Raw genomic sequence first — 144,179 nt, 5'->3', positions numbered from 1 at the left:
TTCAACATCACTCAAATTTCAGAAATTTCCCCAATTGTGTTCAAGAACCCTAGAAAATCCGGGTACCAATTGAAGCTTCAAGAGGAAAAATTTAAGGGTCAAGAAGGGGTTTACTAGCATCAATTAACAACAACAAGCAATAATTTGTGGAATTCGGGGAGGTATAACCACCAAACCAAACTTTCAATGCTTACTTGGTTTTTAATTCGAAAATTAGCTTAGTTTAGTTAATTATTTGGATTATTGTTGTTTATTTGTTGTTACTTGTCTTGTTGGTAGTAAAATTTTTCTGGGTAAGGTTAGAGGAATCATCAAAACACCATTTACACTTTCCTTAGGATAGTGCACTCAAGGTGTTTGTTGATTTGCCTCAAAGAGTGCAAAACAATTTTTGAGTGATTATTGTTGTTTGTAGTCTCTAAATTCCTTGTAGGAACAATGACAAGAACAAGAGAACCTACTTCTAGGAAAGGTAAGAGACGAGTGGTGGAGGAGCCGGAGGTGGAAATTGAAGAGGGTAGTGAGGGTGAGTGCGAGGAGGTATACATGGGGTGGGAAAACATGACCGCCAAACACAAAAAAATTCATGACCGGCTAGTAGAACCTAGAAGCCATCCCCTTATTACCACCACTTTTCTTGATGACCGCATTTTGGAGACCCTTGGGTTCATGGAAATTGCTAGGCCTATGATGAGGAAGGTTGGACTTGAGTACTACTTGACCGATGATGGTTGGCACGACACTTACCGTTCCTATGCTTATGAGTTCATTTCTACGGTATCCGAGGAGATTGTGCCGGAGAGTGGTGAGAAAGTTGTGAAATTCCGTTTGAACAAGAAGTGGCATACGGAGACCTATGACACCATTAGGAAAATACTTCATTTTTCCTTGCCCCCTTCCGACATTGTTGTGGCCCCGGGTAGACTTGAGTATTTGTGGGAGGAGCTAACGGGTACGAGAGTCACAAACAAAGATGACAAAGTTTCTCAAATAACCAATCCCGTCATCCGTTTGTTAGGCCGTTTTCTCACCTCTCTCTTCACTTCCGTGGGTGAGCCCACAAAAGTCAACCGAACCGTGAGGTCTTGGATTTATGCCATGTTGCCGGAAGGAGTTGGATGCCCGGATTGGGCTAAGCTCTTCATTGATTCTTGCATCAAACATCGCACCAAGCAAGGGGGTGGAAAAATTAACCAAGGTGGGTTAATATCTTTCTTTGTGGATCACTATGATGGGAGTGTCCCCGACAATCAAAAAGTGAACAAGTGTGGGGGATTTAATGTGTACCATAGCATGGCTCTTGAGAAATACAAGATGTTCCACACTCTTAGTACAAACCCTTTGAGAGGAATATGGTTGGGAGCACATGAACAAGGCTACCTAATTCTCCCTAGGCCACCACGCTCCCCAATACCAAGCGGGCACATGGCACGTGAATTCTTTTGCCATCCCGATCCGGAGGCACCCAACTTGTTAGCTCAAAATCAAAAAGGAAGAGAAGAAGAAAGAAGAGAAGGGGAACATGAGGTTCACCACCTTGAGAGTACTTCCCACCAACCCCCCTTCTCTACTCACACCACCCATCAAGACACCCCTATGTTTGAAGCGGGGGGAAGCTCCACCCCGGTTGCCCCTTGGCAACAAACTATGTATGACTACTTCAAGGATACAAGGGAGGTTTTTACCACTATTAGTGGGAGGGTGGAAGAGAACCGGGCTTGGCAACAACAACAAACCCCAAGATTAGAGAGCCTAGATCAATGGAGAAGGGTGGTTGATGAAAGGGGAAAGTTGATAGAGGAGGCCGCATCGGCTCAAACGGTTTTGATGAGAGAAATGATTGCCAATCAAGAAGCTAACCGTCTTTGGCAACAACAACTTGACCAAACAATGACGGCCAATGCGAACATGTGGAAAGAACAAAGTGAGTGGAGGGGCCAAGTCGACCAACAATTTGGGGTCCAAAATGCAAGATATCATGAATATGTCCAAGATTCATACCACGATGCAAGGGCCCAAGAGGACACCCTTGGGATAGTTCGTGGACTTTTTGGCATGTCCCTTCAACCACCAACTCCACCCTCCATCACCCAAGAATTTGTGGACCAAAGCTATGCCCGGGCAACAAGAGAAAGAGAAAGACGAGAAAGGAGATGGGAGAACCAAGGCCCCTATGATCAAGGGGGTGCCCCGGGTTCTCATTCTTGAAGAAAAAGTTTGTGACTCCTCCACATTGAGGACAATGTTGAATGTAAGTGTGGGGGAGGAAGATGAATTGTAACATATGTAAAGTTCTTTGTTGTTTAATGCACCCAAAAAAAAAAAAAAAAAAAAAAAAAAAAAAAAAAAAAAAAAAAAAATGAAAATCCCGGCTAGGTGAAAACCCACAAGGGTGGGCGCCTAGGCAAGATTGGGAAAGGTGGTCGAGGACGGAATGAAAACCCGAAAGGGCATTCCGGGCAAAATGAAAAATTGAGTCGCGAGCCACCATGAGAGGAAAGGAAAAGCTAAGGTGAAAACCCGAAAGGGCACCTTAGGCAAAATGAGGGATTTTCACCAAAAAAAAATTGAAAAATTGAAAATGCACCACCAAAAAGATGGAGGGATAAGAAGGGAGTGATAAGGAGGGTCTTGGAAGGAGGTTAGGTCTAGGATTTAATTTCTTTTGAGTCACAAAATTTGTTTCAAATTGGTGGATTTTTGTGTTGGCTACTTTGGTTGTTGATTTGCATAGGAGTGTGGCCAACCAAGTAGCATGATCATACTTTGCATGGAGTGATAAGGGGGTGATATAAGTGGTGTAATAGGATGATTTTGGAGTTGCTTAGGCCACTTTGCTTACACCTTGGGATAAGGTGAGAGTGGCCATGTCTTGTTGGTGATATAAGAAGGGTGGAGTTGAGTAATGAGTCGGAGTTGGTGGTTTGTTGTGTCTTTGTAAGAGGGAGTAATAAGGAGGGGGAGTGAGAGAAGAGAGTGTGTGAAACTTTGAGTCTAGATTTTTCGGTTCAATTGGTGGATTGTTAAAGAGGGAGTTATAAGAAGGTTGTAGTGAGGGAAGAGTGGTCAATTACACCTACACTAGTTCTTGGACTTCGGCAATTGCTTGTTTCGGGTTTTACTCGGGACGAGTAAAAGTCTAAGTGTGGGGGTATTTGATAGCGTCAAATAGAGTCGAGTCAATTAAGTGTTGTTAGGTAATCTAAGTGGCCAAATGGAATGTTTTGTCATTGAAATAAGGAAGTTTTGGTTTGATTGCTTGCTTGAGTTAGCTATGATTTATAGGATACAAAGGCGCGAAGTCAACTTAAAAAGTCAACCAAAGTCAAAGCCGAGCGGTCAACAAGTCAAGGTCGAGACAAGCTTCCAAAGTCCCGACCCAAGCTCAAAGGAACGGGGTAGATTCATCGTGAAAAACCCTTTACCAACGGAACCAAGACAAAGGGGGATCAAGGTGATGACAAGCAAACGAGGAAAAAGCATCAGGCCAAACCGCAGCCTGCGGTCCAGGCCGGAGCCTGCGGTCCATGCCGGAGCCTGCGGTCCAGGCCGGAGCCTGCGGTTTTGACTGTCTCGCAAAATTAAAAGACCGTGTTTTGTGGAAGTTGAAGGCCCATCTCGGTGTTTAACCTAGAAAGGAGTGCAGCCATATAAATACCCCATGTTTTGAACTCTCCCATTATCATCTAATCATCTAAGCATTGAATAATCTCTAGAAAATTGTAGTAGGAAGAACACTTTATTTTGGGTAGGAAGTTGTAATCTTTTAGCATTGGATGTTAATCTTTCTTCATTTCTTGGGTTTTTCTAAGAAGATGGAAGGCTAATCTTCCCTTTACTTGATGTAATTTGATCAAAGTATCCAACTTTGGTAATTGTAAGACTCTTAAACCTCTCTTTATTTATCTAAAGTTCTTTCCTTGTGCTTAATTTCTTTTGTTGAGTAATTGAATGTTTGGGTTGGCCCTCCTTGCATGTTATTTACTTGACTAGTGCAAATCCTAATGAAATGGTTTAATTTAGTTGGGATTGTTGAAGCAAATTTGTTGTTAGTTGATTTGGTTTAAAGGATTCTTACAACAAATAGGAAAGTTCTTGTCTTTTGCTCATTTGTATGGTTTAATCTCATGAGAAATTGATCCTAGCTTCATCTCTTGGTAAATTCTTAATGCTCATGCTTAGTCTCTTGTCATGGTTTAATGATTTGTTGCTTAAGCTTGAAGGATATGTGTGGATGGTTTAATTTGCATGTATCAACATCTTGAGATGATAGTATTGGGTAGAAAATTGTAAGAGAGAAATAAAAGAGTCAAGCTTTGTCATTGTTGGATTACTAAGAGATAATTACATCAAGTCTTTCCCATAATTGATTGTTGCATATCTAGTGTTTGTTGTTTTGCTTCTATGATAAAAGTTGCATCTTTACTTTTCCTTATGCTACTTCAAAACCAAACTTTCTCCATTTATGTCACCACTTGTTTACCATTGTTCATAACCATTGTTTGTTGATAAACTTAGTTAGTAAGTCTTAATTGTGATTAGAGTCTTAATTAGTTAATAGAATCCCACTTAGTAGCCATTAATTTACAATTCAAGCTCTAGTCTTATCCCCTTCTCTTGGGTACGACCCTTTACTTCCGCTTTGCTATTGTTTTAAGTTTAAAGTTAGTAGAGTCAAAGTTTAGGTTATAAATTGTTAATTTGGTGGTTAATTCTAGTATATTAGCGACCTAGTCTTTTGTTTACCAGTGACCCACATCTATCTACCATTTGACGGAAGACTTCAATGCTAGATTGTTGCTCGAGTTGTTGCGCATGAATTGTAGCTTTAAGGTCATCATACTCGGCTTGGGTAATGCGTACTTGACCTTGCTCTATGGGATTCTGAGGTTCCGCCACAGTCAAATCGGCATACAACTAAGAAAATGAACTTCCTTGCTTAAATTTCCTATAAGCTAGCACTCTCTTGGAATCCGCCATACAAGAAATTGGGTCATGCCCTTCCTCGCCACATCTACCACAAATTTCTTCTTGAATATTCAAAGAAAAAACTTGCTGCACATTTTCTTTCACTTCCGTTCTAGCACTTCTTGGACTCCCATAGTCAGCTGTATAGATGGCCATATTCTCAATCAATGACCAACCCTTATCACTTGCAACATTAGCTTGGAATCTCCCTTGTGCAGCGGCATCTAATACGGCTCTTTGCTCGTAAAGCAACCCATTGTAAAACTGGTTGCACAAGTACCATTGCTCAAGTCCGTGATGTGGAACTGAGCGAACCAGCTTCTTGAATCTTGCCCATGCTTCACTCAAATCTTCAGCAGCAGATTGAGTGAAATTGGTAATTTGACTCCTCAGCGCATTGGTTCGCTGAGGAGGAAAATACCGCCTATAAAATGCTAGAGCCAACGAACTCCAATCCTTTACCCCAGCAGCCTCCTTGTCTAAATCCCTCCACCAGTCCTTAGCATCATCAATCAAAGTAAAGGAGAAAAGGAATTCCTTCACCTTATCTTGCGTCACACCAGCAGCTAAAGGAATGGCTGAGCAATGACTGGATCCTCATCTACCACCCCTTTGAACAAATTCCGCTCCACCAAATCAAGGAAGGACGGATGGATACCAAAAGTACCCACATTAGCCGTGGGTAGTAAGAATCCCTTAGGCAAATCATCAGCACGAGGCTCGGAATGACTAGCAATGCTAGGCATTCGAAAAGTAGAAGCAGCGACAACAGCAGGTTCAAGTGGTCCTCTCCTAGGATATATACCTACAAACTTCACAACACTAGAGCAAATATGAGAACTGTCTCAAGGAATGAATTCCTTGAGACTAAAAACAGACCTAAATAAAACAAATAAACACAGTTGCTTCCCCGGCAACGGCGCCAAAATTTGATGCGGTCGTTTTCACACCAAAAATAAATTCCTAAGAACTACTAGCAGAAGCTAGCGGCAAGTAGGGTCGATCTCCTCAGGGAAGCAGAAAAGTGTATAGTCTAATCTAAGTCTGTTGGTTTAACGGGGGTTTGTTTGATGTTTTGTCACTAAACAACTAATAAGAGTAAGGAAAGAGAAATAATAGGAAAAGAATAAAGACGTAAACAATAGAGAAAGAGGTATGCTAGGACAGTCGGTCCACCATGGTACTTCTGCAATAAACTAAAGGTAAAGGTCGGTCAAATTACTGTGAGAAGGGTAGCAGTTATCTCCTTTCGGTCTCAAACTGCGAGTATCTCCTCTCACCCTAGATTACTTCTAGCTTGACTTTCGCCCTCACTAGGTTGATCCATTAATCATGACAGGTCCGCTCTTTCCAATCTTTCGATCTAGGTCGAAGCTTAACTAAATTAATTAAATCCTCGCATGCATTCAATTCGTTAATTATTGTCACAAATTGTCTGGGGTCAATTCTCACATTAATCCTTTCTACCCTAATTATTGATTAATTGCAATATACCATGGCTTCCCTAAAATCCTAGCATAAGGGGAATTAGCTACTCATAATAACAATTGCGATAACAATAGAATACGAATAAACTGAATAAGAAAGCATAGCGATTGAATCAAATAGATCTAGAAGCATAAAGGGAATAATTAAAGCAATAACTAATAATTAACAATAAATTGACAAGAGTGGAGAAAAGCAATTAATTAAAGAACAAGAGTTTAAGGGTAGAGATTACTAATTAATTGAAGAGAGGAAGAAGGAACGTTGTCACGCCGTTCCAAGCAATGTCAAGCGTAATGTAAAACTGAGAAATGTAAAATGATAGATGATCCTTTAGGTCTACTCGTGTCTCTTATTTATAATAAGAGATATTTATTATTTCCTAAAATAATTATAAAGATAAGACTAAACATAATAAATCTCGCGCAACATGATTCACGCAGTTGACTCATAGTCGATCGAGCAACAATGGCTCTCGATCGAGCACTATTCCAAAGAACTCCCTCTTCGATCGAACAAGTATGGCCTTCGATCGAGTACTTTCTCAAGAAGCACAAGGTCGATCGAGAAAGGGTTCCATTCGATCGACCACATAGCATAACAAAATAATTCGATCGAGCATGACTAATCACTCGATCGAGCTGCAATCAGTTCGAACCTCCACAATTGGCTTTGACGCTTATAAATACGACTTCGCGCTCTCCAATGTAGCGACATTTCCACTCCAAATCTACTCATCTCTTAAGTGCAAGCTTGTGGGACGGTTTTAGGCTCAAATATCGCTCCTTCGGGTACGTACCTGCAAATAACACAGGAAATACCAAAGTACGCGTACCGGGACATTTTCATAGCAAATAACTACGAATAAAGTACGGAAATGCGTGCTAAAAGGGTCCTAAAACACTATATAAATAGCACACATCAGATGGGTAGATATAAGGACATAAGTTGGTAGTCTCTTTGTGTATGCTCCGTGGTAGGTTCTAACATGTTTGTTGATTGTCAATTATTTTTGTACCCTTGGATCAACAACCGTGAGCTTACCGGTGTGGCAATCAAGTTTCGGTGCCTATTGCTGGAGATTGAGGATTTATTCAAATTTTGAAGAATGCTTCTACTTCCTCGAAGACATTCCTCGTTCTGGTGTATCTTGCCTTGTTCTTTACTTCTTGATGCTTATTCCTTCTTCTAAAATCTCTTCTCTTTTTCCTTGGAAGTTACTCTTGTACCCCCAGCTTGTCTTTGTTCCTTGTTTATCCTCCCTTAACGCCTTTTAGATAGTTCTCTTTCTTTTGTGGGATGTTAATCTTGATTGGATAATTTGACTTTTGAGGATTTTGTTTGTGGTTGACCCATAACCCTGGTTTTGAGAGGTTGTGCTGTTAGAAAGACTTAGGTAGTGTGATGAGACATACTTGGTGATTCCTATACCTAGTTACTTGATAAAGTGAGTGTAATTGATTGGTGGATTCTGCGTGTTAAGTGTGAGTTACCTGTGATACTAAAGTTATAGAACGTGGCTTTGTTATTTATTTTGGGATTTGAAAGGTTTGGTAAGTTCAGCGTTGTTACTTTGTGAGTAAACATGGAGTGAGGTTTATGATGTGCACTTGAAAGAAAACTCCTTTAGGATGTGGATAACCATACATAGGTAGTGTTACATTTTGACGTTGTTGGATATGAGTATAACTTTGTTAGTAGCTTGATCTTGTTTTGTGGAGGTCGTTGTGGATGATTAGTGATTGGGAATTGTTGAATCACAAGCGTAATGAAGTACTTTGTTTCATGGTGTGGCTTAGAGGTAAGTAAAGTGGCGTAAGTTATCCTGACGAATCTTTGGAGGTAATGTGGTTGTGAGATTGATTTATTAGGAAGTTTCAGGGACCGTTTAGGATGATGTTATCTGAGATTCGAGTATCTGGCGTTTCCTTGTTGTCTAATTTCCCTTTTTCTTTGATCATAAGCGTTACCGTTCATACCTCTCTTCCTCGCTTCATCGTGCTCTTCCTTTAAGTTTGATGCTAGTAACTTATACAAACTCTATCTCTGACATACTTGTTGACCTCACTTCGACTCTTACCCCTAGGAAGCTCATCATAGTTCTTTTATTGGTTAAGTTTGAACTCTCTTAACTTACTTTGTGTTTATGATGTCTAAGTTACTTTTCAATTCGTACAATTTCTAACCATTTCAAGCTACCATTTTTGGTTCGTTGTTAAAAATTTATCTTACTTTTACAAAACTTTACCCATTTTAAAGGGTTCGAAAATAAAAATTTGATTTAGTTCCCTGTTTGTTCTTTGAGTATAAACTCATTTATTATGATTCTAATTGCTAAACCCGAGATTTCTTTAAGTTTTATCCAATTTCTATTAACTTTGATCTATTTATGATTTCTTTGTTAAAGTTTAATGTTATATTTTCGAAAAATTAACTCCTTTTTGAGTTTACCATGAATCTTTTAATTTTCATTTGGCTTTTATAAAAGAGAATTTGAGTGGATTACCTTCTTCTTTTGGTTTAACGTTGATAGGATGTTAGAACTCGTTATTGGAGACGTTTGATAACTTGTTCTACGCTTGTCGGCGAGTGATTTTTGTCTTAAATTTGTCGTTGACTTGGAAAGTTAGCGTTCTTGTGTGCACGACAAGAGCAATTTCGTTCCATGAAGGAGACTTATACTTTTGAAAACTCTTTATTAATGCTTTTAGAAGTATTTTGAGTTTTGATTTATGCAAATGATTTGGTTTTGACCTTATCTTTGATTTGGAATGTGATGTTCTTGAATGCGCAACGAGAGCACTTCCGTTCCTTTGATGAGAATCTGGTTATGTCGGAAAATTTTATTTGAAACTTTTGAAAGAATTTGAGGGGGTGTTTGGTTGAGGGGTTTGGAATGGATATGAATGGATTTGAGCAAATCTAGTGTTTGGTTGGCTTGTTTTGGAATGGAGTTAGATACCGGATGGATTCTAACTCCATTCCATCCCCCTAGAATCTCATACCTAAGTCTTCACTCAAGTTTCCAACTCCATTCCTTCATAGTGTAAAAAATAAACATACCAAACAAGTTTAGAGTGGTATGAGGATCTCAATCCATACCTCTATGGTATGAGATTCTAATCCATTCCATTCCACCGTCTTGAACCAAACGGTTAATTCTTACGATAAATAACCTTTTAATGTTTTGGTTACCGATTTCAAAAGTCCAGTTATATTTTTATATGACTTTTCATTTCTATTTTCAAGTTTCGAGGACAAAACTTTTTAAAAGTTGGGTTGATTGTAACACCCGTGAATTTTCCATTTTGACATTTAAAATTTATTAAACCGTTTAATCACTTTATTATATATTTTGAATTATTCAATTTAATTAATTTTATGTCAAACACAATTTTTATAAACGTATTATATAAAATCTCATTTTTATAAAAATACGTATTATTAAATTATAATCTTGAGGCATAATTTATATAAGAATAAATGTATACATATTTTGGTCGGACAATAATAATAGTGACAGTAATAATACTAGTTTCCGTCTTAAGTTAATATAGACTCGAGACATTATTACGTCTAGCTATAGACCGTCACATTTCACTTTGTATCTGCTTTAACTCGGACCAACCAAAAATCGACAACAAACTGACCTACCTCTCTTACACTCTTATAAATATTATTATTATTATTATTATTATTATTATTATTATTATTATTATTATTATTATTATTATTATTATTATTATTATTATTATTATTATTATTATTATTATTATTATTATTATTATTATTATTATTATTATTATTATTATTATTATTATTATTATTATTATTATTATTATTATTATTATTATTATTATTATTATTATTATTATTATTATTATTATTATTATTATTATTATTATTATTATTATTATTATTATTATTATTATTAGTATTAGTATTAGTATTAGTATTATCCCGTCCCTACCCAGTACCCCCCTTCATTTCCCTTCCTTCTTTGGAACAATCTGCAAACAAAAAAAAAAATCAAACAGAACCTTCAAAACTCCATTTCCGTCGACATTCGACCTCAGATCCCAGCCCATTTCTCGACCAAATTCCGTAATTTTTGTACCACTCTCTTCCCCTTTCCTTCCTTCTTCTTTCAAGGTAAGAAAGTCTCCTTTTTGTAGTGGTTTCGTCTTTCGCCGTCTTATAAAAGTGTTGTCTTTTAGCTTCTTCATTCCGTTTTCTTGCCCTTTTATGAAGGATTCGAAGACCCGGAGTGAGGCCCGTGCCTTGTGGACCATTTATTCGAAGAATGAGGAGCGTTTAAGGTAACGGTGATAGGTTACTCGACAAAATGTCGAAATTCCATCTTATATGTCGATTTATGTGCTCTTGTTGATAAAGTTTAATCCTTTATATTTTTCTCATTTGTCTGATAATTTCCGTCTCAAAATAATGTTTAAACTAGATTTTTTTTTATGCGCTCTTCATTTAGGCTAGTTTGGAGATGTTTGTGTTTTTCGAGTGCTGAAATTGAGTGGTCTTAGGACGGTATTGTGCAGTAAATTGGGACTGTCCTGGAGTCCGCTTGGCAGGTACTTTAGGACATTTTCGGGACTGTTAAAATGTGTTGAGCAGGCTGATTTAGGACTGTTTTAGTTGAGACAGTTTCACTGTGTATTCCGGGGCCGTTTTTAATCGGAAAGTGGATTGTTCTTGAGTCACTCTGTGCAGGTCGTTCATGGTTGTTCGTGATCTATTTTGGGCCTACATTTGTACTGTTTTTGGGAGCTAGATTGTGGTGAGTTCAGGGTGGGTTGAAGTCTTCTCCTTTTAATGGGTCGTAAAGCAAAGTGTTTACTTTGTATTTCTCTATTCTTTACTAATACCCAATCTGTCTGGGAGTGCTTGGAGGACTTGGAAAACATAGGTTCCTGATCTCACCCCCTTTATTTAAAAATCTCATCAAAATAAGGCAATTAAAAGATTAATTGATATCAAAGGAAAATATTCTTAAAGAAAAGCTGCTGCAACATAACAACGAGTTCTTATCTTTTACTTTTATGTTTCCTCAACCATCTTTTATTGATTCATTTTATTTTATACATCTTTGACTCCTTTTCTTTGCATTTGAAAACACATTTATCTATATCACTCCATTTCATTTTTCTCAAACCAACATCCAAAATGAATTGTTGAGATGAACTCAACCAAATTTGTTACAAGTTGAAGAATGAAAGAGACGTTACAAAAATCAGCATGTTTTGGCTTGTTCTGGCCTGCTTTGTGGTCTGGTTTGGCGTGTTGTGTGGTCAGTTTTTGAGTCGGTCACGGCCTGTTTTGGTATTCGGTTTTGGCCTGCTTTGGGGACTGTTTTGATGGCTTTATTACTGACTTGTATTTCGGCTGTTTTTGACGGTCTCAAAAATGGTTGTGGAAACCGTGAAAAGGGGGCTGCACTGGGACCGTTTTGGACTCAACTTTGAGGTTTATTTTGTTGTTGGTTCGAGTCAATTGGATAGCTCATGTCATGTGTACATATACAGGAGTGAATTGGGTCGATTGTATGTATGAAATTCCGTCCAATTCATGCTTAAAATTTCGTCTTAAGACGGTCACAAATGAGCTTCTTTAATAGTGAAAATGGGGTTTGTCGGGCAGTTTTTGCGGGCTGTTTTGACGGGTTTTTTTACGCTAAGTTGAACCAACTTTCTTGCTTATGTCTCAAGTATATTTACATGTTTGGACTGGGTCTTTTGTACGGGTGAAATCCGTCTTTGTTTGACCTAGAAAATCGTGTTAAGGCGGCTGGACAGGGGGAAATTGCTGGGTTTGTTCTCTTTGTGTGTATCGTATTGCTTCGTTTGGCCAGCACTTTTCTTTGTCGTGCTTTCGGGAGTCAGACAGGGGCCGGGCCTTGCTGGCCGTAGCTGAGCCATGTCGGGTGTGCGGCCAGGCCGTGGCCGGGTTGGGCAGGTCATGGCTAGGCCGTAGCCTAGGCTGATTTAATTTTTATCCGTGAAATATTTATGTTCGGGTTTAATTGATTTGAATTCCGTCACATGTTTTATGTATCTTAAATTCATTATTTGCCATTTATTTATATAATTCTCACAAGAATCATAAATGTGAAACTTATTATTTATTCATGTCATAATTATATGAAATGTCTTCTTTTATCTATAATATGAGCTTTAATTCATTTATTCTCATTTATTTAGCGTATTTCAAATACGAGTAGTTAATTCCATATGATTAATTGAAAAAAGTCGTATTCTTGTAGAAATGCCATAATACTATCATATATGCTTGATTTACATTTACGCCCTACTTGTGCTGTTCTGGCAAGTACGGGTTTGGCCCACTTGTGCTGTTCTGGCAAGTGTGGTTTTGGCCACTTGTGTTGTGCTGGCAAGTGAGTCTTATCTTAGACTTTCCGCCACTTTCGTGCTGTTCTGGCGATTGGGGTACTCGGTCTCCATTAGTAGTCGAGTCTTGGGTGCGTGCTGTGTTGGCGCACGTTGAATCGGGATGTACACCCGAGAATCTGCAGATTTAGACTAGGACCGTATCATTATCGTAGTCCTACCCGGGGAAATTATGGTCTGAGAGTAGTAAATGTTTGCATTTTGGATGATCACATTGGTCATATCTCCTTGAATTACGTACTCATGGTTAAGTGGTCTTCATATTACTCCATGTACATTTCTTCTCTATTATTTAGCATTGCTTATGTCTTGCCTACTAGCCTATCTCATTCCTTTTCTTATACTTGTATTCTTAAATATGTAAGATCATATGTTTAGCTATAATTCCATTTATTCATATCTTATCTTAATTTGATTATCTGTTTATGTGCTTTGTTATGTTCGTCTTGACATTTTGTGGCTGGGAGAACCTTGAGTTACTCCCCACTGACTGTGGCTTTCATGTTTACATGAATGACAGGTTTGTGAAGATGCATTTGTGGGGTTTAGACGTGTGAGCTAGCGAGCACCTTGGACTAGTAGTCGTTTTATTAGGATTGCTTAGACTCACCTTTTATTGTATTGTCATTCGAGGGATATATTTTCCCTCATCTTTGACTATCACGTTTGTATAAACTTAACTTTATTCCCGCATTCTTTATTTGGGTTTTAGATTTTAATGAATCCGCGCTTTAAACATTAAAAGTTTTAAAAATTTCCTGTTTTCCGCTTGAATTTATAAATTATATTTTCTGCGTTATAGCGGGGGTTCACAAAGGGTGATAGCATAGGAGGGTCGGCCGGCGAGCCGAGAAGCTGACCAAGAATGAGAGTAAGTTTTCTTAAAAGGGATTTTCTCTCTCTAAAAGGGAATTTTCTTTCTCTGACTTGTTAATAAATTCCAGGGTTGTGATAATGTGTGATCAAAGTGACTTGAACCTATCTATTTCCGCTTCTTAAGCGCGGAACAGGAGTTGGCCATGGGCTTGATATGAATGGCTCCACCGAGTGCAACTGTATAACGACATCCAAGTTGCTAGGATAATAAAAATGTTGGAAAGATTTATTTTTCACGTTGACGAGCATGATAGTTGCTGGGTCAGCTACAAAGTAAGTCTTGTCTTTTGCAGCAGCTCCCACGAAGGACTTAAACATCAGACGGCGTTGATCACAGTTATCATAGCTAACATCAACATTTTTAACCCACACCATACTACCATAATCCACAAGATCCCAAGCCACTTTCGGATGTATAAATGATTTCACCAATCTGAGGCTTCCTTCAAATGCTTTCAAACTAAATAATGTAGGAGCATCAATATCGAGCAGATTCATTGGTGGGAACAGAATGAGATCACATTGCAGAGGTTTGCAGAAAAGGTCATATGCTGCAATGCAGTTTTTCCCACACCAGTTAAACTTTCCATTTGCAAACACAGCCTTATTTCCATACAGAACGCTCGTCCAACCAGGAGGAAAAGGAACACGGAAAATGTTCCATTGACCTACTTCATCGGAGGAGGACAACACACGAATAACAAATACACTAGCCTGCTCGTCCGGTTTGATTGACACCACAGTAAAGTCAATCTTGTTTGGGTCATAATTAGCGTTGTGCTTAATGAGGTTATCATAGGAAGCCACGTCAGCCCAAATCCTAGAATTTTGACCATCTTGAGCTTGTTGTAAATAATAGCAAGTGAAACCAACACGATCGCAGGTTGGGATCACAGGTAGTTCCACCCAATGCTTGATGATTGATAGTGTTAAACTTTGTCGAGTCAATAGGTTGTTCTTAGTACCATTTTAGCTTTAAATAAGGGTCAATTATTGGTTATATTGAATAAGTCACCCAATTCCAAGTTGGTTGTGTTTTGTCAACTATTTACAAGGTTTATGTGAAGTGTTATGTTGAGAAAGGAGTTCGGGTTTCCGAGCCAAAGTCTTAATCATCATTCCGGAGCAAATAGACAATCAAGTTGAGATTGGTGGCCGAACTAGCTAAGAATAAGGCTAACGCTTCTTGGTGAACTAGTGCAAAAGTGAAGTGATCAAGGGAATTCAAGACAAGACGAAGATAAAGAGCAGACTCCAGTAAAAACCGCAGCCTGCGGTCCACACTGCAACCCGCGGCTCTGACCACAGCCTGCGGTTTTCACTGCTCTCGAGCCCATTTGTCCGTCTTAAACTTTATTTTGAAGCCCAAATGACGTTTTAACCTAGAATGCCGTGCAGCCATATATATAGCTGAAGACTTTGAAGTTGAGGATCATCTCATCTTTCATCAATTTTTAGGTTAATCTTGTAGTTCATCAAGACTTAATCTTTTTATTTTTATGTTGATCTTTCCTCATTTTGTGGGCTGTACCAAGATTATAGAAGGCTAATCTTTCTCTAGTTGGTGTAATTCATTCCCTTTACCATCTCTAAGCTATTGTATGAACCTCTAAACCTTCTCTTTGTTTAGTTAATGTATTTCCTTTGTTCTTATTGTTTATGTTGAATTGATATGTGTTATAATTGACCATTCTTGCGTATAAATTTTGAATTATTGTATATTCTAAACTTGTTGGTCTAATATTGCTTGGAATTAGTAGAAGCACCCTTTTTTGTTGCAGGTTTTGGTTAAAGTTTGCATCTTTAGGGAAAGGTCATACTTGTATGTCTTTGTTATGACAATTTCATCTTATTAGAGACATATTCTATCATTGCTCACTTGGAATTGTTGTTATTGCTCTAGGTTGTTTGTCATGTGTAGGTCTTATGCATGTCTCCCTCCTAGTAGAGCTTCTTACATGGTTTCATGCACTTAGCTATCATCTTGTGAGTAATTGTGTTAGATTGTTAGAAGGGGAAGAGAAAGAGGGGATTACTAGCCTAAGTTTTGGTATAAGGTTGAATTACATCAAGTCTTTCTCCAAATATTGTCCAATCTTGCACTCTATTTGTTTGTTGAATTGTCTCCTTGTCAAAGTTCCAATTTTTAGTTGTTTGTTACCAATTTCCTACATGAAAAATCCCTTTTCTATGCCAACCCTTATTTGTTTATTGTTCATACTCATAGTTTATATTTAGTTTTACTTATTGAGTCTTAATCTACCATTAGTGTCTAATTAGTAGTAGTTTGTTTTAGCTTAAAAATCGTGTCTTGGGTAAAGGTCCTTCCTTGTGGGTTCGACCCTAGCTTACCACTTTATTACCTTGTTAGTAGAAGTTAGTAGAGTCTAATCAGGTTTTAAATTGTTAATTTGATAGGGTAATTAGTTTATTTAACGACACCTAGTTATTTCTTATCAAATTTTGGCGCTGTTACCGGGGAAGGGCAACAAAGCTAAGACTTGAATTTGTATGTTTGCATAATTAGTCTTTCTTTGCTTACTTTTTCTTGTCACAAATTAGTGGTAGTTCTAATTCATTTTGTTTAGTGTGAATTTTATGCCTAGTAATCAAGGAGACCGTCTTGATCAAGACATTAACCCAAGCCCCAGAAGTGCTTTTAATTTGTTGTTCACTAGGCCCCAAAGAAGGGAGGATAGTGAAGAGAGACCGAAATCAGAACCTATTGGTATTTCACCTTTGGAAGTTCGTTTTCCACCAACAATGGCAAACGATACAAGAACCATTCGGGAGCTGAGAGCAAGAAATTATGATGAGCAACCACTTTGCATTGCTTACCCACCCTTGGGGGCAAATGAAAACTTTGAATTGAAGGGGTTCTTTATTCACAATCCTCCTAAGTTTCATGGTCATGCGGGGAATGATCCAAACCGTCATCTCCCCGTGTTTCATATGACGTGTGAAGGAGCCATACCAAATGGGGTCACGAAGGACCAATTTAAGCTTAGAGCTTTCCCATTTTCTCTACAAGATATGGCTAAGGATTGGTTGTTTTACCTTCCGGCAAACTCTATTGCCACTTGGAAGGTTATGAAGTCTGCTTTTCTTGAGATGAAGAAGGCTATCACAACCGTTGAACAAGAAGTTGATGAGATACTGTATGAGTATTGATTGGGAGAGGTTCAAAAGATTGGTAGCTCAATGCCCTTATCACGGTTTGAGTGGGGATGATTTGCTAGTAAACTTTTGCCAAGGTTTGACTCAACAAGACCAAAGACTAGTAAATGCTTCCACCGGTGGAGGAGTGGACGCCAATGAAATCATTGAGAGGCTAGCCGCTAGCACAAGAAACTATAGAAGGAAACAAGACCGTAGGTTAAGGAATGTCTCTTCAATTGGGGCATCATCTTCCCCCACCCAAAAAATTGAGAATTATGTGAGTCTTATCACACAATTGGTAGCTAGCTTGGTGAACAAAAATCAAGATGTTGGAGGAGGCCAAGGATCTCAAATTGAGTGTGGTTTTTGTCAAGGATCTCACCCCATATAGAATTGTCCCACTATGCAAAATGAAGGAATTGGAGTTAAAAATGTGAGTGCAATGGGGCATGGTAACTACAACTCTAGAAATCCCTTCGGAGGTGGTTATTACAACTATGATCCACGTGGAAATTCGTACAACATTGGGTCTAGAGACAATCTTCTTTTAAGTTTGGGTGGTGACAAATCCAAGAGCTTTCAAAATATGCAATTCAACCATCTAAGAGGCCGAAACTCCAACTTTCAAAGAAACCAAAATCAAAACCAAGGTCAAGGGAGGTCCTTCCAATTTAGCAACCAAAATAACAACTTCCAACAAAAGAGGGCTACATCTTCTTAAAATGAGGACGACTTGTCCACCAAAGAGATGCTTAAACGCCTTTTGAAGGGGCAAGCCGATTCGAAAAGGGACATGGCAAGTGAGAAGGACTTCAATGAGACTAGGTTCACAAACCTTGAGAATCAAATTGGCCAAATATCTCAAGAGATTGCCAAGGACAAATCAAGAAACTTCACATCAAATTCTTCTACAACAATTCCTCCCCGAAGGAAAAATGCAAGTGCAATGACATTGAGAAAATGGAAAGTTCTAGAAACTCCCCCAAAGAAAAAGAGAAAAGCAAAATCAAGGGAAAGGGAGTTGGACCAAGTTGATGAAGAGGAAGAACTTGTGGTTGAGCAAGGAAAAGCATCCTCAACAAGGTTTAATGAGAAGGAACAAGAGACTTTTCCAACAATGAGCAAGGATGAAGAAGCATGTGCACCTTCAAAGGACCAACTTGAGGAAATAGTAAGGGATCACATCACGGAGGTACCCTTCCCACATGCCCTCATACATTATAAGAAAATAGAGAGTGACTCGTGACACGGCTGTCGCAACCCTATCAAAAATAAAACCAACCGGTCTCTATAAAATGTAGTAGAGGCAGTCGGATATCGAATCCACAGGGAGATGAGAATAATGTAAGCTAAACTAAGTCTGCCTAAGTAACTATTTCTTGGGGGGTTGATTGTTGATTCAAAACTACGGAGAAAAAGAGAAGAGAAATAATAAAGGAACAAGCAATGAATTATAATGAAATTAACAGAAAGAGAGAAACAGCTAGGACAATTGGTTCACCTTGGTTTTATAGAGATCCAATCTAGGGTCAAAGGTTAGCACAAACTCGGTCTGCAGGATAGTGAAAAGGTCCTTCCGGTCCACTATTCGTCCTAAAACATTACTAACTTAGCTTCTGCCCTCATTAGAATGTCCTAATGTTCACTGCGGGTCTTACCCCTTCCAATCTTCCGATCTAGGCCAATGTATATCAAATCAACTAGCTAAATGTGTCGACTCAAACAGCTAATTGCTATTAAATGCGGTGATTAACAACATAAACCTAATTCTAACCAAGCCTAATCACCTAATCTTATCTTCCCTAATTACCATGGCTCCCCTTATATCCTAGCATAAGAAAATTAGCTATGCATAATGTAAATCGAGAAATCAATAAAGACAAACGAGATGAATAACTTGAACATGATAATAAATTACTAAAGAAACAAGAGTTGAAGAAATAAAGCAAAGAGAAAAGAGATGTCAAGAAGAACAATTGCAACAAAGTAAAAAAATTCAAATTAAGGATCGAAAATACCGAATACAAAGGAATTCCAAAATAGAGTTTTTAGGTCTAAGGAGTAAGTGCCAGGAAAAGAGATCGATCCTGCCGTCGTTCCCTCCTCTTCTTATTTATTCTAAGATACAAATAAAATATCTGAAAAGCAAATCTAAAAGATTGCGTAATCATCAAAGCCTCTCGATCGAGTAGAAACAAACCACTCGATCGAGAACAATAAGGGTCAAACATCTCGATCGAGTAAAGTAAGTACTCGATCGAGGAACTCAGCAAGCATCCCTCTCGATCGAGCAAAGGAAAGCACTCGATCGAGAGTATTCAGCAACAAAGGCTACTCGATCGACCAGATTTAACAGTCAACTTAGTCGATCGAGCGTAGTAGCACTGTATCAATATGAATAAACTCAAAACATCTTACGAAACCACTTCATGCATCCTTAGGTAACAAATTCCGGGCTCCGATTCTTCTATCTTCAAAATCTATGCAAACGGGATAGGTTCAGGCTCGATTATGCTCCTTTCCGGTTCATACCTGCAACTAATACAAGACAAACCAAAGTAGGCTATTCGGGGGTATTTGTAGCTAGATGCTACATAAATAACACAGAAATGCGTGTAAATATAGGGTTAAAACCTTATATAAAATACACGCATCAAATTTCCCCAAACCAAACCTTTGCTTGTCCCCAAGCAAACTATAAATGCAACTAAAGACAACTAGTGGAACTAGACAGCTTACCAGCTACAAATTGTCCACCCAAGCCAATTTAATGCAACAAATTAACAAAGTAGTAATGGGTCAAGTGCAAACGAGTTAAATCAATGTTTTGAAACTACTGAACCGTCGACCTTGCAAGACTCATATATATCGGACTCTCACAGGTTGCTTATCACACAGATCAAGCACAAGGTGAGTATAAATTTGTGAGATTGAAAGAAAGAAAGCCGCTCACCTAACTCGACTTATAACAACATGCATACAAACTAAGATGAAACCGATTTCTACCGACCGTACATATGCATTCCAACCAATCAGGACCAAGACACATGCCGAAGACTTACATATAGTGTGAGGTGAGGTAATTGGGTAGGAAGGGGCAAAACAATTTGGATAAGTGGAGGTAAAGCCAAGCTAGTACAACCGAAACCAAACAATAAACTTGTTCCGGGTGTAATTCAGGAGCAGGATTATGACCACTTAAGCTTGTAGAATGACGTCGTTTGCTTGTCTCTTCCTTTCGCTCTCTCCTGTAAAGATGAACAAAGTGAGGGCTCGGCTTGGTACCGATCGTACTCACTCCGACGCTCAAGTCAGTAAACTTAAAGAGATAAGTTGTGTGTTAACTTGGCAAAGTATATTGTAGAGAGATAAGGGAGTTTTATACCAGATTAAGGTGATTTTCGGATAATGTTTGGATCCTTTTCTCAATGAGAGAAGTGGAGTATTTATAGGCTTTCACCTTTTGTCACGTAGTGGCCAAGTGGCTAGCAGGTGGAAAGACTATCTTACACTCGGCCGAGGGACCTATGCCGGGCCGGCAGGCTTGGTTGACTCCATGCCGAAGGGACTGGATGTGAGTACGCGGATATGCCTCTCGGCCGGCTAGTTGCCGGGACCGAGACCCAAGTGACAGGCCGACAGGCAATGTCGGTTAGGCTGTCTAATACGTTGACTTGCTGTCTTTTGGGTTTGACCTTGCTCAATGTGTTGACTCAGTCAGCGGGTGCAGAATATGCCCCATCAATTTGCCCCCAGCGTAGTCTATGCCGTGGTATGGACCTTCGATGAGTGTTGAGCGTATTCTGCGCATGTTGAACTTCTTCCTCGGCTTGGTTCTATTCAGGCCGTACCATATCCCCCCTCCACATGGTTGTGTAATGGACATCTAATGTGGAAAAGAAAATGGCGCTGGCCGAGACCAAGGTTTGAGGATGCCGTGTGCTTTTGATTGCCCCCGGCCGGTGTTGCCAAGCTTGGTTGATCAGCTGGCCGTTGGCAAGTAGATACCAAGGAGAGTGTCGAAGAAGATTTGTCACTGTTTGTCGATTGACATTCCGTGGCTGCATGCTCGACACGTGGCCTGGTGCTGATTGGTGGACGCTTCATGGGCTTTGCTCTGATTGGTCCACTGAATGGGCCTTGCTCTATAAATAGAGCAGTTAGCCCCTCATTTTGGCCATCAAACTTCATTTTCTCAAAAAATTTCCTCTCTCTAGCTTTTTTTTTTTTTGAAGAAACTTCTCTCTAGTTTTCGAAGCGTTACTCGGCGTAACACTTTCTTCAAGGTAAACAAACAAATTCTTCCCCATCTTTTTACTTGTTAATTAACTGTTGTCACCATGTCTGCTGCTGATGCTCTTCCTAGTACCTCTACTCCGGGGGGCGAACCGTCGCATCTTGATGAACAGGAGCCACTGGTTGTCACCCCGATAGGGTTCGGGGGGCGCTTGTCGTCTTCTCCTGAAATTGATGAGAAATTTTTGGAGGGTATTGATGATGATGATGAGGAAAGGACCCATTCTGACGTACAGAGGCCGCATTATTCGTGGCACGGCGAAGCCTGCTCGATCAATCCTGATCGTGTTTGGACGAACAAGTTCGCTAGTTGTTCCGAGCCTGATCTTTTTGAAGACCATTACTCCTTCGGCAGGGGGTATAGAATCATTGTCCCTGAGGGTGATCAGGCAGTCTGTTGCCCTCCAGAAGGCTGTATCGGCGTGTACTTCAGACATCCGGAGTATGGGCTCCGATTTCCTCTTAATGAACACGTCGCCGCCATAATCAAAGCCATGAATGTCGCCGTGGCACAACTGCATCCGTTGGCCATTAGGACTATTATTGGCTTTGTATGGTTATGTCTTTTTAAAGGGGAGGCCCCAACGGTGAACCTCTTCCGGCGGCTCCACCATCTTCGGCAGACTACCCTAGGCGGCTCGGGGTGGTACAGCATTCAGACCGAGCCGGGTTACGTCACCTTCTCCAAGCTGACATCTTGCAAGGACTGGAAGGGGCGGTGGGTATATGTTGAGGTTCCGGAGGACTATCCACTGCCCCGGTCCTTCCAGAGCCGCGTTAATTTGCGGTGTGAGAGTCAGGGGGAGCATGATAGATATGTCTCCCGGAATAAGATTAAGATGGACGCCAAGAAGGTCTATCTTAAGGAGGACGAAGTGCGGGCAATGAGCCTGTTCGAGGCTGAGGGGGATGGCACGCCGAAGGGATGGATGCCTCCGACGCAGATCGTCCTTCAAGACGAGCCGCTCTGTCACGTCGGCTTCATATCGTCCCTCGGCCAGGGTGAGTGGGGTCGGTGTGAGGCCCACCCTTGCTTTTATGCTTCTGTATTTGAGCCTTGGTTTATTTCTTTTGCTTAACTGTTGATTTTGTTTCTTGCAGATCAATTTGGCCGTGATCTCCCCGTCTCCATCCTAAACAAGTTGGGGCTTGACCAGGATGGGAGAGTTGTTGAGCTGCATCCTAAGGCCGCGCCACGTGATCGCAGACCGGCCCCGCATGAGCTTATGGAGCAGGTGATGAAGGCAATGGATGTGGCGGCGACTCAAGCGGAGATCGGCGGTAACGTGCCGCGCCGGAGACCAAAAACAACGTCTACGACCCCGACCCTAACTCAATATTCAATCCCCGCAGTCCAAAAGGATCAGGTGGTCGTCAATGTTGACGAGGACGTCACCGTTCTGGATGGTCCTCCTCCTTCAAATAAGAGGAAGGAAGCAACGCCTGCTGCTGTTACCGAGGCGGGGAAAGAAAAGGGGTCAGCCGGTCCTCTGCCCAAGAAGGCTAGGACCGGTACGGATCTAACCCACGGCTCAGATTTAGAAGGTTCCTTAGGCATTCCTGATGACAGGCTTTCTGATATGTCGATGAATGTTGACATGGATGCTTTGTCTCAATTTTTTGTAGATCAGCCGTCGCCAGCTGTCGTTCTCACTGAACGGCAATTGGAGAAGCAACCTGTGCAGACGGGCGATAAAAATGTCACCGTCGACTCCTCATCCCAGAAGGTTTCCCCCGCTCAGCTTAGGGCGGAAGGCATAAGGTTGTCCAAGAGGTGAAGTGAAGTGGGTGAACTAGCGGCGCTCATATTATCGAGCAAGAAAAGCTCATGGCTCAAGCAGCTCCTGCGCTCGAACGGCTTAGGCTTGAGCTTGCCGCTTCCAAGAAGGAGGCCGAGAGGACGAAGAAGGACTTTAAGGCCGCCATGAAGGACTTCCTTGCTGAGCGAAAGCTTAAGGAGGAAGTTGAGAAGCTGGTCCTGGCCGAGAGGGCCAAGATTGAGTCTGCGCTGTCTGACGTTGCCAAGCTGCGGGAGGAGAAAGACAAATTTGAGGGCGGTTATCAGGCCATGGTTGAGCAGAGGGAAAGATGGAAGTCCCTGCATTCGGCCGAGGCGAAGGAGCACAAGGGCACAAAGGCTGTCCTTGCTCAGAAGGAGAAGGATATTGAGGTGCTAAAAACCGTCATCATCCCTGACATGTGTGCCCGGTACCGGGACCAAGCTGAAGATGCTACCAGGGATGCGATTAAAGAGCTCCTTCCTGAAGGCTCCTTCCCGTGGCAAGATTTTGACAGGCTTCTGGATGAGAAGGCTGCTACTGCGGAGGCCAAGGCCGCGGATGAGGCGAAGGCGGCGAAGGCCGCTCAGGAGGCTGCGGAGAAGGCGGCCCGGGATGCTAAGGTGAAGGAGGCCAGAGAGGAGGCTGAGAGGGCAAAGTCAAGTGAAGCTGCCAAGCTTTCCTCTAGGCCGCCCACCGTTGGTGATGCTGCTACTGCTGCCGGTGGTGAGCAGCAACAAGCATAGGGAGACGGGCGGCCGTCACCAGATTCACCCGGCCCTTCTGATAGCTTCAGCTGTTCGGGGGCCAACTATTGAGCCTTTCCTCCCTGCCATCCTTTTGGCGCTTCAAGTCTTAATGTTTGTAACTTTTTGTTGTACCTTCTTTTTTGATAAACTTTGGTAGGTTGTGTTTAGGCTATTCCTATGGGGACGGCCGTCGACTTTGTTTTGCCCCACCTGTAAACATATTAATAAAGTTTGTTTATTTGCCTTCGGCTTGGCCGAGGCTTTGATCTCATCCTCCATTGAGCTGTCTTCTTACGTTTTTAACATATTGAGCGCTTTTTCGTTTTTACCTTCGGCCTGGCCGAGGCAGTTAGATTGCGTATCTCAACTGTACTTAAACGTTTTTAAACATGTTGGCATGTCGGTCGCTTCCTCCTCCACTCCCGGTCTTGGCCGAGGCGGTCAGATTTACGCTTCCCAACTGCTATTGTGAACATGTTAGCGTATCGGTCGTTTCCCCGTCACTCCCGGGTTTGGCCGAGGCAATCGAGGTTACGGCTCGACAGCGTTCGTATCTATAGAAATATTGATCGCTTCTCGCCACTCCGGATTGGCGGGGCGATGGGATTTGCGTTATCAACTGTACTTATACGTTCTTAAGCATGTTGGTCGCTTTCGCGAGTATCAACTGCATTTGTAGTGACTGCCCGGCTTTGGCCGCGGCGTCTACTAGTGAGTGCCCGGCTTTGGCCGTGGCGTCTACCTTGGTACGACTACGGAGGGGACTCTTCATTTTGATGAAAAACTTGGATCACTCTTTATTAGATATAATCACGCGTTGGGGTGCCCACAACGGTCTCGGGCACCTCCGCCGCTATATGAAATATTTTCTAAGGTTGTCTGTGTTCCAATGGCTCATTAGAGGCACTCCCTCCATGTCTGTCAGCCGGTATGTCCCCGGCCTCATTTCTTCAACCACCTTGTAGGGTCCTTCCCAATTGGCCGTCATTTTACCATGGATGTTTCCTTTGTTGGTCGCGGCCGACTTTCTCAGGACTAGATCTCCTACTCTTAAGTCCATTTTGTGGACCCTACGGTTGTATGCTCTTCTCATTCGGTTTTGATATACTGCCAAGTTGAGCCGTGCCGTGTCTCGACTTTCTTCGACCAGGTCTAGGGAGGCTCTCAGGCCTTCCTCATTTTCGACTGGGTTAAAGGTTTGCGTTCTGAATGTTGGCACCGCTGCTTCAATTGGCAGGACGGCCTCAGACCCATAGACTAGGTGGAATGGACTGTACCCTGTTGCCTCTTTCTCTGTGGTTCGAAGGGACCACAGGACGCCGGGTAGTTCATCAGCCCATCTTCCCTTTAGATCTTCAACCTTCTTTTTCAACCCGTTAAGTATTGTTTTATTAGCTGCCTCCGCCGCCCCGTTGCTACGAGTGTGGCGGGGAGGAGGAGTATGCGAATTTGATACCGAGCTCTTCCAGCCAATTCATCACCATGTCACTCCAAAACTCTCGGTCGTGGTCAAATACCATGACTTGGGGTAACCCAAAATGAGTTATGATGTTCTCCCAAATCACCTTTCTTACGGCCGCCGTGGTCTTGGCAGGTACCGCGACAGCCTCGACCCATTTGGTGAAGTAGTCAACGGCGACGATCTGGTACTTCCTTCCTCCGGAGGCCGTCGGAAATGGTCCTAGTAAATCCATCCCCCATTGTGAAAATGGTAGGGGACTAAGTACCGGTTGCAGGTCTCGGGAAGGTGCATGTATTACCGGAGCATGCATCTGACAATTCTTGCACTTCTTGGTCTTTGTTCTGGAATCTTTCAACATGGTAGGCCAGAAGTAGCCGGCTCGGAGAGCTTTGTGGGCTAGCGTTCTCGCCCCCATGTGGTGTCCGCAGATGCCTTCGTGAATCTCTGTCAGTATAAGCTCTGCGTTTACCGGGCCGACACATTTCAGAGTGGTCTTATCACGGACCTTCGTATAATTCTCCTTCGAACACCAAGTACCTTGCGGCGATCCTTCTTATCTTCTGAGAGAGACTGCGGTCCTCCGGTAGCTCTTTTGTCAGCTTGTATTTCATTATCGGAGTCATCCACGTGGTCTCGGCTTCGATGTCGCCCACCATGCCGACGGTCTCAGTGATGCTTTTAGCATTCGATATCCACCAAAGACGGTTCGACCGACATTTTTGATGCTTGAAGCGGCAAGTTTTGAGAGAGCGTCGGCTCGGTTGTTCTCGGACACGGGGATGCACCTTTGTATTTGGAAGGATTTCAATTTTGATGTGTCAGCTTTTACCCTTTCCAGGTACCTTACCATCCCATCGTCTCGAGCCTCATACTCCCCTCGGATTTGATTGGTCACTAAGAGTGAGTCTGTTTTCAACACAATATGCTCCGCCCCGGCAGCTCTAGCTAACTCGACTCCAGTTATCACCGCCTCATATTCGGATTCGTTATTTGAGGCCGAGAAGGTAAACTTCAAGGCGTACTCAAACTCGTCTCCGTTAGGGCTGGTGATAAGGATGCCACTCGAGCGTTCGCCGTGGAGGACCCATCGGTATACACTTCCCACACGCGGGTGTGATTCTTCTTGATATGTGCAATCGCCGGGGAAGTCTGCAAGCGCTTGCCCCTTTATCGAAGGCCTCGGCTTGTACTGAATGCCAAAGCCGGAGAGCTCCACTGCCCATTTGATAAGTCTGCCGGATTTTTCGAATTTTTCTAACGCTTTCTCCAATGGCTGGTTGGTTAAGACCGTCACGGGATGAGCGTCGAAGTAGGGTTTCAGTTTCCTTGCGGCAACGACGACGGCGAGAGCTGCCTTTTCGATTAGTGGGTAATTTCTTTCGGCGGCCAGCAGTGTATGGCTGATAAAGTAAATTGGGTGTTCTTTGCTTATTTTCTTCCTTGACGATTACATTAAGACCGACCGTGGCCGAGGTAATCGCTAAGTATAGATATAGCGTCTCCCTCGGCGTCGGCACGGGACGAGGGTCGGTAGTGTCGAAGGTGAGCTTTCGAGTTGCACGAAAGCCGTGCTCTGTTCCTCCCCAGTGAAGTCTTTATTCCCTTTCAAAGCACTTTAAAGAAAGGAGTGCTCTTGTCGGCCGACCGAGAGATGAAGCGGGCGAGAGCCGCCATCCTTCCGGTCGCATCATAACCTCTTTTCGATTCCTCGGCTCCGTAGGTCTAGTATTGCTTGGAATTTCTCTCGGATTGGCATCAATTCCCCGGCGCCGACAAGCACGCCGAAGAACTTGCCGGCCGGACAAGTTGCATTTCATTGGGTTAAGCTTCATCTTATATTTCCTTAGTGAACAAAATGTTTCGCTCAAATCGGCCAAGTGCTCGCTGTCAGACTTGCTTTTTACAATAGCATCGTCGATGTAAGCCTCGATGTTTCGCCCTTTTTGATCTTGAACCACTTTGTCCACCAACCTAGTGTAAGTTACGCCAGCGTTCTTCAAACCGAATGGCATCATTTTATACATGTATGTGCCGTTACCGGTGATGAATGCGCACTTAGGCATGTCTCCTTCGGCCATGAATACCTGATGATACCCTGAGAAGGCGTCTAGCAGGCTTAGCATAGTGTAGCCTGCGGTGGCGTCAATTAAACTATCTATTCGAGGCAAGGGATAGCAATCTTTAGGGCACGCTTTATTAAGATTGGTAAAATCAACACACATCCTCCACGCCCCTGACGACTTCCTCACCATTACAACATTTGCTAGCCACTCAGGGTAGGTACAAGGCATGATAAAGCCCGCCTCTAATAATTTGTCAACATCAGCTTTGATGGCCTCATCCTTCTCGGCCGAGGAGTTCCTCATCTTCTGCTTGACAGGGCGAGCGGTGGAGAGTACGTTCAGCTTGTGAACGATCACCTCCCGGCTCACGCCTGGCATCTCGGCGGCTGAGTATGCGAAGACATCTTTGTTCTTCCTCAGCAGGTCTAGGAGATCGGCTCTGAATTTTGGCTCCAGGCCGACACTGACAGTTACGGTGCGCCTTGGGTCAATTTCCACTTCCTCGGTCTCGGCTCCTTCGACCATGGCGACGTTGGTGTTCATCGGATCACCCTCCTGCTGTAAGGATGGGCTCTTCCCTTTCTCTGATTTCTTCGCTACTTTGAGGGATTGCATGTTGCACCCCCTGGCAGATACTTGGACATTGACTATTTTGTCTCTTTCGTCCTTTGAGACGAGCTTTTGTGCTTTCCCCCAGTCCGAGATGTACATCAATGTCAGGGCCCGGATGGACATCACCGCATCGGCCTCGCTCAAAGTGACTCGGCCTATGAGAACATTGTAGGCAGACGACCATCAATAACCACGAACTCAGACAAAACATTTTTGGCCGCATCTCGCTTGGCCGAACATCACCGCAGATCGATTGACCCCCGGGGGTACCAGGCCGGCCCCAGAAGTATAGCGGGTTTGCGCAGGGGCTCAGGTCTTCAATCTTCAGGCCGAGATTAAGAAAGCACTCCCTGAACATGATGTTCGTGTAGGCGCCTGTGTCAATTAGGCACCTTTTGACCAAGTGGTTGGCTATGTCTAGGTGGACTATGAGCGGGTCGCTGTGCGGGGCGACGACTCCTTCGTAGTCCTTCTTTTCGATGGTTATATCGGGGATTGTGGAAGCGGGGATCGCTGTTTTGGGCACAAAGTTGATGGCTTGGTATAGCTCATTCAGGTGCCGTTTGTGCTCATTAGCTGACCCACCGTTCTCGTCCCCCCCGATGACAACCTGGATCACTCCCATCCGCTGGAATACGATTTTGTTCGCCCCGTCGGAGCTTGTTTACGGGCCTCAGCTACATACTTCTTTGAGGGCCCCCTTTCGGATCGCTCTTCGGTGGCGTTCTTGATCCGACGGTTGTCGGTCTTATGGCGATCGGCCGTGGTAGTCGCAAAACTGGCTTGTGTCGCCGTCCCCCCTCGCCTTGGGGGGCCTTGCCCACTTCTGCCCTTCATTCTTGCTTAGGGTAAAGACCTCGGCTGGAGATTTGACCAGGGGGGCTAGACTATTGTACCGCTTCTGGGTGTATGGTCCCGAACTCCCCCCGGCGCTCGCCGAGTTCTGTTTCCTATTAAATATCTCAGGCCGTGACCTATTCACGTCACGGCGACCTTCATCTACGTTGTCCCGGCGGCTCTTCCTCTCTGGGTGCCCAGCTTCACTGTGGCCTACCCAGGTCTTGTGATAGTCCTCCACCTTTACGGCTCGGTCGGCCATCTTTCTGGTGGTGTCTAGGTTGAGGTCCTCGCACTTGATCAGCTCGTTTTTGAACTCGCCTTTCGGGAGGCCTTTCATCAGTGCGAAGGCCGCCAGTTCGGTGTTCAGCTCACGGATCTGCTGAACTTTTGCGTCGAACCTCTTCACGTAGCTCCGGAGAGACTCGTCCTCCCCCTGTCGGATAGTGAGGAGATCTGATGTTTCCACGACCCTTCTCTTGTTGCAAGCGTACTGGGCTATGAAATTGTCTCTTAGGTCAGCATAACAGTATACCGAGCCATTAGGTAGCCCCTTGTACCAACTCTAAGCCATCCCATGCAGGGTCGTTGGGAAGACTCGGCACCATACCTCATCAGGTTGCTCCCATACCGACATGTACGACTCGAAAGCCTCGGCATGGTCGGTTGGGTCGCTATCCCCTTTGTACGATAAGGGCGGCAGCTTTAGCTTAGTCGGCACAGAGACTTCGAGGACATAGGCACTGAGGGGCTGTCTGACCACGTGTCGAATGACACGCGGCGATCGGCTCCTCGCAACCTTAGTCCGGCTTCCCTCCCTCTGGCGGGAAGGGCTTCTTGTTGTCCGACTTTGGAGAGTCGGACTTCTTTCATTCCTTCGGGGCGGGCCTCGTTGTTGCCGCGGCGACGCTGTCCTCCCGCGAGTGGGGGAAGGACTTAGGTCTGCCACTGGCACCATGGGCTCCGCCGGCGTCCTAGCATGCCCAGCTCCTTGTATTGCTCCGGACAAGTTGTTCGGAGTCACTTTATGGGCCCTGGTCACCTGTGGGTGCGCTGCCATCCTGCATCGTCATGACGGGGTGCGGCGTACTACCCATCAGGTCCCGGGAATAGCTTGATTTGGCTGCATCGACCACATGTCCCATGACGGTGACTTGGCCGGTAGGCGGCGTTCGGCTCTTTTGGCATCCCATACGCCGGTTCGATGACTCGGCGGTGGGGACCGCCCGATTTGAAGTAGGGAACGTGTCATCCTGGAAGAATGCAGTTCCTTCACTCATAGTTTCTTGTTGCTTTGACATCTTCTTAGCTTGCTGAGTGGGTTTTGTTTTTGTTTGGTTTTTTTTTTTTGTAAGGGAGGTGACTAGCTTTTAGTATCTTTTCCCACAGACGGCGCCAATTGTTCGGGTGTAATTCGGGCAGGATTATGACCACTTAAGCTTGTAGAATGACGTCGTTTGCTTGTCTCTTCCTTTCGCTCTCTCTTGTAAAGATGAACAAGCGAGGGCTCGGCTTGGTACCGAGCGTACTCACTCCGACGCTCAAGTCGGTAAACTTAAAGAGATAAGTTGTGTGTTAACTTGGCAAAGTATATTGTAGAGAGATAAGGGAGTTTTATGCAGTTAAGGTGATTTTCGGATAATGTTTGGATCCTTTTCTCAATGAGAGAAGTGGAGTATTTATAGGCTTTCACCTTTTGTCACGTAGTGGCCAAGTGGCTAGCAGGTGGAAAGACTATCTTACCCTCGGCCGAGGGACCCCCATACAGGCCGGCAGCTGTTTGACTCCATCTTTGAGGGGATTTGGATGTGTGTACGCGGATATGCCTCTCGGCCGGCTAGTTCTTCGGATCGAGACCCAGTGACAGCCGACAGGCTATGTCGGTTAGGCTGTCTAATACGTTGACTTGCTGTCTTTAGGCTTTGACCTTGCTCAATGTGTTGACTCGGTCAGCGAGTGCAGAATATGCCCCATCAAAACTCATTCCGCTTCACTACTCAAAATATAAAACGTAGAACCGTGCCATTGTGGCAAAACATCACTCACACCATCAAAAGACTCCCCATGAAAAATAACGATAGGCATGGGAGTCATGTTCAGCAACTCTTTCATATGCTTCACTTTTTCTCTTTCAACTTTCTTTCATTTTTTTTTTCCATATTTTTCATATTTTTCTTTTTTTTTTTCCTTTTTTCCATTTCATTTTTGTTTCATTCTCCCCATCTTCTTAATTCAAGACAAAAATACCAAATTGATAATCACAACATACCCAAAATAACTGCTAAACTAGCTTGACTAGGGTAGGCTAAATTTAGGATCGTAGTTAAATAATGGGTCAAAACATGTCAATTTGGCTATGTGAGGCTCATTGGAAGAAATGAAAGAAGGGTCGTAAGTTACCTCTCCACATGTGTCGCCGCCATAAACCCGAATGCATACAGGTACTAAGAAAAGAGTGTCATGCTCGTGCAATTTTGATGTTACATGTCTTATAAGGAGTACTACTCACATCCTAAATGAAACCGATCATATCAAGCTCTAAATCTTAGAATGTATATGTAGTTTGCCAATATTAGAGTCAAGTCTATTCGTTCAGCCAGATTTAAACAAAAACTCGTAGATTATGCAAATAACCATGCCACTGAAAATGTTAAATATGTGCAAGGCAAAGGTAAAAGACTCAAGGTAGCATAAAAGTCCCAACGTTCCGACTCAACCTATATGCAAAAATAGACGTGGAATTTTTTTGATACTACTAAAATTTTTCAATTTTTATAATTTTTAGATTTTTTTTTTGATTTTTTTTTTTTAAAAAAATGCATGCGAAAATAAACATGCAAACTGAAATGCAATAAAAATAGTATGCAGACACCGATATGGATGCATATCACCTCCCCAAACCAAACCGTATAATGCCCTCGTTATACTCAAAAATAGGGAAAAGAAATGCAAACTGAAAAGAAGAATGTAGCTTCAGAAAAACCTACAAGATAACGCGAAGTAGGGACCTCCCCAAACCAGCCAGCAACAAGGGAGGTCCATAATAGCATCGCCAGATGCGAATCAAGACAAGTGAACTCGATCGAGAGAGTAGAGTTCTCGATCGAGTAAAATATGACCACGGAAGTGCTCGATCGAGGAAACAAAGGCACTCGATCGAGAGGGCAGATATTCAGGGTGCTCGATCGAGCATGTGAAGTTCTCGATCGAGTGCGGAAAGTAATCGATCGAGAAATATGGTACTCGATCGAGCTCTTTAAGCCTGAACTCCTAGGTGTCATTTGAAGCACCCGCAAGCACACAACAAACGACCAATAGAACTAACAAAACCAGTTCAAACGTTCCAGTCTATCGCCCGTAAAATTACCAACTAAAGCATACGAGACTAACTAAAAGTTTTAAGAAAAGTACAATAAATTACAAGCCGGGTTTTCTCCTAGCTAGCGCAGGTTTAAGAGGTCTCGCACGACCTTTGACTTCAGTTTTCTTGCTCATCTAGATGGTCGAAGAAGAACACTTCAACGTTGCCAACATAATCATCTGCTCCATAGTAATGCTTCACATGATGGCCATTCACTTTAAATCTCATGCCCTCAGGATTCTTTAACTCACCGGAGCCAAAATTGGTGACAACAGTCACTGTATAGGGGCCACTCCACCTGGACTTCAGCTTACCAGGAAACAAGCGCAGTCGGGCATTAAACAGCAACACCTTCTGCGCGACTTGAAATTCTCACGGTATGATTCTTTTGTCGTGCCACCTCTTCGTTTTCTCTTTGTAGATGCGCGCGCTGTCATAGGCATTTAGCCTAATCTCTTCTAGCTCATCTAGTTGCAATAAATGTTTCTAACCACACAACTTAGAATCATAATTCAATTCACGAATAGCCCACCAAGCTTTGCATTCTAGTTCAACAGGTAAATGACATGACTTCCCATAAACCAACCGATATGGTGATGCACTAATCGGAGTTTTAAAGGCAGTCCGATATGCCCATAATGTGTCATCTAATTTTAAACTCCAATCCTTCCGTGATTTAGAAACAACTTTAGCTAAAATCTCCTTTAGTTCCCTATTAGAGACCTCGACCTGCCCACTGGTTTGGGGATGGTACCCCAAACCTCTACGATGTTGGATACCGACTTTAGACAGTATAGCTGTAAGTTTCTTTTCTTTAAAATGCATACCCCCATCACTAATGATGACCCTAGGGACACCAAATCGGGGACAAATAATCTTTTTAAACAATTTAATCACGGTCTTGGCATCACAGTTAGGTGAAGCAATAGCCTCTACCCATTTAGACACATAGTCTACAGCTACCAAAATATACCCGTTACCTTTATTAGACGGAAAAGGTCCTTGGAAATCGATGCTCCAGACATCGAAAACCTCGACTTCTAGAATGCCATTTTGAGGCATCTCATGTCTCTTAGAAATATTTCCCGAGCGCTGGCAAGCATCACAAGCTGAAACAAATACTTTAGCATCTGCAAATAAAGTAGGCCAGAAAAAACCAGACTGAAGTACCTTGGCCACAGTTCGCGACGGACCTTGGTGACCACCATAAGAGGAAGAATGACATCCCTCTAGGATTGCTTTGGTCTCCCACTGCGGAATACACCGTCTGTAAAGACCGTCAGCACACTCCTTAAATAAATAAGGATCATCCCAGAAATAGCGCTTCACATCATGAAAGAATCGCTTCTTCTGCTGATATGACAGGTTAGGTGGAAGCGCACCACCTACAACGTAGTAAGCATAATCTGCATACCACGGATCAACACCTGTGTTAGTAGCAACCGTAAATAAAGAATCATCAGAAAAAGAATCATCACTAGGTAAAGGATCTTTTCCCTCATGCTGCGATAACCGCGACAGGTGATTAGCTACTACATTCTCAGCGCCGGTCTTGTCTTTGATTTGTAGATCAAATTCCTGGAGGAGGAGTATCCACCTCAACAATCGTGGCTTAGCTTCCTTCTTAGCAAGAAGGTGTCTCAGCGTTGCATGGTCCGTAAAAACAGTAACTTGCGAACCTATCAAATAAGAGCGAAATTTCTCCAGCGCATAAACCACAGCTAATAACTCCTTCTCAGTAGTAGTATACTTCACTTGAGCCTCATCTAGAGTTTGGCTCTCATAGTATATCGCACTCAAAGCTTTGTCTTTCCGCTGGCCTAACACCGCTCCCAGTGCATAATCACTGGCATCACACATAATTTCAAACGGAAGCTCCCAGTCGGGAGGCTGGATAATCGGTGCTGAAATCAAGGCCGGTTTCAACTTGTTAAAAGCAGAAAGACACTCATCAGTAAATACAAATGGGTCATCTTTTAATAACAGCTGTGTAAGTGGTTTAGTAATTTTAGAAAAGTCCTTGATGAACCGGCGATAAAAGCCAGCATGTCCAAGGAAATTCCTCACTCCTTTAACATTAACAGGAGGAGGTAATTGCTTAATCACTTGCACCTTTGCTTTATTGACCTCGATTCCCCTGTAAGAAACTAAGTGTCCCAAGACAACTCCCTCGTTGACCATAAAGTGACACTTTTCTTAGTTAAGCACAAGATTAACCTTAATGCAGTGCTGCAACACTTTATCAAGGTTAGACAAACAATTATCAAAATCACTCTCATAGACGCTAAAATCGTCCGTAAAGACCTCCATAATAGACTCTATATACTCAGAAAATATCCCCATCATGCCCCTTTGAAAGGTAGCTGGGGCATTGCACAAACCAAAAGGCATTCGACGATAAGCAAAAACACCTTGAGGACAAGTACAAGTAGTCTTTTCTTGATCATCCAGATGAATAGGGATCTGAAAAAACCTTGAGTATCCATCTAAATAACAGAAAAACTTATGAGAGGCTAACCTTTCTACCATCTGATCAATAAAAGGAAGGGGAAAGTGATCTTTCTTTATGGCGGCATTCAGCTGTCTATAATCTATGCACATCCACCAACCAGTCACAACTCTAGTAGGTATAAACTCATTTTTATCATTCTTAACCACGGTAGTTCCTCCTTTCTTAGGAAGTATCTGAACTGGACTCACCCATTTAGAATGACCAACAGAATAGATAATACCTGCATCAAGTAGCTTCATTACCTCAGCCATCATAACATCCTGCATCTTCTGATCAGCCTGCGCTGACCTTGTCTGCAAGGCTTGTGATATTCCTCTAGCTCAATCCCATGCATACAAATATCAGGACTGATGCCCTGGATATCATCCAACGAATAACCCATCGCTTTCCTGTTTTTCTTAAGAATAGCTAACAAAGCGGTCAACTGCTTATCATCAAGCTTAACACTAACAATGACTGGGTACTGCTCAATATCATCTAAAAATGCATATTTAAGATGAGAAGGAAGAGGCTTACGCTCAGGTACCTTTACCTCAATAACGCAAGAAGTGTTTCCTAGCTGTTTTACCTTCTGTCCTTCAGCGTTGGTGAGTTCACGCTCATCTATCGCAGCTTCAAGCAGATCCAACACAGCATCATTGTTCCCCGGGTTATCTGCACACTCATCTAACAACATCAAAGCTTCCAGCGGATCCCTTATCAAGGAATCCGACCAGACCTTATAAACAGATTCATCAATGATATCAACTGAATAACAAGTATCCTCTATCATTGGTCTAGCAAGTGTACCAGGCAAACTGAAAGTGATAGTGTCATCCCCCACCACAAGAGTCAAACGTCCTTGTTTGACATCGATAATAGCCCCAATTGTACACAAGAATGGTCTTCCCAAATCGGGGTCCTAGCATCCTCAGCTATGTCTAAGACAATAAAATCTACTGGGATAAAGAACTTCCCTACCTTAACAGGCACGTCTTCTAGGATGCCAAAGGGTCCTCTAACCGATCTATCAACCATCTGGAGGGTGATATTAGTCATTTTAAGGTGAATCATATTAAGTTTCTTGCAAACAGAGTAAGACATGAGACTGACACTGACTCCTAAATCACAAAGAGCCTTTTCTATCACTTCATTTCCTATTCTACAGGCAATAGAAAAACTACCTGGGTCTTTCAATTTGGGCGGAGCTTTATTAAGAATTAAATTACTAGACTCTTCCATGAAGGCTATAGTCTCAAATTCACTAAGCTCTCTCTTACGCGTCAATATATCTTTCATAAATTTCGCATAAGAAGGTACCTGGGTAATTAGTTCGGTAAAAGGGACGGTTACCTGAAGGTTCTTGACCACCTCCACGAACTTACCGAACTGTCGCTCAACCTTAGCATCTTTCAGACGTCCCGAATAAGGAATTCTGGTAACAGTAAGCGGATCTGTGACTTTCTCTTTATCTTTGTCTAAACTTGGAATCTCCGCAGCAGGGGAAGATGATCCATCAGCGTGTTTAGACTTCGAAACATCATCTTCGCTATTGCTTGTGCTCGATCAAGTACTTTTATCAATCGATCGCGTACTTTTCTCCTGGGATATGGTCGATCGAGGAGATTGGCTTGCTCGATTGAGAGCACCAATATTGGCCGTGCTCGATCGAGGACTTTTGTCACTCGATCGAGAGCTTTCAGAGGGGGAACTGCTCGATCGAGAACCCATGTCACTCGATCGAGAATTTTGACGAGGAACAACAGCGTCTTTGTTAAATTGCTCTTCCAAAACAGTTTCCGGATTACCATCAACAGGTAAATCAACATTTTCTAGCATTATCAGTCCGTCATAAGTAAGACCGCTTCAGAGATTAGTTACATTAATCAGGTCGCAAGAAGGTGATCGATTTTCGGATGCAAATTGTGTGAATTGGTCTTTCAACTTTTCTATGGAATTCTCATTTTCTTCCGCATTTTTCTGGAGTTAAAATGCCAAAGATAGCACCAAAGATTTCAACTCCGCTATCTCTATAGTTGTAGAAGAAGAATTATCTTGCTACGACATTGAACTGATAGGACTAGACGTACTTGGTGTGGCTAAATCTTCATAAAGTTTAAAGAACGGAACTCCTTGCTTGTATTGTTGGTAAGCATGGACTCGCTCTACTTCGGCCATATAAGTAATAGGATCATATCCTTACTCACCAAATCTACCACAAAACACCTCTTGCTCAATCATGGCATGGACCTGCTCATGATCACCCGAAATTGGCGGAGTCTCAGACTCGTCACACCTAGCGTTAAGAATATCTACCTCAGCTACAAGAGATTCACCATCTCTTTCACTCATTCGCGTGCCTCATCTGGGATTCCCATACTCAGCTACATGAATGGCCATGTCTTCAATAAGATGCCATCCCATATTGTCTTCAATATTCTTCTGAAATCTCCCTTTAGCTACAACATCCAATATGGCTCTTTGATCGGCACACAACCCATTGTAAAATTGGTAGCATAAGAACCATTGTTGGAAGCCATGATGAGGTATAGAGCGGACTAGCTTCTTGAACCTAGTCCAAGCTTCATTCAAATCTTTAGTGGCCAATTGTATGAAACTAGTGATTTGGCCTCTTAATGCGTTGGTGCGCTGTGGTGGAAAGTACCTTCTGTAGAAGGCTAATGCTAGGGAATTCCAGTCAGTCACACCGGCAGCTACCCTGTCCAAATCTCTCAACCAATCCCGGGCATCATCAGACAAATAAAAAGGAAAAAGAATTTCTTTGACCTTGTCTTATGTCACCCCAACAAATAAAGGAATGGCGGAGCAGTAATAAGTGAACAACTCCATGTGCTTGCCCGGATCGTCACCAGCTACTCCCTTGAAAAGTTCCTCTCAACCAACTGAATGTAGGATGGATGAATTCCAAAGGTACCAACATCTGTAGTAGGAACCAGGAAACCCTTGGGTAAAGAATCTACAGTAGGTTCCGAGTGACTAGCTATGTTAGGCATTTTAGTAGATGAAATTATGAGAACAACAGATGTTTCAGTGCCCTCTTCTAGGACGGATCACCTGCAAAACAACTATAGCACTAGAGAAAAATATGAGAACACTCTCAAGGAATAAATTCCTTGAGACTAGAGAAAAACTTAATATAAATCAAACAAAATAACATCGTCTCCCCGGCAACGGCGCCAAAATTTGACACGGCTGTCGCAACCCTATCAAAAATAAAACCAACTGGTCTCTATAAAATGTAGTAGAGGCACTCGGGTATCGAATCCACAGGAAGATGGGAATAATGTAAGCAAAACTAAGTCTGCTTAAGTAACCGTTTCTTGGGGGGTTGATTGTTGATTCTAAACTACGGAGAAAAAGAGAAGAGAAACAATAAAGGAACAAGCAATAAATTATAATGACATTACCAGAAAGAGAGAAACAACTAGGACAATTGGTTCACCATGGTTTTCTAGGGATCCAATCTAGGGTCAAAGGTCAGCACAAACTCGGTCTGCAGGGTAGTGAAAAGGTCCTTTCGGTCCGCTGTTCGCCCTAAAACAATACTAACTTAGCTTCCGCCCTCATTAGAATGTCCTAATGTTCACTACGGGTCTTACCCCTTCCAATCTTCCGATCTAGGTCAAGGTATATCAAATCAGCTAGCTAAATGTGTCAACTCAAACAGCTAATTACTATTAAATGCGGTGATTAACAACACAAACCTAATTCTAACCAAGCCTAATCACCTAATCTTTTCTTCCCTAATTACCATGGCTCCCCTTATGTCCTAGCATAAGGAAATTAGCTATGCATAATGTAAATAGAGAAATAAATAAAGACAAACGAGATGAATAACTTGAACATGATAATAAATTACTAAAGAAACAAGAGTTGAAGAAATAAAGCAAAGAGAAAAGAGGTGTCAAGAAAAACAATTGCAACAAAGTAAAAAATTCAAATTAAGGATCGAAAATACCGAATACAAAGGAATTCCAAAATAGAGTTTTTAGGTCTAAGGAGTAAGTGCCAGGAAAAGAGATAGATCCTGCCGTCATTCCCTCCTCTTCTTATTTATTCTAAGTTACAAATAAAATATCCGAAAAGCAAATCTAAAAGATAGCGTAATCATCAAAACCTCTCGATCGAGTAGAAACAAATCACTCGATCGAGAACAATAAGGGTCAAACATCTCGATCGAGTAAAGCAAGTATTCTATCGAGGAACTCAACAAACATCCCTCTCGATCGAGCAAAGGAAAGCAGTCGATCAAGAGTCTTCAGCAACAAAGGCTACTCGATCGACCATATTTAACAGTCAACTTAGTCGATTGAGCGTAGTAGCAATGTATCAGCGTGAATAAACTCAAAACATCTTCCGAAACCACTTCACGCATCCTTAGGTGACAAATTGCGGGCTCCGATTCTTCTATCTTCAAAATGTATGCAAACGGGACAGGTTCAGGCTCGATTATGCTCCTTTCTGGTTCATACATGCAAATAATACAAGACAAACCAAAGTAGGCTATTCGGGGGCATTTGTAGCTAGATGCTACATAAATAACACAGAAATGCGTGTAAAATAGGATGGAAACCTTATATAAAATACACGCATCAACTCCGACCTTTATGAGAAATTTAAAAAGTGCGAGGTCAATATTCCCTTACTCACTCTCGTGAAAAGTGTGCCAAGGTATGCAAATTTCCTAAAGGAACTATGCACACCTAGAAGTAACTCAAAGAAAGCCACCAAAACAGTGAGGGTTAGTGAATACGTGTCCGCCATATTCAAAAAACCATTTCCTAAGAAGTGTGGTGATCTGGGCATGTTCACTATCCCATGCTCTATTGGGAAAACAAGCTTTACACATCCAATGTTAGACTTAGGTGCATCCATAAATGTCATGCCTTATGCTCTTTACGAGACTCTAGGACTACCCCTATTGACTAAAACGAACGTAGCGATCCAATTAGCGGACCGCTCAAACATTTATCCTAAGGGAATGGTGGAGGATATATCAGTAGAAGTTGACAACCTCACCTTTCCGGCCGACTTCTATGTCCTTGACATGGAGGTAGATGCTAGGGTAACCCCAATCTTGTTAGGGCGTCCCTTCATGAAAATGTCTCGGACCAAAATTGATGTCTCTAATCGGAATTTAACTATAGAGTTCGAAATAAAAAGGCTCACTTACAACATTTATGATGCTATGAAACAACTTGATGACTCACACTCATGCTATTTTATAGATAAAATTGAACCAATTGCCCGACGTGTCTATGAGTTGTGCTAAAGGGATCCACCTAAAGTGGCCCTTACTAACAATTTGGAGCAAGAAGCCTTGTAGTTGTTGTTGCCTAATGATGTACAAGACTGTATCGAAGCATTAGAGGAGGAATAACCTATGAAAGAGGCAAAGGAGGAACTACAAATGGAGAAAAACAGTAAAAACCGTAGCCTGCGGTGGAGACCACAGTCTGCGGTTTCCTATGGATTCAAGGCAAGTTTTTGCCTTTCTAGAAACAAACACTTACAAATCTTTTCTTCCTTTGGATGCCAAGTTTGAAAGACCCCTCCCTTATACCATCAAGCCACCAAAGAGTGAACTCAAGCCCCTTCCAAGCCACCTCAAGTATGTATTTTTGGAAGAAAACAACACTCTCCCATTAATCATTTCAAACCAACTCAAGGAGGAACAAGAGGCAAGGCTAGTACACATCTTCCACAAGTACGGGTACTCCGAGTATTTCCGAATTCCCATCAAACCGGAGGACCAATCCAAAACCACTTTCACTTGCCCTTTTGGGACATATGCCTACCGTAGGATACCGCTTGGCTTATGCAATGCACCGGGAACCTTCCAACGGTGTATGATGAGTATTTTCTCCGATCTTGTAGAACGTACTTTGGAAGTCTTCATGGACGATTCTACGGTCCATGGAGACTCCTTTGAGTCATGTCTAGAGCACCTAACTATGGTTTTGACACAATACATTGACTCCCACCTTATCTTAAACTCCGAAAAATGTCAATTAATGGTGGGTAGTGGCATCGTGTTGGGACACATAGTGTCCAAAAGAGGGATTGAAGTTGACGTGGTAAAGGTTGAAGTAATTCAAAGTTTGCCATACCCGACTAATATTCGAGACGTTAGGTTATTTCTATGACATGCGGGGTTCTATAGGAGATTTATAAAGGACTTTTCAAAGATTGCTAACCCTCTTTGCAAGCTCTTGCACAAAGATACGGAGTTTTTGTTTGATGATGAATGTAGGAAGGCATTTGATCTCTTGAAGGACAAGTTAGTCACTGCTCCAATCATTAGGGCACCAAATTAGGATCTTCCTTTTGAAATCATGATGGATGCTAATGACTTTGCCATGTGGGCCGTGCTCGACCAAAGGGATAGAAAAACTCCATATGTGATCCAATATGCATCTTCTCTTCTCAATGACGCCCAAATAAACTACACCATAACCGAAAAAGGGTTTCTAGCGGTTGTCTATGCATTGGAGAAATTCCGGTCCTAACTTCTTGGGACCAAGGTCATAATCTACACCGATCATAGAGCCATCAAACAACTTGTGGAGAATAGAGATACAAAGCGAAGACTACTTCGGTGGGTGCTATTGTTGAGTGAATTTGATGTTGAAATCCGAGATCAAAAGGGCACCACAAATGTAATGGCGGATCATTTGAGTCGGTTGACTCTCGATGAAAGGATCCCTAAGGAGTTTGAAGGAGTAAATAGTGGTCTTCCCCATGAGTCACTTTATGCCAACTAATGATTGGGTGAAAGGACTTGGTGGCTTTTCGGACTAGGAGTAACGGAGCCTTGGTATGCCGACTTGGTTAATTACTTGGTGACTGATACCCGTCGTTGTGAGTACCAAAAATAAGATTTATAATTTCCTATTAAGACTAACCTAGGCTAGTGGTAACAGGGTCGAACCACAAGGAGGCAGACGTAATTTCTAGCTGTCTAATTATAGTCTAAGGTAATGATTGTGGAGGTTGAGTTGAATTGGTCTATAGCTAAGAATAAATAAAGACAGTAAACTAAAAAGACGGATTAAACAGATAAAGAAGGGGTACTAGGATGGTCGGTTCATTACAGCTTCGGCGGCAGCATACTAAACAGGTCTAAATCGAACACAAGTGAGGCGGGAAACAAGAGGTCCTCTCGGTCCACTCTTAACATATAGCATCTTTCGATCTCGCTATAAGTCCCTAATATCACTAATACTGACTCTCGTCCTGAAAAGTGACTAACGGTCTAAACTATACCTATCTTTCGATCTCAGCACAGTTTAGTCATTTTAATTGGTGGTCTAACAACTGTCCCTATCTTTCGATCTAATGGGTCAGTCATAAATTAAGCATCTAACTGGTCGCATGCATTCGATTCGTTAAAAACGACATTAAAAACAATTAAAACGAAAGGTAACCTCACGAGGTCAGTCGATCGACCAAGTATGTCAGTCGATCGACTGACACGCGAATTCAGTCCAATTTAATACTACACCGCCTACGCCATAATTCGCCTACATCCTAGCACAAACTATTTAGCTACTCATGCTGTAAGTGATAACAACAATAAATCTAGGGCATAAAAGTATTGAATTCATAATTAAAGCGGTAGGACAAACAATTAACATGCAATAATAAGATGGTTTCGGGAATCTAACTATCAATTCTATACTAATAACGCAATAAAGATGAACTGAAATAGGGCAGAAAAATACCGAGATTGCAGAGGAAAGATTAAGAACAAGAACGAAAATTCCAATGCTAACAATATTCCAAACCCTAATAAAACTTAATGTTAAAACTTGATGATAATCGGATCTGAAACTTAGATAAAAACTGGATACTAAACTGATGTTTCTAGGTTACGTTATATAGCAACTAACGTAACTTTATTTCCTAAACCTAACATAACTTTGGGCTTCAAGATTCACGGTCTTTTAATTCTCGTCTGGAATAGCAATTTGGTCGATCGATTGCTAGGATCGGTCGATCGATCGTTTGAATAGTAATGAACAGTAGCTTCGGAACCGATGGTTGGTCGATCGATGATAGCGGTGGTCGATCATTTAAGCTACTTGACTTCTATAAACTCGTGGACTTGTCTTTTTGGCCTTGAATTGCGCACCAAGCTCGTTCCTCGGGTGAATACTTCACGTCATATGCAATGCAGGATACTCGGGGACGGATTTAGCTCGATTTCCGCTGGATTCTTCACATTTCTGCAATAATGTACAAAAATACGGAAGTAGACGGAAATAGGGAGAAATGTAGCATAAACTACATGAATGAGCTCTGAAATGCGTGTAAAATGGGATGTAAAACATCATATAAAAGACACGCATCAGTGACTAAAGAGTTTCCTACTTCTTTATCTTCAAGTCAACACAACAAAATCAAGGCGAATCCTAGGTTCTATATTTGGGATGACCCATACTTGTGGAAGATGAGTCAAGATCAAGTCATTCGCCATTGTGTGCCGGATGTTGAAATACCATTAATTCTCAAGCATTGTCATGAGTATGCTTGTGGAGGTCACTTTGAACCTCAAAGGGCGGCAAGGAAGGTACTAGAGTGTGAGTTTTATTGGCCCAACATTTACAAAGATGCCCACATTTTCACAAAGACTTGTGATATATGCCAAAGATGTGGTAACCTATCAAGAAGACAAGAGATGAAGCAACAACCTATGCTCTTTTGTGAAATATTTGATGTTTGGGGGATTGACTTCATGGGTCCATTCCCAAACTCAAATGGGTTTCTCTATATCTTATTGGCAGTAGACTATGTGTCCAAGTGGGTTGAGGCAATCCCCAATAAGAATGATGATGCAAAAACCGTTTCAACTTTCATGCAAGGGCACATCTTCTTAAGATTTGAATACCCAAGAGCTATTATAAGTGACCGGGGCACTCATTTTTGCAACCAAGTCATCCAAGGTCTACTCAAGAAATATGGAGTTGTTCACAAGATCTCCACCGTTTACCATCCCCAAACTAATGGGCAAGCGGAGGTGTCAAATTGAGAAATCAAGGGTGTGCTTGAGAAGACCGTAAACCCGGATCGCAAAGATTGAAGCTAAAGGTTGAATGACGCTCTTTGGGCATATAGGCTGCCTATAAACCCCCATTGTCATGTCTCCATATCGCCTCATCTATGGGAAGGCATGCCATCTACCGGTGGAGGTGGAACATAAAGCCTATTGGGCCGTTAAAGCTTTTAACCAAAACATTGATGACGCGGACTTGGACAGGAAGTTGCAACTTCAAGAGATTGAAGAAATTCGGCTAGATTCCTATGACAATGCCGCCATTTACAAGGAAAAAGCAAGAGTTTGGCATGATAGAATGATAAGTAGAAGGGAGTTCAAAGAAGGCAAAAAGGTTCTTGTGTTTCAAAACCGGCTCAAGTTGTTTTCCGGAAAGTTGAGATCTCGTTGGGTTGGCCCATATGTAGTGAGAAAGGTCTATCCCCATGGGGTGGTGGAAATGGAGAATCGAAGCTCGGGAAAAACAATTAAAGTGAATAGGCAAAGACTCAAGATATATCATGAAGGAATTGAAGTACATGAAGGAGAGGAACTCACATTGGAGGACCCGATTTATCATGATTAAATATTAAGAGTCACTTTGTCGAGCCATCGACGTTAAATATACGATAAAAGTGCAAAACTTTGTACATACTCTATCCTTAATTTAGTTTTATCGCATCTCTACATATTTATTTCCCATTTTTCTAGCTAGATATGAATACTTATCATTGCCATGAAGTTACTAACATGTTTGGTGAAGTTTTAATAGACATGAAACCACCTTGGAAAGCGTGTCAAGAAGTGAGATGGGATAAAGATGAAAAAGTGCGAGTTTGGGGTCAAATCTAAGTGTGGGGGGTCAAGACGAGGTCAAGGAGCAACAAAATGCGGCAATAATGCAACCAAGTGCAAATTCAAGAGTGGAGATAAAATCTCCCGAGGCAGTAAAAACCGCAGCTTGCCGTCCACACCGCAGCCTGCAGCATTTACGCAACTTGCAGTTTTCACTGCCGTCAGGTATTTACTTAGCCTTTTTTTCCTCGTCTTTCACCTCATCTTCAACATAATTCGAAATTTCATCTTCAACAAACACCAAACCCTAAAACCCCAATTCTCCATCAACCTCAAATCTCCTTCAAAACTTCACACACCATTACAAATCTTCAATCCTTGCATAACAATCATACCCACTCTTTGTCAAGCCTCACAGATACCATCTCAAAACACCTCCAATCCGATTTTGCGCCAATTTAGCAAGAACCCTAATTTGCTAGGAATTTTGATTTGAAGCTTCAAAGATGGGTTTTAAGGCTTCAAGACAGGTTTTTACCATATTCTTCAACAACTAGCAAACAAGTTTGTGTGGTAATCGGTAAATATAACAATATCAACCCATCTTATTTACATCACTTATTTTGACTCGAAAATCTAGTCTATTAGACTTAAATTTCGTTTGCCTATAGCTTGTTGTTATTCTATATTGTTGTTGTGACAAATAATTTTTGGGAGCGGTAGAGAAAATCAACAAAACACAATTTGAAGGTGTTTTTGAGTAGTGCACACCAAGTGTTTGTTGATTTGTCTCAAAGAGTGCAAAACCTTTTGAGTGGTATTTCTTTGTGTAGCTTGTAGATTGTGATTCGCAGGATGGCCCCCAAATTGTCAAAATTGTTCAAAGGGAAAGGAAAGGGAAATAAAAGAGCGGTGGAGGAAGTAGAGTCGGGTGTTGTGGAGGTTTTCTTGGGACATGAGGGCATGACCGCCGCTCAATTGAAAATATGGAACAAATTTTTCGAACCTGAAGCTCAAAACGTAGTCAGCACAAAATTCCTTTGTCCCACCACATTGAAAAAGCTCGGGATGTATAACATTGCATTCCAACTCCTTGCAAAGGTCGGGCTTGAAGCCTACCTTTATGAGGATACACGGGATAACACCTACCGGTCATACACCTATGAATTCCTCACAACCCTCACCGAGCTTGATGTTGCAAATGATGCCGAGAGAGCTTGCCTGTAGATACCCGCTATCTGCGGAATCCCAAAAAACATCCGATGATTATCGGACTATAAGATGTTTCAGAAATCGTTGCTTTAATCGTCAGTTTTGATGACAGTGCGTCAGAAAACTCGTTTAATGATTTCGAAAATGAAAAACAATTTAAAACATTTTAAAAATACCTAGAATGTTTTATGCACGAGGACGGGGTCACAATGACAATAATTAGGGTAAAAACCGACACTAGATGCAAAACTGACTCAAAATTCAAATCCCAACTCAACACAAATCAAACCCGAGTCAAGCACAAAATACCCACCTTAAATAACACCCCAAAACAAGCTCACACGGCTAAGCAAACACAATCAACCACAAAACACATCCTATCAAAACCTAGGATAGAACAAAGAGAAAAATCCAAATTGGCAAAAAGGATAGGACACCCCCTTGTGTCGCTAATAGGCTCGCGCCTCTTTGGGCTTCCCAAGTGGCCACGTCGCCAAGAACCGCCTCAAGAAACCAACACAACTTATTCTTCTATAAATACCCCTCTTGCACCACCATTTACAACTACGCGAGAGTTTGCCCCTTCTTTTCTCCCTTAAAATTCTAGACCTCGACTTCTTAAGTCAACAAATCGAGACGTTTTTTCAACCAACCGATCGAAAACATAAGCCTTACACATTTGGTTTGCTACCGTCACCGTGAATTCGATCGACCCATTCAACTAACTCAACACTAATCAACACCCTTTTCTTACAAAACGGTTTTCCGACTCACAGGTTTAACACTTTGTCGATTTCATCAACCAACCGAACATGTAAGTATGAGGGTGTAACAAACTCATTAAACTTCATGTTTTCACTGTTTTCATGACTTTATGAACATAAATCATGCATAACACGATTCAAAACATGTAACGTTTGAGTCAAAACCGAGTTTTGGCCTGAGACAGAAGCTCCTTGCCTCGGCTGGGTTAATTTATCCCATGCCGGTTTATTTCGTGATTCGATGATATTGTTGGTTAATTACAAATTCATGGATATTAGACTATCCACCTCTTTTATTTATCACTTTTCTTCACTTATTTACACTTGCAAGCATTTGTTCATAATCATCTTTGGTTCCTCATACCATATCGGTTTAATCCGAGCACGATGACAAATCTTGACTAATTACAAAGTAATGAACTTTACATAATTAGTTCATATCAAGCATTTTTTATTTCACTTTTATTTCATTTTATTTTCACCTTTATCTTGACCACATCACATGTTATCCTTGGCTAACATATATGCCATGCCGATTTAATTCGGGCACGGTGACAAAACGGTTAAGCACACATTTTACGTTTGTGAATTATAAATTATTCATGTCAAGCTTGCAGACCTACGCCTGACATAGAATATTATCAACATAATGATAAATATTCCGAGTCATGCAAACCAAATTCAAAACATTAGCACAAAAGCGGTCTTGCCGACCTTTTCAACCAAAGCGGTTTTAATAACCTTTTAAAAACGGTTTTAAATACCTTTTGCAAAACCAGGAGACACTCCTTAGGCCGCCTGATGACTCGCGCCCTAAGGCACCTCCTGTATTTCACATTTTAAAACTGGATAGAGCCCATTACATCGCTTATAGGGTCGCGCCCGAATGGGATGCCTGACAGTATTCCGGTTCACCCATTTCAGCACTTTTCTAGGACGATCCTGATTACGGTTAACCCGAATGCATTGCGGATCCGATTGACGATTTAACACTCTGTTAAACATTTTTCACTTTATTATTTTATCCTTTTATCTTTTAATTTTAACACTAAATGGATCGTGTTAAGCATCATAACTCGAACATGGTAAATGGATGTTTAATTTCCGTTTTCACATGCGAATCAATCTAAATCCAACTTTGACATCAATTTCTTGGTATTTGGATAAACAAAACGACTTAGCAAATCTTCACATGTTAGATTAAACTAATGGATGCACATTTATGCATTTAACCCATTTTATCAATTCTCGCACTAGCAACCACGACCGATCAGTAGAGGCCGCTAACGCGGGCGGGATTGGGTGTTCGATTAAAGGGCTTCTCAATACATACCCTCACGCCTTACTCACAACCTTTGGATATTGGACGACCTTATCTATGACAACGAGAGTCATTCTAGACATACAATGCTAAAGGGGGACGGGTCCTTATATTTTGTATCTGTGTCAAGCACTGCTTCATGCTTTGTTTGACAGTGGTATAAAGTGGATCTCGAATGGTGTCCAAGCACTACACAATTGCTTGGTGGCGACTCCAAACATCTTAGCATCGTCTCGAGACCTTCACTGAGGCGAAACCGTCAAATCTAAAGTGTTCCGATCGAAAGCACCTCCACGTCCCCCCAAAAGTTGCCTTTTAGGCCGCCGCGTGTCCGCGGATTGGCGCGGGTGGCCTATGTCCACATATTGCCGACTCCGCTGGGGAAAATTAGGACACTTGTGTCTTTGTGATCCTTAGAGGTGAAACTCGAATGAGGTCATTGATTAAAGTTCATTAATTGATATTACGGTCATAAGTCGGGTTCCTTGTCAGGGCCCATAACCTAATCTTTGTCAAACAATTGGCTCGTCTCGCCGGTATGAGTTTTCTCATCCCCGCATTTCGACTCCCTTGTGTCAAGCATGTCGTTACCGTTACACTCTTTTGTTTCGTCAAAGAGCTTTCACTTCGTACGTGAACGAGGCTAGGCGTCCTCATAACCCATTTTGTTTGGATTGGCATCCCTCTCGAAGATTGGGGATTGATCGCTTGGTGTGTAACCACCCTTATTAAACCAAAACCTGTGTCAGCATTATGCATAATATAATGAAACTGCGAGTGCTTATGTGCTCTGTGATCATACGTCCTTTCGTGTCTTTTTCAATTTTGAAAAAACATCTTTTTACGCCGTTATAATGGCCATTTTAAACCTCGATCTTTCGCCTACCATTGCAAAAAACACCTTTTCATGCCGTCGTAATGACGATTTCAAAACTTGGTTTTTCACAACCATTTCAAGACACCTTTTCATACTGTCGTAATGACGATTTCGAAACTTGATTTTTTACAACCATTTAAAGACACCTTTTCATGCCGTCGTAATGACAATTTCAAAACTTTGTTTCTCACAGCCATTTCAAACACCTTTTCATGCTGTTGTAATGACTATTTCAAAACACCGGTTTTTCACAACTGTTTAAAAACAAAAACACTTTTGCGCCGACATAATGGACATTTTAAATCCCGAGAACGATGCACCATTTTCGAGGACATTTCAAATCCCGAGAATGATGCACCGTTTTCGGGACCTTCTCAAAACCGTCTTTGCGAACGACGGACCGTTTTCAAGACCGCAACAACTTCAAACTTTTCAAACCTCGACTTTCATAACACGAACTTTTTGAATTTTGAAACCCGTCTTTGGGAACAACACACCATTTTCAAAGCCGTCACAACTTTATCTCAAACCGTATTTTAAAAATATACTCAAGACAACCGCTTCAACTTGACAAACCGGTTTTTGAAAATTCCTATTTTCGAAACCCATCTACAAACAACGAATCTATTTTTGAAAATTTCTATTTTTTCAATTCACCATTCCAATTCAGCCTCTTCTCTATTCAGTCAAAGTAAACGTACTTATGGGTCTTTACTTATGAGTCGTCTCACCGTCAAGGCTCGTTCAACGGCGTTACGCCAACATGTTGAACGTGGGTCAAAGTCTAGTCAACATCGTCGTACCAACAATCGAGTCAGCACCGAAGCACCATACACGGTCGCCTTCGTTTTGACAGTCCAAAATTTTATCCCGTCCTTGTTTGAAATTTCCGTGTCTAGTCGTTGACCCGTGTCGGATTGAGATGTAACGTAAGCCGATTTCTACCTTAGATCATGGCCCCGTCTTCAGCTTTGTCCAACAACAATGACGACAACAATGGAAACCTCACGAATGCCCAATTAGCCAGCTTGCTCACCGCTCTCAAGGTCACCCTGGACCGTGTCGAGACCCGGATCGACACCCTGGAAATCAAGGAAGCCGGAGAACCTAACCCTTCACCTTTGATTGAAACCGAGAAAAGGCTTAAGCTCTTTGAAGAACAACTCCTAGCCCGGGGAAATAATATCCATATCGAGAACAACCGTCGGTTCGAACCCGTTGGGGATCAACTATCTCACAACTTCACTTTAACTAATGTGCCTAAGTTCAAGGGGGGTTGAAGATCCACTTAACCACATCCGAGCCTTCAAAAATTATATGTCCATCATAGGGGTCAAACAAGAACTCTTTACCAAAATTTTTCCGTCCTCTTTGGAACCAATCCCTCGTCAGTGGTATTATTCCCTTGACCCAAAAAGCATCGCTACCTGGGACGAAGTTGCCGTTGAATTTGCTAAGCAATATGACGACAACGTCGAAATTCAGGCCAACACCCGTACTTTAGAGGTGCTAATCTAGAACGACAAAGAGGGGTTCACCGAATTCCTAACCCGTTGGAGGAGGGTAAGCACCCAACTCGTGAGAAAACCGTGCGAGGCAACCCTAGTTGAGAAATTTGTCAACAACCTCCGTCCTGTCTATGCTAACCTTTTGAGGTACCAAAACATTAAGACTTTCCAAGACTTACAAATCCTGGGAACCCGTATTGAGGACAATCTGCGTAAGGGAGTCTTGGCCAAGACCACCAGCCGAGGTTACTAAGGGCCTACGTCAACTGGAACCCGCGCCTATGGCCAAAATAACAAAATTAATGAGGTCAAACTTTCGGAACCAACCACGAAGAAGGTTGGGGACGCTCACCAACTTGGGTACAACGTACGCTAGTGCTCTAAAACGGTTAATTAGTCAAGAGAAGCAACCACCAATTGGGCCTACTCCGGACCCACCTGAAGCAAAGAAACCCTGTTTCTGGAACCCGAAACGTCCTTTTGGCACGCACCCTCCGACATAACCCATAAAAATCACCTTCATAAAAATTATCCTCACGAGAACTACCCTCCGAGGAACACTCCGCCATGGTTCGCTCGTGACCCCAAAATTAACGGCATTTGGAGAGATGACGTAGATGACATCTACATCAATCTGACAAAGGGAAATCAAATCGAAGAAATCAATTATCTCACCCGTTCTGGACGTCCCTACCAAAACCCAAATCTTAAAACAAACAATCCCGCAATATCCGACGATCACGTTGTCCCAGACATTGAGAACCAACCAAAAGTCCCAGAAAATTCCATCCTCAAGCAGCTACAAAAAGCCAAAGCCAAAATATCCATATGGAAGCTAATAGCCACGCCATTTGAGCACCGACAAGCCTTACTCCAAGCACTAGGAAAATTAACTATACCATCCACCTCCTCACCTGAAGAAGTGGTAGCTCACATGACAAGAGACATCCCTGAGGTGAACAACCTTATCATCTTCTCCGACGAGGATATTCCTCCCTTCAGAACTAACCACAACCTGACGTTATAGATAACCGTGCAATGTCTGAAGAAGAATGTACCCATGGTTCTGGTCGATGATGGTTCTACTATGAATGTCATCCCTCTTAAAACTGCTCACAAATTGGGAATCAAGAAAGATGACCTTGTCCCAACCAACCAAGGAGTCCGCGCCTATGACAGTACTCGCCGCAAAGTCGTAGGTCTCACCACCTTAACCATCATAACCGGACCTCTGGAACGACAAGTCAGCTTCTAAGTGGTCGACATTGAAGCATCATTCAACATGCTCCTGGGGCGTCCATGGATCCATGCCACCAAGGCTTTCACATCCACCCTTCACTAGAAAATAAGGGTCCCCTTCAACGGGAATGTAACACCCCCTTCTTACACGGCCAAGGTAAGTAGGAGATGTTACCATCTCGGTTTTCCGAGGCGGTAAATCGGAGATACAATCAAGTAACATTTATTATAAATGATAAGTTTAGTTAATTACATAACCATGAATGAATAAATGAAAGAATACAACTCGTGACTACTATACTCTTCTAGCCAACTGTACTCGACTCAGATGTCACCAATGTAGGAAATACATTAATCTCATTATTTACATATTCATATACGTGACATTTTAATTTAGTCATAAAATTAAAACTAGATCTTATGCATGCAAACTAAAATAGACAAGAGAAGAAACCGTCTTTCTTACTTTGGGTGTTTCGGATTTTGGGCACAAATGAGTTCTCCTTCTCACTTGTTCTTGAGCTTTCCTTATATGGATGAACAAAGAATCCAAAGAAGAATCCCTCCCAAAAGTTTATACCCAAGGTAACCTCTTAAAAGACTAATATTATTAGCACTAGAACAATATTAATCTTACTAAAATTGACCCAAAATATTTATTTGTTCTCTTGTTTATTCGGCCAAGAGAAGGGAAAGATTTTGGAGATTTTATTTCTCTAATATTTTATAAGATGTAGAGAGAATTAGTGATAATTTTTTACACTAGTAATTATCATATGAAGCAGTGAATAATAGAGAAAAACTCTATGTTTTTCTCTTTAGAAAAACCGGTAGGGAGGAGGTGTAGTGAGCCAATGCATGGTGCACATTTTCTTCCCAAGAAAGGAGGCTTGCATGGCTACAATTAGGTAGCTAATTATTTTGTTCTCCACTTAAAATAATTAACACAATTTTAAACCTAATACTCCCTTCATTTTTTCGGCACTTATAAAATGGGAGGTCCATTTTATATTTGTCATTTGTCAATTGTCACATGTTACAAGTCATGTGTAATTGTAATGTATTTTTATCATATTAAAAATCAACGCATTAATAAAATACGTCATGTACAAAATCGACTTAGTAATTCATAATTACTTGTACCAAAATGGTTTATCAATTATAAATCACAACGTCTTGTATTTATAATAAATTATTTATTCAGTTTCAATTGTTTCATAAACAATAATTTTATCTAAGTAATAAAACAATTTGATTACTTAGACCGCATCGTATTTAATCGAATTACAATAAGACATGTCAAATATACTCACAAAATCGTCCGTCAATTTTAAGCAATTTAATTAACCCGTATCGACATACGATTAATTAAATAATCAATTAAGAGTGTCACCCTTTAGGTATGACCTAAGGGGATCAACTGATCACCACCGTCGCACGACAGTAATGTCAAACTCTAGTCAGCCAATCATTACCGATATGTGTGGACCAGTTGACTGTAAAATATTACATCCCACATGTATTCTTAAAATGAGATTTAAACATGTGATCGTCATGATCAACAGTTGTGATCGCATTATTGTCGGAGGACACATATTCCAACAATCTCCCACTTGTCCTCGACAAGTGTGCGTCACCAATTATCTTGTCCTATTACTATCTCCCACTCAATGCAAGGTGTCTTTCAGGTCGTACTTGCAAGTGATCATATCGAGAGTGGTTTCCTCGATCTGGAGAATAACTGATTGACCGGAATTATCTACCATAGATACCTTCCGAGCGTGGCCAGGCATTTCCAGTTCATTTCTCCTCGAGTGGCCCTGAGATATCGTTATAACCCTGAAAAGGGGTGGACAATTCCTATCGCACTTATTCTCTTCGACTAGCCACATCCATCATAACCCAAAATATGCCCATTTGACCCCATTTACGAAGGTCGTAGTAACATAAATCAAAGCTAATCTGTAACTATACTACCTTAGGCGAATAGTCTTTAGTCAATAGAATCGACTTATTAGAATACTATAGTAGCTCTCGCCACGACCAGGTTATATAAATTTGCCAGAACTCTACAAGCGGTCATTAGCCCGACAAAGTGTTCCTCACAGTCTGCCTATGTGATCGACTAGTCATTCTCATATGACTCTATGGCACTTGAACTTGCCATCAATCGCATCACACTCTAGTCACTTCGAGACGTCACCTCATACAAGTGACTATGGGCGTTTACTATGTCAATTTAGTTCACTTTAATGGGGTTCAATCTTATCTCCACAACCCATTTGAATATGAAAAAGTAATAGAAAAATAAAAGACAAATGTGATTATGCATATGATCAAATAAAACAACTCTTTTATTTCATATCAAAATCTAACATAAAACTGGCATGCGTTTGAGTCCCATGGACGCAACATGTCCATCATGCTTAGCCTGCGATAAAGGCTTGGTGAGCGGATCAGCTATGTTATCATCCGTCCCAACCTTACATATCGCAATTACCTTTCTTTCAATGAAATCTCTAATTACATGATATTTTCTAAGTACATGTCTAGATCTATTACTAGACTTTGGCTCTTTAGCTTGGAAGATCGTCCCACTATTATCACAATAGAGAGTGATGGGATCATTGGCGGTAGGTACTACTCTTAGACCTTCCGTGAATTGCATGATCCATACAGCTTCCTTGGCAGCTTCTGATGCTGCAATGTACTCACCCTCCGTTGTTGAATCCATGATCTGAGCTTCCTTGAAGCTTCTCCATAACAAATGACACCACCATTGAGCATGAAAACAAAACCAGCTTGTGATTTCATGTCATCTCTATCCGTTTGGAAACTTGAGTCCGTGTAACCATTCACACGGAGCTCGGTGTCTCCTCCAAACACTAAGATAGAATCCTTAGTTCTTCTCAAGTACTTAAGGATGTTCTTGACGGCTATCCAGTGACTCTCACCTGGATTTCCTTGATATCTACTCGTCATGCTCAAGGCATACGAGACATCAGGACGTGTGCATATCATGGCGTACATGATTGATCCAACAACGGAAGCGTAAGGGATCAACTTCATGCTTTCAACATCATGGGGTTCGGAGGGCGATTGAGACTTTCTCAATATCGTCCCAGTTACCATAGGTACCGATCCCCTTTTTGATTTGTCCATGCTGAAACGTCGAAGAATCTTATCAACATTATATTCTTGACTTAGTGCCAATATCCTCTTGGATCTATCTCTATGGATCCGGATACCTAATATGCATTGTGCCTCTCCTAAATCCTTCGTTTGAAAATGGTTACCTAACCACTTCTTAACAGAAGACAACATTGGAATGTCATTTCCAATGAGTAGTATGTCATCGACATACAAGATTAGGAACACAACATTGCTCCCACTGAATTTCATGTATAAACATGGTTCTTCAACACTTCGAGTGAAACCATTCTCTTTAATCACATGATCGAATCGATGATTCCAACTTCTAGATGCTTGCTTAAGACCATAAATGGATCTCTTAAGTTTGCACACTTTGTTAGGATTTTTAAGATCGACAAAACCTTCGGGTTGTATCATGTACACCTCCTCTTCTAAATGCGCATTTAGAAAAGCGGTTTTGACATCCATTTGCCATATTTCATAATCATGAAATGCGGCAATCGCTAACAAAATCCGTATGGATCTTAGCATGGCAACGGGGGCGAAGGTTTCATCATAATAAAGACCTTGGACTTGGGTAAATCCTTTTGCCACTAGCCTAGCTTTGTAGACATCATCATGTCCTTCTATGCCATTCTTGACCTTGAAAATCCATTTGCATTGAAGAGGTCTTGCCCCTTTAGGCAAATCCACCAAGTTCCAAACTTGGTTTTCATGCATATAATCCATCTCGGACTTCATGGCTTCAAGCCATAAGGAGGAATTTGGACTAGAGATTGCGGCCTTGTAGGTGGCAGGCTCGTCACTTTCTAAAAGCAACACATCGAGTGTTCTATCTTCTTCGATAAGTCCCACATATCGATCGGGATGGCGAATAACTCGGCCCGTTCTTCTAAGTGGAGGAGGGACAACCGCGTTAGATGATGAAGGAACATCTTCTTGCGTCTCTATTTCGGTTTGTGGCTCTTGAACTTCATCAAGTTCAAAATTTCTACCACTCTGTCTCTTAGAAATAAATTCTCTTTCTAAGAAGACAGCCTCACAAGACACAAACACTTTGTTCTCTTGAGGTTTATAGAAGTAATAACCTTGGGTGTTAGAATAGCCTACAAAGGTACATTTTTCAGATCGTGGGGCTAGCTTATTGTCATTTTTGCTTTTGACATAAGCATTACATCCCCAAATTTTCATGTAGGATAGATTAGGAACTCTTCCTTTCCATATCTCAAATGGAGTTTTCTCGGTGGCTTTGGTGGGACAATTGTTCAAAGATCTTATTGCGGTTTGAATCGCAAATCCCCAAAATGAGTTCGGTAACTCGGTTTGACTCATCATGGATCGAACCATATCAAGTAGGGTTCGATTTCTCCTTTCGGCAATACCATTGACTTGTGGTGTTACGGGTGGAGAAAGTTGTGATATAATACCACAACCTTTCAAGTGTGAATCGAATTCAAGGCTAAGATATTCTCCACCACGATCGGATCGTAGTGATTTTATCTTTTTGTTCAATTGGTTCTCTACTTCATTTTGAAATTCCTTGAATTTCTCAAAAGCTTCACTCTTATGCTTCATTAAATAGATATACCCATATCTACTCAAGTCATCGGTGAAGGTTATGAAGTAGTCATAATTTCCTCGAGCGGTGAGACTCATTGGTCAACACACATCGGTATGTATGAGTCCCAATAGTTCACTTGCTCGAGTTCCTTTACCACTAAAAGGATTACGAGTCATTTTGCCAAGAAGGCAATATTCGCATGTTCCATATGATTGATAATCAAATGGTGTAATCACATTAGTCGAAATTAATCTTTTGATGCGATTCTCGTTTATGTGACCTAATCGACAATGCCAAATGAACGATTCATTTGGATCACTTGATTTGAGTTTCTTTGATTGAATGTTGTAGATGTCATTAGTCGGATTCGAGGTTTCTAAAATGTAAATGCCATTAATGGAAGGAGCTTGGCCTATAACCAAGTCGTTCCTTGAAATAGTACAACTATTGTTTTTTAATGACAAAACAAAAACCGTCCATGTCCAACATAGTGATTGAAATAATGTTTTTAGAAAGTGTAGGCACATAAAAACAATTATGTAAATACAACTCAAATCCATTAGGCAAAGCTAATACATAAGTTCCCTTGGATTCGGCCGCTACTCGAGCTCCATTTCCAAGGCGTAGATCCACATCTCCTTTGCTAAGCCTCTTCACGTCTCTTAACCCCTGTAAATGATTACAAAGGTGAGAACCACAACCGGTATCAAGTACCCATGTCGTAGTGGAAGTATAATTTACATCAATAACATAAATTTCCTTAGGAATTTTACCTTTTGGAACGATGATTCCTTCCCTTATATTTCGCAAATATACGGGATAATTCCTAAGCCAATGTCCCATGCCATAACAATAATGGCACTCATCTTCAACTTGCTTGAAGTTTTTCCCTTTCTTTCCCTTCTTCTTGAACCTTTTGCCCTTAGAAGTAAGAACTTGATTGCTTGAGCTCCCACTAGTTTTGGCACCATTCTCTTCCAAAGACAAAGATCTTATAGATTTTATGAGGCGGTCTTCCTGAGACCGGCTCACAAGAGATCCTGTAGTAGTAGGAGGTTTAGAAGAAGTGATGAAGTTTATGTTTCCATCCGAACCTATCCCAAAAGAAAGTTCTCTAGTAGTGTCGAAATCATTGTTGAAGCAAACGTCGTCAAAAACATTGTGGCAAGACTCAATAGTTATTGGTGTAGTAGCGTTTAATGGATTCATTGTAATGAACTACAAGTATGGAGAAAAAGGAAATATTAACATTTGTCATTTTTAATCATACTTGTAAATAATTTTAACAAGATATTGGCATTTATATAGTGACCTCTACCCAACTATTATAAATGATTCCAAGACCCAAATTCATATTAACTTAGGCATCGGTAAAGCCGAATACAACCCTTATCAATATAACTCGGTAGATTAACTCTTTAGTCGATTCTACTTTTAGAACTCTTGGTCGATTAATTTACATTAATATTTATCTTTAGCCCGAAACACATCCGACAACCGTCGAGAATACTTTCGTTGAGTTCAACCCAAATTTCGAATAAATGTGTCCATGATCCAAATTTACATCAACTTGGGCATCGGTAAAGCCGAATACAACCCTCATCTTTATAAATTCGGTGGGTAGACATTTATCACCCACTTCCCCTACGTAGCAAGGTTTGTACCCCGGTAAAGCCGAGTGCACTCCCTCACGAAATAGGTTTTCATGGTTTCTAATTTTTGGTAAGGCTAAGTCTCAATTGTTTATTTTAGCGAAAGGTCATGTCAATTTATTATCTATCACGTTTTAAGTGAACTAAAGCGGTGAACTACGATAATTGTAATTGACACGGTCGATTTACTCGATTAAATGATAATGCATGTTTTAGTTTTGGCGATTTAGCGATGCATGCAACATATAAATAAAATGCAAAGCATAAATAAAATCCTAGTATGGCCTTCCTAAAATAGTAAATCTAATAAACTATTACAAATTCGAAAACCAACTCCTTTGGTCCCATGAACTTCGGTCTTGGCACGCATTTCAAGGCAACATTTTCTTTAATGGATCGCCTTCTTGAGTGGCACCGTCTTCTAGGAACTCCGGAATAATTAATATTTCAAAATGAATTACATAATTTCCTATTATACATTTGTAATTAAAATAAAATAAATCTATTAAATTACAAAACGGTGATACGAGATCACAATAAATTACAACCGAATCGATATTCCCATACATTTCGGGTAATATCAATTAAAACTAAGGCCATACTAAGTAAAATTACATAATTCAAAAATTACATAAAATTAAAATATGACAATCATAAATAAAATGCAGCATTATAATATGTATGAACATGCTCGATTTTATGCTAAATCGCCTTTAAAGAGCCAATATCGTATATTAATCGGCTTTTACGGATTTGCGTGATTTAACCTTTTAAAAATCACAATAGTTACATAAATTCCTATTTATGTACAAGTTAACTACCCTAACCATCTTAGGACTCAAAATTAGTCTCCACTAACTTTTTGACAATAATTAAACTTGTTTTCTTAATGTTGTTCATAAATGGACCTAAAAATTTCAAAATTGCTATAAACTTCAAATTAAATCATAAAAATTTCAAATATTTCAAAATTTGAAATTTAAACTCATGAACATTTTGGAAAAATACCATGACACTCATAATGTTCAAAAACTTAGGTTAAAAATTTCGAAAATTTATCGAGAAAAACAATGTTGCGGTTTATCGATTTTAACAAATATGACCATAAAAAATGAGAAAAATTATTTTTATCAACTTTTCACTTTTAGATCTGAAATATATGATAAAATGCAACATGTGACGTTTTTCCTTTAGTTATGAAGTATGTTTTAGCATTATTACTAATTTTAGTCACTATTTATGTGATTTTTCATCAAAAAATCATAAATCATGCATAAGGACTTCATTATAGCCAAATATTTTACACACATCTTGTAAAATTTCATTTGACAACATACTAAAGTTACAAGACCAGATTTGAAATATAACTCATATTAACCTATTTACCCATTTAAATACAATTTTAACTTGAAAAATCCATATTTTGAGCAATACAACTCATTTTATTATGAACATTTACAGGCCATCAGTAGATAATATATGTGAAAACATATAAAAAAAACACTAAAAAAATCGAAGTTTAGCTATTTTTAGTCCAAAAATGACATTTTTATCATAAAAATCACATTTTAATGCCATTATTATATAAAATGAACAATAAAATCCATAAACAAACCAAAATGTCCTAAAAATCACTTAGGACCATAAAATTTGAACATGCAAATTTATTTTATGGTTTTTCTTCATAAAACCAATTTAATTAGTTTTGTATTTTAATCACATAACTCGGAAAGACTATAAACCGATTTGCATGCAAACAACCTAAGGCTCATGATACCATTTGTAGGAAATACATTAATATCATTATTTACATATTCATATATGTGACATTTTAATTTAGTCATAAAATTAAAACTAGATCTTATGCATGCAAACTAAAATAGACAAGAGAAGAAACCGTCTTTCTTACTTTGGGTGTTTCGGATTTTGGGCACAAATGAGTTCTCCTTCTCACTTGTTCTTGAGCTTTCCTTATATGGATGAACAAATGATCCAATGAAGAATCCCTCCCAAAAGTTTATACCCAAGGTAACCTCTTAAAAGACTAATATTATTAGCACTAGAACAATATTAATCTTACTAAAATTGACCCAAAATATTTGTTTGTTCTCTTGTTTATTCGGCCAAGAGAAGGGAAAGATTTTGGAGATTTTATTTCTCTAATATTTCATAAGATGTAGAGAGAATTAGTGATAATTTCTTACACTAGAAATTATCATATGAAGTAGTGAATAATAGAGAAAAACTCTATGTTTTTCTCTTTAGAAAAACCGGTGGGGAGGAGGTGTAGTGAGCCAATGCATGGTGCACATTTTATTCCCAAGAAAGTAGGCTTGCATGGCTACAATTAGGTAGCTAATTATTTTGTTCTTCACTTAAAATAATTAACACAATTTTAAACCTAATACTCCCTTCATTTTTTCAGCACTTATAAAATGGGAGGTCCATTTTATATTTGTCATTTGTCAATTGTCACATGTTACAAGTCATGTGTAATTGTAATGTATTTTTATCATATTAGAAATCAACACATTAATAAAATACGTCATGTAAAAAAGCGACTTAGTAATTCATAATTACTTGTACCAAAACGGTTTATCAATTATAAATCAGAACGTCTTGTATTTATAATAAATTATTCATTCAGTTTCAATTGTTTCATAAACAATAATTTTATCTAAGTAATAAAACAATTTGATTACTTAGACCGTATCTTATTTAATCGAATTACAATAAGACATGTCAATTATACTCACAAAATCGTCCGTAAATTTTAAGCAATTTAATTAACCCGTATCGACATACGATTAATTAAATAATCAATTAAGAGTCGCACGACAGTAATGTCAAACTCTAGTTAGCCAATAATTACCGATATGTGTGGACCAGTTGACTGTAAAATATTACATCCCACATGTATTCTTAAAATGAGATTTAAACATGTGATCATCATGATCAACAGTTGTGATCGCATTATTGTCGGAAGACACATATTCCAACAACCAAGGCTCATCCCAAATCCCGATTACACCAATAAGCAAAACCTGTACTTAACCTGAAACCCATATGATCGGAAATATCATATAGATCGACACAAGCCACCCCGAAAATAGGTGACAATTACGCAGACACACAAAAATCAGTTTTAGTAAATGAAGACAATGTGACTTAACTCAAAGTGTGTGAGTATGCAGCATGACTAAAACATGAATGAGACGCTATCAAACAACAACCACTCCGGTACTGGGACACGCCCAGACATACCCACAACCACCACGGTAGAGGGACATGCTCAGACATACCGACAACCACCCTGGTACCAGGACACGCCCAAACATACCAACAACCACAAATAGGTACCAGGACACGCCCAGACGTACTGGGTCCGGAAGCTAACTGGATCCCCTGCCAGACGTCGTGTCTCAACCACACGAGTCCCTCCGTAACTCAAGCCATTAATGTGCACATCCCTCTTAGAGTGGGAAGCTTTAAAAGGCGACTCAAGCGTAATACGGTCTCCCAACCATCTTACGTCTCCTCAATAACCAAGTAACACCACCAATGATCTCCAACACAACACCACAATGACCATACATGGAAAATGCAACACAATACCAATTATATGACTCATCATGAACTCAATCCCATCATAAAATGGATAAAACTTCCTCAAAGACCAACATGGTATCCCAATCGACTCATAAATAAAAATGATGATGCAAGACACACAAATATGCACACAAAGTTATTAAAACCGAGTAGGAGAAACCTATCCTTTAGCATTCTTCATTAGCTACTTGAATCCTATATGATTCCGTCTCGCAAGACCGTCTTTTTCCTAAACAAACCATGTAATACCATCACAAATACTTCATACACTATTATATAATACAAAACCTCTTATTATTACCCATTAATTACCCATATTACATATACTAATTACTAATTAGTTACCCAACACAAAACCCCCAAAAGTTAGGGTTTAAACTAATTAAAGAAGGGTGGATCTTAACTTACAAATGTTGAGAAAGGAAGGAAAATGATGAACAATCCATGAAAGCAAGCTTGAATCCCATGTAAGAGTGTTTATGGAGGTTTTAGAGATAAGGGAGACCATTTGGAGTGAGAAGGAAGAAGATAGAATGAATGAGAATAAGGGGATAAGATTTTCTTAACCCGTGTTCTGATTCAGCGCCACTCGATCGAGTGGCGAGTCCACTCGGTCGAGTGTCACTCACTCGATCGAGTGCCGAGTCCACTCAGTCGAGTGACCTTCACTAGGTCGAGTGTAACACAGTTCTTAGAAATGACCAGTTTTTGTAAAACAGTCATATCTCACTCGTTTCTTGTTCATTTTGGGCGTGTGACCTATCGTTGGAATCGTAAGAGAACAATCTATCACTTCCAATTTGAAACGTATCAATACCATACTTATATCTCAAGTTATGACAGTTTTAAGATGACCCTTCTATAGACGGACATTATAAGAACTCCACTAAGTCTAGTATAAGTTATACTCGGTCCACTTTATAGTTATACTTCACTTCCGAGTTACCTCTAGTCTAGTCTAAGGTTCTCTCACGCATCCTAAGGTTCTTTTACGGGTCCCAAAATATCCGGGTATTACAGCAAAGATAATTACTATTCCTGCGTCCCCAATCTGCGTTGCCATGGAGAAAGGGATAACATCTCAAGTAACCGAGGAAATCGACAATGAAATGTGCGGATTCCAAGCCGTGAACACCCTAACAAATGATCAAATGCCTTTTGGTTATGATCCGTTCTCAAACCCGTATTGAGGACAATATGCGCAAGGGCGTCTTGGCCAAGACCACCGGCCGAGGCTAGCAAGGGCCTACGTCAACTGGAACCTGCGCCTATGGCCAAAATAACAAAATTAATGAGGTCAACCTTTTGGAACCAACCGCGAAGAAGGCTGGCGACGTTCACCAACTTGGGTACAACGTACGCTAGTGCTCTAAAATGGTTAATGGATCAAGATAAGCTACCACCAATTGGGCCTACTCCGGACCCACCTGAAGCAAAGAAACCATATTTATGGAACTCGAATGCCTATTGCCAATACCACCAGGGCAAAGGCCATGATACCGAAACCTGTTTCAAGCTTAAGCACGCCATTCAGGACATGATCGAGAAAGGTGAACTACCCTTACCTCCGCCTGCTAAGCCAAACAACAAAACCAATCCCTTGGGAATCCATGTTTTTGGAGAGAAGGGAGAGCATTTGGAGTGAGAAGGAAGAAGATAGAATGAATGAGGATAAGGGGATAAGATTTCCTTATCCCGTGTTCTGATTCAGCGCCACTCGATCGAGTGGCGAGTCCACTCGGTCGAGTGTGTAACACCCCGGTTTATAAAAGAAGTCCTCGTCAAGACATTCCCTCATAAACCGGACTGTTACCATCTCGGTTTCCCGAGGTAGTGAATAACAAATTAAACTCCAAGGCAATTTATATAATATTTAACTTAATTATTACAAATTCTCATTTCAAATTAAATTACAAGAACTGACGTAAATAAAAGTGAAGTCTTCTAGATGATGATCTAGTTACTAGGTCGTCTGATCCAGTGTCTCACGCCCATCAAGCTCCCGTCCTATCTCTTAAACCTATCAAGTCTGCTCCCCATAAAACGGTTCATCACAGGTGTTCACGAATACACAGGGTCAACCACGAGGTTGAGTAGGGAAAACAATAAAACAATAAAATATGATATGCATGATACTCCGTCACCTCCATCTCCGTCTCAACTCATCACACACATCTCATAACCCGGACAACCCAACCATACCGATCCCATTAGACTATATATCGACCGAAGCCGATCTGCGCCACTCAACGGTGAGGACACCAGGGCAAGTCTGAGAACCCGCCCTGGGCCTTATCACAACATCACATCGTATCTCAACATCATCACCACCACCTCATCCTCCAACTCCAATGCATATGAAATGCTCAATGATTATTAATGCAATGCAATATGTATATAAATCATGAACCGATAAATCATAAAGTCATGCCCGTTACCCGATGTTATGATATCATACTCAATACGATTAAATCAGTCAATCACCTTTCCGAATATAAATGATAACGTAAATCAACAACCAGGAATCAAGTTAACACAATTCGACAATGACGATAATAGGACAAGTGTATTTCCCTACCTCAAAGTGCCAGCAAATCCAATTAAGCAGTTAAGCAGTCCAATGGATGAGATGTCCAATAATATTCCATCTCAAAATCGTTCTCGAAAGATAAATAATGATAACAATTACTTAACTATTCCCGTTCCCAACATAGAGGGTTATTAATGATAGGACTTCCTAAAAATGGAAACTTTCCCGATATAGTAACTTTTCTCTTTTAACCAACCCGACTCAAAACCCGACTTGAATTATTTAACTGGTTCGGGAATTAATTTAAATAACCGATATGATAATTTAAAAGATTAAACGAATTATTCGATTAAGAAAACCCGAATCAAATATTGGACAACTCAACAATCCCGACTCAAAACCATCTCTGAACATTTTAAATAACTCGGGAGTTAAATTAAATAACTAATTTAGATGACTCGGAATTAAATTAAATAACCATTTTAATGAATTAAACGATTTAAGGAAAAACCCGAGTCACACAAACAATTCAAACAACCCGTCTTTAATTATTTACTTAACTCGGGAATTAAGATAATTAATTTAGAATACGACCCGATACGAAATATAACGATTAGATGATGAAAAATCCGTTTTAAAACCAAAACAGCCCGCACCCCTTCACACGCGCACACACACCACCACAAGCCACCTCACCACCGCGACAACCACCTGACCCAACACCCACTCTGACCTCACCACCCACGACCACCACCAGCTGGTCGATCGCCACGGCGAGTCGAACCAGGGTCGGTAATCTCTGGCCGGTTCACTGCCGTGCCTCCCCAAACACCCTGTTCTCTCCTTTACCACCACCGCACTCTACACCCATAACCCTGTCAACCACCACAGCCCCCACTCGCGTCAACCCACGAACCAAGACACGGTGGACGCCGCCGTTTCGACCTCCCGAGTCAACGGTGGCGCCACCCCAAATCCCAACCATAAAACTCGCCTGAAAACTCATATTATAACCTGTTTGACCACCCCCATCGATGCCGCCTTTCTCTGCCCCTACAACCACCTAGGACCACCCTAACCACCACCACTACACTCGCCACTCATCACCCATTTCCCCTACCCCGACACCAATCAACATTAACACCTCTATAAGACACGAAACTATGACCAACATCTCGATTAAAAACAAAACAGGAGGAGGAGGTCTTGAACCTTACCTTTTTCCGCCACCATAACAACCACCACGGCCGCCTAAGAACGTCGACGACCACCCCTAGCCCTTCCTTGCTGCACCGTGACCACCCATGCTCTCTCTCTCTCTCTCGTATTGCGTGAAAGGCTAAGATCTAAGCTGATGAAGAAGGGAGGCGGGTTGAGGGTGTGTGAGATCTGAGAGAGGCGGGTTGGTTGGGGTAGTGTTTAGGTTATCATTAGGTTTAGGGTTAGGGTTAGTGTATAATTAGGGTTAAAGGGCTTAGGGTTTAATTGGGCTGAAAGCGTTAATGGGCCAGCTCATTTGGTTTAGCTCACCTTTCGAATTCCATATGAAACCGTCTTAAATAACTTACGATAGCTTAATGTAATTATCGACTCAACAATTACCCGACTTAATTGGTAATATAAAATGTATAATAATTAATATATAATAATATCCATTTAATTTATTATATAATATTCATTTAATTTATTATATAAAATACGGGGTATTACAGTCTTCCCCCCTTAAAATGAACTTCGTCCCGAAGTTCGCTCCGTACCCAAACCTCGAAGGGTATTGCATATCGTTCTTACGGATGTCACGCATTTCTAACACGGTTAACACACATTTTCGACACATCAATTACACCTAACAAATACGAAATGTTACATTCCGCCCTCCTAAAAGTAAACTTCGTCCCGAAGTTTAACTCATCATTACTTAACCAACTAACTATAATTAATAACTACCTGCGAACACAAATGTATAACACTATATAATCATCTGAGAACACCGTCATCTTCCATCTAAATTTCGATCTCAAACTCAAGTAACTCAATCACCGTGGTCTCACTGGACCGTAAACGTAACCCGGCACAAGGGCCCCACAACTCATAACTCATTACTAGTAGTTTAATCACACTTTCCTTTTACACATCCACCAACTAAAGAAGTAGGAACAAACATAGAGAACGCATTTGCATAGGTACCCCACAACTAAACGTCAACTTGGTCAACTATAACCTACAAACAAGTGTAAATTAAGCATCAAGATTTTACAATCCTACCCAACTAAAAATATGGTTACGTCCTCGTAACCTTCATTATTATTACCAAAGTTCTCCAACTACTGCTAACCACTGAAAGAGGATAAAAGATTCACAACTCACGCTCCAGTTAACTAATCCTTACCAAAGGCAATTAACATACAAACTCTCTCAAGGAAGCTACTGTTACCAGTAAAAATCATTAGTAATTATTCATTTTACCAATCATTGTAATTTTTGCTTTAGAAACATAGGGGATCAATCAACATCCGAAAAGAATTAGGGTCAATACTTTGATAGATCGATTTATGAAAATTTATAACCTAATTTTCCAGTCTGACTTTCCTTTACTTAATTTACAGATTTAGGTCAAGACACAGAATCACCGATAAAATGAAGACAACCAGTTTCGCAATACTTATCATCTTTGAAATATTTTTAATCCTCATAACAAAAGGGTTTGGTATTTATTCATAAATGACGAAAGCACATTGATTGGCAAATTTTTATAAACTTATTGGTCGAGTCAACCAAGCAATTAAACAGCGATATTGAAAAGTTAACATACAAGACTATCATGCATAAAATTTCGTTCTTGGTTTTGAATATATTTTTTCGCACCCAACATCATAACATAAAGGATTAAATGTATTTAACTACACCCATTTTACAATATCCCTTACATATCATGTGAATCATTAAAGGGTTATCCATTATAATTGCCAATATAATTATCATAAACACTTTTTATTAAAATATAATTGATAGTGACGACTCGAGAATATAGATACGTCAAATGTCGTGCTACAATGGCAAAAATCACTTTAGCATTTTATGACAATATAATAACGAACATATTCAATAAGGAATGATGACACTGTTTATTATCATGTTATAGGTTTTAGGTTCAACTGAAATAATTTAATGTGATGAATATAATAATTATAACTATGGGCACACAACTCATATGAAAGACATTAGAACTCAGATGACACCCTACACGTGTGATCATTTAGACACAATCATTACTACCACTCATGTGTAAACTTTTAAACAAAATTATTGTAAATATTCATGTGAGTATATTAGAATAATCAATTAACTTTTAATACCATCAAATTTTTACTAAGATGTGACAATATAGTTTTATATTTATATATATCCGACTACTATGCAAATATGATGCACACACCAGAAATATTACAACATGCCAAACGTATGTAATTTATGCAAACAACTGGACTCATATAAAATATCTCACCCTTGATTAAAAATCAATTTAAGTTTTTTCAATTTTACTCATACTATCATGCCAACAATGTTATCAACTACACTTTAATTTTATCACTGGTTAAGATACATAACTACTGAACGTGCGGCTACTGTCGTCATATAAAACATTATAAATTCACATTACTAAGGCTCATGAATTACTCAAACAATTATCTGAAAACTCTACCTAGAACACACATTTTACATGTTTTGATTTACGTTGTAACTTTCAAAGATCACGAATAAATAACCGTTCGATTAAAACTTGATTCATATTGCTTTTATAAAACACGGGAAGTTAAAAACACAGGGGAAAAAAAAAATAATTAGGTCTACAGCACGAGAATTTTATTTTTAAAGAATTTTACAGCTCGGTTGGTCCAAACAAACATGTGACAACACTTGGTCCAAACTTGGGTCAGTTTGCAAAACTTATTATTTAATATTGAGACATCAAGATTTTTAGTGACTTATTCATTTTGAAAACATATGCGACTCTTTTGATTGATGGAGTTGGAATTATGCGAAAATTATTAATACAATTTAAATGAGGATTTTATAAAATCATTGGTCAAACATCACTGCACGGGAACTTCCTAACCACAGTTCACTAAAGTATTTATTACTCATAATCCGTATGTCATATAAGCGTGAAACCAACGTCAAATGATCACTAACTCACGAGGCTACTTCCCATAAAATTTTCATCGATAGGCAATAAACAGAAAAGAAATGGTAGTAAGGTCAATAAAAGGGTAACACCAACCAGAACGAGTTTTATCACTAAGTTATCTATTTTCTATGTTCCAATTCTTATAACTATACTATCGATACTAATCCATCCTAACTTAAATCTCACAATCGTACTTACGTAATCATCTATCCCGTAGAATCCCTTCGCATCTCGATCTATTCCGTATATCTAGTCACGATTGCTATGGCTATAAACGTGCAATTCAATAGTGTTTCTAATTACTATCACAAGACTATACTAGCATGGCTTTGGAATCACATAACCTCATATTACTAGATATAGTGGTGCTATCAACACATCATTCATACAAATTACTTACCGTAGCGTTATCCTGCATAATGGTTAAAATATATGGGTCTCAAAGTATATATCAACTCAATTAGGCAATAATCAATGTATCAATCAGGTAATACTTAGGCAACGATATTTGAATTTCTGTTCAACCTCAAGCACTATTCTACCCTTTCTCTCGTATACACTCATGGTTTCCGGTTCAAGCGAGAGGACCACGGGTTCGGTGTGGGGCCCCTAACTCATACCTTACCGTAGTATGCTCCTACAGTTCTATCCCGGGTTCATTTTAATTAGACACATCCTATGTTCATTGGGTTCATTGGTTTAGGCCTGAGGATCGTTCGCTCTGATACCACTTTGTAACACCCCGGTTTATAAAAGAAGTCCTCGTCAAGACATTCCCTCATAAACCGGATTTGTTACCATCTCGGTTTCCGAGGTAGTGAATAACAAATTAAACTCCAAGGCAATTTATATAATATTTAACTTAATTATTACAAATTTTCTTTTCAAATTAAATTACAAGAACTGACGTAAATAAAAGTGAAGTCTTCTAGATGATGATCTAGTTACTAGGGTAAATCGATCCAGTGTCTCACGCCCATCAAGCTCCCGTCCTATCTCTTAAACCGGTCAAGTCTGCTCCCCATAAAACGGTTCATCACGGTGTTCACGAACACAAGGGTCAACCACGAGGTTGAGTAGGGAAAACAATAAAACAATAAAATATGATATGCATGATACTCCGTCACCTCCATCTCCGTCTCAACTCATCACACACATCTCATAACCCGGACAACCCAACCATACCGATCCCCGGTAGACTATATATCGACCGAAGCCGATCCGCTCACCAATGAGGACACCGGGCAAGTCTGCGAGAACCCGCCTGGGCCTTATCACAACATCACATCGTATCTCAACATCATCACCACCACCTCATCCTCCAACTCCAATGCATATGAAATGCTCAATGATTATTAATGCAATGCAATATGTATATAAATCATCGAACCGATAAATCATAAAGTCATGCCCGTTACCCGATGTTATGATATCATACTCAATACGATCAAATCAGTCAATCACCTTTACGAATATAAATGATAACGTAAATCAACAACCAGGAATCAAGTTAACACAATTCGACAATGACGATAATAGGACAAGTGTATTTCCCTACCTCAAAGTGCCAACAAATCCAATTAAGCGATTAAGCGGTCAATGGATGAGATGTCCAATAATATTCCATCTCAAAATCGTTCTCCGAAAGATAAATAATGATAACAATTACTTAACTATTCCGTTCCCAACATAGAGGGTTATTAATGATAGGACTTCCTAAAAATGGAAACTTTCCCGATATAGTAACTTTTCTCTTTTAACCATCCCGACTCAAAACCCGACTTGAATTATTTAACTGGTTCGGGAATTAATTTAAATAACCGATATGATAATTTAAAAGATTAAACGAATTATTCGATTAAGAAAACCCGAATCAAATATTGGACAACTCAACAATCCCGACTCAAAACCGTCTCTGAACATTTTAAATAACTCGGGAGTTAAATTAAATAACTAATTTAGATGACTCGGAATTAAATTAAATAACCATTTTAATGAATTAAACGATTTAAGGAAAAACCCGAGTCACACAAACAATTCAAACAACCCGTCTTTAATTATTTACTTAACTCGGGAATTAAGTTAATTAATTTAGAATACGACCCGATACGAAATATAACGATTAGATGATGAAAAATCCGTTTAAAAACCAAAACAGCCCGCACCCCTTCACACGCGCACACACACCACCACAAGCCACCTCACCACCGCGACAACCACCTGACCCAACACCCACTCTGACCTCACCACCCACGACCACCACCCGGCTGGTCGATCGTGCGCGCGGCGAGTCGAACCGGGGGTCGGCAATCTGGCGGTTCACTGCCGTGCCTCCCAAACTGACCACTGTTCTCTCCTTTACCACCACCGCACTCTACAACCATAACCCTGTCAACCACCACAGCCCCACTCGCCGTCAACCCACGAACCAAAACACAGTGACGCCGCCGTTTCGACCTCCCCCGAGTCAACGGTGGCGCTACCCCAAATCCCAACCATAAAACTGCTTTGAAAACTCATATTATAACCTGTTTGACCACCCCCATCGATGCCGCCTTTCTCGCCCTACAACCACCTAGGACCACCCTAACCACCACCACTACACTCGCCACTCATCACCCATTTCCCCTACCCCGACACCAATCAACATTAACACCTCTATAAGACACGAAAATATGACCAACATCTCGACGAAAAAACAAAACAGAGAGGAGGAGGTCTTGAACCTTACCTTTTTCCGCCACCATAACAACCACCACGGCCGCCTAAGAACGTCGACGACCACCCCTAGCCCTTCCTTGCTGCACCGTGACCACCCATGCTCTCTCTCTCTCTCTCGTATTGCGTGAAAGGCTGAGATCTAAGCTGATGAAGAAGGGAGGCGGGTTGAGGGTGTGTGAGATCTGAGAGAGGCGGGTTGGTTGGGGTAGTGTTTAGGTTATCATTAGGTTTAGGGTTAGGGTTAGTGTATAATTAGGGTTAAAGGGCTTAGGGTTTAATTGGGCTGAAACTGTTAATGGGCCAGCTCAACTGGTTTAGCTCACCTTTCGAATTCCATATGAAACCGTCTTAAATAACTTACGATAGCTTAATGTAATTATCGACTCAACAATTACCCGACTTAATTGGTATATAAAATGTATAATAATTAATATATAATAATATCCATTTAATTTATTATATAATATTCATTTAATTTATTATATAAAATACGGGGTATTACAGAGTGTCACTCAATTGGTCGAGTGTCACTCACTCGATCGAGTGCCGAGTCCACTCGATCGAGTGACCTTCACCAGGTCGAGTGTAACACAATTCTCAGCAATGACCAGTTTAAGTAAAACAGTCATATCTCACTCGTTTCTTGGTCATTTTGGGCGTGTGACCTATCGTTGGAATTGTAAGAGAAGAAGCTATCACCTCCAATTAGAATCATATCAATACCATGTCTAGATATCAAGTTATGACCGTTTTAAGACGACCCTTCTATAGACGGACATTATAAGAACTCCACTAAGTCTAGTATAAGTTATACTCGGTCCACTTTATAGTTATACTTTGTTAGAAATATATATCTCATTATACTCAACATATTCGTATATGTTTCAATTTAATTTAGTCATAAAATTAATTAGATCTCATGCATGAAAATATAAGTAAATATAGAGAAGAAATCATCATTCTTACATTGGAAATTTCGGATTATTGGGCACAAGTGAGTTATCCTACTCACTTGTTCTTGAGCTCTCCTAATATTGGATGAACAAAGGATTCAATTTTAGAATCCCTCCCAAGGAATAATACCCAAGATAACCTCTTAATAAGATTAATATTGATAATACTAGAACAAAATTAATCTAAATAAAATGACCCAAAACTATTGTTTTGTCCTCTTGGAATTTCGGTCAAGAGGAGGAATAATGGAGTAATTTTTATCTCTCTGAAATACTTTTGTTTTAGTTGTGTAGAATGAATGAAATATAAACTAATATTTTGATGTAGTGTATTGGGTAAATAATAGAGAAAACCCTTTGGTCTTTTCTACAAGGAAAACCGGGTAGGGGAGGGTAAAAGGGGCCAATGCATGAGCAAGGTGTTTTTCACAAGAGTAACTAGGTATGCAAGGCTAGTAATTAGGTAAAATGATTATGTTTTCCACTTAATTAATCAACACAATATTTAGCCTAATACACCCTCTATTTCGGTCCATTTAAGATAAAACGGATTCCATTTTATCTTTGTCAATTTGTCAATTTGTCACATGTCACATGTCATGTAAAATTGTTATGTATTTTTAACATATTAAAAATCAACGCATTAATAAAAATACGTCATATACAAAATTGACTTGTAATTCATAATTACTTGTACCAAAATAATCTACCAATTATAAATCACAACATCTTGTATTTATAATAAATTATTCATTCAAATGCAATTGTTTCCTTAAACAATAATTTCATCTAAGTAATAAAACAATTCGATCACTTAGACCGTATCTTATTTAATCAAATTATAATGAGATACGTAAATATTACTTCCAAAATCGTCCGTCAATTTTAAGTAATCTAATTAACCCGTATCGTCATACGATCAATTAAATAATCAATTAAGAGTGTTACCCTTTAGGTATGACCTAAGGGGATCAACTGATCACCACCGCCGCACGCAAGTAATGTCAAACTCTAGTCACCAATCATTACCGATATGTGTGGACGGATTGACAGAAAATATTACTTCCCAATTGTATTCTTAAAATGAGACTTAAACATGTGATCATCATGATCGACAGTTGTGATCGCATTATTGTCGGAGGACACATATTCCAACAATCTCTCACTTGTCCTCGACAAGTGTGCGTCACCAATTATCTTGTCCTATTACTATATCCCACTCAATGCAAGGTGTCTTTCAGGTCGTTCTTGCAAGTGATCATATCCAGAGTGGTTCCTCGATCTGGAGAATAACTGATTGACCGGATTTATCAAACCATAGATATCTTCCGAGCGTGGCCACGCATTTCCAGTTCATTACTCCTCGAGTGGCCCTGAGATATTTTTTTAACCCTGACAAGGGGTGGACAATTCCTATCGCACTTATTCCCTTCGACTAGCCACAACCATCATAACCCAAAATATGCCCATTTGACCCCATTTACGAAGGTCGTAGTAACACAAATCAAAGTTAAATCAAATCGTGCCATCTTAGGCGAATAGCCTTTAGTCAAAAGAATCGACTCATTAGAATACTATAGTAGCTCTCGTCACGACCAGGCTATATAAATTTGCCAGAACTCTATAAGCGGTCATAGGGCCCGACAAGGTGTTCCTAACAGTCTGCCTATGTGATCGACTAGTCATCTCACATGACTTCATGGCACTTGAACTTGCCATCAATCGTATCACACTCTAGTCACTTCGAGACGTCACCTCATGTAAGTAACTATGGGCGAATACAATGCTAATCCGCGTTCACTTTAACGGGGTTCAATTGTCTCTACAACCCGTTTGGATGTAACAAAGTATAAGGTGAGTTAATAATAACTCAAACGACAAATGTCGACATCACATTCGGGTAGTCAATACCATATTACAACCTTGTGATGCATATCGTAAGTGTGTAAACACTAGTCGATTGCAATAGAAGTTTAACATACTATGTGTCCATGTGTTCAAACTTCTTATATTGCATTATCCTTTATATTCATGTTATCTCTCTTAGCATGAACCTTACCAAGTACACATCTAGGTTCCCAACCTTGGGTTCGGTTCTTTATCTTGTAAGAATTTTCTTGTTGTTTATCACATAACCAACGAATTTGTGGTGGATGAAATAACTTGCACTGGTCAAGTGTTCTACCAACTCACAATGCACTAGGTATACGTTTTGTAGAGTCTTGCAACAATTGTCAACATGATTAGCCTAGCACTTCTCATAAGTCCTAGTATATTAGAAAATATTAGTTTTGAGTAACTTCTTACTTTAACTAAGTATCTTTCCAAACTTCTTATTTCTCCTTTTAGCTTGAACAGCTTAGGATTTTCATAAATCCTTACGCGTGTTCGAACTTCAATATGTGCAACCTCTTGACACATAACAAAGTGTTCTGTCCAACACTGAAATCGCTCATTGGTTCTCCTCGAGAATTCATGATGATTCTTCTATGGCTTGCCAATGATTCATCATGCTCTTATGCATATGATTCATTATTGGACATGTGTATGATTATTCTAATGGCGGAAACATTAGTAACTTTTAATCATGTAATCAACCATTCTTAGGTTCAACGAATGACCATGACTGCTTATGGTAACTCCATTTTCATCGATATGAATAACCTACGTTTCTCGTTGATTTGATGTGTATATCTCAATACTTGTCCACCATCTCATGATGTGATTGGATTCATCATAGTCCATTTTCATCCAGAATTGAAAACTCAAATACTTCTTTGTGAAAGATAGTATTAGCTCGTCATTCTCAAAGAGTAATGAGTTATAAATTTTTACAAGATGATTGCTCCCACTAAATTCCATGTCTTCACATGATAATTTCCAACTCCCACTTAATTCCACATGTTTCGCAATTGACTACTCAATCGAAACATTTCAAGAATTGAAATATATTTTGTTTTTCCAAGTTATTAAGATAAAACCATATATGTTCCCAGCATATCCTTTCAAAATACCTATTTTGAAAAGGTTTCAATCTTAAACTTATGGAAAGAGATTTTAATCTCTAACTCATTCATTTTATAATGATGCGTAGCAATGTCATTATTTAAATGTGAATTTTAATATACGTCCTTCTCAAAATACCCTTTTCTGGAAGGAGGTTTAACCATTTCATTTTCATAATGAGGTTAAGTAATGACACTAGCGTGGTTAATACTTAACTTAGCTCTTGTGGATATAGGCATATCATTCTTTGCAACTTTTAGTCATAAATCTCATTTATTTTCTAGGATGCAACTTTGTTTCATTTAGGCTCTTAAGTAAATATCAATATTGAAACTATTGGTCAAAAGTCGCTCATAAACTAGCCAAATCTCTTGTTAAGACTTTACATTAGTCATTCTTCTTCCAAAACTTTCTTTTGGTCTCCTCGTGTAGTTATCTTGAGAACATATTCTTTTGATTACTTCACTTGGTTTCTTTTGACATGTAGATTTCATCTATTCGAGACCATAGATCTCATCTATTTGTGTACAATATCTATATAGGTATACAAATCATTCTTTCTTGTGTAGATCTCATTTACACAAGTATACAAATTTGCTTTGTGTTCTTTATGTCTTCATATTTCTCCCACTCTGTCTTTAGAATAAATACACTAAAGATTCAAAGATAGCTTAGGAGACACAAATAATGATTTTGAAGTATAAGGAGGACTATCTCAAAGGTTGACTAATTGTTTTTGATTTGATAAGTGTACTTGGTGATTGACATTCCTTTAAGAGAGTTTATCAACTCAATTATCACTTTATAATTGATCATACACAAGCCTTAAGCTTGTGGACATATAATGAATCCCATCATTATAGTTGTCTATTAGATCACTTTAAGTGGATGATCATATGTTTCTATGAGCAAGCATATAAAGACGAATTTTTTTAGAACACGGAAAAATACGATAAAACGGGTGACTTGGGTTGCAAACCAAGCCACCATAATCCAAAATACAACAATTGTTTAGAAAGGATCAAACATTTCCATGCCGAACACGGAAATCAAAAGGTTCTAAAAATCCGAAACATAAATTAAAATAAGACAATAAAAAACCATGCTTCATGGAAGCTACTCCTAGCTTCTTGATGATTTCTCAAGCTTGCTTTTCCTTTCCCTTGTCCTTGCTTGGTGGAGGCCCTATTTACAATAAAAAAGGGATACATTATCACAACTTTGTATCACAATACCATAGTTGAATTAGAAACATAAAAGAAAGGATAGTTATATACCTACTGGAGTGATCTTTCCAACTTTGATGTCACCAAGATACTTGGAACAATTTCTTTTCTAATGTCCAACACCATTACAATAATGGCATTTATCAAGAGGACCCTTCTTGATCTTGGAAGTGCTAGCTTCAAAAGTCTTAGCTTTGGTGAAAATGGGAGCTTGCTTCTTACCCTTCTTCCCATTCTTCTTGAATTTCCCCTTGCTCTTGGTGCTTATGTTAAGCACATCCTTAGGTGGGTTAACATTTAACCCCATTTCTCTTTCGGATTGCACAAGTAACTTGTGCAATTCTTCAAGAGACACGTCCTTGTCTTGCATGTTAAAATTCACCTGGAATTAAACATATGCCTTGACTTTGGATAAGGAGTGTAGAATCCTATCTACAATGAGCTCTTTAGGGATTTCAACCTTTTGAATCTTCAAAGTCTCGACTAGCTCCATTAATTTGAGCACGTGAGGACTAACCTTTTGGCCCTCTTTAAAGTCGAGATCAAAGAATGTCGCGGCCGCCTCATATTGGACGATCCTCGGAGTTTGTGAAAACATTGTCACAAGCTAGGAATAGATTTCATTAGCGATGCCCATTTTAAAGGCTCTCCTTTGGAGATCCGCCTCCATCGCAAAGATCAACACATTTTTCATTGCGGCGGACTCCTTGTGGTAAGCCTCATATGCTTCCCTAGTAGCGGTACTCGACCTAGCATTAGGTTCGGGTGGAGAGGCCTCGGTGAGGTAACGAAACTTATCGTCACCTTGGGCGGCTAATTTTAGTTGGGCATCCCAATCGGAGAAATTTGACCCATTCTTTTCAAGTTTACAACGATCCATGAAGGATCGGAGCCATGAAGTATTAGTGAGAGGTGTGGCGTTGGTGTTTGGAGCGGCCATTGGTTATGAGAAATAAGAGTGGTCTACAAAAGAAAATAGAAGCAATAAAAAATATGTCATTTTCAAAATAATAACACTCGTAAAAATTAAATTTAAAGAATTTTTATTGCATTTATCTAGTGACCTCTACCCAACTTGATAAATGATTCCAAGACCCAAATTTATATCAACTTAGGGCACGGTGTGCCGAAATACCCTTTATTAACATAACTTGGTGGATTAACCTTTTAATCGATTCTACTTTTAGAACTCTTGGTCGATAAAATTACATTAATATTTATCTCTAGCCCGAAACACATCCGGAAATCGTCGTGAATACTTTCGTTGAGTTCAACCCAAATTTCGAATAAATGTGTCCATGATCCAAACTCATATAAACTTAGGGCACGGTGTGCCGAAATACCCTTCATTAACATAAATTCGGTGGATAGAAATTTATCACCCACTTCCCCTACGTAACAAGGTTTGTACCCCGGTGTGGCCGAGTTCACTCCCTCACGAAATAGGTTTTCATGGTTTCTACTTTTTGGTAAGGCTAAGTCTCAATTATTTATTTTAAGCGAGAGGTCATGTCAATTTATTATCTATCACGTTTTAAGTGAACTAAAGCGGTGAACTACGATAATTGTAATTGACACGGTCGAAATACTCGATTAAATGAAAATGCATGTTTTTGTTATGACGATTTAGCGATGCATGCAACATATAAATAAAATGCAAAGTATAAATTAAATCCTAGTATGGCCTTCCTAAAATAGAAAATCTAATTAACTATTACATATTCGGAAACCAACTCCATTGGTCCCTTGAACTTCGGTTTTGGCACGCATCTTGAGGTAACACCGTCTTTAATGGTTCGCCTTCTTAAGTGGCATCGTCTTCAAGGATCTCCGGAATAAATAAATTACATAACAAATTACATAATTTCCTATTATACATTTGTAATTAAAATAAAAAATAAATCTATTAAATTACAAAACGGTGATACGAGATCACAAAAAAAAAAAATTACAACCGAATCGATATTCCCATACATTTCGGGCAATACCAATTAAAACTAAGGCCATACTAAGCAAAATTACATAATTCAAAAATTACATAAAATTAAATTATGACAATCATAAATAAAATGCAGCATTATAATATGTATGAACATGCCCAATTTTATGCTAAATCGCCTTTAAGGAGCCAATATCGTATATTAATCGGTTTTTACAGATTTGCGTGATTCAACCTTTTAAAATCACAATAATTACATAAAATCACATTTATGTATTAGTTAATTACCCTAACCATCTTAGGACTCAAAATTAGTCTTCACTAAAATATTGACTATAATTAACTTTATATTTCTTAATATTGTTCATAAAAGGACTTAAAATTACAATAAAAGCCATAAACTTCAAATAAATCATAAAAATTTCAAATAAAATCAAAATTTGAAATTTAAACTTGATACCGTCGTTTTGTATCAAAATTAAATTTATAAATCCGAACTACAACTAGTAAGCGGTAGTAAGGGTCGAACCACAGAGAGACAAGGTTAATTCTGTTTGCTAATTTTTAATCTATTGAAGTAACAATTTAAAGGGGGTTTGTGAATTGGTTTAGAACTAAATTGCAAGTAAAATAAAAAGCGCTGTAAAAAGATGAAAACAATAGTAGAAAAACAGCTAGAACGATTGGTTCACTATAGTTTCGACGGCATTAATCTAAAGTAGGTCTGATACGAGTACGGTAGTCGGGTGAGTGACAGGTCCTCTCGGTCCACTATCAACAGGGAACGCCTTTCGGTCCGGGTTCCCTCCCTAAATCACACTAACTAACTTTCGCTCTGGTCAGTGTAACTAAGTCTAAAACTTCTATCTCCTTTCGGTTTCAAGAAACTCATATCGCCTTTCGGTCTCAAGGGTAGACTAATTATCATAGTTTTTAGGTCTATTCTATTTTAATCTCTCGATCTAAGTCTAGAATTCCCAAGTCAATTAACAATTCTCCTTTTGGTCTACTCATTAAATATAGCAAATAAATAACTATGATAAAGAAATTACCGACCTAAACAATCCTACAACATCCTAAGCCGTCTACACCATAGATCCCCTCACATCCTAGCGAAGGAAATCTAGCTACTCATATTGATAATTGAAATAACAATAAGATGCGTATAAACTAAATAAGAAAACATAGCAATTGAATTGAATAAATCAAAAGGGATAAAACAAATTAACTAAAAGCAATAACTAATAACAACAATTAAACAAGAAAGCAAACGAGTAATTATTGAAAGATTAAGAGTAAAAATTACAAATAAAATTGGAAGAAGAAGAAGAAGCAACGAAGAGCCGCCCCAAGCAACGTCCAAACAACATAATGTCTTCAACTGAGTAAAGGAATGAATAATCCCTAGGTCTTAGTAGTCTCTCTTATATATAATAAGCGATATTATTATTTCCTAAATTAATAAAAGATAAGACTAATTACTAAGTCTCGCGCAAACAAATCTCGCTGCAGTATAGACTGGTCGATCGACCACAAGACCCAGTCGATCGACTGAGCATAGCTGAACAGTAGCTTCTGATCTTATTTAAGAATCGCGCTCTGGTCGATCGACCATAGGCATCAGTCGATCGACCAAAGGTGCTGTACAGTAGCGCATTCTGATGAATTCTGCAGCGCGCAACGATCTTAAAAGAGCTGCCATTTCTTTGTTACTTGGTCAAATCAGGCGTTCTACGCGGCGTTGTAAAGATAAAAGGATAAGCTTTCACTTCCAATTAGAATCACTCGATTATCAGATCTAGAACTAGAGATATAGCCATCTGAATCAGGCTGCAATATCGTGAAGTGCTTCTTTGCTTGTTTAAGCTTTGCAACTTGTACGCAACCATGCTTTTGCTATCTTTTAGGCCTTGAAACGCGCCAAGCTCACTTCTCGAGTCTCTACTCCATGTAAAATCCTATGCTAAAAAATTTGGGAGGGATTTGGCTCATTATCTACTCAATTCCGCAATAATCTGCAATATTACAAAAAAAGGCGGAAGTCGACGAAAAGGGGCAAATAGTAGAATAAACTACTAATAATAGACATAAAATGCGTGGAAATAAAGATGTAAAACATCATATTATAGACACGCATCAAACTTCCCCAAACCAAACCTTTGCTTGTCCCCAAGCAAACTAAATGCAAAACTAAATCTTGATAGAAAGGAACAAAACATGGACAAACTGAAAACCGTCTACTTAAACCAATTTAATGCATATGAATCAACTACTAATAGCGCAATGTAAAGCAATTGAATTTATGCATATTCCAAAAAGATGTTGAACTTTTGATCTTGCAAGACTTTCAAAATTGGACTCTCCCGGGTCACGCTTCTCTCAACAAAGCAAATGGTAAGCAAATATATGTGTAAGAGAGAAGGAAATAAGAGTCGCTCACCTAAACTACGACCGACATAATCGTGCATGCAATATAGTATGCTAAGTAATTCTAGATACCGTGCACATACATTCCAACCAATCAGAGTCCATTACATGCCGAATACTTGCAAAGATATGGATAAGCGAGGCTATGGGTAAGAAAAGGCAAAACGATATGGGAATGAGAGGGAAATAGCCAAGCTAGCATCCTATCAAACCGAATAAATACATCCACTTCTAACTCAATGAAATAAGCTCAAATGCCTTAATGAATTACGCAAACACTTCACTAATCCAAATAACACTCCTCATAAAATATAAAGCAAACATAGGAGTAAACTTTTTTTTTCTTTGCCGTTTCTTTTTCTTTTGTTTTCGTTTTTTTTCGGCAGTTACTATTTTTTAATTTTTTAATTTTTCTTTTTCTTTTCTCCTTCATTCATTACCAACTTCATAGAGTGCAAATCGAGCCAAAATTGATACAATACAAAGAATACCACTAAAACTACTAAACTAGCTCAGCAAAGGGTAGGCTTAGTTTATGGATTGCTAAAGGGTCAACTGGCAATTTTTGGCTAATGTGAAGCTAATGGGTAAAATGAATAAAAGGGATTTTCGCAAGCATTCTCCAAACATGCAATACCACCCACTAACCCGAATGTATGCAGGCAAAAAAGAAATTAAATGTCATACTTGTGCAAATTAATGTTACACGATATGCAGGGAGTAACTACTCATAATCCTAATGAAACTGGTCATGACTGACACCAGTTTATAAAGCTCTAATTCCTTAGAAAGTTTTGTAGTTTGCCAAAATTTCAAGTCAAGTCTAATTGTTCAACAAATTTTGAAACGAAATTCGAGATATTGCAAAAACTTTTACTTAAAGATGTGAAACAATACAAGGCTTAAGAAAATAGACAGTTAACAGCAATGAAAAACTCCAATCCGACTCAACCTAAAATGCAAAAATAAACGTGATTTTTTTGAAAATTTTAATTTTTAATGATTATTCTGAAAAGTAAGAATAGTGCATGCAGAAATGCAATAAATATGAATGCAAAACAAATGCAAATGCAGACTCAAGGATGCATTACCCTCCCCAAACCAAATCGGACAATGTCCTCATTGGACCAACCACTACCTAACAGCAAGCAACAGCAGCAGCATATAAGAGGGCGGTAAAAATGCAAACTAAACTAAAGGAGATAAAATAAAATGGTGTAGGAAACTCACAAGATATAACCTCCCCAAACCAGACATGAAACGGGGGAGATAAAAGCAATCGTGATACAGCAGGGATCATGAGCATACATCGTCGCGGCAACAGCAGAGGCCACAACAGAATAGAAGCACTAGCAGTGAATCGCGTCAATCTAACTCTGCAATAACTTAAGTTCTAATTAGCAAATAAACAATAAAGCAACCTCCCCAAACCAATTCCCGACAAAAGGGAATTACAATAAATCAGATAAAAGTGGGGAGAAAGAACTCAAAAACCAAAATCGAAATTTGTCCAAAGACAACTTAAATAAACTAAACTAATACTAAAACTAATCATCCTAATAAAACAATAAATAGCCCAACAGAAACCGAAATTACAAAATAAATACAAGCCGAATAGCACTACGGCTCAACAGCAAGATACCCCAAAGTATGGTACTTGACTAAAAGAGGTCCTTTCAGCAGTATGGACCGCTACTCTAGGCTTCCAGACAACAGGCCTAGTCAGAGGAAGGGTATCCGGTGTCGCATAATCAATGACACGCTTCTTCACTTTGCCCGGCTTATCTCTCTCAGCAGCTTGCTCGAATTCCGTCTCACTAGTATCACCAGGATCTCCTACGCCCTCTCTGCCATGACTGCAAAGAATGAAATAACAAAGATGGTCCTCCAATTTGCTCCCAAGCTGGGGCGGAGGTGTCAATACAGCAGAATATAACTCAGTAATGGCACTGGGAGGATCCGTAATAGGATCTATAGAGGATATGGCGTCACAAGGTTTGACTTGCATCGGTGCCCTATGAACGCCGGTCTGGTAAATGGTCAAATTTTCATCCCTTACCTGCACAGTCATGGTCCTACCCCCGAAATCTATCACTGCACCAACAGTGCATAGGAATGGTCGTCCTAAAATGATAGGAGTGTGTCGGTCTTCGGGAATATCCAAAACCAAAAAGTCAACAGGAATAAAGAATTTCCCGATCTGCACAGGTATGTCCTCTAAAATACCTATTGGCCGTGATTGGGTACGGTCAGCCATTTGCACGGTAATATTAGTAAGACGAAATTTAGTGAAGCCAAGTCTCCTAGCAAGAGACAACGGCATAACACTGACACTAGCCCCTGTATCACATAGGGCGTTATCAACTATATGGGTCCTAATACAGCAAGATATAGAAAAACAACCCGGGTCAAATCGTTTATGAGGTACTCTTATTTGGAAGATGGGCAGTGCCCGTTGCAGTGAAAGCTACTACACGAAGATCCTCTATATGTCGTTTACGGGATAAAATATCTTTTATAAATTTTATATAGGAAGGTACTCGGGTAATTAAATCAATGAAAGGAACGGTTACCTCAAGACCCTTGATGACCTCCAAAAACTTGTCGAACTGACGCTCCAACTTTGCATTCTCTAAACGCTCCGGATACGGGACCGCCACGCTTGTCGTAGGATCAACAATTTGCGGCGTCCGAATGTTCAAAACCTCCGTCACATCCTCATTGGCTGAGGTATTATGCAAATCAAGAGACGGATTTCCATTCTGCACAGGATCACCAGTCGACCGACTGGTGTGCTCGGTCGGTCGACTGACTGCTTCGGTCGGTCGGCCAGTTGGAATGGTCGATCGACCATCAGTGCTGTGTTCAATAAGTTTCTGATTGTCAGAATAGTTTGAAATGTTAGAGGCCTCGGTCGATCGGCCGATGGAGTTGGTCGGTCGACCAACTTTACTGGAGACGATTTCTTTTTCCGCATCAGAAATTATGCTATGCTCCTCAATATGTCCCGAATCTTCCTTTGGCATTTCGGGTCCATTATATGAAAGACCACTATGGAGATTAATCGTATTAACAGTCTCGATTGGCCTCTTGAAATTGCTCGAAGAACTAGCGACTTGATTAGCCACTAAATTTGCCAACTGATTTTCAAAATTTCTATCTTGCTCAATCTTAGCTTCTTGCATTTTCATTATTTGAGCCGAAAAAGTTTGGACTAACGTTCTCAATTCCGCGGTCTCATTTGAGTTATGAACAAGAATTTCAATTTCTTTCTCGGAAGCCTTAGAAGACTCGACCTTTTCGAGCCGGGCAGTAATAGAAGCTATGAGTGTCACAACGGCACTCATTTCATCACTTGGCTTTCGCGAGTTTCCACGCGAACTCCCAAACTCAGCTCTATGGACTGCTATCTCCTCAATAGTGTTCCAACCTTTATTCTGACCAGTATTATTTTGGAACCTACCATTCGCAGCTGCATCCAGGATAACCTTGTAGTCATCATATAAAGAATTGTAGAATAAGTTGCAAAGGTACCACTGCTGGAAACTGCGGTGAAGGACAGACCGAACCAAACTCTTGAAACGTGCCCATGCTTCACAAAATCCCTCATCAGGTCCATGCTGGAAATTTGTAATTTTGCTCCTCAAGGCATCAGTCTTTGCGAGTGGGAAGTATTTTTTGTAGAAAGCTAATGCTAGAGATGTCCAATCTGTGACTCTAGCTGCTACCCTATCAAGGTAGCGGTACCAATCTCGCGCATAATCTTTCAAGGATTATAAGAACATCATCCCCTTTACTTCATCTTGGGTCACCCCAGCCGGTATAGGTATGGAACAACAGTAGTCTGTGAAAATTTCCATATGCTTCAAAGGATCCTCGTCCGGTAATCCAGCAAACTGGTTTCGCTCCACTAAATCGATATAGGAGGAACGGAATTCCAAGTGACCATGAGTAGGGGTGGGTAAATCGTATCCCTTTGGAACATGCTGCACTTGTGGCTGAAGATTATCATATATTGTAGTCATGATCGCGAAACGGAGGGTACTCAAGCCTTCCTCTCAAAAATCTGTCTTCTAACTGTGCAAAAATAAAACTAGAAGCAAGAGTTAGCAATGGCCTCAAGGAACCAAAGTTCCTTGAAACAAGAAAAATAAACCAAAAATAGAGCAAACAAAATTACACCGTCTCCCCGGCAACGGCGCCAAAATTTGATACCGTCGTTTTGTATCAAAATTAAATTTATAAATCCGAACTACAACTAGTAAGCGGTAGTAAGGGTCGAACCACAGAGAGACAAGGTTAATTCTGTTTGCTAATTTTTAATCTATTGAAGTAACAATTTAAAGGGGGTTTGTGAATTGGTTTAGAAATAAATTGCAAGTAAAATAAAAAGCGCTGTAAAAAGATGAAAACAATAGTAGAAAAACAGCTAGAACGATTGGTGAAGGAAAAGTAGATCTATATACCTAACATATTCATATATGTTCTATTTTAATTTGTCATAAAATTAATAAATGATCTTATGCATGCAAACTTATAAACAAAATAAAGAAGAAGCATTCATCCTTAAATTGGAAATTCGGTTTAAATGGGCACAAGAGAGATCACCTTCTCTCTTGTTCTTGTGCTTTCCTTTTGGATGAACAAAGACCCAAGTGTAGGATCTCTCCCAAGGATTAATACCCAAAGCACACTCTTAGTAAAATTAATATTATGTATACTAGACAATATTAATTTTTGTAGAAAAATTGACCCAAAATAATTTGGTTTTAATCTCCCAAAACCGGTTGAGAGAGAAGAGAAGAGGAAGGTTTTTTTTATCTTTCTAAAATTCTAATTTTAGGTGAATGAAGAATGAATGATACACTAACTACATTTAGTGTATATTAGGTAAAAATAAGATGAAAAACCGGGTGGAAGGGGGGATTAGAGGGAGCCAATGCATGCTTGAGTTGTTCTTCACAATGAGCATTAGGGTTGCATGGCTAGTTTAGTAGGTAATCATTGTGTTTACCACTCACATTATAAACACAATATTATCCTTAATCCTCCCTTAATTTCGGTACATATAGATAATATGGACTCCATATTATCTTTGTCAAAATGTCAATTTGTCTTATGTCACATGTCATATGTTACATAAATTTGTTATGTATCGTTAACATATTAAAAATCAACGTATTAATAAAAATACGTCATATACCAAAATCGACTTAGTAATTCATAATTACTTGTACCAAAATGTTTTACCAATTATAAATCACAACAATTTGTATTTATAATAATTCATTCAAATTTAATTGTTTCCTTAAACAATAATTTCATCTGAGTAATGATACAATTCGGTTACTCAGACCGTATCTCATTTAATCAAATTTCAATGAGATACGTAAATAATACTTCCAAAATCTTCCGTCAATTTTAAATAATTTAATTGACTCGTAACGTTATACGATCAATTAAATGATCAATTAAGAGTGTTGCCCTATAGGTATGACCTAGGGGATCAATTGATCACCACCGTCGCATCGCACGACAAGTAATGTCAAACTCTAGTCAGCCAATCATTACCGATATGTGTGGACCAGTTGACAGTAAAAATACTTCCCAAACGTATTCTTTTAAAATGAGATTTAAACATGTGATCATTATGATCAACAGTTGTGATCGCATTATTGTCGGAGGACACATATTCCAACAATCTCCCACTTGTCCTCGACAAGTGTGCGTCACCAATTCTCTTGTCCTATTACTATCTCCCACTCAATGTAAGGTGTGTTTCAGGTCGTCCTTGCAAGTGATCATATCGAGAGTGGTTTCCTCGATCTGGAGAATAACTGATTGACCAGATTTATCCACCATGGATACATTCCGAGCGTGGCCACGCATTTCAAGTTCATTACTCCCCGAGTGGCCCTGAGATATTGTTATAACCCTGACAAGGGGTGGACAATTCCTATCGCACTTATTCCCTTCAACTAGCCACAGCCATCATAACCCAAAATGTGCCCATTTGACCCCATTTACGAAGGTCGTAGTAACACAAATCAAAGTTAATCTGAAACTGTGCCATCTTAGGCGAATAGTCTTTAGTCAAAAGAATCGACTCGTTTGAATACCATAGCAGCTCTCGCCACGACCAGGCTATATAAATTTGCCAGAACTCTATAAGCGGTCATAAGGCCCGACAAAAGTTCCTAACAGTCTGCCTATGTGATCGACTAGTCATCTCACATGACTCCATGGCACTTGAACTTGCCATCAATCGCATCACACTCTAGTCAGTTCGAGACGTCACCTCATACAAGTGACTATGGGCAAATACAATGTTAATCCATGTTCACTTTATCGGGGTTCAATTGTCTCTACAACCCGGTTGGATATAACAATGAATAAGATGAGTTAATAATAACTCAAACGACAAATGTCGACATCACACTCGGGTAGTCAATACCATATTACAACCTTGTGATGCATATCGTAAGTGTGTAAACACTTGTTAATTGCAATAGAAGTTTAACATGCCATGTGTCCATGTGTTCAAACTTCTTATACTTGCACTTTCCTTTACATTCATGTTCTCTCTCATAGCATGAACCTTACCAAGTACACATCAAGGTTCCCGACCTTGGTTTCGGTTCTTTATCTTGAAAGAACTTCCTTATCGATTATCACATAACGAACGAATTTGTGGTGAATGATATAACTTGTACTAATCAAGTACTCCATCTACACACAATGCACTAGGTATATGTTTTGTAGAGTCTTGCATCAATTTGTCAAGATGATTAGCCTAGCACTTCTTACAAGTCCTAGCATAGTTAGGAAATATTAGTTTTGAGTAACTTCTTATTCAACTAAGTATCTTTCCAAACTTCTTATTTCTCCTTTTGACTTGAAAATTTTAGGATTTTCATAAATCTTTACGTGTGTTCGGATTTTCTATAATATGTGCAACCTCTTAACACATAATAGAGTATTCTGTCAAACACTGAAATCGCTCATCGGATTCTCCTCGAGAATTCATGACGTTTCTTGTATGGCTTGCCAATGAATCATCATGTTCTCATGCATATGATTCACTATTGGACATGTGCATGATTATTCTAATGGCAGAAACATTAGTTACTAATAATCATGAGATCAACCGTTCATAGGTTCAATGAACGACCATGACTGCTAATGGCAATTCCATCTACATGAATAACCTATGTGTATGTTGATACGATGTGTATCTCTTAATACAAATCCAATATTTCTTGATGTAATTGGATTCATCATAGTCCATATTCATCCACAATTGAAAACTCAAATACTTCTTTGTGAAAGAAGGTATTAGCTCGTCATTCTTCAATGAGTGATGAGTTGTAAACATTCAAAGGATGATGGCTCCCACTAAATTCCATGTCTTCACATGATAATTTCAAACTCCCACTTAATTCCACATGTTTCGAAATTGATTACTTAATCGAAAACATTTCAAAATTGGAATGTATGTTGCTTTTGCAAAGTTATTAAGATGAAGCCATATATGTTCCCATCATATCCTTTCAAAATTCCTATTTCGTAGAGGTCTCATCTTAACCTTATGGAAAGAGATTTTAAATCTCTAACACATTCATGTCATAATGATGTGTGGCAATGTCATTTATTAAATATAAGTAATATCTAATACACGTCCTTCAAAATATCCCATTTAGAAGGAGGTTTAACCAATTCATTTTCATAATGCGGTTAAGTAATGACATTTGCGAGGTTAAAAACTTAGCTATAGAGGATATCGGTATATCAATCCTTGCAATTCGTTCATAACTAGTATGTTACTTTGATTCATTTAGGCTCTTAAGTAAATCTCAAGGTTGAAACTATTGGTCAAAATTTTTCATAAACTAGTCAAAACTCTTATTAAGACTTTACATTAGTCATTTTTTCTTCCAAAGCTTTCTTTTGGTCTCTTCGTGTAGTAATCTTGAGAACATACTCTTATGACTACATTACTTGGTCTCTTAAGTCATATAGAACTTACTTGAGATCATAGATCTCATCTATTTGGGTACACTATGTGAATAGATATACCTTCATTCAAATCATTCTCTCTTGCGTAGATCTCATTTACACAAGTACACAAATTTATCGTCTGTTGTGTCCTCATTTTTCTCCCACTCTATCTTTAGAATAAATACACTATAGATTCAAAGATAGCATATGAGACACAAATAATGATGTTGAAGTATAAGGAGAAATATCTCATAGATCGACTAATAGTTTTAGATTTCGCAAGTGTACTTGGTGATTGACAATCCTTTAAGAGAGTTCATAGACTCAAAATCACTTTGTAAATGATCATACACAAGCCTTAAGCATGTGGACATATAATGAATCCCGTCATTATATTTGTCTATTAGATCACTTTAAGTTATATGTCTCTAAGAACAAGCATTTCAACATGATTTTTAGAACAAAAGGATAAAATGATAAAACGGGTGACTTGGGTTGCAAACCAAGTCACCATTATCCAAAATACAACCAATTATCCAAAATACCTTTCCATGTCGAACACGGAAACTTAAGGTTCTAAAAATCCAAAACATAATTTAAAATAAGACAATAAAAAGCGAAGCTCCATGAAAGCTATTCCTAGTTCCTTGATGGTTTCTTAAGCTTGCTTTTCTTTTCCTTTGTCTTTGCTTGGTGGAGGCCCTATTTACAATAAAAAGGGAGATACATTATCACAACTTTGTATCACAATACCATAGTTGAATTAGAAACATAAAAGAAAAGATAGTCATTTACCTCTTTGGAGTAATCTTTCCCCTTAATATCACCAAGGTATTTGGAACAATTTCTTTTCCAATGTCCCATACCATTACAATAATGGCATTTATCAAGAGGACCCTTCTTGATTTTTGATGTGCTAGCATCATTAGCCTTAGCTTTGGTGAAAGTGGGAGCTTGCTTCTTACCCTTCCTCCCATTCTTCTTGAACTTCCCCTTACTCTTAGTGCTTATGTTAAGCACATCCTTTGGAGGGTTCACATTTAACCCCATGTCCCTTTCGGCTTGCACAAGTAACTTGTGCAATTCTTCAAGAGACACATCCTTGTCTTGCATGTTTAAATTCACCCGGAATTGAACATATGCTTTGACTTTGGACAAGGAGTGTAGAATCCTATCTACAATGAGTTCTTTGGGGATTTCAACCTTTTGAATCTTCAAGGTCTCGACAAGCTCCATAAGTTTGAGCACATGAGGGCTAACCTTTTGGCCCTCTTTGAAGTCGAGATCAAAGAATGCCGCGGCCGCCTCATATTGGACGATCCGCGGAGTTTGTGAAAACATTGTCACAAGCTTGGAGTAAATCTCATTAGCGTTGCCCATTTTAAAGGCTCTCCTTTAGAGATCCGCCTCCATCGCAAATATCAAGACATTTTTCATTGCGGCGGACTCCTTTTGGTAAGCCTCATATGCTTCCCTAGTGGCGGCGGTCGACCTAGTAGTAGGTTCGGGTGGAGAGGCCTCGGTAAGGTAACGAAGCTTGTCGTCACCTTGGGCGGCTAGTTTGAGTTGGGTATCCCAATCGGAGAAATTTGACCCATTCTTTTCAAGTTTACATCGATCCATGAAGGATCGGAGCCAAGATGAATTAGCGAGAGGCGTGGCGTTAGGTGTTGGTGTTGCCATTTGTTATGAGAAAAAGAAGTGGTCTACAAAACAAAATAGAAGGAGTAAAACAAATGTCGTTTTAATAATAATACTCGTAAAAATTTATAATTTAAACAAGTTTTATGCATTTTTCTAGTGACCTCTACCCAACTAGATAAATGATTCCAAGACCCAAATTCATATCGACTTAGGCACGGTATGGCCAATGAAACCCTTATCAATATAACCCGGTGGATTAACGTTTTAATCGATTCTACTTTTAGAACTCTTGGTCGATAAAATTACATTAATAATTATCTATAGCCCGGAACACATGCAACTACGGTCACGAATACTTTCGTTGAGCTCAATCCAAATTTCGAATAAATGTGTCCATGATCCAAATCCACATCAACTTGGGCACGGTATGGCCGATGAAACTCTCATTAACATGAACTCGGTGGATAAACATTCATCACCCACTTCCCCTACGTAACAAGGTTTGTACCCCGGTAGGGCCGAGTGCACTCCCTCGCGAAATAGGTTTTCATGGTTTCTACTATTTGGTAAGGCTATGTCTCAATTAATTGTTTTAGCGAGAGGTCATGTCAATTTATTATCTATCACGTTTTAAGTGAACTAAAGCGGTGAACTACGATAATTCTAATTGACACGGTCGATAAACTCGATGAAAGAAGATGCATGTTTTAGTTATGGCGATTTAGCGATGCATGCGACATATAAATAAAATGCAAAGCATAAAAATAAATAAATAAAATCCTAGTATGGCCTTCCTAAAATAGAAAACTATTTAACTATTACACATACGGAAACCAACTCCATTGGTCCCTTGAACTTCGGTTGTGGCACGCATCTCGAGGTAACACCGTCTTTATGTATCGCCATCTTGAAGAAATCCGTCTTTGGGAACTCCGAAATGAATAAAATTACATAATAAATTACATAATTTCCTATTATATATTTGTAACTAAAATAAAATAAATCTATTAAATTACAAAACGGTGATACGAGATCACAATAAATTATAACCGAATCGATATTCCCATACATTTCGGGAAATACCAATTAAAAACTAAGGCCATACTAAGTAAAAATTACATTATTAAAAAATTACATAAATTAAAATTATGACAATCATAAAGAAAAATCAGCATTATAATATGTATGAACATGCCCAATTTTATGCTAAATCGCCTTTAATTAGCCAATATCGTATATTACTTGGTTTTTACGGATTTGCGTGATTTCAACATTTTATAATCACAAAAATTACATAAATTCATATTTATGCATAATTTAATTACCCTAACCTCTTAGGACTCAAAATTTAGTCTTCACTAATTATTTGACCATAATTAACTCATATTTCTAAAATTTGATCATTAATGGACTTAAAAATTATAAAAATAAGCTATAAACTTCAAATAAATCACAAAATTTCAAATAAATTTGAAATTTGAAATTTAAACTCATGAACATTCTGGAAAAATACCATGACACTCATAATGTTCAAAAACTTAGGTTAAAAATTACGAAATTTATCCGGAAAAATAATGTTGCGGTTTATGGGTTTTAACTAAAATAATCATAAAAACATGTGAAAAATTATACACATCAACTTTTCAATTTTAGATCTGAAAAATATAATAAAATGCAACATATAATTTTTTTCCTTAGTCATAAAGTATGATTTATTAATATTTCACTAATAAAGTCACTATTCATGCTATTTTTCTTCAAAAATCCATAAATCATGCAAAAAGACTTCACTATAGCCTATTATTTTACACACATCTTGTAAAATTTCATGTGACAACATACTAAATTTCTATGACGAGATTCGAAATTTATCTCATATTAACCTATTTTTCACTTAAATCCGATTTTAACAATGAAAAATCCATTTTTCGAGCGTAAGAAGTCCAAAAATTATGAAAATTTACAGGTCATCTCAAAATAATACATGTGACAACATATCCCAAAATCACTGGAAAATTCGAAGTTTAGCTAATTTTAGTCCGAAAATGACATTTTTACTCATAAAATCATATTTTAATGCCATTATTGTGTAATATGAACAATAAAAATCCATAAAATAACCAAAATATCCTAAAAACATTTTAGGATCAGAAACTTTAACATGCAAAAATTAATTTTGTGATATATCATAATAACACAATTATACAAGTTTTATATTTTAATCTTTATAACTCGGAAAAACTTTTAACCGATTTGCATGCAAACAACCATGGCTCTTGATACCGATTGAAGGAAAAGTAGATCTATATACCTAACATATTCATATATGTTCTATTTTAATTTGTCCTAAAATTAATAAATGATCTTATGCATGCAAACTTATAAACAAAATAAAGAAGAAGCATTCATCCTTACATTGGAAATTCGGTTTAAATGGGCACAAGAGGGATCACCTTCTCTCTTGTTCGTGTGCTTTCCTTTTGGATGAACAAAGACCCAAGTGTAGGATCTCTCCCAAGGATTAATACCCAAAGCACACTCTTAATAAAATTAATATTATGTATACTAGACAATATTAATTTTTGTAGAAAAATTGACCCAAAATAATTTGGTTTTAATCTCCCAAAACCGGTTGAGAGAGAAGAGAAGAGGAAGGTTTTTTTTTTATCTTTCTAAAATTCTAATTTTAGGTGAATGAAGAATGAATGATACACTAACTACATTTTAGTGTATATTAGGTAAAAATAAGATGAAAAACCAAAGTGATTTTTCATCTCATAAAACCGGGTGGAAGGGGGGATTAGAGGAAGCCAATGCATGCTTGAGTTGTTCTTCACAATGAGCATTAGGGTTGCATGGCTAGTTTAGTAGGTAATCATTGTGTTTACCACTCACATTATAAACACAATATTATCCTTAATCCTCCCTTAATTTCGGTACATATAGATAATATGGACTCCATATTATCTTTGTCAAAATGTCAATTTGTCTTATGTCACATGTCATATGTTACATAAATTTGTTATGTATTTTTAACATATTAAAAATCAACGTATTAATAAAAATACGTCATATACAAAAATCGACTTAGCAATTCATAATTACTTGTACCAAAATGTTTTACCAATTATAAATCACAACAATTTGTATTTATAATAATTCATTCAAATTTAATTGTTTCCTTAAACAATAATTTCATCTGAGTAATGATACAATTCGGTTACTCAGACCGTATCTCATTTAATCAAATTTCAATGAGATACGTAAATAATACTTCCAAAATCTTCCGTCAATTTTAAATAATTTAATTGACTCGTAACGTTATACGATCAATTAAATGATCAATTAAGAGTGTTGCCCTATAGGTATGACCTGGGGATCAATCGATCACCACCGTCGCACGACAAGTAATGTCAAACTCTAGTCACCAATCATTACCGATATGTGTGGACCGGTTGTGGTAAAAATACTTCCCAAACGTATTCTTTTAAAATGAGATTTAAACATGTGATCATTATGATCAACAGTTGTGATCGCATTATTGTCGGAGGACACATATTCCAACAATTGGTTCACTATAGTTTCGACGACATTAATCTAAAGTAGGTCTGATACGGGTATGGTAGTCGGGTGAGTGACAGGTCCTCTCGGTCCACTATCAACAGGGAACGCCTTTCGGTCCGGGTTCCCTCGCTAAATCACACTAACTAACTTTCGCTCTGGTCAGTGTAACTAAGTCTAAAACTTCTATCTCCTTTCGGTTTCAAGAAACTCATATCGCCTTTCGGTCTCAAGGGTAGACTAATTATCATAGTTTTTAGGTCTATTCTATTCTAATCTCCCGATCTAAGTCTAGAATTCCCAAGTCAATTAACAATTCTCCTTTTGGTCTCCTCATTAAATATAGCAAATAAATAACTATGATAAAGAAATTACCGACCTAAACAATCCTACAACATCCTAAGCCGTCTACACCATAGATCCCCTCACATCCTAGCGAAGGAAATCTAGCTACTCATATTGATAATTGAAATAACAGTAAGATGCGTATAAACTAAATAAGAAGACATAGCAATTGAATTGAATAAATCAAAAGGGATAAAACAAATTAACTAAAAGCAATAACTAATAACAACAATTAAACAAGAAAGCAAACGAGTAATTATTGAAAGTTTAAGAGTAGAAATTACAAATAAAATTGGAAGAAGAAGAAGCAACGAAGAGCCGCCCCAAGCAACGTCCAAACAACGTAATGTCTCCAACTGAGTAAAGGAATGAATAATCCCTAGGTCTTAGTAGTCTCTCTTATATATAATAAGAGATATTATTATTTCCTAAATTAATAAAAGATAAGACTAATTACTAAGTCTCGCGCAAACAAATCTCGCTCCAGCATAGACTGGTCGATCGACCACAAGACCCAGTCGATCGACTGAGCATAGCTGAACAGTAGCTTATGATCTTATTTAATAATCGCGCTCTGGTCTATCGACCATAGGCATTAGTCGATCGACCAAAGGTGCTGTACAGTAGCGCATTCTGACGAATTCTGCAGCGCGCAACGATCTTAAAAGAGCTACCATTTCTTCATTACTTGGTCAAATCAGGCGTTCTACGCGGCGTTGGAAAGCTAAAAGGATAAGCTTTCACGTCCAATTGGAATAACTCGATTATCAGATCTAGAACTCGAGATATAGCCATCTGAATCAGGCTGCAATATCGTGAAGTGCTTCTTTGCTTGTTTAAGCTTTGCAACTTGTACGCAACCATGCTTTTGCTATCTTTTAGGCCTTGAAACGCGCCAAGCTCACTTCTCGAGTCTCTACTCCATGTAAAATCCAATGCTAAACACTTTGGGACGGATTTGGCTCATTATCTAGTCAATTCCGCAATAATCTGCAATATTACAAAAAAAGGCGGAAGTCGACGAAAAGGGGCAAATAGTAGAATAAACTACTAATAATAGACATAAAATGCGTGGAAATAATGATGTAAAACATCATATTATAGACACGCATCAAAACTCATGAACATTCTGAAAAAATACCATGACACTCATAATGTTCAAAAAACTTAGGTTAAAAATTTCGAAATTCATCGAGGAAAAACAATGTTGCGGTTTATCGTATTTATCAAATATTATCATAAAAATATGAGAAAAAATTATCTTTATCAACTTTTCAATTTTATATCTGAAATAGGTAATAAAATGCAACATGTGACATTTTTCCTTAGTCATGAAGTATGTTTTAGCAATTATTCACTAATTAAAGTCACTATTTATGTTATTTTTCATCAAAAATTCATAAATCATGCATAAAGACTTAATTATAGCCTATTATTTTACACACATCTTGTAAAATTGCATGTGACAACATACTAAATTTCTATGACAAGATTCGAAATATTTCTCATATTAACCTATTTTATCATTTAAATTCGATTTTTATCATGAAAAATCCATATTTCGAGCATAAGAACTCATAAAATTATGAAAATTTACAGGTATTCTAAATATAATATATGTGAAAACATATCCAAAAACCACTGGAAAAAACGAAGTTTAGCTAATTGTAGTCCAAAAATGACATTTTTTATCATAAAATCACATTTTAATGCCATTATTATATAAAATAAACAATAAAAATCCATAAACTAACCAAAATATCCTAAATATATTTTAGGACCAGAAACTTTAACATGCATAATTGATTTCGTGATATACCATAATAAGCACAAATTTATAAGTTTTATATGTTAATCGTATAACTCGGAAAAACTATAACCGATTTGCATGCAAACAACCTAAGGCTCTTGATACCGCTTGTTAGAAATTTATATCTCATTATACTCAACATATTCGTATATGTTTCAATTTAATTTAGTCATAAAATTAATTAGATCTTATGCATGCAAACATAAGTAAATATAGAGAAGAAATCATCATTCTTACATTGGAAATTTCGGATTATTAGGCACAAGTGAGTTCTCCTACTCACTTGTTCTTGAGCTCTCCTAATATTGGATGAACAAAGGATTCAAGTTTAGAATCCCTCCCAAGGAATAATACCCAAGATAACCTCTTAATAAGATTAATATTATTAATACTAGAACAAAATTAATCTAAATAAAATGACCCAAAATTATTGTTTTGTCCTCTTGGAATTTCGGTCAAGAGGAGGAATAATGGAGTAATTTTTATCTCTCTAAAATACTTTTGTTTTAGATGTGTAGAATGAATGAAATATACACTAATCTTTTGATGTAGTGTATTGGGTAAATAATAAAGAAAACCCTTTGGTCTTTTCTACAAGGAAAACCGGGTAGGGGAGGCTAAAAGGCGCCAATGCATGAGCAAGGTGTTCTTCACAAGAGTAACTAGGTATGCATGGCTAGTAATTAGGTAAAATGATTATGTTTTCCACTTAATTAATCAACACAATATTTAGCCTAATACACCCTCTATTTCGGTCCATTTAAGATAAAATGGATTCCATTTTATCTTTGTCAATTTGTCACATGTCATAAGTCATGTAAAATTGTTATGCATTTTTAACATATTAAAAATCAACGCATTAATAAAAATACGTCATGTACAAAATCGACTTAGTAATTCATAATTACTTGTACCAAAATAATTTACCAATTATAAATCACAACATCTTGTATTTATAATAAATTATTCATTCAAATGCAATTGTTTCCTTAAACAATAATTTCATCTAAGTAATAAAACAATTCGATCACTTAGACCGTATCTTATTTAATCAAATTATAATGAGATACGTAAATATTACTTCCAAAATCGTCCGTCAATTTTAAGTAATCTAATTAACCCGTATCGTCATACGATCAATTAAATAATCAATTAAGAGTGTTACCCTTTAGGTATGACCTAAGGGGATCAACTGATCACCACCGTCGCACGACAGTAATGTCAAACTCTAGTCAGCCAATCATTATCGATATGTGTGGACCAGTTAACAGTAAAATATTACTTCCCAATTGTATTCTTAAAATGAGACTTAAACATGTGATCATCATGATCGACAGTTGTGATCACATTATTGTCGGAGGACACATATTCCAACATACTTCACTTCCGAGTGACCTCTAGTCTAGTATAAGGTTCTCTCACGTATCCCAAGGTTCCTTTACGGGTCCCAATATATCAGGGTATTACAATCTTCCCTTCTTAAAATGAACTTCATCCCCAAAGTTCGCCTCACTCTCTCTTTTCACAATTATTCCTCAATCTTCTCTCAAGTCCCATTACCGGTTCTTATGTACTCTCTCGCCATTTTACTCTATCATAAAGTCCGCCAGGATTCTTATTGTCATTATCACTCTTATTAATCACACATGTTTATCGTACTTATCCCAAGGTTCTTTGCTCAATTCTCATTACTTTCTCATGTGTCGTACTCTTTATTTCCTTAATTTCCGAATTATTACATTCACTCCCCCTAAAAGAGAACTTCGTCCCGAAGTTCAACTGTCAAACCTCATAAGGTGCTCTCATATGCTCATTACCAAATTCCACAAATGATTATGTTCATGGTTCAACACTCTATCTTACTTGTTGCAAATCCTTAATCAAACTTCATATAGGTATAATTACATTAATATAATCCCCCATCTACAAGCCTCGCAAAGGTCAAGTGTCAGGTCAAACCCACGGTTCCAATCTATAATTCCATAACTAACTCCCATTCATACATGTTGGTTATGTATACATATCTATCACGAGGTATAACTCGATTATTATTACGTATCTATATCACGTCAAATCTCTTACATTAACATGTATGCACATCAATCACAAATATACGGACTATAGGAAACAATCAATTAATGCAAAAACGACTCGTTATGTGAATCAACAATATTCAACATTCCCATTTCCAGACATCATGCCACGCATATACCGCGTCAAATCCCCCACATGATCACACATGTGTTTCCATATCAGTTCCATCATTAACGCTTCCGCTCATACGGAAGACGACAATCACAATCATGTAAACGACCGCTATGCGACACATAATTGCATATTTCATCTTACTTTTACACCACCAAAAAAATCACGTCGATTAACGTACATCAAACAAGATTATAATACCATTTCCGTCATCAATCCACTCATGTCGAATTAACGATTTCCATTTACTTGCAAAATGCCACACCATATAATCAAACGTAAACAATTCACAAAATATCACCCTTGTAAGGTCAATCATGCTCATCCAAACACAAGTCAACTAATATACCCGCGAAATAAGGGTACACACTCAATATTTGGTCAATTATCAACAAAACAAGGGTCAAGGCAGACCATTCGGTCGAGTGTAGGAGGCCACTCGGCCGAGTAGACGACCACTCGGTCGAGTGCATGGTGTACTTGGTCGAGTGTCACCTAGGGCAAAATGTTTTTACTCTCAACTCGGTTCCAAACTTTCTTATTTCATCGCACAAATGCTAATAGACTCCAATGGTGACTAATACATCATCAAATAACCAAATTAAAGCAAACTCACGGCCTTATGGCCATTATTTCAACCCGAATTAAAACAACACATGATACAACACGATATTTCAAAATTTATTTTATTAACATTGCAATCCCCCTATACCCGGCGGCGGCATCATGCTACCGTCACCAACAAACGCACAATAGCATGAAACACCATAATCATATTAACACTCATCGTATTTATGCAATCCTTTGGATATGTTACTAGCATCACCCTGTTGGAATATGTGTCCTCCGACAATAATGCGATCACAACTGTTGATCATGATGATCACATGTTTAAGTCTAATTCTAAGAATAAAATTTGGAAGTAATATTTTACTGTCAACTGGTCCACACATATCGGTAATGATTGGCTGACTAGAGTTTGACATTACTGTCGTGCGACGGTGATGATCAGTTGATCCCCTTAGGTCATACCTAAAGGGTAACACTCTTAATTGATTATTTAATTGATCGTATGACAATACGGGTTGATTAAATTACTTAAAATTGACGGACGATTTTGGAAGTAATATTTACGTGTCTCATTATAATTTTATTAAATAAGATACGGTCTAAGTGATCGAATTGTTTTATTACTTAGATTAAATTATTGTTTAAGGAAACAATTGCATTTGAATGAATAATTTATTATAAATACAAGATGTTGTGATTTATAATTGGTAGATTATTTTGGTACAAGTAATTACGAATTACTAAGTCAATTTTGTATATGACGTATTTTTATTAATGCGTTGAATTTTAATATGTTAAAAATACATATCAATTTTACATGACATGTGACAAATTAACAAAGATAAAATGGAATCCATTTTATCTTAATATGGACCGAAATAAAGTGGTGATTTAGGATTAATATTGTGTTGATTTATTAAGTGGAAAACATAATCATTCTTCCTAAACCTAGCCATGCAAACCTAGTGCCTCTTGTGAAGAGCACCTTGCTCATGCATTGGCCCTCTTAACCCCTCCCCCTACCCGGTTTTATGAAGAGAAAACCATGGTTTCTTTTTTTTTCTCTATAATTTTTACCATATACACTACTTGAATACTAGTGTATTATTTATTCATTCATCCATCTAAAATAAGAGTTTTAGAGAGATAAAAAAAATTCTTCTTCCTTCTCCTTCTCTTAACCGAAATAAAGAGAACAAAATAACGATTATTTAAATTAATATTGTTCTAGTATTAATAATATTAATTTTATTAAGTAGTTACCTTGGGTATTATTCCTTGGGAGGGATTCTATACTTAAATGCTTGTTCATCCATTTTAGGAAGCTCAAGAACAAGTGAGTAGGAGAACTCACATGTGCCCATATAATCCGAAATCTTCAATGTAAGATGATGATTTCTTCCTAATTCTTATTATTGTTTGTATGCATAATATCAACATTTAATTTTATGACTAAATTAATTTGAAACATATATGAATATGTTGATTAATGAGATATAGATTTCTAACAAGCGGTATCAAGAGCCTTAGGTTGTTTGCATGCAAATCGGTTATAGTTTTTCCGAGTTATACGGTTAACATATAAAACTTATAAATTTTTGTTATTATGATATATCATGAAATAAATTATGTATGTTAAATTTTATGGTCCTAAAATTTATTTAGGATTTTTTGGTTAATTTATGGATTTTTATTGTTCATTTTATATAATAATGGCATTAAAAATGTGATTTTATGATAAAAATTTCATTTTCGGACTAAAATTAGCTAAGCTTCGAATTTTCCAGTGGTTTTTGGATATGTTTTCAAATATATTAATTTTAGATGACCTGTAAAGTTTCAGAATTTTTGGAGTTTTTATGCTGGAAATATGGATTTTTCATGATAAAAATCGAATTTAAATGAAAAATAGGTTAATATGAGAAATATTTCGAATCTGGTCATATAAATTTAGTATGTTGTCACATGCAATTTTACAAGATGTGTGTAAAATAATAGGCTATAATGAAGTCTTTATGCATTATTTATGAATTTTTGATGAAAAATAGCATAAATAGTGACTTTAATTAGTGAATAATTGCTAAAACATACTTCATGACTAAGGAAAAACGTCACATGTTGCATTTTATTACCTATTTCAGATCTAAAATTTAAAAGTTGATAAATATATTTTTTCTCATGTTTTTATGATTATTATTGATAAATCCGATAAACCGCAACATTGTTTTTCCGATAAATTTTTCGAAATTTTAACCTAAGTTTTTGAACATTATGAGTGTCATGGTATTTTTCCAGAATGTTCATGAGTTTAAATTTCAAATTGTGAATTTATTTGATATATTTATGATTTATTTGGAGTTTATGGCATTTTATTGTAATTTTGAGTCCATTAATGAACAATTTTAAGAAATATAAGTTAATTATTGTCATAAGTTAGTGGAGACTAATTTTGAGTCCTAAGTTGGTTAGGGTAATTAACTTGTGCATAAATATGATTTTATGAAATTTATTGTGATTTTAAAAGGTTGAATCACGCAAATCCGTAAAAACCGTTTAATATACGATATTGGCTCTTTAAAGGCGATTTAGCATAAAATTGGGCATGTTCATACATATTATAATGCTGCATTTTATTTATGATTATCATAATTTTATTTTATGTAATTTTTTGAATTATGTAATTTTTACTTAGTATGGCCTTAGTTTTTAATTGGTATTACCCGAAATGTATGGGAATATCGATTCGGTTGTAATTTATTGTGATCTCGTATCACCGTTTTGTAATTTAATAGATTTATTTTATTTTAATTACAAATGTATAATAAGAAATTATATAATTTGTTATGTAATTTATTTATTTCGGAGTTCCTTGAAGACGGTGTCACTCAAGGAAGACGATACATAAAGACGGTGTTACCTCGAGATGCGTGCCAAAAACCGAAGTTTAAGGGACCAATGGAGTTGGTTTCCGAATATGTAATAGTTAATTATATTTTCTATTTTAGGAAGGCCATACTAGGATTTTATTTATGTTTTGCATTTTATTTATATGTTGCATGCATCGCTAAATCGCCATAACTAAAACATGCATTATCATTTTAATCGAGTTTATCGACCGTGTCAATTAGAATTATCGTAGTTCACCGCTTTAGTTCACTTAAAACGTGATATATAATAAATTGACATGACCTCTCGCTAAAAATAATCAATTGAGACATAGCCTTACCAAAAAGTAGAAACCATGAAAACCTATTTCGTGAGGGAGTGCACTCGGCCACACCGGGGTACAAACCTTGTTACGTAGGGGAAGTGGGTGATAAATGTCTATCCACCGAATTCATGTTGATGAGGGTTTCATCGGCCACACCGTGCCCAAGTTAATGTGGGTTTGGATCATGGACACATTTATTCGAAATTTGGATTGAACTCAACAAAATTTTTTGATAAGGGTTTTATCGGCCACACCGTGCCCTTGTCGGATGTGTTTTGGGCTAAAGATAAATGTTAATGTAATTTTATCGACCAAGAGTTCTAAAATTAGAATCAATTAAAGAGTTAATCCACCGAGTTATATTGATAAGGGTTTCATCGGCCACACCGTGCCCAAGTTAATATGAATTTGGGTCTTGGAATCATTTATCTAAGTTGGGTAGAGGTCACTAGATTAATGCAATAAAACTTGTTTAAATTAATTTTTTACGAGTATTATTATTTTGAAAACGACATATGTTTTATTCCTTCTTTATTTTGTTTTGTAGACCGCTTTTATTTCTCATAACAAATGGCCACTCCAAACACCAACGCCACACCTCTCACTAATACTTCATGGCTCCGATCCTTCATGGATCGATGTAAACTTGAAAAGAATGGGATGCCCAACTCAAATTAGCCGCCCAAGGTGACGACAAGCTTCGTTACCTCACCGAGGCCTCTCCACCCGAACCTAATGCTAGGTCGACCGCCGCTACTAGGGAAGCATATGAGGCTTACCACAAGGAGTCCGCCGCAATGAAAAATGTGTTGATCTTTGCGATGGAGGCGGATCTCCAAAGGAGAGCCTTTAAGATGGGCACCGCTAATGAAATCTATTCCAAGCTTGTGACAATGTTTTCACAAACTCCGCAGATCGTCCAATATGAGGCGACCGCGGCATTCTTTGATCTCGACTTTAAAGAGGGCCAAAAGGTTAGCCCTCACGTGCTCAAATTAATGGAGCTAGTTGAGACCTTGAAGATTCAAAAGGTTGAAATCCCCAAAGAACTCATTGTAGATAGGATTCTACACTCCTTATCCAAGTCAAAGCGTATGTTCAATTCTGGGTAAATTTTAACATGCAAGACAAGGACGTGTCTCTTGAAGAGTTGCACAAGTTACTTGTGCAAGCCGAAAGAGACATGGGGTTAAATGTCAACCAACCTAAGGATGTGCTTAACATAAGCACCAAAAGCAAGGGTAAGTTCAAGAAGAATGGGAAGAAGGGTAAGAAGCAAGCTCCCACTTTCACCAAAGCTAAGACTTATGAAGCTAGCACTTCCAAGATCAAGAAGGGTCCTCTTGATAAATGCCATTATTGTAATGGTGTTGGACATTGGAAAAGAAATTGTTCCTAATATCTTGGTGACATTAAAGCTGGAAAGATCACTCCAGTAGGTAAATGACTATCCTTTCTTTTATGTTTCTAATTCAACTATGGAATTGTGATACAAAGTTGTGATAATGTATCCCCTTTTTATTGTAAATAGGGCCTCCACCAAGCAAGGACAAGGGAAAAGAAAAACAAGCTTGAGAAACCATCGAGAAGCTAGGAGTAGCTTCCATGAAGCTTGCCTTTTTATTGTCTTATTTTACTTATGTTTCAGATTTTAGAACCTTTTGATTTCCGTGTTCGACATGGAAATGTTTTATCCTTTCTAAAATAATTGTTGTATTTTGGATAATGGTGGCTTGGTATGCAACCCAAGTCACCCGTTTTATCTTATTTTATCCTTGTTCTAAAAATTCGTCTTTATATGCTTGCTCATAGAAACATATGATCATTCACTTAAAATGATCTAATGAACAATTATAATGATGGGATTCATTATATGTCCACAAGCTTAAGGCTTGTGTATGATCAATTATAAAGTGATATTGAGTTGATGAACTCTCTTAAAGAAATGTCAATCACCAAGTACCCTTATCAAATCTAAAACAATTAGTCAACCTATAAGATAGTCCTCCTTATACTTCAAAATCATTATTTGTGTCTCATAAGCTATCTTTGAATCTCTAGTGTATTTATTCTAAAGATAGAGTGGGAGAAAAATGAAGACACAAAGAACACAAATCAAATTTATGTAATTGTGTATATGAGATCTACGCAAGAAAGAATGATTTGTATACCTATACAGATAGTATACTCGAATAGATGAGATCTATGGCCTTAAATAGATGATATCTACATGACAAAAGAGACCAAGTGAAGTAATCAAAAGAATATGTTCTCAAGATAATTACACGAGGAGACCAAAAGAAAGTTTTGGAAAAGGAATGACTAATGTAAAGTCTTAACAAGAGTTTTGACTAGTTTATGAACAATATTTGACCAATAGTTTCAATATTGATATTTACTTAAGAGCCTATATGAATCAAAGTTGCATCCTAGAAAATAAATGAGATTTATGACTTAAAGTTGCAAAGATTGATATACCGATATCCACAAGAGCTAAGTTAAGTATTAACCACGCTAATGTCATTACTTAACCTCATTATGAAAATGAAATGGTTAAACCTCCTTCCGAAAAGGGTATTTTGAGAAGGACGTGTATTAGATATAATTCACATTTAAATAATGACATTGCTACACATCATTATAAAATGAATGAGTTAGAGATTAAAATCTCTTTCCATAAGGTTAAGATTGAAACCTCTTCAAAATAGGTATTTTGAAACGATATGCTGGGAACATATATGGTTTTATCTTAATAACTTAGCAAAGCAAAATATATTTCAATTCTTGATATGTTTCGATTGAGTGGTCAACTACGAAACATGTGGAATTAAGTGGGAGTTGGAAATTATCATGTGAAGACATGAAATTTAGTGGGAGCAATCATCTTGTAAAAATTTATAACTCACTATTCATTGAGAATGACGAGCTAATACCTTCTTTCACAAAGAAGTATTTGAGTTTTCAATTCTGGATGAAAATGGACTATGATGAATCCAATCACATCATGAGATGTTGGATAGGTATTTAGATATACACATCGAATCAACGAGAAACCTAGGTTATTCATGTCAATGAAAATGGAATTGCCATTAGCAGTAATGGTCATTCATTGAACCTAAGAATGGTTGATCACATGATTGTTAGTTTCTAATGTTTCCGCCATTAGAATAATCATGCACATGTCCAAAAATGAATCATATGCATAAGAGCATGATGAATCATTGGCAAGCCATAGAAGAATCGTCATGAATTCTCGAGGAGAACCAATGAGCGATTTCAGTGTTGGACAGAACACTTTGTTATGTGTCAAGAGGTTGCACATATTGAAGTTCGAACACGAGTAAGGATTTATGAAAATCCTATGCTATTCAAGATAAAAAGAGAAATAAGAAGTTTGGAAAGATACTTAGTTGAAGTAAGAAGTTACTCAAAACTAATATTTTCTAATATGCTAGGACTTATGAGAAGTTCAAGGCTAATCATCTTCACAATGGTTGCAAGACCCTACAAAACGTATACCTAGTGCATTGTGAGTTTATAGAACACTTGACCAGTGCAAGTTATTGTTGGAATATGTGTCCTCCGACAATAATGCGATCACGACTGTTGATCATGATGATCACATGTTTAAGTCTCATTATAAAGAATACAATTGGGAAGTAATATTTTCACTGTCAACTGGTCCACACATATCGGTAATGATTGGCTGACAAGAGTTTGACATTACTGTCGTGCGACGGTGGTGATCAGTTGACCCCCTAAGTCATACCTATAGGGCAACACTCTTAATTGATCAATTAATTGATCGAATAACGTTACGAGTCAATTAATTTAATTAAAATTGTCGGACGATTTTGGAAGTGATATTTACGTATCTCATTGAAATTGATTAAAATGAGATACGGTCTGAGTAATCGAATTGTATCATTACTCAGATGAAATTATTGTTTAAGGAAACAATTAAATTTGAATGAATTATTATAAATACAAATTGTTGTGATTTATAATTGGTAAAATATTTTGGTACAAGTAATTATGAATTACTAAGTCGATTTTTGTATATGACGTATTTTTATTAATACGTTGATTTTTAATATGTTAAAAATACATAACAATTTTATGTGACATATGACATGTGACATATTGACAAATTGACAAAAATAAAATGGATCCCATTTTACTCAAATGTACCGAAATTAAGGGAGGATTAAGCATAATATTGTGTTTATTATTTGAGTGGTAAACATGATGATTACCCTAGTTACTAGCCATGCAAACCTAATGATTATTGTAAAGAACAACAAAAGCATGCATTGGCTCCCTTAATCCCCCCCCCCCTTCCACCCGGTTTTTGAGATGAAAAACCATTTTGGTTTTTCATCTTATTTACCTAATAATACACCAAAAATGTTAGTAGTGTATCATTCATACTTTACTCATCTAAAAATAAGAATTCTAGACAGATAGAAAGCTTCCTTCTTCCTCCTCTCAAAACCGAAAATATTAATTGTCCTATAATATTATTGGGTCAATTTTTCTACAAGATTAATATTGTACTAGTATTTATAATATTAATTTTAATTAAGAGTGTGGTTTGGGTATAAAGCTTTGGGAGAAATCCTATACTTGGATCTTAGTTCTTCCACTAAGGAAACCACAAGAACAAGAGAGAAAGGTGATCTCTCTTGTGCCCTATAAACCGAAAATCCATTGTAAGGATGAATGTTTCTTCTTTATCTTGTTTATTTGTTTGCATGCATAAGATCATTTATTATTTTTATGACAAATTAAATTAAAACATATATGAATATGTTAAGTATATAGATCTACTTTTCCTTCAATCGGTATCAAGAGCCATGGTTGTTTGCATGCAAATCGGTTAAAAGTTTTTCCGAGTTATAAGAATAACATATACAACTTGTATAATTTGTGTTATTATGAGATATCACGAAATTAATTTATGCATGTTAAAATTTCTGGTCCTAAAATGTTTTTAGGATATTTTGGTTATTTTATGGATTTTTATTGTTCATATTATACAATAATGGCATTAAAATATGATTTTATGAATAAAAATGTCATTTTCGGACTAAATATAGCTAAACTTCGAATTTTCCAGTGGTATTTGGATATGTTATCACATATATTATTTTGAGATAACCTGTAAATTTTCATAATTTTTGGACTTCTTATGCTCGAAAAATGAATTTTTCATTATTAAATTAGGATTTAGGTGAAAAATAGGTTAATATGAGATAAATTTCGAATCTGGTCATAGAAATTTAGTATGTTGTCACATGAAACTTTACAAGATGTGTGTAAAATAATAGGCTATATTGAAGTCTTTTTGCATGATTTATGGATTTTTGAAGAAAAATAGCATGAATAGTGACTTTATGAGTGAAATATTAATAAAACATACTCAATGACTAAAGAAAAACATTATATGTTGCATTTTATTATCTTTTTCAGATCTAAAATTGAAAAGTTAATGAATATAATTTTTCACATGTTTTTATGATTATTTAGTTAAAACCGATAAACCGCAACATTGTTTTTCCGAATAAATTTCGAAATTTTTAACCTAAGTTTTTGAATATTATGAGTGTCATGGTATTTTTCCAGAATGTTCATGAGTTTAAATTTCAAATTTTGAATTTTTTTGAAATTTTGTGATTTATTTGAAGTTTATAGCTTATTTCTATAATTTTTGGTCCATTAATGAACAATTTTTAGAAATATGGGTTAATTATGGTCAAATGATTAGTGAAGACTAAATTTTGAGTCCTAAGAGATTAGGGTAATTAACTTATGCATAAATATGAATTTATGTAATTTTGTGATTATAAAATGTTGAGATCACGCAAATCCGTAAAAACCGAGTAATATACGATATTGGCTATTTAAAGGCGATTTAGCATAAAATTGGGCATGTTCATACATATTATAATGCTGCATTTTATTTATGATTGTCATAATTTAATTTATGTAATTTTTGAATTATGTAATTTTTACTTAGTATGGCCTTAGATTTTAATTGGTATTTCCCGAAATGTATGGGAATATCGATTCGGTTGTAATTTTATTGTGATCTCGTATCACCGTTTTGTAATTTAATAGGTTTACTTTATTTTAGTTACAAATGTATAATAGGAAATTATGTAATTTGCTATGTAATTTAATTTATCTCGGAGTTCCCAAAGACGGATTTCTTCAAGATGGCGATACATAAAGACGGTGTTACCTCGAGATGCGTGCCACAACGAAGTTCAAGGGACCAATGGAGTTGGTTTCCGAATATGTAATAGTTAAATAGTTTTCTATTTTTAGGAAGGCCATACTAGGATTTATTTTTATGTTTTGCTAAAACAATTAATTGAGACATAGCCTTACCAAATAGTAGAGACCATGAAAACCTATTTCGCGAGGGAGTGCACTCGGCCATCCCGGGGTACAAACCTTGTTACGTAGGGGAAGTGGGTGATGAATGTCTATCCACCGAATTCGTGTTGATGAGGGTTTCATCGGCCATCCCGTGCCCAAATTAATGTGAATTTGGATCATGGACACATTTATTCGAAATTTGGATTAACCTCAACGGAAGTATTCGTGACCGTAGTCGCATGTGTTCCGGGCTATTGATAAACATTAGAGTAATTTTATCGACCAAGAGTTCTAAAAGTAGAATCGATTAAACGTTAATCCACCGAGTTATATTAATAAGGGTTCCATCGGCTATCCCGTGCCTAAGTTGATATGAATTTGGGTCTTGGAATCATTTATCTAGTTGGGTAGAGGTCACTAGAGAAATGCATAAAACTTGTTTAAATTAAAAAATTTTCACGAGTATTATTATTAGAACGACATTTGTTTACTCCTTCTATTTTGTTTTGTAGACCACTTATTTTCTCATAACAAATGGCAAACACCAACCCCTAACGCCACGCCTCTCGCTAATACATCATGGCTCCGATCCTTCATGGATCGATGTAAACTTGAAAAGAATGGGTCAAATTTCTCCGATTGGGATGCCCAACTCAAATTAGCCGCCCAAGGTGACGACAAGCTTCGTTACCTTACCGAGGCCTCTCCTCCCAAACCTACTACTAGGTCGACCGCCGCCACTAGGGAAGCATATGAGGCTTACCAAAAGGAGTTCACCGCAATGAAAAACGTCTTAATATTTGCAATGGAGGCGGATTTCCAAAGGAGAGCCTTTAAAATGGGCAACGCTAATGAGATTTACTCCAAGCTTGTGACAATGTTTTCACAAACTCCGCGGATCGTCCAATATGAGGCGGCCGCGGCATTCTTTGATCTCGACTTCAAAGAGGGCCAAAAGGTTAGCCCTCATGTGCTCAAACTTATGGAGCTTGTCGAGACCTTGAAGATTCAAAAGGTTGAAATCCCCAAAGAACTCATTGTAGATAGGATTTTACACTCCTTGTCCAAAGTCAAAGCGTATGTTCAATTCCGGATGAATTTTAACATGCAAGATAAGGATGTGTCTCTTGAAGAATTGCACAAGTTACTTGTGCAAGCCGAGAGGGACATGGGGTTAAATGTGAACCCACCAAAGGATGTGCTTAACATAAGCGCTAAGAGTAAGGGGAAGTTCAAAAAGAATGGGAGGAAGGGTAAGAAGCAAGCTCCCACTTTCACCAAAGCTAAGCCTAATGATGCTAGCACTTCAAAAATCAAGAAGGGTCCTCTTGATAAATGCCATTATTGTAATGGTATGGGACATTGGAAAAGAAATTGTTCCAAATACCTTGGTGATATTAAGGCCTGAAAGATCACTCCAAAGAGGTAATTGACTATCCTTTCTTTTATGTTTCTAATTCAACTATGGTATTGTGATACAAAGTTGTGATAATGTATCTCCCTTTTTATTGTAAATAGGGCCTCCACCAAGCAAAGACAAAGGAAAGGAAAAGCAAGCTTAAGAAACCATCGAGGAGCTAGGAATAGCTTTCATGGAGCTTTGCTTTTTATTGTCTTATTTTAAATTATGATTTGGATTTTTAGAACCTTAAGTTTCCGTGTTCGACATGGAAAGGGATTTTGGATAATTCGTTGTATTTTGGATAATGGTGGCTTGGTTTGTAACCCAAGTCACCCGTTTTATCACTTTATCCTTTGTTCTAAAATTCGTATTTAAATGCTTGCTCTTAGAAACATATGATTATTCACTTAAAGTGATCTAATAGACAACTATAATGACGAGATTCATTATATGTCCACATGCTTAAGGCTTGTATATGATCATTTATAAAGTGATTTTGAGTCTATGAACTCTCTTAAAGGAATGTCAATCACCAAGTACACTTACGAAATCTAAAACTATTAGTAAAACCTATGAGATAGTTCTCCTTATACTTCAAAAATCATTATTTGTGTCTCATATGCTATCTTTGAATCTCTAGTGTATTTATTCTAAAGATAGAGTGGGAGAAAAATGAGGACACAACTCACACCAAGAGGACACAACTCACACCAAGATAAGATTGTGTAAATGAGATCTACGCAAGAGAGAATGATTTGAATAAAGGTATATCTATTTATATAGTATACCCAATAGATGAGATCTATGGTCTCATGTAAGTTCTATATGACTAAAGAGACCAAGTGAAGTAATCATAAGAGTATATTCTCAAGATAACTACACGAGGAGACCAAAAGAAAGTTTTGGAAGAAAAATGACTAATGTAAAGTCTTAACAAGAGTTTTGACTAAGTTTATGAAAATTTTGACCAATAGTTTCAACCTTGAGATTTACTTAAGAGCCTAAATGAATCAAAATAACATACTAGTTATAAACGAGTTGCAAGGATTGATATACCGATATCTTCAATAGCCAAGTTTTGACCACGCTGATGACATTTCTTAACCTCATTATGAAATGGTTGAACCTCCTTCCGAAAGGGTATTTCGAAGTACGTGTTCTAGATATTATTTATATTTGAATAATGACATCGCTGCACATCATTATGATATGTGTGAGTTAGAGATTAAAATCTCTTTCCATAAGGTTAAGATGAGACCACTTCAAAATAGGTATTTTGAAAGGATATGATGGGAACATATATGGTTTTATCTTAATAACTTGGCAATGCAATTTATATTTCAAATCTTGAAAAGTTTCGATTGAGAAGTCAATTTCGAAACATGTGGAATTGAGTGGGAGTTAGGAAATTATCTTGTGAAGACATGGAATTTAGTGGGAGCTATCATCTTTGAATGTTTACAACTCATCACTCATAGAAGAATGACGAGCTAATACCTTCTTTCATAAAGAAGAATTTGAGTTTTCAATTCTGGATGAAAATGGACTATGATGAATCCAATTACATCAAGGGATGTTGGATAAGTATTGTTAGATACACATCGAATCAACGAGATACGTAGGTTATTCATTCAAATGAAAAAGGAATTGCCATTAGCAGTCATGGTCGTTCCTTAAACCTAAATATAGTTGATGACATGATTAAAAAGTTACTAATGTTTCCGCCATTAGAATAATCATGCGCATGTCCAATGGTGAATCATATGCATAAGAGCATGATGATTGGGAAGCCATAATAGAAACGTCATGAATTCTCGAGTAGAATCCGATGAGCGATTTCGGTGTTTGACGGAATGCTCTATTGTGTGTCAAGAGGTTGCACATAGTATAGAAAATCCGAGCACATGCAAGGATTTATGAGAATCCTAAACCTTTCAAGCTAGAAAGAGAAATAAGAAGTTTTTTGGATAGATACTTAGTTGAACAAGAAGTTATTCGAAACTAATCTTTCCTAATATGCTAGGACTTGTGAGAAGTTCTAGGTCAATCATCTTGACAAATTGTTGCAAGACTCTGCAAAACATATACCTAGTGCATTGTGTGTGAATGGAGTACTTGATCAGTACAAGTTATATCATTCACCACAAGTTCGTTCGTTATGTGATAATCGACAAGGAAGTTCTTTCAAGATAAAGAACCGAAACCAAGTTCGGGAACCTTGATGTATACTTGGTAAGATTCATGCTATGAGTGATAACATGAATATAAAGGATAATACGATTAAGAAGTTTGAACACATGGTCACATGGCATGTTAAACTTCTATTGCAATCAATAAGTGTTTACACTTCGATATACATCACAAGGTTGTAATATGGTATTTACTACCCGAGTGTGATGTCGACATTTGTCGTTTGAGTTATTATTAACTCACCATATACTTTGTTACATCCAAACGGGTTGTAGAGACAATTGAACCCCGTTTAAGTGAACACGGATTAGCATTGTATTTGCCCATAGTTACTTGTATGAGGTGACGTCTCGAAGTGACTAGAGTGTGATGCGATTGATGGCAAGTTCAAGTGCCATAGAGTCATGTGAGATGACTAGTCGATCACATAGGCAGACTGTTAGGAACATTTTGTCGGGCATTATGACCGCTTATAGAGTTCTGGCAAATTTATATAGCCTGGTCGTGGCGAGAGCTGCTATAGTATTCAAATGAGTCGATTCTTTTGAATAAAGACTATTCGCCTAAGATGGCACAGTTTCAGATTAGCTTTGATTTGTGTTACTACGACCTTCGTAAATGGGGTCAAATGGGCATATTTTGGGTTATGATGGCTGTGGCTAGTTGAAGGGAATGAGTGCGATAGGAATTGTCCACCCCTAGTCAGGGTTATAACAATATCTCAGGGCCACTCGAGGAGTAATGAACTGGAAATGTGTGGCCACGCTCGGAATGTATCCATGGTGGATAAATCCGGTCAATCAGTTATTCTCCAGATCGAGGAAACCACTCTCGATATGATCACTTGCAAGTACGACCTGAAAGACACCTTGCATTGAGTGGGAGATAGTAATAGGACAAGAGAATTGGTGACGCACACTTGTCGAGGATAAGTGGGAGATTGTTGGAATATGTGTCCTCCGACAATAATGCGATCACGACTGTTGATCATAATGATCACATGTTTAAGTCTCATTATAAAGAATACAATTGGGAAGTAATATTTTTACTGTCAACTGGTCCACACATATCGGTAATGATTGGTCGACTAGAGTTTGACATTCGTCGTGCGACGGTGGTGATCAGTTGATCCCCTAGGTCATACCTATAGGGCAACACTCTTAATTGATCAATTAATTGATCGTATAACGTTACGAGTCAATTAATTTAATTAAAATTGACAGGCGATTTTAGAAGTGATATTTACGTATCTCATTGAAATTGATTAAAATGAGATACGGTCTGAGTAATCGAATTGTATCATTACTCAGATGAAATTATTGTTTAAGGAAACAATTAAATTTGAATGAATTATTATAAATACAAATTGTTGTGGTTTATAATTGGTAAAATATTTTGGTACAAGTAATTATGAATTACTAAGTCGATTTTTGTATATAACGTATTTTTATTAATACGTTGATTTTTAATATGTTAAAAATACATAACAATTTTATGTGACATATGACATGTGACATATTGACAAATTGATAAAAATAAAATGGATCCCATTTTACTCAAATGTACCGAAATTAAGGGAGGATTAAGCATAATATTGTGTTTATTATTTGAGTGGTAAATATGATGATTACCCTAGTTACTAGCCATGCAAACCTAATGCTTATTGTAAAGAACAACTAAAGCATGCATTGGCTCCCTTAATCCCCCCCTTCCACCCGGTTTTTGAGATAAAAAACCATTTTGGTTTTTCATCTTATTTACCTAATAATACACCAAAAATGTTAGTAGTGTATCATTCATACTTTACTCATCTAAAAATAAGAATTCTAGAGAGATAAAAAGCTTCCTTCTTCCTCCTCTCAAAACCGAAAATATTAAGTGTCCTATAATATTTTTGGGTCAATTTTTCTACAAGATTAATATTGTACTAGTATTTATAATATTAATTTTAATTAAGAGTGTGCTTTGGGTATAAAGCTTTGGGAGAGATCCTATACTTGGATCTTAGTTTTTCCACTAAGGAAAGCACAAGAACAAGAGAGAAAGGTGATCTCTCTTGTGCCCTATAAACCGAAAATCAATTGTAAGGATGAATGTTTCTTCTTTATCTTGTTTATTTGTTTGCATGCATAAGATCATTTATTATTTTTATGACAAATTAAATTAAAACATATATGAATATGTTAAGTATATAGATCTACTTTTCCTTCAGTTATATCATCCACCACAAATTCGTTGGCTATGTGATAAACAACAAGAAAGTTCTTTCAAAATAAAGAACCCAAACTTAGGTTGGGAACCTATATGTGTACTTGGTAAGGTTCATGCTATGAGAGATAACATGAATATAAAGGATAATGCAATATAAGAAGTTTGAACACATGGGCACATGGTATATTAACTTCTATTGCAATCGACTAGTGTTTACACACTTACGATATGCATCACAAGGTTGTAATATGGTATAGACTACCTGAATGTGATGTCGACATTTGTCGTTTGAGTTATCATTAACTCACCTTATACTTTGTTACATCCAAACGGGCTGTAGAGACAATTGATCCCCGTTAAAGTGAACGCAGATTAGCATTGTATTCGCCCATAGTTACTTACATGAGGTGACGTCTCGAAGTGACTAGAGTGTGATGCGATTGATGGCAAGTTCAAGTGCCATAGAGTCATATGAGAATGACTAGTCGATCACATAGGTAGACTGTTAGGAACACTTTGTCGGGCCTTATGACTGCTTATAGAGTTCTGACAAATTTATATAGCCTGGTCGTGGCGAGAGCTACTATAGTATTCTAATGAGTCGATTCTTTTGACTAAAGACTATTCGCCTAAGATGGCACAGTTTCAGATTAACTTTGATTTGTGTTACTACGACCTTCGTAAATGGAGTCAAATGGGCATATTTTTGTTTATGATGGCCGTGGTTAGTCGAAGGGAATAAGTGGGATATGAATTGTCCACCCCTACTCAGGGTTATAACAATATCTCAGGGCCACTCGAGGAGTAATGAACTGGAAATGCGTGGCCACGCTCGGAAGATATCTATGGTAGATAAATCCGGTCAATCAGTTATTCTCGAGGTCGAGGAAACCACTCTCGATATGATCACTTGCACATACGACCTGAAAGACACCTTGCATTGAGTGGGAGATAGTAATAGCACAAGAGAATTGGTGACGCACACTTGTCGATGACAAGTGGGAGATTGTCGGAATATGTGTCCTCCGAGAATAATGCGATCACAACTGTTGATCATGATGATCACATGTTTAAGTCTCATTCTAAGAATACAATTGGGAAGTAATATTTTACTGTCAACTGGTCCACACATATCGGTAATGATTGGTTGACTAGAGTTTGACATTACTGTCGTGCGACGGTGGTGATCAGTTGATCCCCTTAGGTCATACCTAAAGGGTAACACTCTTAATTGATTATTTAATTGATCGTATGACGATACGGGTTGATTAAATTACTTAAAATTGACGGACGATTTTGGAAGTAATATTTACGTGTCTCATTATAATTTGATTAAATAAGATACGGTCTAAGTGATCGAATTGTTTTATTACTTAGATGAAATTATTGTTTAAGGAAACAATTGCATTTGAATGAATAATTTATTATAAATACAAGATGTTGTGATTTATAATTGGTAGATTATTTTGGTACAAGTAATTACGAATTACTAAGTCAATTTTGTATATGACGTATTTTTATTAATGCGTTGATTTTTAATATGTTAAAAATACATAACAATTTTACATGACATGTGACATGTGACAAATTGACAAAGATAAAATGGAATCCATTTTATCTTAATATGGACCGAAATAAAGGGGTTATTTAGGATTAATATTGTGTTGATTTATTAAGTGGAAAACATAATCATTCTTCCTAAACCTAGCCATGCAAACCTAGTGCCTCTTGTGAAGAGCACCTTGCTCATGCATTGACCCTCTTAACCCCTCCCCTACCCGGTTTTATGAAGAGAAAACCATGGGTTTTTTTTCTCTATAATTTTTTACCATATACACTACTTGAATACTAGTGTATTATTTATTCATTCATCCATCTAAAATAAGAGTTTTAGAGAGATAAAAACATTTCTTCTTCCTTCTCCTTCTCTTAACCGAAATAAAGAGAACAAAATAAAGATTTTGGGTCAATTTTATTTAAATTAATATTGTTCTAGTATTAATAATATTAATTTTATTAAGTAGTTACCTTGGGTATTATTCCTTGGGAGGGATTCTATACTTGAATCCTTGTTCATACATTTTAGGAAGCTCAAGAACAAGTGAGTAGGATAACTCACTTGTGCCCATATAATCCGAAATCTTCAATGTAAGATGTTGATTTCTTCCTTATTCTTATTATTGTTTGCATGCATAAGATCAACATTTAATTTTATGACTAAATTAATTTGAAACATATATGAATATGTTGAGTAATGAGATATAGATTTCTAACACACCCACGACTATAACAAGATTTCCACTCAACCGGAATACTACAACAAGCTCATGATGTATACCTCGGACGCTTTACTTGACGATTGGGAGGCAACTTTACAACAATATCCATACTACCACTCATAGGGTCGGATTCCTACATAACCACTTTTACACTCATATACTCCTACTCAAATTAAATGGTTACACTTGATAACACGAATGATCAAATAGCTCAACAATATGATTGAATCCTTAAGCATTACACGCTACACTCTTACTTCCATGACCGCGAAAATCAATTTGGTAAAACTAAATCCACCATCATATATCTTAATTATCAGTCAACCCAAGTTATTAAGTCATGCTCAATATCAATATCCTCTAACATGCGATTCAAACCTCGTTCACTACCCATAAGTACAAACACTTAACGAATATCTAACCTAGATTACACTCACTCACTATCCACAATTACTTCACACAATTATTTTACTCAATTCAAGATACCTTACGTAAGTTCAAGTCACTTTCTTCTATTCCTAATTGCAAACATGAATCATACACAAAATCACAACTCATCTCCTCATTTTGATCTACTAAACAAACCCATAACTTTGGATCCCAAAATAACACTTCCCTAAACCTTGGATCACTACTTAGCATAAAAGATTCTTTTCTCAAAAGTCAATTTGCTCATTCACAATACCTACATCACCACTTTATCGAATCCAATTTAATCACTAACAACCATTTTCACAATTTAGACCGATACCATCCTTATTCATCAAACAACTCTCTCTCTTTCACAAAATCATACACCTACCTACTTACAAGGCTCAAATCCACATCAAATGAACAGCTCACACAAATCCCAATAAGACGCATATTTAACATTCATAACTCTCAAAATGCAACACCACTCATCACACATTATTAGCATTTCCTACCCTCATCAAAACTACCACTCAACCATTATCTACACGTCTTTACTCATCAAAACTATACGACCCAAAGAGGTATGCAAAGCATTGATCCATATGTAAGTAAAACCACACATTATTAACAAACATCGCAACACTACGAAATAATGAAACCACGTTTTAAATACAAATTTTAAAATTCATTCATATACATTATGATACAAAAAAAATTCGGGCAAAATTTTAAGGTGAGATTCTCAATTAAGACAGTACATAGTATTATTAACAAGATTGTAAGCTTGCGGCACAATAAACCAAGAATTAAGCACACAAAATCAAAATTTGAGCACCAACACTATACTTTTTCCACACATATCACCATCAACAAAAGTTGGGGCACTATGAGATAGTTAAGCCATGTTTCAAATATAAAAATCAATATTTAGGGATGTACACATGAAATCTCAAAAAGAAATTGTTCCACTTTTAAAAATGGACATTTTGATTTAAACTATGTTATTATTATGATACTCATAATGATTATTGCATTAAAACACCGTTAAGTCAAGTTTAACTTAAAAGAAGGAATCAAAAATTTGGTCAATATTTTAAGGTGGAATTCCCAACTTAAGACAATACATGGTATTACTAAAGGAACTTGAAGTATTATTACTGTGAACCCCCGCAATAACGGTAGGAAAAATATAATAATAAAATGCGGAGTTTTTGAAAGTTTTTGAAACTTTTAAAGTTTAAAGCGCGAGTTCATTAAAATCTAAAACATAAATAAAGAATGCGGAAATAGAGTCAAGTTTATACAAACGTGATAGTCAAAGGTGAGGGAAAATATATCCCTCGAATGACAAAAAGATAAATGGTGAGTCTAAGCAATCCTAATGAACCGACTACTAGTCCAAGGTTTAGTTCTCGCTAGCCCACACGTCTTCCCCACGTAATCATCTTCACAACCTGTCATTGATATAAACATGAACGCCACAGTCAGTGGGGAGTAACTCAAGGTTCTCCCAGCCACAAAATATCGAAACACAGACAAACAGGAACATATTAGAACATCATAAATATAACTATTTGATGCAAGCACTAAGACATGAGGCTAACATTCAAAACATGCGTAGTCAATCATAGATAAGGCATATGATACATACATATGAGACAATCCAACCAAAACGTCATAAATGATAATACAACTATAAACACGATAGAATATCATATGTCACGGATAAACAAGATTAACATCATAACACATGTGAATGGAAACCTTAGCCATGAACTTTGAAAGCCAATAACATAAAATACAAGAAATAGGACTATTAACATCACACATAAAGCAAAGCATCCGGCTCGGAGGCTACCTTTAAAGCAAGTCCGAGACACAAATCCTTAAGTACCTTGGCTCAGCGGTTACCTTTAAAACTTGTCCAAGGCATGACCTCTAAAGTATCTGGCTCAGCGGCTACCTTTAAAACATGTCCAAATACTACAAACAAGTGCCCGACTCAGAGGTTACCTTTAAAACATGTCTGAGGCACAACATATAAAGTATCTGGCTTAGCGGTTACCTTTAAAACATGTCCAAATACTACAAACAAGTACCCGACTCAGAGGTTACCTTTAAAACATCTCCGAGGTACAACACATAAAGTATCTGGCTAAGCGGTTACCTTTAAAACATGTCCAAATACTACAAACAAGTACCCGACTCAGAGGTTACCTTTAAAATATGTTCGAGGTACAACACATAAAGTATCTGGGAAGGGACTACTAATGTCACATTCATACTTATGGCTTGCATCTTACCATAAGTATGGATGTGAACATCAATCCCGATGATCATATTGCAACTACAAGGCCTATAACTCACCTTTAGTATCCGATAGGACCAAGACTCACACTGTAATACTACGGATTTTCTTTGGTGACTACTCGGCCGAGTAGTGCTGTTGTTGTGGTCTGTTTTGGTTCTGCCGAGGAATACTCGGCCGCGTATAGTGAATACTCGACCAAGTAGAGGATACTCGGCCTAGTATACACTTTACTCGACCGAGTATCCGGTCTGGCGAAGCGTATTTTGACGGTTTGATTAGGTAATGTTTAGGGTTATTTTTATATCCCGCGTCAGTTTCTAAAACCTTATTTCAAACTTCATCATTTTTACGATTACCCTAATCACTCCCTAATCACTTCCTAATCATTCCCTAGCATCATGGTGTGTGCAATATTCGTGGTTCTTGTGTATAATTCCTCATTCTACTGTTGGTAAGTTCTATTTCTATGTTGTTTGTATTCTTTGGGGTTACTGTTTACATATATGGAATTGGGAATATGGGGGATTGTGCAATGTGTAATTGTGTTATGTGATCATTGTATAGGAGAAGACTTCGTAGAGGAGCCTTTCTGATTGTCCGAGTTTCGTGCTACTGTTGATTGCTAAGGTAGGGTTCTCCCTACTCAGTTTACTGTTTATTATTAAGACATGCTTGTTGTGTTATTTGTTATCTGCTGATCATCGGAGTATGGGCGTTGTTGTGCCGGTGTTGATGTGGAGAGGTGGTGACAGTTGTGATACTGTGTGGTTGTGATTGTGGTGGAGTCACTTGCGGGAGTGGCTTCACACCCTAGTTCGCCCTCCGTGGAACCCACCACGGGAGGGGATGTGCACATTAAGGGACATGGATTGTTAGTCGCTCGTTGATGAGCTGGACTAGGTGGGATCGGCTACGGTCACCCACTGGCGGCGAGGATTACCTGTTGCGATGGGTAATCTGGCAGGGCTACCCACTTCGGTGTGTAGTCGGTTACTGTGTGAGATCGGGAGACTGGGGTTGGTTGATCATCTGGTTACCTTGTTGGTTGTCTTATATTGATTGAGTAATACTGACCCCATTGTTGTTTGTGGAATCTGCGGTGATCCATTTGGGGATGGTGAGCAGACTTGACAGGTTTTGCTTGGTGCGCTTGGGGCAGTCATGGGAGAGTTGTCATCACCAGTCGTAGCATCACTGTCCGAGTCTTAGTTTGGATTTCTTAGTTGTCAGACATTGGTTTATTTTAATGTAACAGTTTGGGATTTGGTCGATGTAAACTTTTATACTTTATGGTAATTTAATAAATGTGCTCAATTCAGACGCTTTTGATATGTACTAACCTCGGGCAACCGAGATGGTAACACACTTTCATGGTAGGGTGGTCCTGGTAAGGCACCTTGGTATGAGGGGGTGTTACAAAGTGGTATCGGAGCCGAAGATTCCGGAACCTAAACAAATGAATCTAATGAACTTAGGGAGTCTAAATAAAATGAACCCGGGGAGAGTTGTTTGGAGCTACCGCAAAGACTCAGGATACGTCTCGGAGTCGCAATTTGGCCCTCATTAACTCGAGCCGGTCACATGGGGGAGAGTGTTAAGAAATGTGTCTTGTATGTGCATGTATGTGAAGATTTATGTTGATAATAAGTAAGGGTTGGAGATTTATATGTGGGAGTCGTCAATTTGATGATTGGAAAAGTAGTAGAAGGACGGGTGTGCGAAATTTTAAGTTATTTGTTAGCTTGTGAATGAGTGGTATGATTGTATGTTTATAAAGTGGCATTTAAGTTCATGTTGATGTATGTTCGATGAGGGAATATAAAGCATGATAGGGGACTTTTACTGTATTAACCCGGCTTTAGTATGGCTCGGCCGAGCAGGGTAGGTACTCGACCGTGTAGGGAGTACTCGGACAAGTAACCAAGCACTCGACCGAGTGTTGTTTGGCAGTGAGTAACAATGGCTACTGTACGTGTTTACTCGACCGAGTAAATGGTGTATTCGACCGAGTAGTGACCACTCGGCCGAGTATTGTTTTTACTCGACCGAGTATTCTTTCTGGGTTTTTGATGATAGCTACTGAAGTCGATTACTCGACCGAGTATCTGGGATACTCGACCGAGTATCTGGGATACTCGACCGAGTAGTCGTTACTCGACCGAGTGTCATCTTATACTCGGCCGAGTGTTCCTTTGGCAGAAGATTGTTATATTTTGAGCCGTAGGCTTTTGTGCTTATGTTTTCTTGTTTCTTATCAGCTCAAAATGCCGCCCAAAAGGAGCCCCGCACAGATCCAAGCTTCTGAGATGACTCTTGATGAGGTTGCTCGCATGATTGAGCAACAAGAGGCTCTCCTTGAAGCTCTCAGAAATGTGGGAAAGGGGAATGAGAAGCCGATGGATGCTACTTAGCTCAGCATCATCATTGCTCGCTTCAACCCTCCCACATATGAAGGGGTGGGAGAACCAAAGCTGCTCGAGAAGTGGCACCGTGAGATTGAGGCTCTCATGGAAATGGTTAAGTGCCCCGAAGACATGATCGTTGAGGAGGTAGTATACTACTTGAGAGGTGAAGCTGCTGTTTGGTGGCAAAACGTCAAGGAAAATGCTAGGTCTTATTACCAGGCTGAGGGTCTGGGAGCTATTCCTTGGTCTGGGTTGAAGAGCGCTATGAGAGAGCAGTTTGTGCCGGAGCATATTCGACACAAGATGAGATCTGAGTTTGATTCCTTCACCATGTCTGAGGAGATGACAGTCACTGACTACTATCATCAGTTTCTGGAGCTATCTCGTTATGTTGACGACATGCAGCTAGGACCGAGGGGTTTAGCTCTCCGTTTTGAGAGGGGTTTATCTTCCAAGATCGTGAGTCGTATACCAGCAGGGGTTGCTACTGACCTCAAGGAAGTGTACCTGAGAGCGGGCCAAGCTGAGAGAATGGTAGATCTCTCAAGAGAGATTGATGAGAGGACTGCTGCTGAAAAGAGGAAGGCTGACAGTGGAAGCAACAGTCAGTCGGCCAACAAGAAAGGGAACTTCAACCATGCAAAGGCTTTTTCTGGTGGAGCTGGTTTCTCGGGGGGATCTCGTGGCTGGGGAAAGAATGGAGGTTGGAGTGTGAGTGACAACTCTAGCCTTACATGCTTCAACTGTGGTGGTGCAGGCCACAGGAGACGGGAATGCACGAGTTACAGGCCCGGCACTGGTTCAAGAGCTCGGCAAGGGAATTTCTCTCAGGGGCCAACTCAGAGCTTTGCTAGTAACCGACCGGGCGGTTCATGGGGGCAACAAAAGTGGACAGGGCTACAAGGGCAGTTATAACCGCACTGGTGGTGGGTCATATCAACGTCAGAACAACAGTACCACCCAGGATTCAGCAGCCAAGCCAAGTACCTCTAATGCATCAGTTCAAGGTGGAGGACAGAAAAACAGTGGGAAGCTTTTCATGATGGACAAACAGGAAGCACATGATGATGCTCATGTAGTTACTGGTACCTTTCTTGTTCATAATGTACCATCCTTTGTTTTGTTTGATTTAGGGGCTACACACTCTTTTGTGTCTAAGAGTCATGCCATGTCTATGGGTTTGGGTAAGTTTGAGGTTGTAAAAGATGTTGTGTTCATACCTTCAGGGGAGTCTGTGTCGTGTCTCAAGTTGTATAAGGGTGTGTCCATGGTGGTTGGAGGGGTAGATTTACCGATAGATCTGTTAGAGTTTTCTATGGATGGGTTTGAGGTGATTGTCGGGATGGATTGGCTGGGTAAGTATGAGGCCAGGATAGATTGTCGGCAAAAGAGAGTGTCATTAAAGGGTCCTAAGGGTGTTAGGGTGTCTTATAGAGGGTTTGTGGTAAAACCTAAGTGTAAGTTCATAGCTGTGATGACTTTAAAGTCATGTTTGAGGAAGAAGTGTCCCTTGATTCTCTATCATGTGAGAGATCACCGAGTAGAGCCGCCGACAGTTTCTGAGATATCTGTGGTGAGAGAGTTCGAAGATGTATTTCTTGAGGAGATACCGAGTTTGCCTCCCAAGAGGGATGTTGATTTCAGCGTGGAGCTTAAACCGGGAATAGGTCCGATATCCAAAGCACCTTACCTTATGGCACCTAAAGAGTTAGCGGAGTTGAAAAAGCAGATACATGAGTTGCTAAGCAAGGGTTATATCAGGCCTAGTGTGTCACCGTGGGGAGCCCCAGTTCTTTTTGTAAAGAAGAAAGATGGGAGTATGAGATTGTGCATTGATTACCGAGAGCTGAATCGTGTCATAGTGAAGAAAAAGTATCCTCTGCCTAGGATTGATGACCTGTTTGATCAGCTAAGTAGAGCAGGTGTGTTTTCCAAGATTGATCTAAGGTCGGGCTATCAACAGCTGAGGATAGCAGATGAGGATATTCCTAAGACGGCGTTTTGATCTCGATATGTTCATTATGAGTACGTGGTGATGCCTTTTGGGTTGACCAATGCACCAGCAGCTTTCATGGATTTGATGAACTGGATCTTTACACCGTTCTTGGATAGGTTTGTGGTTGTTTTCATCGATGACATCTTAGTCTATTCTAAGACTAAGGAAGAACATGAGGAGCACTTGAGGATAGTCTTGCAGACTTTGAGAGAGAATCAACTTTATGCCAAGCTATCTAAGTGCGAGTTCTGGCTGGAGGAGGTGGCTTTTCTGGGTCATGTGATATCTAAGAAAGGGGTATCTGTGGATCCTAGTAAGATTGAGGCTGTAACCAAGTGGGAATTACCGAAGAATGTTGCTGAGATTCGGAGTTTCTTAGGCCTTGCTGGCTACTACATGAGATTTGTGATAGATTTCTCTACCATAGCACGGCCTATGACATCTTTGATGAGGAAAGAGACCAGATTTGTTTGGGATGCGAGTTTTGAGACGGCGTTTCAGAACTTAAAGGAACGCTTGACCACACCTCCTATCCTAGCTTTGCCAGAGGGATGTGAGAACTTTGAGGTTTATACCGATTCTTCAAAGAATGGTCTTGGTTGTGTTTTGATGCAGGTAGGGAAAGTCATTGCTTATGCTTCGAGGCAGCTGAAGCCATATAAGGAGAACTACCCTACTCATGATCTGGAGCTGGGTGCAGTTGTTTTCGCTCTTAAGATTTGGAGGCACTACCTTTCTGGAGCGACCTTTAAGGTGTTTTCTGATCATAAGAGCTTAATATATATCTACACTCAGAAGGAGCTTAACATGCAACAGAGACGGTGGATGGAGCTTATCGGAGATTATGATATGGAGATCATCTATCACGAGGGTAAGGCTAATGTTGTTGCAGATGCAGTGAGTAGAAAGAGCGTTCATTCGCTATGTACAACCATGTCCTTGCTAAAGCTAAGGGATGAGGTGTCTAGGATGGGAATCTTTATGTTAAGGAAGGGGGATTCCATCGGGGATTTGACGATCGAGCTAGAGTTGTACGAGAACATCAAGAGTAAGCAGGAGCTTAATCTTAAGATTCAGGAGTGGAAGTCAAGAGTAGAGAGTGGGACGGTTTCCAGGTTTTCTATCCATACAGATGGGAGGGTTCGTTTTGATGGGAGATGGTGTGTTCCTAAGGATGAAGAGTTGAGGAGAGTGATCTTGACGGAGGCTCATTGTACTCCTTATTCAGTTCACCCGGGTGGTGACAACCTTTACAAGGATCTTAAGAAGACTTTCTGGTGGCCAAACATGAAGAAAGACGTAGCTGAGTTCGTGGCCAGATGTTTGACATGTCAAAGGTTCAAGGGTGAACAAAGGAGACCACAAGGTAAGATACAATCTTTGGAAGTACCTGAGTGGAAGTGGGAGTCAATCTCTATGGACTTCATTGTGGGGTTGCCTAGGTCACAGCAAGGTAACAACATGATCTGGGTGATTTTTGATCGGTTAACCAAGTCAGCTCACTTTGTTCCTATGAAAGATACTTGGTCTAAGATGCAGCTGGCACTGGGTTACAGGAGGCATGTGGTTCGCTTACATGGTATACCTAAAGATATCGTTTCTGATCGTGATGCGAGGTTCATATCCAAGTTTTGGCAAGGACTGCAGGAGTTGATGGGTACAACCTTGAAGATGAGTACATCCTTTCATCCAGCAACTGATGGTCAGACAGAACGAACCATCAAAACCTTAGAGGACATGTTGAGGGCATGTGTCATGAATTTTGGGGGCAGCTGGGAAGACAGACTTGATCTGATCGAGTTTTCATACAACAACAGTTATCATACGAGCATCGGGATGGAACCTTTTGAGGCTGTGTATGGCTGGAAGCGCCGAAGTCCAGTTTGTTGGGATGATAGTTCTGAGACCGTGGTTTTAGGGCCACAGCTGGTATAGGATATGGTTGAGCAAGTCCAGTTAATTCGGCAAAAGTTGAGAGCAGCTCAAGATCGTCAGAAGAGCTATGCCGATTTACACCGCAGGGACATTGAGTTCGCAGTAGGTGACAAGGTCCTTTTGAAAGTGTCGCCTATGAGAGGTGTGATGAGATTTGGGAAGAGGGGTAAGCTAAGTCAAAAGTTTATAGGTCCTTATGAGATTTTGGACCGTATAGGCGAAGTAGCCTATAGATTAGCCTTGCCACCAGCTTTGGATAGAGTCCACAATGTTTTCTATGTTTCTCAGTTTCGGAAGTATGTGAGTGATCCATCACATATTCTTGAGATGGAGAATATAGAGCTTGATGAATCCTTATCCTACGCCGAGATTCCTAAAGAGATTCTTGATCGCAAGGTTCGTAAGACAAGGAATGGTGAGACGGTCTTACTCAAGGTCCTTTGGTCTAATCATAATGTGGAGGAAGCCACATGGGAATCCGAGGAAGCTTTGCGAGAACGTTTTCTAACCTTTTTGATCAGGTATGTTTGGTAACGGGGACGTAACCGTTATCTTTTTAGGGGGGTAGGAGATGGTCGCGGTTGTGTTTTATCTTATTTTGAGTCGGGTTGGTGAGTTTTGTGGTGTTTTGTGTGGTTCTTTGGCGTTGATAAATGTTGTTAGTGTTGGCCTTTTGTGTTGTGTAGTGTCATGTTTAAGGGTGGAGTGTGAACTTCGGGACGAAGTTCTTTTTAAGGGGGGAAGACTGTAATACTACGGATTTTCTTTGGTGACTACTCGACCGAGTAGAGCCTACTCAGCCGAGTAGTGCTGTTGTTGTAGTCTATTTTGGTTCTGCCAAGGAATACTCGGCCGAGTATAGTGAATACTCGACCGAGTAGAGGATACTCGGTCGAGTATACACTTTACTCGACCGAGTATCCGGTCTGGCGAAGCGTATTTTGCCGGTTTGATTAGGGAATGTTTAGGGTTATTTTTATATCCCGCGTCAGTTTCTAAAACCTTATTTCAAACTTCATCATTTTTACGATTACCCTAATCACTCCCTAATCACTTCATAATCATTCCCTAGCATCATGGTGTGTGCAATCTTCGTGGTTCTTGTGTATAATTCCTCATTCTACTGTTGGTAAGCTCTATTTCTATGTTGTTTGTATTCTTTGGGGTTATTGTTTACATATATGGAATTGGGAATATGGGGGATTGTGCAATGTGTAATTGTGTTATGTGATCATTGTATAGGAGAAGACTTCATAGAGGAGCCTTTCTGATTGTTCGAGTTTCGTGCTACTGTTGATTGCTACGGTAGGGTTCTCCCTACTCAGTTTACTGTTCATTATTAAGACATGCTTGTTGTGTTATTTGTTATCTGCTGATCATCGGAGTATGAGCGTTATTGTGGCGGTGTTGATGTGTAGAGGTGGTGACAGTTGTGATACTGTGTGGTTGTGATTGTGGTGGAGTCACTTGCGGGAGTGGCTTCACACCCTAGTTCGCCCTCCGTGGAACCCACCACGGGAGGGGATGTGCACATTAAGGGACATGGATTGTTAGTCGCTCGTTGATGAGCTGGACTAGGTGGGATCGGCTGCGGTCACCCTCTGGCGGCGAGGATTACCTGTTGCGATGGGTAATCTGGCAGGGATACACACTTTGGTGTGTAGTCGGTTACTGTGTGAGATCGGGAGACTGGGGTTGGAGGATGATCAGCTGGTTACCTTGTTGTTTGTCTTATATTGATTGAGTAATACTGACCCCGTTGTTGTTTGTGGAATCTGCGGTGATCCATTCGGGGATGGTGAGCAGACTTGACAGGTTTTGCTTGGTGAGCTTGGGGCGGTCATGGGAGAGTTGTCATCAATAGTCGTAGCATCACTGTCCGAGTCTTAGTTTGGATTTCTTAGTTGTCAGACATTGGTTTATTTTAATGTAACAGTTTGGGATTTGGTCGATGTAAACTTTTATACTTTATGGTACTTTAATAAATGTGCTCAATTCAGACGCTTTTGATATGTACTAACCTCGGACAACCGAGATGGTAACACACTTTCATGGTAGAGTGGTCCTGGTAAGGCACCTTGGTATGAGGGGGTGTTACACACACAACCGAGCAATACAATACAACCTAGAATACGATCCCTCACAAGTATCTTTTTTAATAAATATTTCATACTTGTATTATATTAATAAATATTCCACTTCATAATTTAACATGCCAGTTAAATAAATAAAATATAACAAGCGATAATGAATAATTTACGTTATGTGAAAAACGAGATAAAACTGTAACCAACCATCAATGGGTCATTCCTAAATATTCACCATGACAATGGTTGGCCCAACAACATGAATAATACAAGCCTAACAAATAAAACACAACAAGTCCAAGTAGTAAAACATGACAAGTCCAACCAATTAAAAAAAACAAACCCAACTAATTAAAATAACATAAGTCACCAAAATAGAAGAAAGAAAATAAGTGGATAAACAATCACCATCTCAAAGAATTGGCCCAACAACATAAGGGATATAGTGGATCCAACAAATCAAACCAAATGAGCCCAACATTTAGGACCAAAAGAGCCCAACAATTTGGACCATAAGAGCCCAACAAATAAAATCGATTGAATCCAACAATTAAGGCCTAATATGTAAAAGAACGATATTTACGTGTCACGTTATATAAAACACGAGACAGAAATATGAGCATGTTAAGATGGATACATATACATTTACACTTACTTTACCATACACACTAACCCACCTTTATCACCCAAAAACAGCCTGTAAAAGTTCGCCCAAAAACACCACCCACGGCTGCCCAGACAGCCATGAAACAACCATACAACCCGCAGCCTATAAATGTTTTAAGGCGGAGATTTTAAGTACACAACAGACGATGTTGAAGGGTGTTAAGAAAGCATGGAAACGGGTCTGAAATGTTACTCCACCCGCCCCAAAACAGAGACCAAAACCGTGCCTATCTCGGGTATAAGACGAATTTGACAACCCCATTTTAGCTCAGTTTTCAGACGGAAAATAAGATAGAAGTGAGACGGGAGCAAGACGGAACTAAAACGTGAATAACACCCACCAAGCTCATCTTAAACATGCTCAAAAACCGATGTAAAACAGTCCGTTTTAGACGTCATTTTAAGACGGAAATTTAACACAATTACTTCATGAATACAACCAGCGAATTCGAGCATAAAGATAGAAATGACGAGATAAAATTGAGCATACAAATGAGGAAAAGTGTAAAGAACCGAACTTTATCAAACAAGGACATATAAAACGACACATAAGACGAAATTTCGACGTTTTTGTCAAGTAACCTATCACCGTTACCTCAAACGCTCCCTATTCTTTGAAAAACGGTCCGCAAAGCTTGAGTCTCCCACCGGGTCTTCGAAACCTTCATCAAGGAGCAAGGAAACGAAAGGATTGAGGAAAAAGCCAAAATTTTTATAAGACGACGAAAAACGAAACCATCACAAAAAAGAGACTTTATTACCTTTAAAGAAGGAGGAAGGAAAGAGGAAGAGAATGGTATAAAAATTAGAGGAAAAGGTTGAGAGATGAAGACGAAAACTCAGTTTGTCGCTCGGCCAAAAACGGCGTCAGTTGATGCTGTTGTTCGTTGTTGGTGATGTTGCTATGTTTATCAGGAAATGCGAAAAAGAAAGGGTATAGGGGGGGGGGGGGGGTTCAGTGGGTTGGGATTGGGTCAAAATGTGTGAGAGAGTGTGTAAAAAATATATCAGTTTAGTGAGTGTTAATAAAGGTAGGCAGATATGTGTTGTCGATACGGGATTGGTCGAGAAAAGATTAGTCTCACAAGTGGAAATGTGACGGTCTATAGCTAGACGGAATTTCGTCTTAAACCTACTATAATTTAAGACGGAGGTTTACTATTATTATTAATATTATTATTAATATTATTATTATTCTTTCTGACTAAAATACGTACTTTTATATAAATTAAGCATTAACATATTAATTTTATAAAAATTATGTTTAAAATAAAATTAATTAAATTAAATAATTCAAAATATAAAATAAAGTAATTGAACGGTTAGATAATTTACAAATGCTTAAAATAGAAAATTCGCGGGTGTTACAATTACACTCAATTAAACCAAGAAAACTTTGAAACGAAATTTTTAAATTTTGAGACCATGCCTTACATCATTAAATAACATTTAAATCCTTATGACATAATTATACGAAAATGGGGTATAAAAATCGGATTTGTCGTTATAACTAACATAAATGGCAAAACTTGAAACATTTTGTAAGGCAACACCGCGAGCTTAATACAACACAATGCAACATCAACAAGTACTAAATACAAAGTAACAACTGGATCAAGTCTTGAGTGCGAAGATCAAAATCATTCGTTTCAAAAATGAGATTTCAAAATATTTGGACAATATCTTAAGATAAAATTAATACATGACCTTACTAACAGAGAAAAATCAGAGCTTAAGCACGACAAGATTCTTGATCATCATTAGTCAACCAAACTAAGTCTTTAAACACGAAAAATCAAAATTCACGCATGAACATTAAGGTTTCAAAATTCCCGGAACAAAATTTTCAAGACAAGGTTTCAAACATATGACAAGAATAAACAATAACAACCAAGGTTAAGTCCTTATTGAACAATCAAACCAAGCAATAAATACAAAATCAAATTATACTCAAGTCAACACATAACTTCGAGTTCATATATAAAAAAAAAATTTGGGCAAAATTCAATATGAAAATTTACGCTTGGCATCATAAATGATGTAAAAAGGTCATTAATATGATGAATTAACAAAACATGGAATTAATTGATAAGATTCGAAGGGGATAGCGTGCATTTAAATGAAACCAAATTGGGAAAATTAAGAACAATGAGAAAACCACTCACATTGTTTAACTAGCAAGAATTAAGAGAATAAAATGGAGTAGAAAACCTAACTCCAAGCAACAATCACCCACAATGGAGTTTTAGAAAAAGATTTAAAGAGATTTTAGTATTTTTTCTATGAGAAATGGTGAAGAAATGCAAGAAACAAGGCAATAATACAAATCTTGCGAATTTCACAGCCCAGAAAATGGCACTCGGTCGAGTGCTAAGTCCACTCGATCGACTGATAGTCTACTCGGTCGAGTGACTCACTTCCAGAAATTTCCAAGTTTCTGGAAGTTGGTCCACTCGGTCGAGTGGTAGGGTTCACTCAGTCGAGTGACTGGTACTCGATCGAGTACTAGCTCCCACTCGGCTGGGTGCCTCTCTATGGTTTGCAATTTTCGACTAAGGATTACTTATTATACTAGCGACTACTTTACTAACAACTATTACTAATAAAAATCTAACTATAGCATTAGTGAAATTCAAACATGTATGCGATATTAACATGCCAAATGACAAGGCTTGTGCCCCTCACACACTAACTCGTGATAAGCATTTTCAAAACATGTTATGCACATGACTCTTTTCATCAAATTTTTACATATTAACATATACCAAAGGAATAACCACATCATGTAAGAATCCTATCAACCATGTTAATTACGGTTTCAAAACTCATCATACTCAAACACGCAACAATCATATAAATAATGGCATTTCACATGAAACAATCCTCTACTCACATCACATATATCTCACTCAAGTTAACATTTCCATTTCATTCTTTCAACTATCATATATTATCATTTCCCACACAACCTCTATATCATGCAAGATGCTTAACAAAACTATAAAATAAGTATAATCATGCAACATTTCAATTCACGTTTGCCGACTCATAACCACCCACGTAGTGACCAACCGAAACAAGAGGATCTAGTTTTGAAATGAGGGATACTTCTCAACCAAAACCGACCTCCTATTGTACTCATGTCGGGTTGATTTTATTAGACACTCCTAGTTTCATTTTGGTTCATTGGTTTAGGTTCCAAAATCGTCGCTCTGATATTACTTTGTAACACCCCCTTCTTACCCGGCCAAGGTAATTTGGAGATGTTACCATCTCGGTTTCCCGAGGCCGTAAATCGGAGATACAATCAAGAAACATTTATTATAAATAATAAGTTTAGTTAATTACATAACCATGAATGAATAAATGAAATAATAGAACTCGTGACTACTATACTCTTCTAGCTAACTGTACTCGACTCGGATGTCACCAAGGCTCGTCCCGAATCCCAAACACGCCAACAAGCAAAACCTGTACTTAACCTGAAATCCATATGATTGGAAATAGCATATGGATTGAGACAGGCCACCCCGGAAATAGGTGACAATTACACCGACACACAAACGTCAGTTTCAATAAATGAAGACAATGTGACTCAACTCAAAGTGTGTGAGTATGAAACATGACTAAAACATGAATGAGACGTTATCAAACAACAACCACTCCGGTACCGAGACACGCCCAAACGTACCAACAACCACCATGGTACCGGGACACGCCCAGACATACCGACAACCACCCTGGTACCGGGACACGCCCAAACATACCAACAAGCACAAATAGGTACCAGGACACGCCCAGATATACCGGGTCCGGAAGCCAACCGGATCCCCTGCCAGACGTCGTGTCTCAACCACACGAGTCCCTCTAAAACTCAAGCCATTAATGTGCACATTCCTCTTGGAGTGGGAAGCTCCAAGAAGCGACTCAAGTGTAAGACGGTCTCCCAACCGTCTTACGTTTCCTCAATAACCAAGTAACACCACCAATGATCTCCAACACAACACCACAATGACCATACATGGAAAATGCAACACAATACCAATTATATGACTCATCATGAACTCAATCCCAACATATCATGGATAAAACTTCCTCAAAGACCAACATGTTATCCCAATCGACTCATACATAAAAATGATGATGCAAGACACACAAATATGCACACAAAAATATTGAAACCGAGTAGGATAAACCTACCTTTTAGCATTCTTCATAAGCTACTCGAATCTCATATAATTCCGTCTCGCAAGATCGTCTTATTCCTAAACAAACCATGTAATACCATCACAAATACATCCTACACTATTATATAATACAAAACCTCTTATTAATACCCACTAATTACCCATATTACATATACTAATTACTAATTAATTACCCAACACAAAACCCATTAAAGTTAGGGTTTAAACTAATTAAAGAATTGTGGATCTTAACTTACAAATGCTGAGGAAGGAAGGAAAAGGATGAACAATCCATGAAATCAAGCTTGAATCCCATGTAAGAGTGTTTAAGGAGGTTTTAGAGAGAAGGGAGAGCATTTGGAGTGAGAAGGAAGAAGATAGAATGAATGAGGATAAGGGGATAAGATTTCCTTATCCCGTGTTCTGATTCAGCGCCACTCGGTCGAGTGTCACTCACTCGGTCAAGTGTCACTCACTCAATCGAGTGCCGAGTCCACTCGGTCGAGTGACCTTCACTAGGTCGAGTGTAACAGTGTTCTCAGCAATGACCAGTTTTCGTAAAACAGTCATATCTTACTCGTTGCTTGGTCATTTTGGGCGTGTGACCTACCGTTGGAATCATAAGAGAACAAGCTATCACCTCCAATTCGAATCATATCAATAACATGTTTATATCTAACGTTATGACAGTTATAAGACAACCCTTCTATAGACGGACATTATAAGAACTCCACTAAGTCTAGTATAAGTTATACTCGGTCCACTTTATAGTTATACTTCACTTTCGAGTGACCTATAGTCTAGTATAAGGTTCTCTCACGCATCCCAAGGTTCCTTTACGGGTCCCAAAATATCCGGGTATTACAGGGAAAACAATTACCATTCCTGCGTCCCCAATCTGCGCTGTCATGGAGAAAGGGATAACATCTCAAGTAACCGAGGAAATCGACAATGAAATGTGCAGATTCCAAGCCGTAAACACCCTAACAGATGACCTAATGCCTTTTGGCTGCGATCCGTTCTCAAACCTCACAGTCAACCGTATTATGATGCGCCAGGGATACTTCCCAGGCTTATCTCTCAATCCACCGAAAGGCACCTTGCCTCAAATGAAGAAGGTCATGATCCCAAACATTCCCTTCAAAATCGGGTATGAACCAACTATTCAAGACATTCAAGAAACGAACCTATTGGTAAGGAAGCGCAGAAAACAGGGAATCATCCTTCGTCCATATCACCTAACCTTGAACGGATACTTTGTCCTGGAAGGAGAAGCTAAACCCTACAACGGATTTCCTGAACGCATCTTCGATCCCCGACAGAAAATCAAGCGCCCAGGTATAGAAGTCTTATAGGATTGCTACTTCATCCCTGATGACACAACTACTATCACCCCGATCAAGTCCGAACAAGCACCTTGCCTTGATGGACAAGATGTAAGCCTCCTCTTTAGAGAAGATAACATCAATCACCTCGACCATAAGGAGATCATAGCTATTGCCCTCAAAGACAGCCAGTTCGATCCTACCGCCTTGGTCTCTGATACTGACCCGGAGAAAACTGTCTAAGGCTGGTGGAAGACTTACAAGTGGACCGATCTCCAAGGCCGCATTCTCAAGATCACAACTGAAGAAGGCTCCATGTTCAAAGAGGGAAGTGAAGATGAGTCTGAGTCAGAGTCTGATGATAAGTCTGAGTCAGAGTCTGTCTCGGGTCCTAACACTCTCGACACCCCTGTCATGGTCCCCTTTCCACTATTCTATGACGAGCTGGGGGATGTCCTAGAGGTCGTACCCCCATCAACCAACAAAGTCCCTTTCCCACTTTTTTTTATCACAATCTGGAGGCAGTCATAGAGGCTGAGTTAACTGCTGTCATTCTAACTCAAAAGGAGGCCAGAAACCTGGGGCTTATCCCAGGGGCCACCTTCTCTACCGTGTCGCCTTTGGCTCCTCACCAGATGTCTGTGTTATTCGAGCTCTTCGCTCAAATTGATCTAATGAATGCTAAGTTTGCTTATGACTCGCGTCAATTTAACTACAATGCAATTCAGAATGAACACAAGGAATTTGACTTGAATGACTACCCATCCCATTTAGCTAAAGAACTCTAAAAGTGCTTACTTAAAACACCCATCATTGAAGAGACCGAACCCATAAACATAGGTACTGATCAAACACCTCAAGAACTTAGGATAAGGACCACCCTTAATCCCTAAAAAAGATAGCAATTCATCGACTTCTTGATCGAATACAAGGACGTATTCGCTTGGTCATACAAAGACATGCCTGGAATTGATAGGGAGATTGCCGAATACAGAATAACCATTAAACCCGGAGCCAAACCCGTGAAACAAAACTTGCGCCGCATACGTCCTGAGTGGGCATTGAAAATCAAAGAAGAGGTCGACAAGCAATTCAAAGCCGGATTACTCAAAGTTTCCGAGTATTCTGACTGGGTGGCTAACATAGTCCCCGTACCTAAAAAGGATGGGAGAATCAGTGTTTGTTTTGACTTTAGAGACCTAAACAAGGCAAGTCCAAAGGACGACTTCCCTTTGCTACACGTCGACATCTTACTAGACAAGACCGCCGAGCACGCCCTTTTATCATTCATGGATGGGTATGCCGGGTACAATTAAATCAAAATGGCAGAAGAGGACAAGCACAAAATTGCATTTATTACAGAGTGGGGCACATATTGTTACATTGTCAGGACCTTTGGCCTAATCAACACCGGAGCAACTTATCAAAGAACCGCCACTACTCTCCTACACTACATGATGCATAAGGAAGTGTAATTGTACGTTGATGACATGATCGTCAAATTAAAGGAGCGAGATGGCCACGTCGGCGCCCTCCGGAAGTTCTTCGCCTGTCTTCAATAATACAACATACGACTAAATCCTCAGAAGTGTGCATTCGGGGTCATCTCCGAAAAACTTTTGGGACACGTTGTCAGCAAAAGAGGCATCAAATCGATCCAACCAAAATCAAGGCTCTCCAACAGATGCCTCGACCTAAGAACGAGAAAGAGATTTGGGGATTCCTTGGTTAAGTTAAATATATTAGCCGGTTCATAGCCAAGCTCAGCATGATTTGCGAGCCTATCTTCAAAAAGCTTCGCGTTTCCGATACACCGATTGGGACTACGACTGCCAGAAGGCCTTTGATAGGGTAAAGGAAATACTATCCAAACCACCCGTACTTATGCCACCACAAAAAGGTACACCTCTATCCCTATACTTGACCGTCACTCACACCGCTCTATGTTAGCACAAACAATCAACGGCGAAGAATCAGCCATTTACTACATTAGCAAAAAGTTCGTCGAATACGAAGTCAAATACACGCAGTTGGAGAAAACGTGTCTTGCCCTGGTATGGTCCACAAAAAAGCTGCAACATTATATGCTCAGCCATACTGTCCACATCTATTCTAAGATATACCCCATCAAGTACATCTTAGAAAAACCCGTACTAAACGGAAGACTCTCCAGATGGACGCTTATGCTAGCCGAGTTTGACCACAAGTTTGTACCCCTCTAGGTCATCAAGGGAGGAGCCATCGTCGATTTACTTGCAGAAAATCCCGTTAACGAGGATCCAACGACCGAAACTTGGTAACTTCCCGACGAAGGCATCCTTTGTGCCAACCCCGAAACATTGGACCTATACTTTGACGGCGCTTCAAACCTGAGAGGCTTTGGTATAGGAATCCTTCTAATATCACCCAAAGGAAAGCATGTTTCGATCTCAGTCAAGCTAGACTTCAATGTCACCAACAACGCCACCGAGTATGAAGCATGCCTAATCGGTCTACAAGCAGCCATGACTCTTGGCATCAAAAGACTGAGGGTACATGACGTTTCCTCACTCATTATCAATCAAGTGTCCCGATCCTAGAAAATCCGAAGCGATAGCTTAGCACCTTACCAAGCAAAAATCAACCAAGAAGCCGAATTCTTCGACCAAATTGACTACTTCCACTTGCCTAGAGAAGAAAACTAGTTTGCCGATTCCCTAGGAAAACTAGCCTCACTCATCAACATACCCAACAACACGACATCCATGCCATTATACATCGAAAGAAGGAGCGAGCCAGCCCACATCTGCGCCATCAACAACGATGAAGAAAACCATACCGAACCTTGGTACCAAGCCATCCTCAACTACAAAACCAAAAACGAATACCCTCCCAGTTCCGACCCAGAGGATAAAGAGCTATTTGACTACTTGCATCACAATTCATAATAAACCAAGATCAACTCTAAGAGAGCACCTTAAGCTATCCTTATCCTTTGCATTGATCATACCAAAGCAAAGAAGGTCATGGGAGAGGTCCATGATGGAGAGTGTGGCCCACACATGAGCTCAATGATGCTAGCCCGAAAAATCATATGGTTAGGCTACTATTGGACCACCATGGAAGCTGACTGCAGGATCTACGTCAAACACTGCCATAACTGTAACATCCCCTCATACTAAGGTACCTTATCAAGGACTACCCTAACATGAAAGGCTGTTACCATCTCGGTTTCCCGAGGTTAGTATATCAAAGTTACAATTTCCAAACAACATTTATTAAAGTATAAAGAGTTAGCAAATACATTATCTCAAACCAACTCAAACTAAAAGTGTAAGAACTTCAATACAACTGAAATCATTGACGGCTAAACTCGTAACGGCGAAAACTAGACACGAAGTGATGTCTCCCCATGTCTGTCCCATAACTAAACATCTGCATTACCTGTTATATCTGCTCACCATCCCCGAATGGATCACCGCAGGTTTTACAAAACAACAACATGGGGTCAGTTACCGCATAATTCGAATAAGACAAACAATTAATGTAACCGGCTGATCATCCTCCATCCCCGGTCTCCCGATTTCACACATTAATCGACCACACACCGAAGTGTGTAGCCCTGCCAGATTACCCATCGCAACAGGTAATTCTCGCCGCCAGTGGGTGACCGCGGCCCATCCCCACCTAGTCTAGCTCATCAACGAGCGACTAAAAATCCATGTCCCTTAATGTTCACATCCCCTCCCGTGACGGGTTCCACGGAGGGCGAACTAGGGTATGAAGCCACTCCCGCAAGTGACTCCACCACAATCACACATACCACAGCATCACAGCTGTCACAACACCACTTCCGTCACAACACAACCACATCACCACCGTCACCACAACACCGACACTCCGATGATCAGCAGACAACAATCATACACAATACAACAAATATCTCAAATCAATTACACAAAAACTGAGTAGGGAAACCCTACCTTTTCGCAATCTGCTTACGCTGCAATCAACCATACAAATAAATAACAATTACCACATCGTCACCTACAACAACAATCATATAGTTCCAATCACTAACTGCAAAACCCCATTTCCCCCAATTCATGAATAAAGACAAACCCTATAATTAATCATCAACAACATAGGGATAAAGACTTACCGGCGAAAGAAACAAAGGATGAATGCACTTGCTATGATCACACACACACACACACACAAGGGGAGATTTGGAGAGGATTAGAGCGTCGTTTGAGTGATTAGGTTTTATGAAATGTAATAGGAAACTGTTTTGCGTTTATAAATAACTCTAATCCTTTCTAAATCAATCGCGGAAAATATAACCCGTCAGACCGGATACTCGGTCGAGTAAAATGTATACTCGGCCGAGTATCCTCTACTCGGTCGAGTATTCACCATACTCGTCCGAGTATTCCTCGTTAGAACCCAAACAAACTACACTCTTGGAACTACTCGGCCAAGTAGGCTCTACTCGGCCGAGTACTTAGCTTATAAAATCCGTAGTATTACAGTCTTCCCCCCTTAAAAAGAACTTCGTCCCCGAAGTTCCAACCCAACCTATAAAACATGGACACTTAACACTAACTCCACAAACCACTCTTCCTTCCACAACATGGCTCACGATATCGTCTCAACTATAGCATAGGCTCCCAATACTGATTCCGTAACATTACCAAATAACCACAATATAATGTTGCCAACCTTGTCTCACTTCAATAACACTTAATAGCACTCAATCCACAAAAGAAGATCAACCATCAAAACGGAATGTTACATTCTACCATCCTTAAAACGAACTTCGTCCTCGAAGTTTACTCAAACACATAAACATCATCTTCCAACTGTCAAAACTATCGGACTCATAATCATCATCATTCAACTGTCAACACTATTGAAATATTCTCTCATTACTAAACATCGAACTACTACAAGCATGGTCATGACCTTTAATAAAATCAAAACAAATATCCGTCCTTTATGCTACACCAACACTCTACTTCCAATTATACTACCATATGCACAACCATCAAAATCTCTTTTATCACATCCTACTCCTCTTAAGATAAATGTTACGTCCTCGTATTTCACTAATACTAAATCCTAGCTATATTTTTTTCATTATCCCCATCACTACCGCATGTCAAAGATAACCTCTTATAATCTGAACAGTCGCCATGCATATATCTTAGGCTCTCTTACTTAAACAACTCTCATCCTTCAATTCACTCGTCACACCCCCTAACCTATACCTCAAAATCTTTAACTTAACCCAAAACTTCAACTCTTCCACATTACCGCAACATGACACACCTCTCTATATAAACTATATAAAACTCATATCACTAAAAGAATAACTCACACTCCACACCTGTTACGTATACTCACACTAGATCCTCAAGTTCTTTTCTTTCATTACCGCAAAACTCATACATAACTTAACATGACACCAATTCTCAATATCCTGCACTCACTATCTCAACAAAAGATTATGAACCACATGTCGCTTTCAGATCATTACAACACATATTCCACGAATCACTTGCCATGACTATGCCTACCGATGCCTCATCTTAAAACAAGATCAAAATTACTGTAACAACTTCTCACAACTGTGTCTCATCAACAGAATATCACTATACCATGACAACAACGAAAAGATATACAACTCTCTTTCATATCATACTCTACCCTCATTCCCAAACTGAAACTGGTAAGAAACATTAACAAGCAAAACAACAGTCTACATGTTCAACCAAAACTCACAAGGAACAACAGCAAACAAAACAACAATCTATGTTTAACTGGTGTTCACTTTCGAAAACCCGTATCATAATCATCTCACCTACACCACCACAACCGGTGGCGGTATCGAAACACCGCCACCAACAGTCGCACCGCAGTGTGAAAATACCCGCATCACAACACTAAGTACCGTGCCCGGATCACCACCGGAGGCACCACAACCACAACGATAGGCATCACAACATACACAATCCTATAAACACTGACTCAATATAACATCTCGGACAAGAAAAACTTACTCAAGGCTGCTTTACCAGATCACAACACCATATATCATACTGAATAAATATACAAGAATCTCATGCATACCATCCATACTTTTCCATGGAATAAACATATATCATGAATACACATGCAAGTATAACCAGTCTTGTCAGACCACCCAAACTATGACTTTTGATCATCATTCCATCAAGTTACTGTATCCAACATATATTACAGAACATTCAGATAACAACATTATAACTATCACACCATACCGCTTCTTGTGAGGTCACAACCTCACACAAACATTTATATACATCTTAGACTCATAATCACATCCAACTAGTCAATCCTGATCACGTAAGTTACCACTTAACAATGAATATCTCTTATCCGGACTTAACTCAAGTGCCCTTCCTAACATATCTTCTCTTACACACAATTGTCACCCCTCCGGCAAATGTAGCCATAACATCAGTACCTAACTTCCAGCGAACACCTCTATATCCACATCTTATACTTCCTCACAACCAAACATACTAACCACCTTCACAAAATCAACCTCATTAGAACAACTAACTTCCCTAAAGTAACATCATCCTCAGCCACTAGTGACATTACTATGACACCAACATCCTTCATGTGACTACTCTCTTACTATCACTTCTTAATATAACAATCTGTTTCCTCTCTTTGGTTATCATTCCAAATAACGAACATCCAATCCATCAACAGAACATACCTCAACATTATTCCCAATTCTATCCTTTATCATATCGCTACCTAACTCTCCACCAAAATCTCAGATCTTGCAACACTCCACAAGCTTCTTATTCCCTTAATACCTCGAAACTCATGGCTAACACATCGTCCTGCTCTCCTATATAACCATTAACTCACACCCTCTAGTGGGGATATCGTACATTTCATAATTTTCCTACCTTCATGCTCATTAGCTTTGGTCAACGTTCTCTCAACTTACTTCCATCCCTCTTTCTACCTTTTTACTCAATAATACCAGTTAATAATTCTTCTCCTTTCTCTTTCTACCTATCTCTGTAGTAATTTGTTTATTTTCCATAGCTCCACAACTCTAATTCCATTAATTCATATCAATATCTTATCATTCTTCTTATCATTTATCATCTCTCATCTTGCTTCACACTCACCCTTGTCACCATCAAGTCCACGCACTAACAGTTACTCTTCAATTAGTCGTATCTCCCTTTCGTATCTCTAGAAACCAAAATTCACTTCATACCGTTAACTGTCCAAAGAATTACACACTAGGCTCACCCCTTGATATTCCAACTTCCCAAACTTAGCCACTATTTAAAAATCCACATCGCGACATAACTTCCTTTAAGTTCACTATATACCTCTGTTTCCTATCTTCCTACAACAACCTTCCATTACATATATCCTTAAGCAACTCTATTCTAGTTGTCTTCCTCCATAAACCCTTACACATCCAAATATGCCACTATTCGTATCCCTTATCTCAATCCTTCATTCTCATGCTTCTTTACACTTACATCACCCTTGCCCATATACACTTCCTTTTATACTACTCAACACACGACTATATCACTCGTCATATCTCACAAAACATGCTCTTTACCTCAATTAGCTAATCATTCTTCCCTTTTCTTTTTCCACTATCCTTCACAACCACATTAACACATGTCTTCCTTACCCAACACATGTCCCTCATAAGCCGTCATTCTCCATATCATAACTTCCGGTAACTTACGTATCAAGACTGTCTCACATATAAAAGAATGCGTTAAGACTCAAAACATACATGTGTATATACCCTACGACTCAAAACAATGTAAAAACATAGCCACCGGCTCAAAGTGGCCGCCCAATGAGGTACTCGGTCGAGTACATAACGTACTAGGTCGAGTACAAGGTACTCGGTCGAGTTTTCGACTCCAGAAGCAAACTCAATTGTCGCAGAAGGATTACTCGGTCGAGTATTGGGAATACTCGGCCGAGTAGACCTTACTCGGTCGAGTATGAGACTACTCGGCCGAGTTCACGACTCCAGACGCTAAAAAATATTATCACAGAGAGATTACTCGGCCGAATATGGAGTACTCGGTCGAGTATAAAAGACACTCGGCCGAGTAGGGACTACTCGGTCGAGTATCGGCGCAGTTCTCAGCACCGTCCAGTTTTCGTAAAACAGTCATATCTCACTCGTTACTTGGTCATTTTGGGCGTGTGACCTATCGTTAGAATCGTAAGAGGACAACATATCACCTTAACTTGGAATTAAAGCAATATCGTTTCTAGAACTCGACTTATGCCAGTTTTAAGACAACCCTTCCATAATCGTTCTTTATACAAATCAAGTTTTCTAAGCCAAAACAACTTGAACATACATAAGGCAACAATAACAATTCAATACCTCTAAAAACCAGTACATAGTTGAACATTTATCATACTCACATTAAAATTAAACATGACATTTACATATATAGACGCATGACCTTAATCACATGCTTCTACCAATAATCAACCATTAAAATCATCATGTTCATATGCACATGTACCACTACCATACTTCATGCTCAACATTGTATTAAACAGATAACATGATCACATTCTTCATACTCAATATCAATCAGATACAAATTCACAATTCACCTTTCATATTTTACCATGTTCCAACACTTAACATGCCAACATATTCCTTCTCAAAGTTTAACATGAACAATCCTCGATGCATCTTTCAACAACTATCACATTCCACTTCTTTCATCATTTCATCCAACCATGCACAAGGTTCAAACTATAGATATAAAACTCACAGAACTCAAGCATACAACAGTTTTTCACCCCATGTGACCGGCTTGAGATGGTAAGGGCCTTAATACGACTTCGGGACGTCTCCCAAGTCTTTGCGATAGCTCCAAACAACTCTCCCCGGGTTCATTTTATTTAGACTCCCTAAGTTCATTGGGTTCATTTGTTTTAGGTGCCGAAATCGTCGGCTCTGATACCACTTTGTAACACCCCCTCATACTAAGGTACCTTATCAAGGACTACCTTAGCATAAAAGGCTGTTACCATCTCGGTTTCCCGAGGTTAGTATATCAAAGTTACAATTTCCAAACAACATTTATTAAAGTATAAAGAGTTAGAAAATACATTATCTCAAACCAACTCAAACTAAAAGTGTAAGAACTTCAATACAACTGAAATCATTGACGGCTAAACTCATAACGGAGAAACTAGACTCGAAGTGATGTCTCCCCATGTCTGTCCCATAACTAAACATCTGCATTACCTGTCATATCTGCTCAACATCCCCGAATGGATCACCGCAGGTTTTACAAAACAACAACAGGGGGTCAGCTACCGCATAATTCGAATAAGACAAACAATTAATGTAACCGGCTGATCATCCTCCATCCCCGGTTTCCCGATTTCACACATTAATCGACCACACACCGAAGTGTGTAGCCCTGCCAGATTACCCATCGCAATAGGTAATCCTCGCCGCCAGTGGGTGACCGCGGCCCATCCCCACCTAGTCCAGCTCATCAACGAGCGACTAACAATCCCTGTCCCTTAATGTTCACATCCCCTCCCGTGACGGGTTCCACGGAGGGCGAACTAGGGTGTGAAGCTACTCCCACAAGTGACTCCACCACAATCACACATACCACAACATCACAGCTGTCACAACACCACTTCCGTCACAACACAACCACATCACCACCGTCACCACAACACCGACACTCCGATGATCAGCAGACAACAATCATACACAATACAACAAATATCTCAAATCAATTACACAAAAACTGAGTAGGGAAACCCTACCTTTTCGCAATCTGCTTACGCTGCAATCAACCATACAAATGCATAACAATTACCACATCGTCACCTACAACAACAATCATATAGTTCCAATCACTAACTGCAAAACCCCATTTCCCCCAATTTATGAATAAAGACAAACCCTATAATTAATCATCAACGACATAGGGATAAAGACTTACCGGCGAAAGAAACAAAGGATGAATGCACTTGCTATGATCACACACACACACAAGGGGAGATTTGGAGAGGATTAGAGCGTCGTTTGAGTGATTAGGTTTTATGAAATGTAATAGGAAACTGTTTTGCATTTATAAATAACTCTAATCCTTTCTAAATCAATCGCGGAAAATATAACCCGTCAGACCGGATACTCGGTCGAGTAAAATGTATACTCAGCCGATTATCCTCTACTCGGTCGAGTATTCACCATACTCGGCCGAGTATTCCTCGGCAGAACCCAAACAAACTACACTCTTAGAACTACTCGGCCGAGTAGGGTCTACTCGGCCGAGTACTTAGCTTATAAAATCCGTAGTATTATAATAACTGCCCAATCTTCGCCAACGTACTGATAGGATGTCGCAATCTAATCAAAGATAAGTACACTAGACCCAAATTAATGTAGTAATAGGGGTCGAACAGAAGGAGACGGAAGTTGCTAAACAAGTTGTCATGGAGTGAATTCTATCAAGGTCGGTTATCGTATGAATGTTTGATTGGATTTGTAAAACAATGATAAAGAAAGAGTCTAGGGAGGTTGGGTTAAACATGCAAATATGTAAATTCTTATGTCAAACTAGAAATGCTTAATAAACATAATTGTTTAGGTCTTATGACAACCACCTCTCGGCCTTATTGTCGACCATAGAACAGGTCCTAACGAGCTCTCGCTATGGCTAGGTCGGTC

General features: G+C 38.8%; 1 protein-coding gene across 1 annotated transcript; it reads left to right on the top strand.

Moving 5' to 3' along the window:
* Positions 1 to 43,717: 43,717 nt before the first annotated feature.
* Positions 43,718 to 44,197, top strand: LOC141632601 (uncharacterized). Its single transcript, XM_074445132.1, has one exon. The coding sequence runs from the start codon at positions 43,718 to 43,720 to the stop codon at positions 44,195 to 44,197; it is 480 nt and encodes a 159-aa protein (XP_074301233.1).
* Positions 44,198 to 144,179: the final 99,982 nt, after the last annotated feature.

Source organism: Silene latifolia, chromosome Y (genome assembly GCF_048544455.1).
Source record: "Silene latifolia isolate original U9 population chromosome Y, ASM4854445v1, whole genome shotgun sequence".
Taxonomy (NCBI): Eukaryota; Viridiplantae; Streptophyta; class Magnoliopsida; order Caryophyllales; family Caryophyllaceae; genus Silene; species Silene latifolia.
This window is presented reverse-complemented; position numbering and strand designations above follow the sequence as displayed.

Bases quoted from the DNA above. Each gene is read 5' to 3' on its own strand.
- LOC141632601 (XM_074445132.1), top strand. From the start codon at position 43,718: ATGTCTCCATATCGCCTCATCTATGGGAAGGCATGCCATCTACCGGTG.